Source organism: Canis lupus, chromosome 17 (genome assembly GCF_048164855.1).
Source record: "Canis lupus baileyi chromosome 17, mCanLup2.hap1, whole genome shotgun sequence".
In the NCBI taxonomy this organism is placed as follows: domain Eukaryota; kingdom Metazoa; phylum Chordata; class Mammalia; order Carnivora; family Canidae; genus Canis; species Canis lupus.
Window position 1 is genome coordinate 53,569,154 of NC_132854.1, and position 127,268 is coordinate 53,696,421.

Here is a 127,268-nt window from a genome sequence, read left to right on the forward strand (position 1 = left end):
TTTTCATTTCAAAAATAAGTCAAATAGAGTTCTACTGATCAGTTTGCTAGAATATAGTAATCACTGAGACACCTAACAAGTTCATTGAGCCATATAATTATCATTAAGAGTTAAACACTATCTGTTGTTTTACAAACTTTCTGAATGCTTATGAGCCTCGTCTGAAGATTGAGTTATAGCCCTCTAATGAACAGCCATCTATAGTGAGCCGTCAAGAAGATTACTCATCAAAATCAATCATAGATTTTCTCTTTCCATGTAGTATTATTTCAGAGCACTAAAAGGAACTTCGTCATTATTCAGTTCTCCATCCCCAGGGAGGAGTAATAGCCTGATGCTTTCATGCCATTTAACATCTATAGGCAAAAGCTTATTTTCTCACACTCATATGAGGATTCAAAAGAGAAATCTGGGGCATTGCAGTGAAGAGGAAATAGTGAAAGCAGTTCTTACAGGCTCTCATAAGTTTGTAAAAACTTGTACTTAATTTAAGACTATTTTATGTGGCTAGTTTGGATTGAAATGAGCTAAGTCAAGAATGACATAAGAAGTTTTTGATGATCTGTCTTGAACATAAGACATTATACTTCAGAATTCAGAACATATTCAACAATTATTAGATAGTGATGTTCATAAAAACTGAACATTATAACAATAATTAGTTTATCATACATTCCACTTTATATCCCACCTTCTAGTTATAAAATGTTTCATACTAATGTAGTATAGTGCTCTTTAAAGGGAAAAGAGAGAAAAATCAGGAATTGGCCATTAATAAGGAGTCTTGCCAAGCTATCCTTTATTCACCCTTCACTGTCCCTTGAGACTTTGAGGATGAAGGGAAAGAAAACTATCAGTTACCAGAATTCTTTCTTTCCCTGGAGCACAGCAAACTAGGGGAAGTTTTGAAGTTTGAGTAAGGAAATAAGGAAACCAGGGCCCCAAAGAGAGGAAGTAAGAAAAAGGAGTGGATTTCCCCAGTACAATTATATAGCACTTCAACAGACATAGTGTCTAAGCTGTTGTAATTGGGAGTATGGTTTATCTAAGAGGCTGTGTCAGTTTGGGTCCTCCAAAAAGAAGACATCATGACAGGATTAGACATGGAAGAGGTTTACTGGGAAGAAGGCTTAGGAAGGATAAAAGGGGAATGAGCAGGGGTAGGCCGTGAAACCCTCAAGAACATGAGCAGATCTGAAACCTATGAAAGCCGAGACGGGAGGGGGGATTGAGTTGGGAAAAGCCTCAGACTGATGTACAGTTCTGAGAAAATCTTGGATAGTTCAGTTGAGGAGTGTTCTGGCAAAAGCTGCCCAATTGCCCAATAGAGGAGTCCCACCTGGGCCAGGAACAGGCTGACACTAGTACCCTGGAATGTTCAGACACTGGCTGGAAGAACACAGAATAAGATGCTCTCAGAACAAAGGGTAATGGACAAAGGGGTTGCAGCTGGGCCCTCAGTGGACTATGCTTCCCACAGTAAGTTCTTTTGAAGATCTGAACAGCAAGTTTCCCTGACTGCCACAGAGGCTGTATAAACTCCTGGGGTATAACAAACTATAAAAACTTACTTCGTCCCTGGTTCCTGACACAGAGCTCCAAAAAATCCTTGGGATTCCAAGTGATAAAAGAGTGTTGATTGTATGTTAATGAGGTGACCCCAGAATGCTTCAGGATAGGAGCTATTTGCCAGAAAATCTAACCACGTGATTAGAGGGTTAGAACTAACCACGTGATTAGAGGGTTAGAACTTTCAGGTCTGCCCCTTGAACACCTCTGGGGAGGAGAGAGGAGCTAGAGATTGAGTTCAATGATCAACTCAGTGGCCAATGATGGAATCAATTATGCCTGTTTAATGGAGCTGGAATAAATATTCTTGAAGGAGGATTGAGGACCTTCCAGATTGGTGAGCACATCAAAGTGCCGAGAAGGTAGTCCACTGAGACAGGGTATAGAATTCTGTGCAACACTCCACCTCCATATCTTGACCTATACATCTTTTCTATTTGGCTGGTCCTGAGCTGTACCCTTTATAATAAAACTATAAGGGATCCCTGGGTGGCGCAGCGTTTTAGCGCCTGCCTTTGGCCCGGGGTGCGATCCTGGAGACCCGGGATCGAATCCCACGTCGGGCTCACGGTGCATGGAGTCTCTCTCTCTGTGACTATCATAAATAAATAAAAATTTAAAAATAAATAAAAATAAATAAAACTATAAACAGCAATTTCTAGGATTTCTGTGAGTCGTTCTAGTGAATTATCAAACTGGGGGAGGAGGCATCATGGAAACTCCCACATTTGTGGTCAGGCAGAAGTATGGGATAGTTTGGGGACCCCATTTGTGGCTGGTGTCTAAAACAGGGGCAGGGATCCCTGGGTGGCGCAGCGGTTTGGCGCCTGCCTTTGGCCCAGGGCGCGATCCTAGAGACCTGGGATCGAATCCCATGTTGGGCTCCCGGTGCATGGAGCCTGCGTCTCCCTCTGCCTGTGTCTCTGCCTCTCTCTCTCTCTCTCTCTGTGTGACTATCATAAATAAATAAAAATTTAAAAAAAATAAATAAAACAGGGGCAGTCTTATGGCATCGGGCCCTAACCTGGGGGGGGTCCATGCAAACTTTCGGTAGTGTTAGAACTGAATGAAAGTTGGTTGGCGTTGGAATAATGCATTTGATGTCAGAAAAAAACCCACACAGCTCCTAACTATCCTGTAGACTGCAGCTCAAACATCACTCCTTGGGAACACTTCTGCTCCCAAGACTGCCTCAGACCTTGGCTTATGAAGTCATTCCTGTAATTATCTAAGAACTGTTCGCCCCAACAGTAAGACTATAAGGTATATAAGGGCTTATCTTCTACTGAGTAGTTATTTTCTCCTAAAATTTTAATTAAGTATCCAGAACTAGAGATCCTGTTATTTTAGGGTTGTTATGAGGCCTGAAAGAGTTAATATACATAACGCACTTTGACATACTAAGCATTGTTTGCTATTATTATTGCTCTTATGCCTCTTCAGTCCTTAGTATAAAGTAGGCCACAGGGATCCCTGGATGGCGCAGCGGTTTGGCGCCTGCCTTTGGCCCAGGGCGCGATCCTGGAGACCCGGGATTAAATCCCACGTTGGGCTCCCGATACATGGAATCTGCTACTCCCTATGCCTGTGTCTCTGCCTCTCTCTCTCTCTCTCTCTCTCTCTCTCTCTGTGACTATCATAAAATAAATAAATAAAATAAAGTAGGCCACAAATATTAATTTATATACAAATTCAGCTCACCTGATGCAAACTGTACAGCAAAATTCCAATTATAGGTTCACTTTCAGAATATCTTTTTATTTCCTTGAAATGGCATCAAGCTAAAGGACCACTTCCAAGTATGATTATAGGCTAGTATTTCAATGAAGTGAATGCTGTGTTGCTATCACAGACAAGAACCTATTGCCCAGAATTGGGTAAAGTCAGGTGAAAACCCCCTCCAGAAAAACCCATGCTTTAATCTTGTATTTATCTAGATGCTACATAAGTGAGTGCGAGATATTTGCAAAAGAGCAAAATATTGAAAGGGAAAGTGAAGGTAAAGTGTTACTTTGGATTTGAAGTAAGCTTTGGATAAGCTTTCTTTCTCTTTCAATCTGTGTAGATGGCTTATGATATTTAAGGACAAGAGAAAAACACCAACTAAAAATAATTGGGAAAGCTGATACGAATTAGCACTTATAATTACTTAAATCCAAATATAATCAAGAACACAGCCTTGCCTTAGAGTCTATTAGAGGTTCTCAGAAGTCATTTAAAATTTTAAAACATTGCCTTTAAATATCTATTTATATGTAAGAAGGTGTTTTAAATCAGTGTATTTTTACAAGTACAAACACTCCACTTCAGGGTGATAGCATACTTGATCAATAAACATTTGCTAAATGAATTCAAGGCTATCAGGACCCAATACTTACTGGATATTTCCTTTCTGCCAGGCATGATGTTTTATGCATACATACACACACAAAAAATAAAGAGCCTCTCAGAGATTAGTATTATTTCATTTTAAGTAACGAGGAAACTGAGGCATAAAGTATTAAGCACCATGTTGATGTTCAGAGAGCAAGTCATGGCAGAATCAGAAGGTGGGCCCAAGTGTGGCCTCAAAGCCCATGCTCCTATGCCTACACTGGTGCTTCCCTAAGAAATTAATGGAAGGATGCATACAATACAAGGTTAAATCTCAATCCTTTCTCATATAAATAGGCTCATATTGAGGGTGAACAAATGAAGCTTCTTAAGCACTTTATCCTTCCTTTTTATTTCCCAGAAAATACTGTAATTCCTCTCCAAAAATTAAAAACTGAATAAATTAAACCCCCTTCTTAGTAGCTTTTAATGTGTGTATGTGAATTTTACTAAGATGTTATTTACCAGGCAACCATTTTCCTTGGTTTTCCAGTTCCCCTAAAGGAGACAAGTGGGAATAAACAATAGATAGAAGTTAGTGATGGAGATGTAGGAATTCAGAGTGGTCCAAACAGGATCTTAGATATGAAACACCTGGGCAGCCCCGGTGGCGCAGCGGTTTGGCGCTGCCTGCAGCCTGGGGTGTGATCCTGGAGACCCGGGATCGAGTCCCACATCGGGCTCCCTGCGTGGAGCCTGCTTCTCCCTCTGTCTGTGTCTCTGCCCCTCTCTCTGTGTGTCTATGAATAAAAAAATAAAATCAAAAAAAAAAAAAAGATATGAAACACCTAAAAGGGAATGTCTCCTATAATGCTCTACTGATTGCAACTGGTTCACAGTTTTTAAAATAAATACATAGGGGTAAACTGGGTGGCTCAGTCGGTGAATCCTCCAACTCTTGGTTTCAGCTCAGGTCAGGATCTCAGGGTTCTGGAATCAAGCCCCACGTGGGGGTCCTTGCTCCATGTGGAGTCTGCTTGAGACATTCCCTCTCCAGCCCTTTTCACCCTCTACCCCTTGCCCTTGTGTCTTAAATAAATAAATATTTAATAAATGAGTGAATCAGTTCTGGGAAAGCTGCTGAACTCTCCTACGTACTCTCTAATGGTCTATTACCAAATCTTAAAAAAATCACAAAATAGTATGCAGTGAGGTCTTCAGGTATTGAGACCTGGACAATTAATTAGAAAACATCCCTTTTCTGAACAATTTGGTCTGGCAAGATTCTGGGATAACTTAAAATCAAATAAAAATAGATGCAACCACTAATATTTAGAAATTGATGTGAGCTTGCATCTAAATGATTATATCTAAGTAGCTGTTCTTTAATAAACAGACACATAAAAGGTACTCATAATCCACATGAGACTGTATGTCCATGACCTCTACTACATTAAATGGTACAGCTGAGCTATAGATAACTTGAAATTAATGAATGTCTATTGTAGCAAGACATCTCCCATTCTGCCAAGGAGAGAAATGAAGTAATCTCTAACTGAAATCACCCAGGTTACCCACTCCATCTAAGGGTAACCCCAAGCCAAATAATATTAAAAGCCCGAATAATATTAAAAATATTTATGAATTCTTTCAAAATTAAGGGATGAAAGAAAATCTACTGTTTATTGGCCATAAGGTTATACACTATTCCTTAGCAACCGGCATGTCTTTCATGTGATTAGAAGTTGATGGAAAACGGGGAACTGAAAATGAAACCACTTGCAACAACTCCAATTCACAGAGGCAGCTCTTCAAAGGCACTGTGTACACCATACTATTGTGTTAAAGAAGCTTCTTCCACTGAGAAGAAAGAGAGGATCACTGACAAGGCATAAGAAAACGTTTCCAAGGTACCAAATGTAGACCCTGAACCGAAGACCAAGATAAAAATTACCTATAACAGTTCTTATGTACCCACCAACGCCAGGTCTGGAAATCCTGCAGCAGCTCTGCACCTCACCAAGTCCTACTTCCTCTGGTCCTAAGAGGTGGTTTATCCGGGAACTTTGTTGAGATGCAAGCTTGCTCCCAGACACAGCATATGAATCTCCTACACCCTAACACATTCCCTCTCCGCCCCTACCCTGGCAGCGGATATGAAGATATCATTTAGGGCACTGATCTTCTAAAACAGGAAGGAAAACATTTTTTTTTCATACCAGTTAAGAGTGTGAATTCTGGAAATACCTGGAAAGCTAGTAAGCAGCTCAGGCCCTTTCTACACAGGTCTTTTCAACCGCGCAGCTAGTCACAAGAATCAGGAAAACCATGTTCTTGAAAGGAACAGGAGCTCAGATTTGTAGTAAAGAACCGCAGACTGGGCCCACTCAATTTACAAGGTAGTAATTCCTGACTGCTTTTGCTAGGCAAATAAGCCTGCATGCTCCCAATCAATAAAATAAAATAAAAAACTAAAATAAAATAAAATAAAACAAAAGAACATAAAACAAACTAATAAAATAATAAAATAATAAAACAAAATAATAAAATAAAATAATAAAATAAAATAAAATTATAAAATAAAATTATAAAATTATAAAATAAAATTATAAAATAAAATTATAAAATTATAAAATAAAATTATAAAATAAAATTATAAAATAAAATAATAAATAATAAATAATAGTAATAAATAAAACAAAATCATAAAATAAAACAAAATAATGAAATAAAATAAATAAAATAAAATGATAAAATAATAAAATAAAATAAAATTATAAAATCATAAAATGGGATCCCTGGGTGGCGCAGCGGTTTAGCGCCTGCCTTTGGCCCAGGGCGCGATCCTGGAGACCCGGGATCGAATCCCACATCGGGCTCCCGGTGCATGGAGCCTGCTTCTCCCTGTGCCTGTGTCTCTGCCTCTCTCTCTCTCTCTCTTTCTCTCTCTCTCTCTCTGACTATCATAAATAAATAAAAATTTAAAAAATAAAAATAAAAAAATAAAATCATAAATTATAAAATAAAAAATGATAAATTATAAATTATAAATCATAAAATAAAACAAAATTATAAAATAAAATTATAAAATAGAATTATAAAATAGAATTATAAAATTATAAAATAAAATCATAAAACCATAGGGATCCCTGGGTGGCGCAGCGGTTTAGCGCCTGCCTTTGGCCCAGGGCGCGATCCTGGAGACCCGGGATCGAATCCCACATCGGGCTCCCGGTGCATGGAGCCTGCTTCTCCCTCTGCCTGTGTCTCTGCCTCTATCTCTCTCTCTCTGTGACTATCATAAAATAAAAAAAAATTAAAAAAAAAAAATCATAAAACCATAAAATAAAATGAAACAAAATTATAAAATAAAATAAAATAATAAAATGAAATAAAATTATAAAATAGAATCATAAAATGAAATAATAAAATAATAAAACAAAATAATAAAATAAAATTATTTTAAAATTTTATAAAATTATAAAATAAAATCATAAATAAAATCATAAAATAATAAATAAAATAAAATAAAATATAAAATAAAATAAATAAGATAAAATACAATAAAATATAAAATAAAATAATAAAATTTAAAAATAAAATAAAATAAAAATAAATAAATAAAATAATTAAAATAAAATAAAAAAATAAAGTAAAATAAAATAAATAAAATAAATAAAATAAATACAAAACAAAAACCTGCGACTGGGCCCCGGTGGTCTCCGGCTCCCAGCGGCCGAGAGGCGCCTGCGCGACGGCTCCAGTACTTACGGGCGGCGGGCGGCGGGCCCGGGGCTGTCCTCCGCGGGGCTCCGGGGCGCCCCCTCCACGCCGGGGCGGGGACCCTGCGGCGGGCCTGGCTCCGTGCGCGGCCCCCGGGCGTGGGTGCGGGTGAACATGGCTCAGGTCGGCGGTCCCGGGCGGCCACGGCGGGAGGGACGCGGGCGGGGACGCCTGGGGAGTCTCGAGGGCGATCCCCAAGGGTTTTAACAGCTCGAGTTTCGATTTCCCGCGGCCGCGCCGCGCAGCTGGCCCGCCCCCGCCCCCGCCCCCCCGCCTCCCCCGGCCTCCCCCGGCCTCCCCCGGCCTCTCCCGGCGGCGCCCTCTGCCCTTAGGGCGGGCGCGGGCTGGGGCCGCGCGGCCTGGGGGGCTGCGGAGGGCGGGGGCGGCTCCCGGCCTCACCCACCGCCCCCTGGGAGCGTGGGAGGGACACCTGTCCTCCGCCGCCCGCACCTTGGCGGCGAGCAGCACCAGGGGACCAGAACCCCGAAAGATGCCTTCGGGGCGGCTTAACCGGTAACCCCGATTTGGGGTTACTGCTGGATATTTGAGACCGTGAGTAGTGTGTATGAACCTTCGGACGCCAGAGCTGGGATGAATAAATAAATAAAACCATCTTTTTTTTTTTTTTTTTTTTTGAGATTTTTATTTATTCATTCATGAGAGCCAGGCAGAGAGAGAAGCAGGCTCCTTGCAGGGACTCGATCCCGGGACTCCAGAATCACGCCCTGGGTTGAAGGCAGACGCTCCACCGCGGAGCCACCCTGGCGTCCCAATAAAATTGCCTCTAATAAATATAATAAATTTCCCTTTTCTTTAAGTCTTATTTTACTTACTCATGAGAGATACAGGCAGAGGGAGAAGCAGGCTCCACGGAGCGAGCCCACGTGAGACTCGACCCCGGGTCTCCAGGGTCACGCCCCGGGCCGCAGGTGGCGCTAAACTGCTGCGCCAACGGAGCTGCCCTAAAGGTTTCCCTTTTACCGGTAATGACTGCTGTTTGGCTGTTGCGCAACTACTTTCAAGGTAAAGGAAATGCAAAGTGAATTCAAACCCCTCTTCCCCCTCTCCCCCCAAAAAAAAGCCCAACAGTGAAGCAAACTCTTAAATCACCTGCACCTTGGTGGCATTAGCGTTTGTTTACATGTCTCCTACCACGCAGGTTGTGGGAGGCAAGAGACGGCTCTCATTTTTTGTATAGCCGGCATTATGACTGTCGTGATCACCCCCAAGACATCAGGATCACCAGGGAGCTTTATAAGGGACGCCTGGGGGGCTCAGGGGTTGAGCCTGCCTTAGGCCCAAGTCCTGACCCCATCGAGTCCCATATCAGCCTCCTTGCAGGGAGCCTGCTTCTCCCTCTGCCTGTGTCTCTGCCTCTCTCTGTGTGTCTCGAATGAATGAATGAATGAATGAATGAATGAATGAATGAATGAATGAATGAATGAGTGAATGAATGAATTTCTAAAAAAGAAGAATCACCAGGGAGCTTTTTAAAAATATGGCTGCTGGGCAGCCCCAGTGGCTCAGCGGTTTAGCGCCGCCTGCAGCCCAGGGTGTGATCCTGGAGACTCAGGATCGAGTCCTACAACAGGCTCCCTGCATGGACCCTGCTTCTCCCTATGCCTGTTTCTGTGCTTTTCTCTCTCCTCTCTGTGTGTTCTCATAAATAAATAAAATCTTAAAATAAAAATATGGATGCTGAGACTCACCCCCAGATCTACAAATACAGTCTTGCAAATCCATATTTGAAAAAGTCCCCGTACCATAGTTGGATGTCTTGCACAGACCAGGTGTGTAAACAATATTTCTTGAATGTCTGATGCCTTTCAGCTTGTCCAAGGATTTGCATTTCTAACAGGTGTCCTGGAGATACCAGTCTTGGGACCACCCTTTGAGAGGGCTGCTGTGGGTTCATATGGAAGGCGCAGAAGGTTTTTCAATAGGGCAGTTATGTAATAACATATTTGAGAAAGCTCTGCCAGCAATTGTGAAGGCGAAACTAAAAAATGAAGAGACTGAAATATGTGAGATAAATTAGGAGCCTGCTTGCTATAATCTAGCCAGGAAATACAGGCTTCAACTGAGGCAATACTACGTGAAATAGGAAGCAGGGAGCAGAGTCCAAACATCCCAAATGAAAGGCTAACACGGTGAGATTAAAAAACTAGATGCAGAGGTGCCTGGCTGGCTCAGTGGGAAGGGCATGCAACTCTTGATCTTGGGGTTGTGAGTTCAAGCCTCAGGTTAGGTGTAGAGATTACTTTAAGAAAATAAAATCTTTAAAAAAATACTTAAAAATAACTAGATGCAGAAGGGAACTGAGCTCCAGAGGTAGTAAAGACAGATGGGGAGACAGGTTTTACAGTACTCTGAAACCCCGCTCTGCCACATACCAGCCTCATGACCAAGGACAAGTCACTGATTTTCCCAGAGGCCCAGTTTCCTGGTCTGCACTACATGGAATGAAGTTATAATACTTACCTTGTGGGGAACTGCACGGAATAAAGAGATCATCTACACTGGTGCTTCTCAAATGGAGTTGGGGTTGATTTTTGCCTCCAGCAGACATTTGGCAATACCTGGAGACACTTTTTTTTTTTAAGATTTTATTTATTTATTCATGAGACACACACAGAGAGAGAGAGAGAGAGAGGCAGAGACACAGGCAGAGGGAGAAGCAGGCTCCATGCAGGGAGCCCGACGTGGGACTCGATCCCGGGTCTCCAGGATCAGGCCCTGGGCTGAAGGCGGTGCTAAACCACTGGGCCACCCGGGGCTGCCCCTGGAGACACTTCTTACTGTGAAGCCTAGCAGGGGGTCAGGGTGTGTCTCCTGGCATCTAGAGGGTTCAGGCCAGGGATGCTGCTAAATATCCTGTAATGGACAGGACAGCCTCCCAGAACAGAGAATCATCCTGCCCAAAAAGTCAGTAACACTGAGGTTGAAAAATCCCTATCTACACAATTTGCCTAGTTTAGAGTCCCAGTAATTTAACGGTAACTATAAGGTTTTCGCTTTGTGTGTAGGTAGAAGGCAGAACCATTCATCATTAACCAGGAAGAGGGACAGGTTTTTGGCACAGGTAAAAGACCTTGATTTGGAAACTGTTGGGTTGCAGGTGGCTGCAGGGTGAGAAAGGCAGTTCTAGAACCCACCAAAAAGTGGAATCTGGGTGGTCTTTCTGGAGGCAATCTTCTTCAAAATGTCACCTGCTGGGAAAATACCAGCAAAGGAGAAAGCAGTTGTTGTTTGGTGATTGGATTCAATTCAAAGTTTGAATAAGGGAAAAATGGTTCCTCTGATGGAGCTAGTAATAACACAGACTTCAGGAATACACTTATTTATTTTATAACCCAACCATGTAGCATACCAAGGTTTCAAACATGAGATAGAAGTTGAGGTAATAGGCAAAGCCTGAATTGCTTAATCTGTTCATTTCTCATTTTACTATATTCTCAGTGTTAAAAAAAAAGTGTCTATGATTTATTATTGCAACAGACTCCTTTAGGATACTTGCGAGTGGTTATCTGCTTGTGCATCACATATGCTCTTACTTAATGTGTGTGTATTTGTATGAGAATATGGGCTGGCCTTTTACCAGGGTTGCTCAGAGTCGTGGGCTTCTACAGCAATGGCTGGTGGAGAGAAGCACAGTGAGTGGAGAAAGTTCTGGATCCCCACCACTGTCTCAACCAGAGTATGTTAGCTCTTATCTCTTCCATGTACTGGATTGCTGCCTGATTCTGTTTGCACAAGAGTGGCTTTAAAAGTTCGATGAACCAGGACAGCCCGGGTGGCTCAGTGGTTTACTGCTGCCTTCAGCCCAGGGCTTGACCCTGGAGACCTGGGGTCCAGTCCTGTGTCGGGCTCCTTGCATGGAGCCTGCTTCTCCCTCTGCCTGTGCCTGTCTCTCTCTGTCTCTCATGAATAAATAAATAAAATCTTTGGGGAAAAAAAAAAAAGCCTGATGAACCATTGTAACTAGATAATTGCCTGTATGTTTTAAGGGAAATGAAGGAATCCCTAAAATCTGGTGAGATTGTTAAATTGCCTGAAATTTGGCCAATTAGAGATTCCTTTAGGAAATGGTTTTCTTTTAATATGTAACAGCCTCTGGGAAATAATCATTTATTCATTCCTTTAGGTAAAGGAGTTTAAGCAAAAGATATTTTGGGGTAGGTAAGAGGGAACCTGAGAGAAAGAAAAGGAGGATTCAAAAGGATGTACACAGGAATATGTTGTAAAATGAGATATTGATAGGGAATGGCAATTCAGGATTACAATGAGTTTTAATCTAAGATAAGATTAAAAATAAGATGAAATCAAAAAGAAACTTCACCAATTTGGGCTAATGCTAACATGTCCAAGTATGTCCTTTATCTTCCAAGGAAATAAATGAAAACATATATCTGATTTTTAAATTAGTTGTCTTCCATTACTGTTTCATTACTGTGAGTAAATACAGAGACATAGATTCTTAGCTGTTGCTTGTCATAAAGTATCTCAATGTGAATCTCAGTTTCTGAAAATTCTAAAAGTCATGCTTCCTTAAATTTGATTCTGCAGTGAAAAGTTAAATTAAGCCAAAAGATTGAGGACGCAGCTATTTTAAAGCATTTATTTCTCTCTTCCAACAAAGGAACAATGTAAAACTCACCTACTACTAGGCATCTCCTCATTTTAAGTGTGTGTGTGTGTGTATTTGTATATAAGCCTATTTATGTTGTGGCAATTCTATATTCTTTAGGAATTCTTTAAATTTATGCCATAAAATCATGGAATGCTACAATTATAAGTCACCTTAAGTTCATAGAATAGATGTTTATTGAATGATAAGCACAGACTCCTAATCTGTTTGACCCAGGAACTACAGTGGGGAGCAGATAGACCTTATTTTGCTAACTTCACATTTCAGACCGTCTAGCCACCTCATTTTAGACAGGAGGAAACAGAAACTTAGAGAAGTCACGTGGCTTGTCAGTATTGTGTAATAGCTTAGTGGCGGAACCAGAACTTGAATTTAGGTCTCCTGAGCCCACGTCTAACTGTCCACATTTTGGAAGATGATTGTGACAATATATATCTTTTGACAAAATCCAGAATTTGGAATGCTGTTCATTTCTTATAATTTTCCCCATGAGCAGCTATGTATTTTTTTTTTCAAGAAACAGTTATGTCAAAGTCTCTAAACCTATTAGAATCAAAAGTAATAAAAACCATCGTGCTCCAGCACTCATCCCTATAATTCCATGGTCAAATAATCTTTATAGTGACAGTGCTTTATACAACTTGTCAAATTTTCATGAATAGCAAACATGCTAAATTTGGGTTAGAATTCCTTTTTCTTTAACAGCATTAAAATACTGAGCTGTATAGTGAGCATAAAGAATTCTACTGGGGAATGGAAAGATGTACATTTGTTCTCTCTGTTTTTCTGATGATGAGTACTGTCGCTTGGGGAAATGAGGAGAAATGTGCTTTCACTAATATTTGCTATCTTCTGGAAGGTGGCTTGCATTACTTTATTGGTAAACTCAGATCTGAGGCAAGGGTAGTGGCTTCCATCTCTGGGTTCTAACATTGCAGAGTAGCTGTCACAGACCTCTGCTGGCTGCAGGGATGAAAGGAATCTCCCTTAACTGGGGAAAGTTCTGAAGACTCTTGTCAGTGGCATGGGAGAGAAATTCCCCTGAAGGGTTCCTTTAGCTGTGACAAATGAATCAAACAGAAACTTTCCACAGCACTGGCCATTTTGAACCCCACCACTATGCCTTTTCCAAAAATGCTCTCTCTTAGGGAACTCCTCATTGTCCTGATGTTTTAACTCTAAGCCAGCTCCTGTGAGTGTTCACATCCTTTGTAAATATGGCCAAGTATGTAAGAGAAAGCGTAGTGTAGGGGCAAGGGGCAGAAGACCTAAATTTGAGACCTGGCAGAGACATTTAAAAATTTTGTGACCTCGGGCAAACACTGAAACTCTCTCAGGTTTGGTTGCTTCATTTGTAAAATGGAAATATTAATCATAATAAGACCAGCTGTCCAATCTACCTTCAGGGGTTTGTGATGGCCAAATGAGATAACGTGTATGAAAGTGGTTCGCAAATTGCACCTTGATGCCAAATAAATGGAAAGTTGTGTTGTGGTTTTTTTTTTGTTTTGTTTTGTTTTTTTTTGAGCTGTCAATGCAAGCACTTTATATATGTTTTCTAATAATACTTAAATTGGTCGTCAAAGAGTTCTTAACTTTAGTTCCAGCAGCTCTTGGCTTTCAGTTGCTAAAACATTACAGAGCTACACCCTCAGTGTGTTTTATCTTGAAATCTCTTTCAGAATAGAAATAAAGCTGTTTATAGTTTTACCCAGCAATATATAAATACCTGGCACAAGAGTACAGTCCGCAGTGAAACTGGAACTTGGCATAACTGGAAGGCACTGAGCACGACATAGACATTTCATGACATTGCTCCATCTCTAATGTCTTCTAGAAGCCAACAAGAGTTCCATTTCTATGGATAAAACCTAGCATTCTCCTATTTGACCTGACTCCTAAAAAGGAGCCATGGCCTTGTATGCTTCCAGGATTGTGATTGGGGTTGAGTGTCCCCGAAGGTACTCCACAGAAGTTAGAATTCAAGACCCTCCTGAATAGTCCTCAGAGGCCAGCCAACCAATATGGCTCTTATTCCTGGAATTCCAGTAAAACAATCTCTGACAGAGGGAGAGTCATAAAAATGATTACAATAATGAGGATAAATTCAGTCTGAAGAGAGGGAATGATTCCCATGTTATGCATCCTGGATTTGTCATGCAAGTTTCAGGCTTTGTCAGATCGATCTGTGTTTAGATCTTGGCTCTACCACTTATAACTGACAGACATTGAATGAACTTCTGAACATCTCAGGGCTTTGATTTCTTCAACTATGAAATGAAAATGAGTTATAGAGCTACTGAACGTGGTTGTACACATAAGGTAAGCATAAAGTGTTTAGTATCATGTATCCAACATAGTATACTGAATAAATACAGTGATTAATACTATTTAAATTCTCAAAAAATAAAGTGAGCTGGGCAAAATACTTGAACAAGTACTTTACATTAAAAAGATATCCAAGGGCAGCGCTGGTGGCTCAGCGGTTTAGCGTCGTCTTCAGCCCAGGGAGTGATCCTGGAGACCCGGGATCGAGTCCCATGTCGGGCTCCCTGCATGGAACCTGCTTTTCCCTCTGCCTGTGTATCTGCCTCTATCACTCTCATGAATGAATAAATAAAATCTTAAAATATATATATATATATATATATATATATATATATATCCAAATGGCTAGTAAATATATGGAAAGGAGCTCCACTTTATCTATCATGGGGGAAATGTATATTAAAATTATAGTGAGATGCCTCCATATACTCAACAGAGTTACTGAAATGAAAGAAAAAAGCTACTGTGAGAATGTGAAACTAAAATTCTCATGCCCTGACTTGACTTAGGCTAGTGGGCTTGTAAATTAGTATTTTTTTGAAAAATTGACAGAATTTTCTAAGGTTGAATATTTTCCTATCTAGCCATTCCACTGTATGTGGATTTACCAAGTCCTGTACCAAAATTTCACATAAGCATGATTCATAGAGTATAAAACTAGAAATGATTTACATACCTATCAGTAATGGATGGATTGTAAATCAAACTATCATGCTGTACACTTTAAACTTATACAGTGATGTATATCAATTGTATCTTAGAACTAGGGAAAAAAACCCAAAATGACAAAAAGAAATAATAATAGATGGATAAATGGTGGTATATTCCTACGATGTAAGACTACATATGAAGAGTTCTGTATTTGTCATTCTCTAAGTGCTAGATGGCCATTTATCTTACTTTCTCAGGCTATTTTCAGGCATGATTATATTTCTATCTAGCCCCTCTCACTCATGTAACATATTAGTTAAACTACAGGTTTAGCTGTAATAGTAGAGACTCAAAATAACTATGGTTTAAACAGCTAAGAAATTTGCTCTCAGGTACTAATCCTAGCATATGCCAGCCAGGGCTAGTACAGTGATGGTGTTACTGTATTAGGGTGTCAAGGGTCCAGGCTTCTATTGCGCTGCTCTGGCTTCTCTAGGGTATTTCCCGTTTCTACGTCTAATACATAAATAATCCAGCTGGTGAAGAGGGAGTAAAAGAAATTGTGGGACAGCTTTATCTTTACGTGCACAACCTAGAGATGGCACTCAGTACATTTGCTCACATTTCACTGGTCAAATTTAGTTGCATAGCCACATCTAGCCACAAGAGAGGCCAAGAAACGAGGTCTTACTGAATTTAACATATATTTATTGAGTATCTAGTATAAACCAGGCACTGGGGATATAGTAGTGAATAAACCCATCAAAAATCCCTCTGCCACATGCTTTCATGCTAGATGGACAACTGACAAAGCAAATAAGTAAGTAAGATCTATAGTGTGTTAGATATTGTTAAATACTAAGGTATTCAAATTTCAAGATGGCCTCCAGTGATTCTTGCTTCCTACCCCAAATCTGGGATGAATTGTAATGCAGAAGTCATCAGCTAAAATATAGTACCCAGAAGTGTGGTGCAGTCTAATGAAGACTGAAAATATGGGCTTGGCTTCAAAGCTGGTCAGAGGACAGAAGCAAGAAGGACTCTGAGGAGAATGTCGGCACAAATTTAGGAGCATTGTTAGGGATCTTTATTGTGTGGTGGTAGATAGTAACACTGTGACCTGCGGTAATATGGGAAGTAGAAAATGTACCTAATGAACTGAGTGAGCCAGTCAAGAAGATGTTCAGGCAGACTATGGAAGATCCTGCCTCTTTCATTCTTGCTCCTTATAGTAAAATGTGGGAAGAGACAAAGAACCTAAATGAAGGGTTATCTAAAAGGAGCTAGGAATTGCCTCTCCAATGGCAAACTATGCTGCCATTAAGAAATGGCTCTGGGAAGAGATCAAATCAGACCACCATCATGAGAGCCTGATCTAAAATAGAACATGAGAGAGTGGCTATTGATTCCTTCATTAAGAAATCAGAATGATTAAAAAGAAAATGAAAAAGAAAAAGAAAAAAAAGAACTCAGAATGATCTAAGGAAATAAATATCTCTAGGAACCATTCAGTCAAAGAATACAACTTTTAGAAGATTAAAAATGTCATCCTTTAACACTCTGCCACTCTGCCACTCTTGCCACTCTGCCAAGGTGTGGTTTTGGTCCAATGGGATAAACCCAAATGACATTTATTTAAAAAAAAAAAAAAAACACAACTCAGACTGATTATTTATTTATTTATTTATTTTTAAGTAATCTCTCCACTCAATGTGGGGCTTGAACTTACAACTCCAAGATCAAGAGTCACCTACTCTACTGACTGAGGCAGTCAGGCACCCCACCGAAAACTTTTGAAGAGAATTGTATTTTCAGAAATGTCACCAGTTTGGACTGAAATTGACAAATACATGATGAAATGGAGTCTCACACTGACAGGGATCAGGCTGGGAAAACTAGCCCTGCACACATGGGCTACCTCTCATGGAAAATAGAAGATAACTCAAAGGGCAGAACTGAAAGCCCACAGTGTGTAACCAAATGCCACAAAAAGTTATTCCCAGGCCTCGAGTCCTAATCAAGGAAGTGCCAACTTGTACCCTGTTGAATTTCAGAATCACTATGTTCCTCCCATTTCCCCCTTCGAGCAAAGCACCTATATTGGTTATCCTTTGCACATTCCACCATTTTATGTGGGATATGTTGGGGGCAGATAACTGGACCCCTTACTTCATAGGCCTTCAGGTCAAGAGAAACCATACTGGAGGAGCTATACCTAAGTAACAACCTGTGTGGAGTCTCACCTGCACCAGACTTGATGTAGATAACAAGATTCTAGATTTTTGAGCTGATGCTCTAATGAGATGAGGCTTGGGAGGAGACGAGTATAGTTTGCATGTGAACCTGTGGGGACCCATGGGCATACTGTTGGTAGCTGGCCTCCATGGTGGCCTCCAGTGATTCTTGTGTTCTGCTATTCTTGCCCTTTTGTTTCCTCCAACTAAGGACTGTGCGGTGTAATCCTCAGCCCCTAATCAAGATGACTATAACTCTAACTGACATCTTGATGCAGCCTGAGCAAGAACCATGCAGCTAAGCTGCTCCTGAATTTCTGCCTCACATAACTGCTTGAGAAAATATTTAATATTATTTTAAGCCACTATATGTTGGGGGAATATGTGATGCAGCAGTGGATAACTAATACAAATACGAGGAGAGGGATCCCTGGGTGGCGCAGCGGTTTAGCACCTGCCTTTGGCCCAGGGCGTGATCCCGGAGACCCGGGATCGAATCCCACATCAGGCTATTGGTGCATGGAGCCTGCTTCTCCCTCTGCCTGTGTCTCTGCCTCTCTCTCTCTCGCTCTCTCTCTGTGTGACTATCATAAATAAATAAAAGAAAACAAAAAACACTTACAAATACGAGGAGAAAAATTAAAGTGGAAAGAGAATGGGAAGTAAAATTTGTATGAAATGTTAGATAGGGTAGCCAGGAAATGTCTTCCTGTGACCTCTGAGTAGGGATCTCGGGGATGTGAGGGCACCAGAAGAGCATTTCAGGTTAGAAAGCATGTTGATACTCAAAATATTCAATGACCAGTATGACACAGGCACTGCCCAGTCACAGCATATGCCCAAACCAATAAAAACTAATGCAAGTCATAAACATCCCCTAGGGCCTCATGTTGAAACCCAGCTGAATTTCAGCCTTGAGCAATTGGAATAGAGTCAAATGCCCTGAGGTAAGAAAATGTCTGTGTTGGATAAACAACAAAAACGTGGATGTGAGCAGAAGGAGAGAGTAGTAGGAAATAAGGACAGAAGCATAACTCAGAGCCAGGCCATACAGGGTCCTTTAAGTCATAGTAAAGCTTTTGGCTTTTACTCCCGTGAAATGGGAAGCATTTGGAGGATTTGGTGCAGGGGAGTAATGTGATGTAACATGTTTTAACAAGATCGCTGTGGCTGATGTTTTGAGAATAGACTGAAAGAAAGCAAGAGTAGAAGCAGGGAGGCAAGTTGAGAGGCAGTTGCAATGATCCAGATGAGAAATGATGATGCCTTGAACCACATACAGACACTTGCACATGCACGCACACGCACACACACACAGTAGAGGTGGTGAGAAATGCCCAGATTCTTGATATATTTTTAAAGTATAATGAACAGGAATTTTAGTGTAAGATGAACAGAAACAGATTGGATGTGACTTGTAGAGAGTCAGGGATGATCTGAAGGTTTTCAGCTCCAGCTGCTGGAAGATGGAGTTGCCATCAAGGCTGTGAGGGAGATGTTTCTGGTATTGGTGGTTTGGAAGGGTATTGTCATGAGCTCACTTTTGGACATGTTGAGTTTTAAGAGCCTACTAGACATCCAAGTAGAGTAAGTTGTTAAAGAAGAAGTGTGGGTTCAAGGAAGATGCCCAAACTGAAGACATAAATTTGGAATTCACTGGCTTATAGAGTGTATAAAAACCCAGGTGGTTGGATGAGATGACCTAGAAAGGGAGTTTTGTTTTTTTGTTTATGATAGTCAGAGAGAGAGAGAGAGAGGCAGAGACACAGGCAGAGGGAGAAGCAGGCTCCATGCACCGGGAGCCCGACGTGGGATTCGATCCTGGGTCTCCAGGATCACACCCTGGGCCAAAGGCAGGCGCCAAACCTCTGCGCCACCCAGGGATCCCAGAAAGGGAGTTTAAACAGAAAAGAGAACTTGGGTGTCCTTTTCCCTATCTTTAAATTATAGAAGCAATTTTATCACTACAGAAGAAGGGAAGCAACAATATTGAAGGAGAACTAGAATTCTCTCCCTGCTTATTCCAGGTGCACGCTGGTCAGTTAGTAATAATGCAGAGGTATGTTATTCTTTATGTTGGCAAATTGAACACGAATAAAAATTAAATTTATTTAAAAAAAAAAAGAATGCAGAGGTATTCAGGGTGGACATTGGTCAGCCAGGCCAATGTTCTGGTTGGTCCGGGGTCAGCACTGAGAGTATAAGAACAGAGGTTCAGACACATCTGAACCTCCAAAAACTCAAGTCCAATTGGGAACACAGTCACAGACAAGGTGGAAAATCTATTGATTGACTAGCTCAGCGGTCCTCAATGTTAGCTACCTTTGGAATCACTTGGGCAGCGTTAGAATTACGGAGGTTCCACCCCCAGAATTCTGATTTCATTGGTCTGGGGTACAGCGTGGACACTGGGAATTTTACAGGCTTGCCAGGGATTCCAATGTACAGCTGAGGTTGAGAATCAGCCCCGTAGATGAAGAACTACAGTTAATAAGTCACCATTATCAGCTCTTTTAGGAGCAGCTCTTAGCTTCCTTTTTGTCCAGACAAACATTAGAGAGAAGTTACTAAACCATAACAAAATGACAGCTTAGAAGGCTGAAAAATAGACAAAGTGTAGGGAGAAATCTTGAACTTATATTTTACATCGCTTCTCGTAGGTCATTTCTCAGAACATTAGGCCTAGACCAAATGCTGGCTGCCAGCAGAACAACAATTTGGGTTTTTTTGTAGTTTGTGATGGAGTAGATGTTGTATAGTATAGAGCAGCAGCAGTAGCTGGATAGGATAACGAAATATGTACACAGAATGTACTAAAACATAGGCTGTGGCAAGGAATGTAATACCTGACACTTTTTAGGAGAATGAGGAAAAAGTAAGGATATAAAAATTGGTTATTGTTGTAAGAAATTTCTTAACGGTTTGACAGTGCTTTCAAAACTCCTTCTGAACTCCTATCTGGTAAGTCTGTTGTCAGAGTATGGTTCTACGTGGACCCCATGCAGCCAACCCTGAAAAGGTCATACTGTTCTCAGGGCCGGAGTCGGGGAACATCACCTCAATGAGACTGAGTTTTGTTTTTTCACAGGGTTGAGAAAAATAAAAGTATTTGGAAGGGCAAGCCCACATCACCTTCAGTCCCTTTTGCGTTCAATACATTTTCACAGCCATAAAGTAGGAAGAACAAGTAAAATGGGAAGAGAGTAGCACAGTTTGTACTGTCAGTATTAGAGATTCTTTGCTATTCAGTGTGGGTTCAAACAATCCAATAGACTTTCGTCTCAAAACCTCACAAATTCACATAGAATCTGCCACAAAAACAAAGATAAGACCCAAACAAACAAACAAAAAAACCCCACAATTTCCTGGTTGTGTTTGTCCACAATACTTTTTCTGTTGCAAACGGCCTTGGATCATCATACCGTTATTTCCTTGTAGGGTGTATTTAATTTAAGAAAAAAAAAAAAAAACATGAAAACATGCTTCTGGGCTATGGAATGCCAAGAGGAATTTTCCACCCACTGGGAAAATAAATGAAGCAATCAAATGTATTCTGTTATAAATAGTAATAGGTGGATTAGTTTCTCAGGTACCATCAACACTCTGTGCTTCAAAGCAGATGTTTACTTCTGGCTAAGCTGTGTTCTAAAGAGATGACTGACAGCAGCATTTTAGGAATTTTAAATAAGAAAGTTACCCATGTTGTCTCTTCTTCTTAAAGCCATGACCTTGAGGGAATTACATGATCCTCTGAACCTGTTTCCCTCTCCGTAAAACCTCTCCTACTCATTTGCTTTTATATGATTTCAGGCCCAAATGTGATCATTCCACACTGGAAATTATCAAGGTTTTTTTTTTTTTTTTTTTTTTTCCAGGTTATTATTTAACCACTTAACATGGTTAAGTGGCATGGCAAACCCAATAATCTGGAACTGCAAATAGTATTGTGAGCGTGCATTAGTGTGATGGTAACATTTTTACAGATGATGTAAATGTTCTCTGCAGGAGGGTTTAGAGGTTAAAAAGAAATTTTACATTTATTGTCTCATTATTTATCCTGACATAACCTGTGAAGAATGTCAGTTCCTCCACCTTAAATTTAAAGCAAGCTCCTTAGAATTATTGCATAGCAATTCTCTCTCTCTCTCTCTCTCTCTCACACACACACACACATTTACATACATATTTACTGGGTGTATACTACTGTGTGTCAGACATCGTTAGGCATTTTTACCTGTGTGGTGTCAGTTCCAAAAGCAGGCTTCAGATCTAATTCATCTAATTCTCTGCTGCTCTCTCCACTACTTCAGTCTGCTTTATCGTATTGGCCATCTTAAAGGGGACACTATGCAGGAAGGAAATGAAAATTAAAAGATAGTGTCATAGTCCATTTGCGCTGCTGTAACAAAACACCATAGACTGGGTGGCTTGTAAACAGAAATTTATTGCTCACAGTTCTAGAATCTGGAAGTCCAAGATCAGGGTACCAGCATGGTCAAGTGACAGCCCTCTTCTGGGTAATAGAATTCTTGTTTTGTATCCTCACATGGCAAATGGAGCTAAGGAAGCTCTGCCTATCTCTTTTATAAAAGGACTAATCCCATTCATGACAGTTCCACCTACATGACCTAACTGCCTTATCAGGCCCTACCTGATAATATCATCACCTTTGGGGTTAGGATTTCAACCCTAACACACATATTCTGATCACAGCAGACACAGTGACATCATATGCAAGAGTCCCATAGGTATGTGGATGAAAGATGTGTGCGTAGAAAAATAACAAAAATTTTTTATGTGTACATAGAAATACATTACTGTATTGTTCTCTCAGCTGCTCTTTTAAAATACTCAAGTTCAGAAAATCATATGCCTAAGATGCTGGTGTTAATAGCGAGCAAGTGATTTGATTTGTCTTAGTTTCCTAGGGCTGTCATAGCAAAGTACCACAAACCGGGTGACTTGAAGCAACAGAAAGTTATTCACTTAGAGTTCTGGAGGCTGGAAGCTCGAAATCAAGGTGTCAACAGAGTTGGTTCCTTCTGGAGGCCCTGAGGGAGAATCTCTTCCATGTTCATCTCCTAGCTTCTGTTGTTTATTGGAAATCCTTGACTCATAGCTGCATCACTCCATCATTTGCCTCTGCCACGGCCTTCTTCTTTGTGTCCCCATGCCTCCAAATATCTCTCTCCTTATAAGGTCAACAGTCACTGTATTTAGTGTCTACCCTAGTCCAGTATGCCCTCATCTTAGAGTGATTCCATCTACAAAAATCCCATTTCCAAATGAGGACATATTCACAGGGATAGGGTTAGATCTTCAAACTTTATCTCTTTGGGGGACACAATTCAACTTTCTACAGGGCTTTTTTTCTTTCTTTCTTTCTTTCTTTCTTTCTTTCTTTCTTTCTTTCTTTCTTTTTCTTTCTTTCAAAAAGATTTTACTTATTTATTCATGAGAGACACACACACAGAGAGGCAGAGATACAGACAGAGGGAGAAGCAGGCTACAGGCAGGAAGCCCAACGTGGGACTTGATCCCTGGACTCCAGGATCACTCCCTGGGCTTAAGGCAGACGCTCGACTGCTGAGCCACCCAGGCATCCCAATACAGGATTTTCTAAACTTTGTTTGCTGAAACATTTGAGTGTAAGTTATAGATACACAGCCCTATAACTCCTAAATACTATGGTGTGCATGTCCCAAAAATGGAGACGCTCTTCTACATAACCATAGTATACACATAAAAATCAAGAAATTAACATCAATACATACTGCCATCTAGGCCACAGGTTCCATTCAAATTTTGCCACTTGTCTCAAAAAATCCTTCATAACAAAACAAAGAGCAAACTTCTTCCCTTTTCCCCTTTATTCTTTTTTTTTTTTTAAGATTTTATTTATTTATTCATGAGAGACACACAGAGAGGACAGGCAGAGGGAGAAGCAGGCCCCCTTAGGGAGCGCGCTATGGGACTTGATCCCAGGACCCCAGGATCACGCCCTGAGCCAAAGGCAGGCGCCAAACCGCTGAACCACCCAGGCGTCCCTCTCCCTTTATTCTTGATCCAGGATCCAGTCTAGAACCATTTAGTTGTCATGCCTCTGATCTCTTTCAAGCTGGAACTGTTCCCAATTTTTCCTTGTCTCTAGGTGACCTTGGCATTTTTTGAGGAGTGTAGCCTAGTAATTCTGCAGTATTCTTTGCAAAGGTTTGTCTGGTGTTTCCTCAAGATTTAAATAAAGCTATGCATTTCAGCAGAAATACCACCACAGAGATAGTCTGTTTTTCTCAGCACATCATATTGGGAAACATTCAAATGGCAGTTTGTCCCATTACTGGTCATAGTATTATCACTTGGTGAAGATAGTACATACTAGATTTCACTGTATAGTTAATGAATAATCAATAAGCATTTAGTATGTGATTTGTGGGAAGATACTCAGGCTTTGTAAATAACCCATTCCTTATCAGACTTTTACACAGTGATTTTAGCATCCACTGATATTTTTGCCTGAATCATTTGTGATTGCAAGACAGTAATTTCTAATTCCATCATCTCTTCAACATTATTAGATGACATTCAGCTTTCCCTTTTTCCTTGTGTATCCATTTAGACAAATAAGGACTCTTGGAAATCTATTTTATTCAGTAGGTTAAAATCCTTCAGTATCATTATTTAGATGGTCACATTTGGCCATTGAGAATTCCTTCATGCTGGCCCCTGATCCTTTGCACATGGCCTATCATTTTTGAGCACTCCTTACTTTCTGTTACAACAGAGCCTTTTGTACTTTCCCTGCTTCAACCATAGAATTATCCAAGAAACCCTATTTCCATTTAGTGGGGAATGGTATTTAGAAACCATTTGAGTACAAGGTGTACTCATTTTTGCTGGCGTATCATTATTTCTAGGCTCTTTCCAAAGATATGTATTCAATATACACACCCACACATGCAAATATTTCCAAATCTTTCCATATAAGTATGTACTAATCCATTGATAGTATGAGAAAAAGAATTCTAAAGATTGCTTCCCTAAGAATCTTGTCTATCATTTATTCACTCAAACACTAACATGAGTACAGCTGTGAAGAGATTTTTGCAGATATAATTAAAGTTCTGAATCATTTGACCTTGAAATAAGATGGTTCAGGTAGGTAAGCTTTGCCTATTCAGGTGAGTCCTTTAAAAGCAGAGACTTTAGGGATCCCTGGGTGGCGCAGCGGTTTAGCACCTGCCTTTGGCCCAGGGTGTGATCCTGGAGACCTGGGATCGAATCCCACATCGGGCTCCCTGTGCATAGAGCCTGCTTCTCCCTCTGCCTATGTCTCTGCCTCTCTCTCTCTCTCTCTCTCTCTCTCTGTGTGACTATCATAAATAAATAAAAATTTAAAAAAATAAAAAATAAAAGCAGAGACTTTAGAAATAAATAAATAAATAAAAATAAAAAATAAATAAAAGCAGAGACTTTTTTCCATCTAGAAGCAGAAGGGAAGTCAGAGATGTCAAGCACAATAAAGTTTGACATGCTGTTGCTGGCTTGAAGATAAAGGGACACTATGTTGAAGGATGCAGGTAGTCTCAAGTTGCTGAGGATGGCCCTGTCTGACAGCCAGAAGGAAACTGGGACCTCAGTCCTACAACCGCAAGAAACAGAACTCTGTCAACAACCCGACTAAAACAGATTCTTTCCCAGAGCCTCCAGGTAAAAGCCTTGCCTGACCAACACCTTGATTTTGGTTTTGTGAGACCTTGAACATAGAATCCAACTGAGTCCCCTTGGATTTCTGACTTACAGAATGTGGGCTAATAAATGAGTACTGTTTTAAGCCACTAAATTTGTGGTAATTTTATAGCAGCACTAGAAAACATATATAGATGAACTAGGATATAAATAAAAAACTGAATTTACACTGATTCTAACTGAATACCACAGATTTTTCTAATCTTCCCTTTTTCATATCTGAACCTTCAAAAGTTAATAACCAATTCCTCTTCAAGACATTTACTTATTTGCTTAATCACCTTATATATAACAGACTGCTTTACCTGTGAGCCTACCACTTGACTTGCAGGTCATCACCTCAGCCTTGACCCCATAGCATATAGGAGTTGTGCCAGTTGAATTCCCACCACCTGTGACCCCATTTTACACTAAATCCAGAACATACCATCCATGGGGGCCATGCCAGCCAAGTTATGCCTGGGCTATGCTCTGCTCCACTCTAAAGGATTTATGTTTAAGTGTATTTTACTTTTTTAGCATCATTTTAGAAAAAGTTCTTCTCTCTTAAAAGATGGTGGTTATGGGGACACCTGGGTGGCTCAGTCAGTTAAGCATGTGATTTTGGCGAAGATCATGATGTCAGAGTCCTAGGATTGAGCCCCAAGTAAAGCTCCTCATTCAGCAAAAAGTCTTCCTGTCCCTCTGCCCTTCCCTCTGCTTGTGTGTGCACGCTCTCTTTCTCTCTCTCAAATAGATAAAATCTTTAAAAAATGGTGGTTTGGGGATGGATCCCTGGGTGGCTCAGCGGTTTAGCACTTGCCTTTGGCCCAGGGCGTGATCCTGGAGTCCCAAGATCAAGTCCCACGTTGGGCTCCCTGCATGGAGCCTGCTTCTCCCTCTGCCTGTGTCTCTGCCTCTCTCTCTCTCTCTCTCTCTCTGTGTGTGTCTTTCATGAATAAATAAATAAAAATCCTTTTAAAAAATGGTGGTTATATACCACTTCCTATTCTAACAACTTTATTGCTGCCATCAACATGAAACAGCATTTGACTGAGTACCACAGTACTCACTGCTGTGTTAGATGTTCTGAAGCACTTCTAAATGAGGAATATGATGCTGGGTTTCAGACTACCATTTTATAATATAATAAGTATGAAAGAATTACAACCCTAAATTGATAGCTGATCTTTTACTTTGCCTAACATTCTTTTTCAAAAAGATAGACTCATCCAATTTTGAGTTTGTTTGTTTGTTTGTTTGTTTTTTTTACAAACAATCCATGTGTTTATGAGTATAAAGGAAAAAAAAAGCATACCTGTGTTCCTCCTTTACTACTCACACTAAACACTTCAGCTACTCCTGGTCACCAAATGTGGGCTGGGGGCCAGGGCAGGGGGTGGGGGTATTCCCCACACGAGGCCATTCTGCGATACTAGAGGGTGTCTTATAATTCAGTTCTGACTCTACCTGGAGATAGCATTAGATCTCAGAGGCTAAGGGCTCAGACCCACAGGACTGCAACCTCAGTCTCACACTCCAGGTGCTGATTGCAAGTCCAGGTTGTTACCCATGCTTCTGACTGACTGGCTAGAAATTGGGGGTTTCCAGGGCTGCCTCTTTGGGTTTGATTAATTTACTAGAACAACTCACAGAACTCAGAGAAACATTCATTTACTTTTCGTTTGCCAGTTTGCTATAGAGGATATTATAGAGGATACAGATGAACAGCCAGATAAAATAGGATGGAATCCAAAAGAGTGCCAAGAGCAGGAGTTCCTATCCCCTTAGACTTGGGGTGCACTCTTCCAAGTTCACCAACCCAGAAGCTCATCAAATCTCCTAGTTCAAGAGTTTTTATAGAGTTTACTATGTATCCCCCCAGCCTCTTTCTCCTTCCCAGAGATGGTGGGTGGAGTTGAAAGTGAGGACTTTCTAATTACTTGGTTTTTGTGACTGGCCCCATCCTGAAGCTATCTAGGGACTCCACCCTAAGCCACTCATTAGCATAAACAAACTCAGGCTGCTCTAAAGAAGTTCCTTATGAATAATAAGACACTCCTATTACTCAAGAAATTCAGAGGTTTTTAGGAGATTAGTGCCAGTCACCAGGGACAAAGATCAACTATATTTCTTATTATGCCACAATTAGGAACACATCTTCTACACACTTCTTTTCTTTGGAACGGAGAGAGAAAAGGGAAGAGCTAGATTTGGGAAAATGTAAAACATAATACATTTTAATTATAATAGGCAGGTAATACAAAGAACTTGTTTTGCTATCCGGGAGAAAAGACCTCCTCTCTCAACTATAAATCTGGCTGAGAGACAAGGACAAAATAATTATATATTCACCTCAGTCTTTCAATAAAGGCAGAAAGAGCTTTCCATTTTAAATTTGTTTTGTTTTGTACCACATGTGGGTTAATTAGATAAAACCATGTCATGTGCCAGATTCAATCAGCCTGAAAATAATCAGAAAACCGGGTTTGGCATTGTTTATGCTGTTCTGGCTCAGATAGACAAAAGCACAAAATGTAAATTGGCTCCAGAAAATAACATATGTGTACTGGTGCCAGCTTTGCTTTCATGGGATTATCTCTAGCTGGCACCTGAACAGCAGATGCTGCTCTGGGTGACCATTAGACAAACCTACACGATGTAGATACCCATTTTCCATGAGTGGACACCTCCATGAAGGGCACTTATTTTACTGCCTCTGACAGAGGCCGAAACTAGCTTTCCAGCTATTGGCAGTCAGTCAACTGAAAATGCATGTTGAAGTTAAAAAATGAAAATGCATTTTTGTTTGGCTTATCCCCTAGTGAATTCCTTTAGGTTTATTTCTTTGTCTTTAAAAATCTCCTGTAGGATTAGAAATACAGTTCTGAAACTACTCCTTAGCTGTATGTCTTTGCTGTAGGTAGTTCAGTGAATATTATTACGAAGGGGAAGAATGCAGAATGTTTCACTGTCTTCCTACTTAAGTTCCAAGGGATGAACATTTTAGCAATTATCCAAGCAATCATGGAATGACAAACATTCATTTAAAAAAAACGAATCAGGGATCCCTGGGTGGCGCAGCGGTTTGGCGCCTGCCTTTGGCCCAGGGCACGATCCTGGAGACCCAGGATCGAATCCCACATCGGGCTCCCGGTGCATGGAGCCTGCTTCTCCCTCTGCCTATGTCTCTGCCTCTCTCTCTTTCTCTCTCTGTGACTATCATAAATAAATAAAAATTAAAAAAAAAAAAAAAACGAATCATCTGATAGATGGTAAAATCCAAATGAGCTAATTTTTCCTTCTGTTTGTTCTATGTAAACTACCTGATATCAATGCACAAGGGAACAGGATTCCAGGTTGTTCCCCTTATACTTTTTTAAAAGAATAATTTTTTTAGAATATTATAGAATGTGTGTTTGGGTGGTGACCACTTCTCTCAGTATGGATGAAACTACCTGAGTTAGAGAAACTAAAAGGACTCTATGAAGAATTGCTTTTTTGTTCCATTTCCTGCTTCTATTTTTGCTAGGACCTGCATCCTGCCCTACACATATTTTTTTTTTCCTACACATATTTTATAATATGTTTTCTTTGTAAGAGTCAGGGAGTTAATGACTTCTTTGGAATCTTCCAGCACAGTAAGATAACATCTAAGGAGTGACTTGTGGGATCATCATATATGTTTTCCAGACCACTGACTCCAGACACCTTGACACCAAGACAGACCCCCTCGCTTGAGGGTATAAATGACTTATGGAGGGTACCTGGACACTTGTCTTTGTTTAAACCAGTTCCTGGGTGCCAGAGAGGACATCTACACCAGACCACAAGCAAAGGAGAGACTCACTCTCCTTTCAGAGTCTTTCAGACACTCTGCCTCAATCTGCACTTTCTCTGAATCTTCAGTAAACTCCGCTCTCACTTCCCTCTGGTTCATTTTGATTTTTATCCTGCATGAAGCCGAGAACCCTCTTGGCTGGTCCTGCAGGACCCCTTTGGGGGCTCGGACCTGGCTTACCTATGTCATACCTACCTGTCAAATTCAACGGGAACATTTTATCCTCATTTTACTTGGTTTATCTGCAGGTATCTGGAATTTTTCACTATTTCATCCTTTTTGAAATTTCCTTGTTTTCCATGACCCACTATCTCCTGACTTCTACCTCTTTTACTTTTCTGGCTTCTTATTTGTAGCTCCTTTCACCCACCCCACCCCATCCTCCCACCCCCGCCCTTTTTCCCATCCACTTCTTGAGTCTGGGTGATGAGGGAACAGAGGTCTTGCTGAGAACAGACCACAAGCTGACGCCCCACAAATGACTCCCCCTCCCAGGTGGGATATGGGTGGCATTCCTCAGGCACTCCCAACTGCCCTAAAGCTAAGGGAAAGGAAAAGCTAATAGTTAATTTTTAGAGATCATTGTCTTACAGACCTAAGTCTCCCTCAGTTTACAAAACAAACGCCTTGGTGATTTACAAGAATAAAGCATTCTTATCAATAACCTAATTTCCGGAAGGAAACTCCCTATTATCTTAATGTTAATGCTTTACTAGAGGGAAAAACAACCTTACTTTGACAATGGCGAGGCCTCAAATATCTTGTAGGTCCTGTTTAGCATACATAAATCATTTTGAACACCTGCCTTTTCCTACCTCCCCCAACTCCTAAGTATATAATCAGCCACTCCTCACAAGCCCAGGGCAGGAGCTCTTCCTGCCCATGGGTCCTCTCCCTATGTTTTAATAAAACCACCATTTTGCACTAAAAATGTCTCAAGAATCCTTTCTTGGTTGTCGGCTCCGGGCCTCTCCCAACCAAACCTCACCTAGATTCCAAAATTACATCTTTGGTGTGCACAGAGTCTAATCTCTCTCTCTCTCTCTCTCTCTCTCTCTCTCTCTCCCTCTCTTTTGTTCTTTGTATTTTTTCCTAGTTCTATAGTTGCCAGTGGCAGAAACCTAAAAATCACCTTGGATTCTTACCTTTTCCTCATCCCTTCTATCTGCTCAATCCCTTGTCTTCTTGACACTATCTCTTCACCTCTTAGATTTCTCCTCGGACTAGTAAAACCACTTTGGTTGCAAATACAGAAAATCCCACTAGAACTTGGTTTAAAAATAGAATGACAGTCTCTTCAACAAGTCAATGGCATGAAAAAAATGTAGGGAAAGGGATTTTTGTGATTAAATGAGACTAATAAGACTTAAACATCAGCTCCTACATGTGTGTGTGTGGACCTTGTTTGGATTCCAACGTGAACAAACCAACTATTTAAAAAGTTTTTTGTAAACAAAACCATATCAGAGAGGAAACAAACCATAAGAGATTTTTTTTTTTTTTTTTAACCATAAGAGATTCTTAATCATAGGAAACAAACTGAGGGTTACTGGAGGGGAGGGGGGCAGAGATGGGGTAACTGGGTGATGGGCATTAATGAGGGCACGTGATGTAATGAGCACTGGGTGTTATATAAGACTAATGAATCACTGAACTCTTCCTCTGAAATTAATACATTATATATTAATTAATTAAATTTAAATTTTAAAAAGCGAAAAAAAGGTTTTTTGTAACCATCAGGGGAATTTGGGTAAGAACTGGATATTAGGTGACATTGACACTGTAGGGGACAAGCGCAGGGTGACCCAAGACAGGCCACTTTGACATAAACATTATTTTGAGTTAAAAGTAATCAAGTAGGGATCCCTGGGTGGCGCAGCAGTTTGGCGCCTGCCTTTGGCCCAGGGCGCGATCCTGGAGACCCGGGATCGAATCCCATGTCGGGCTCCCGGTGCATGGAGCCTGCTTCTCCCTCTGCCTGTGTCTCTGCCTCTCTCTCTCTCTCTCTCTGTGACTATCATAAATAAATAAAAATTAAAAAAAAAAAGTAATCAAGTAATCAAAACCCAGCAAATGCAGGATAAGTCCTCTCCCTGGTCCTCAATTGCCTAAATTTACATTGGAAAGGAGAGCCTGTAACTGGAAGAGAGCTATTAACCTGAGACTCCCCTTTGCCTAAGAACCTTACCTGCATAATGGGGTAACCTTTGTGCTTCAAAACGTCTCCTTTCAACTTGATACTAATGGCTTTCCTCCCCCTTGTATCCTCAGACTCTACTTCTCTCATTAGCTCCTATAAGCTTCCTGTTGCCTCACTGTCTTTGGAATTTTATGTCTGTGTGGACTTCCCCTATGCACATCTATTAAATTTGATTTTCTCCTGTTAATCTGTCTCATATCAATTTGATTCTAAGTCCAGCTAGAAGGACCTTGAAAGGCAGAGGATAATCTTCCTCCCTGACAACACAAAGGTTATCGATAATTTTTGTTGGGTTCACAATGGTGTGATTTTAGAAAATGCCCATACTGAAATATATGCTAAAATAATCTGAGTGAAATGACATGATATCTTGATTGCTTTAAAATATTTCATCAAAAAAGGAAAATAGATGAAGAATTGTGGCAGAATGTTGACAATTGTTGAATCCGGATTTTTGGAATATGAGAGTTCATTATACCATCTTTATTCTTTTTAAATCCTTAAAGAGAAATCAAAACAAACAATTTTTACTTCATAACTAAGAAGTTCAGAGATAAGTTTGACTTTAAGTGAAGGTTGATATAGGAGTTAATATTACTGGGATGCCTCGATGGCTCAGTGGTTGAGCGTCTATCTGCCTTTGGCTCAGGGTGTGATCCCGTGGTCCTGGGATCGAGTCCCACATCGGGGTCTCTGCGGGGAACCTGCTTCTCCCTCTGACTGTGTCTTGGCCTCTCTCTGTGTCTCTCATGAATAAATAAATAAAATCTTTAAAAATAATAATAACATTATTATCATTATTATAAAAACTCAGTTTCTTTGTAATCTCATTGTGGCTTTCAATGGTGTTTGCTTCATCCTAAAGTTAACATAAATTATTTATAACACTGAATTGCATTCAACTGTGATCTAGTTTGAGATAAGTTAAATGGTCACCCTAGCTCAAGGCTGTCAAATGATTGCCAACCACAATAAGGGCTTCATGCTTCTCTGTTCATGTCCAACTGAGTAGAGAAAAAGCTCCTTCCCCAGCAAACATTTTCTATAACCCCTATGTCCAAGAAGGGCTATGTATGCTAAACAGTTAGAATAATGGGATACCTTGGTTGGCTTAGGTTAATCAGGACTCTTCCTGAGAGTAGGAGGCAGAGACAGTTCTTGGGTCCTTGTTGGGTGGGGGCCAAGAAGGATTGACTATGGGAAGGAAACCTTCCTTCCTTGGAAGGAAACCTTCACTATCACCCTCCTTGCCATGTCCCTGCCACCGTCCTAGTCTGGCACCCAAGGTTTAGTACTCAGACTATTGAAATAACTTTCTTGCTGATTTTCCTTCTTTAGTTTTGGCCCATCAATTCCACATTACTACCAGAATGATCTTCTTAGCATGTAGATTTGATCATGTCACTGCCACCTTCAATATTTTTTTGATATCTTGGCTTTACCTATAAGGCATTTACCAATTCCAAATGCCTTTTCTTATTAAGTAAAGCTGTTTAATATCCGGCCCTTGTCTGGTTATCTGTCCACTCTCATCTATCTATATTCTCTTCTCTATACTTTAAGCTTTAGCAAAACAGAATTACTTGTAATACTCTTCATATGCAATGCTTTCTCATACCTTGTTCCCCCAAGCCTGCCTCAATCTTACAGTCAGCTTGAATGCTATCTTCTTGGACTCCTTTTCAGACTCATCCTTTTATGCCCACTGCACTTGCCACCCACGAGAGTCCTGTTTTCTGATCAGACCAGAATAGTGACTTGTGGGTTAACTGAAAACCTAATTAAATGGAGGATAAACAGTATTTTTTATTTTATTTTATCTTTAAACATTATTTTTTAAAGATTTTTATTTATGTATTTATTTGAGAGAGAGAGAGAGCGTTGCAATGGAAAAGGGGAGGGGAGAAAGTATCTGAAGCAGACTCCAGCACTGAGTCATGGAGGGGATGTCACTTCCATGACTGATCTCATGACCTGAGCTGAAACTGAAGTGGGAGAGTGAGGTTCTTGTCTCATTGAGTCAAAGAATGAATGTTGCGGACAAAGGAGACTGAGTAAAGTGGTAGAAGTTTATTAAGCAAGGATACAGAAAAAGCTTTCAGGAATGAGAGGGGTCCGGACAGGGTTGCCAATGTGGGCCTCCATTGACAAGTCTTTTCTTTAGAACTGACCAGGGAGCCTTATCATTCTTAGGATGTCTTGGTTTGAGTAAGGACTGGTGATAACCTCTTTAATGGCTTACTTCTGTTTAGGATCTGGTTATTCTTTGTTGATCACAGGTGACTGTATAAAAAAGACAGCCTCCCCACCCACCCCTAGGGCAGGTGGTCTGGTTGGTTCCCTTATCTCTGGTTTCCTTACATGTCAGCATTTTGGGGATTTCCATGAGCCTCATCACAATGCCCCCTATCTATCTCTCTCTACCTAGCCTCGCCTGTCCTTTACTCATTCCTCCCCCTAAAATATTTACCCTAATTGCTGTCAGGGAATGGGAGATGATCACTCTGGCGGCTTCCTGCTGAAATGGGTCGGCAGGCTGTGCAGCGGTTAGAATCTATCCACAGGCTGGTCCAGAGGTCTATGGTATGGCTCCGCAGGTCATGATGGAGAGCAAATGGTACATGCAAAAGGATAAACATAAAACAAGCATTAGATCCAAAATTATGATCACATCCCTTAGATAAGATCGGTGGATATCTTGATCTTATTTAATTGATCATAATTATGGCTTCATGTTTCATAAAGTCAACCTTAGTTCCTTAAAGCTGTTTGGTCATATCTGAGTCTATGCATGTCTCTCAAATCTGCCATTCCAGTCAAAGCCTTGGTAAAATAACCAATATTTCCAATGGTGTCCTGTTACAAGGAGAACAGATTTTTAATGAATTTATGCAAATGATTATGATTGCCATGGAAGAAAGAATACTTATTGAGAACTTTCAAATTTCAGAGAGTTTGGGTAGAGAGAAAAGTTAAATGCTACAATTTGTTCACAAATGAATACTTTATCACATTTCCAAAAGTCATAGATAACTTAAGAGAAAGTTTCCTTAATCTGGGAGAGCAAATATAAGAGAACCAGCATGTTTCAAACAAGAGTCACAAAAAAACTATAATCATTTTTCCCAATTCACTTAGTCCCATATTACCATTTCTTATTTAGTTTGAAAGCAGCTTTAATTAGTTCTGGAAATTCTTACCCATTTCAGTTTTGATCTTAAAGATATTGAATACCTGTATTTGTCCTAAAAATCCTTTATATGAACCTCCTTGAAGATGAAACTCATTTTGGAAGATAATAAGAACCATAAGAAATGACAAAAACTTAGAAATGGACATGGTTAATGATCTGATATGAGAGTTCATTAATGATGCAACTGACAAGGAAACTCAGTTATTTCTGTGACACATAATACTTCAATAATCAGGGCAGCCCGGGTGGCTCAGCATAGTTTAGCACTGCCTTCGGCCCAGGGAGTGATCCTGGAGACCCGGGATCCGGATCAAGTCCCACATTGGGCTCCCTGCATGGAGCCTGCTTCTCCTTCTGCCTATGTCTCTGCCTCTCTCTGTGTCTCTCATGAATAAATAAATAAAATCTTAAAAGAAATATTTCAATAATCAAAATATCAAGTGATGACCTTTCATTAAAACATATTAAAACTTTATGAATTGCATATCATCTCTAGAATAGTTATAGCATTTACCCAAATGTAACCTAAGGCCTATCCGTTGTTTAATAGTGCTTCCAGGGATCCCTGGGTGGCGCAGCGGTTTGGCGCCTGCCTTTGACCCAGGGCGCGATCCTGGAGACCCTGGATCGAGTCCCATGTCGGGCTCCCGGTGCATGGAGCCTGCTTCTCCCTCTGCCTGTGTCTCTGCCTCATTCTCTCTCTCTCTCTGTGACTATCACAAATAAATAAAAGTTAAAAAAAATTTAAAAAAAAATAGTGCTTCCAGAGTAACTTAACATACTAAATAAAAAGGCCTAATGAGTCAGAGACTTCATTTACACCTTATTTTTTGGGAAGTTTGTTAAAACTTTAGAAAGGTTTCAAGCACATGCCTAACTAGAATTAGGGATGTTAAAGACCTGATAAAAGCAAAACATAGAAATGGGGTTTTTCTGGGCAGACAAAAAAGAAAACAACCATTTACATCTTCCTATAAAGAGCAGACCAACCCTTCAAGAAAACCTGCTGAATAGAGAGAACACAGACTTTCATTCTTATCCCCCTGTACTTTAAAATCCATTCTCTTAATCTTAGTCCATCTTGACCACACCTAAAATTTATTTCCAAAGATTTCCCTTCACAAACCTTCTACAACTTTCCTTTGCTCTCAGATTTTGTCCCAAGCCATTTCTTTCCAAACAAGCAATCTCATTTGGGACAAAATTACCTTCTTTTACTTTCAACAAAAATGCACTCCTATTCCTTATATCTTTCTTACATATCTCCAACCTCTCTACATACAGAGTTGCTTCCCTTATTCCCATCAGTCTTAACTACATTTAGCAGGATTTTGGTCTCTTAGAGACCTTAGTCTCCAGTGAAAACTAAGTAGTAACCAATTGTGAACTGTTACACCTGAACTCTTTAGACAGCAATTTTATGAACCCGTTTAAGAACAAAGCATGTTGGGGAGGAGGGCGGGGGGTGGGGGTGAATGGGTGATGGGCACTGAGGGGGGTACTTGACGGGATGAGCACTGTGTGTTATTCTGTACGTTGGTAAATTGAACACCAATAAAAAATAAATTTATTTAAAAAAAAAGAACAAAGCATGTTTACCAATACACCCAAATATTGTTAGTTTCCTTGCAATAAGAAGTCAAAAGCACAAACCTATGTCCAATAATCAATGATTTGGCACTTTACCCTACTTGGAAAAGACCTAGATGTCCAATGACTTCAATCCCAATTACCATCCAAGCAAAATGTAAAGCTTCTAAGTCTTTCCAAAGACTTAGAAAGCTATCTTAACAATTACCCATGAAAACTTTGAGGCAGACAAGATTAAACATCATTTTAAGTCATCTTTTTGCTAACAAATTGCAACAGAGATAACATGAGCTTATTTGACCTTCAGTAGACCTTGGTAGAATAGGTTTCACATTTAATGCTGGTAACTTGAAAGGAATGTCTACCTTAAACCAACGAACTCTAAATACTGAATTATAGTCCATCTGGATCCACTCTTGAAAGTCCATCAGTTTGTTCCTCATTGTCAATTTTTACCTGAGACACTGGTGGGGAAATCCGAAGTGAGTAGTGAACACAGGCGGCACACACGGTGGTGTGGAAGCAGGAACAGGGGGAGAAGACAGAAGAGGCAAAGTGCAGCCAGAAGGCAGAGAAAAGGGGTCCCTGGTTCATCCACTTGGACAGATGAGCAAACCCCATGTTCTTCCACCAAGTGGAATTAAGCAGTCCATGTCAGGCCAGAGAAGACAGGGAACCTCCCTGAAACATAGGGAGTTTCAGCAGCTGCTTGGGAATATTCCTTAAAATCCCCGTCCTGAGGCAGACTAACCACAATTGGCTCCAATTATAGCCATTAACCTGAGAAATGAATGAGGGAGAAGCCCCCATGTGCGCTACTATAACCTGAATCTATTGGGAGGAACAGTGAGAGTGAGAGTCAGTATCCCCCTTGCAAGGGAGAGCCTGCATTTCCTCCAGCAACTTGGGTTTATCCAGAGGCTTATTTAGATAACTGTCCAGTATGTCAGGAGGTAGTTTACTAGTCAACCTCTTCAAGCAAACACATTCTGCAAGAGGCCCTTCGGTGGGGGTCCTGAAGTAGAGCCCCGTTCCATGCAGAAGATCTAACTGATAATCCCATTGAGGCCATGCAGTGTTACAGGAGATCAATCCTTTCCTAGTTTTGCAATCAATATTGTTTCCAGTGGGTTAAAAGGCACCCCAAGGGAGAGTCCTTGGGAACTGAAGAAGAGACCATGCCTTGCTGCAAAGGTCACACCTTATTTTACCATTGCCTTGAAGAACCCACCACGGAAAACACTGCAAGAGTTTCAAGGGGGAAATTACCGAATTTTGCAGTACCCAATGTAGAGAAGTTCCCACAGAGAATGGTTTGTTTCCCATCTTGTGATCCTGGTAGGAGCCCCTTACCCCATACCTGTTATAAAGAGGTGACTCTGAAGGCATCCCTACATATCAGTTCTCTCCCAAGAACCAAGGCGTCCCCTGGTTTGCCTACCCAAGGTGAAAGAGTGGCCTAACGTCTTGGGTTGAGGAGGGATTAGGCCGGTGGGAGTAGCCACTCTTACCTGTCCATCACTTGATCCTCCTTATCTCCTCTGGATTTCCCCCCAGAAAGTCTGGCCTAATCATAAGGGCTTAGGGAGGTTAACAGTTTAATATTCTTTTTAGAAGGCTAAGAATGTGACTGAAACAGCTAGGATCTCTCAGTGGGAGGTGTGTGTTGCTTATGGATGAGGCTTCCCTGGGGTGTGATCCCCAGGGCCGGTCTCTACTCTTTTGTGTCTCAGAGAATCCCCAAGGTCACTAATGGTAACGGAAGGGCAGGTTCAGAGCGCTGGATTGCCGGTCCTCCTGTGCATTCCCAGGATGAATCTTAAATAAGCAGGGAATCCTTTTAAAGACCTCATTCTTTGGAGCTCTCTTGAATTGAGCTCTTGTTGTTTGGTCATGTTAAATTGGCCTGCAGTCCCTAGCTCCTTGAATATCCGATCAGTCAGGCCAATTATAAACCGATTTTAATTATGTTTCCTTGCTTTATCCCTGGGTGCTTTTTTTGTCGATATACCTATGGTCCCACCTGCAAGCATGGCCCTGTTGAGGGGTGCAGACCCCAAGTTTTAGCGTCATCATAATTTCATATTTTTGTTATTGGAACAAGAAAGCCTCAACCATATGACCCATTAAAGTCCCAGCCACTAATGCCACCAATTAAGGAATTGACTGGGGGTGTGTAAGGAGGTAATTACACTCCTTAATGCCCAAAGTATCCTAAGGGGAGTAAATGCCCAGGAAACATCAGGCTGTTTCCAAAGTATCATAGAAAGAGATCGCTGTAATCCTGCTCACCGATAACTCGGGTTTAATTCCTGGCCGTGATTAAAACTAAATTACACCTAACAGAGAAATATGTCTTAAACCAGGCAGCAAAAATGAGGAAAATGTTGTTCTTCCTAAACTAAGTTCTCATGAAAGGCACTTTTTTTTTTTTTTAAGATTTTATTTATTTATTCATGAGAGACACAGGCAGAGGAAGAAGCAGGCTCCCCATGGGGAGCCCAATGTGGAACTGGGACTCCGGGATCACACCCTGAGCCAAAGGTAGACTCTCAACCACTAAGCCACCCAGGCATCTCGATAATTAGTTTACTAAAGAAATCTCATATACAACCAAGCTGGCATTTCCTGTGCACGGCCTAGGGCATCCAGGCAGGCACTCAACCACTGAGCCACCCAGGCACCCCTCATGAAAGACACTTTTAAATGGAAAAGTCTTATATCTACATAGGCAATACTCTTTCTCGAATAAATCCCTGATTAAAAGGGCATATTGATCATTGGGAGACTGGAAGGGCCCTACTACCAGCAAAGGTAGGAGAAGGCCATTTAAGAAAAACCAATGAACAAAGCAGAATTGGGTAGGCTTAGGCCAACATTCCTTTCTTTTCAGGAAGGGGGATTGATCAAAGCTTTCTCTAGAAGCCTGTCAACTCAGTCTTAAAACAGAAGGCTGTGCTATTTGCCTTTAACTGGCCGACAGGTGCCTGGTTTTGCTGTTAAAAGAAGAGGTTATCCAAGGGAGAGTCATCTCCCAGGAAAGAAGAGTCTGCTTCTACTCACCCTTCGGTGGGAGTAGTCCGGGGTTTCGGCCTTTAAGTGAGGTGGGAGAGTGAGGTTCTTGTCTCATTGAGTCAAAGAATGAATGTCGCAGACAAAGGAGACTGAGTAAAGTGGTTAAGCAAGGATACAGAAAAAGCTCTCAGGAATGAGAGGGGTCCGGACAGGGTTGCCAGCGTGGGCCTCCATTGACAAGTCTTTTCTTTAGAACTGACCAGGGAGCCTTATCCATTCTTAGGATGTCTTGGTTTGAGTAAAGACTGGTGATAATCTCTTTAATGGCTTACTTCTTTTTAGGGTCTGGTTATTCTTTGTTGATCACAGGTGATTGTATAAAAAAGACAGCCTCCCCACCCACCCCTAGGGCAGGTGGTCGGGTTGGTTCCCTTATCTCTGGTTTCCTTACTGGTCAGCATTTTGGGGATTTCCATGAGCCTCATCACAATGCCCCCTATGTATCTCTCCCTACCTAGCCCTGCCTGTCCTTTACTCAAAACCAAGAGCCAGACTATCAACCAACTGAGCCACCCAGGTGCCCCTAAATATTATTTTTTTTAAAACATCACTTACAAATCACTGTTTCTAAAAAAAAATAAATAAATAAAAATAAAATAAAATAACAAAAAAACAAAACAAAACAAAAAACCAAATCACTGTTTCTTAGTAAGGAAGGTTTTTTTTTTTTTTTTTCGTGTGTGTGTTTAAAAAAAATTTTTTTTTAAGCAAGTTCCATACCCACTGTGAAGCTTGAACGCACAACCCTGAAATCAAGAGTCAAATGCTCTACCAACTGCGCCAGCCAAGCCCTGGTTACTATGGAGTTATTTAAATTTTTTGTTCCTAGTAACACCCTTCCTCCCACTCCCTATGATATTTTATTTTATTTTATTTTTTATTTTTTTTAAGAGGTTTTTTTTTTTTTTGTTTTTTTTTAATTTTTTTAATTTATTTGTGATAGTCACAGAGAGAGAGAGAGAATGAGGCAGAGACACAGGCAGAGGGAGAAGCAGGCTCCATGCACCGGGAGCCCGACGTGGGATTCGATCCCGAGTCTCCAGGATCGCGCCCTGGGCCAAAGGCAGGCGCCAAACCGCTGCGCCACCCAGGGATCCCTCTATGATATTTTAATACCACAATATACACACACTATATCTATTTATGTACTCTATATTTGTAGGGTCAAGGCCTTTTTTTTTTAAGATTTTATTTATTTATTCATGAGAGACACACAGAGAGAGTCAGAGACACAGGCAGGGAGAGAAGCAGACTCCCTGCGGGGAGCCCCATGTGGGACTGGACCTGGGACTCCAGGATCACACCCTGAGCCAAAGGCAGATGCTCAACTGCTGAACCATCCAGGCCTCCCAGGGTCTTTTATTTGGATGTGGGTCCTCGGCCTCAGATTTCTTCCACATTGATAATCTATCCTATATGATTCCTAATTTGGATTTGTTTAAAATAGAGGAGAACAGAACATTTTTAAAAACAAACGATGTAGAATCACACTCAATTATTATGATTTTATTCCTATGATCACCATTCAACAGCTTTTTAAACTATATGTGTGTGTGTGTGTGTGTATATATATATATATATATATATACTTGCTTTAATTAAGCCTTTCCAAAACATTTAATTTAGTTTTCATAAAAACAACTTGTTCTCTCCCCACAATTACACTTTATCATTATATAACGTCTAGTCACATTTTATCATTTCAAAGACAAGACAACCCCTTGGGGATCAACCACAACCATTGTCAGGGGGCAGCAATAAGAAAATATACAGGAAAGAGGTGAAAGGAGTCATATATAGAAAATAGTAACTAACACTTTCAGAGAACTTATAAGGTATCCAGTGCTATTTCAAGAGCTTTACAAAAGTCGACTCTTTTATTTTATTTTATTTTTTTAAGTCGACTCATTTATTACACAGAAGTTCCATTATCATCTTCCATTTTCCTGATGAGGAGACTGAGGCACACAAATGTCATTTTTTGGGGTCGGGGGGCAAAAGTCTTTATTTTTTTATTTTTATTGCAAAAGTCTTTTTATTTTTTTATTTTTTATTTATTTATGATAGTCACACAGAGAGAGAGAAAGAGAGGCAGAGACACAAGCAGAGGGAGAAGCAGGCTCCATGCACCGGGAGCCTGATGTGGGATTCAATCCCGGGTCTCCAGGATCGTGCCCTGCGCCAAAGACAGGCGCCAAACCGCTGCGCCACCCAGGGATCCCCCTGCAAAAGTCTTTTTAAACAACAGATGTTTAAAACATCTTTTTTTTTTAATTTTTATTTATTTATGATAGTCACACAAAGAGAGAGAGATGCAGAGACACAGGCAGAGGGAGAAGCAGGCTCCAGCACCGGGAGCCCGACGTGGGACTCGATCCCGGGTCTCCAGGATCGCACCCTGGGCCAAAGGCAGGCGCTAAACCACTGCACCACCCAGGGATCCCTGTTTAAAACATCTTTTACTGAAACACATTACCACTCTCTTTCTTTTACAAAGCCTATTGAACACCAGGTAACTTGTCTCTAAAATGGTGTAGCTAATCAAAATAGGCAGATGAAAATCTAATGTGGCTTCCCTTTTGGGTTTCACAAAAGCATTCTTCTTCACTCTCAGGGAAACCAGAGAAGTGAGTTTAGCTAAATGAGGATGAGATCTGTGTGACGAGAGAGAGGATTTCATTGCTCTCGTTTCCATCCTTCCTTAGGGGGTGAGGGTGACCTTAGCCAAGAACCAAAAGCTAAGAACTGATAGTCTTTGTGGAAGGTTTTTCTTTAAAACTGGCTACTGCTGTAGGAGCAGATGCTCGAGCCGCAGTGCAACTGAGGCGAAGTTTGCAAGCAGTCAGCAACCTGCTTTCACTAGGTTGGGGTTTGACTTGAGGCACCATCCTGCTGAGCCCACCTCCCCACAGAGTCACCATTCTCCCCACTGCCCCATTATTCCCTTTTCCAAACTTCTGCTCTGGAAACTTCCCTCCAGTTCTGGAGCAGGGGCAGCAACTTCCCTAAAAGGAGCTGGGGCTGACTTGGGTCTTGCTCTAATTGCTTGTTTGCTTTAGGCTGGTCGCCTGTGACCATGAGGAGCCAGCTGCTAGGGGACACCAGAACCCTCCCATAGTATGTGAAATGCAAGGAATCAGTAATTTTTTAAAAGATTTTATTTATTTATTCATGAGAGACAGAGAGAGAGAGAGAGAGAGAGAGAGAGAGAGAGAGACAACCAGAGGGATAAGCAGGCCTCATGCAGGGAGCCTGATGTGGGACTCCATCCCAGGTCTCCAGGGTCACACCCTGGGCCAAAGGCAGGTGCTAAACCACTGAGCCACTTGGGCTGCCCAGGAATCAGTAATTTTGTCTACTTGACACTGTAGGCCCAATGCCCAGCATAGTGCATAGGACCCAACAGGTGCTCCATAAATGCCTACTGAACAAATAAATGGATGAACGAATGCCAAACTGCTTCCATATCCTTCTCCCCCCCTCCTAGTTGTCTTCATTTTACCGTGCAACCTCCCTGAGCCAAAATGTTGGACAAATGGTATTCCCCTTCCACAATTAAGGAGAGCTTTGGAGAATTAAGTGAGTATTTCAGCGACACAAGCCTAGAAAATGACAGGACATACGGTACAGCTCGCGTCTCTTAACAGTGGATATAAAGGGCAAAAGAGGGCAGCCCGGGTGGCTCAGTGGTTTAGCGCCTCCTTCAGCCCAGGGCGTGACCCTAGAGACCCAGGATAGAGTCCTGCATTGGGCTCCCTGCATGCAGCCTGCTTCTCCCTCTGCCTGTATCTCTGCCCCTCTCTCTCTCCTCTCTCCTCTGTATCTCTCATCAATAAGTAAATAAAATCTTAAAAAAAAGGGGGGGGGGGGACAAAAGAGCTGCCAAGTTGCTCCAGGGCTTGGAAAACACTCCACTGGCTTCATGTGTGGGTTAAGTTTTGCTCCAAAAGGCTTTACTTGGGGAGCCCAGGGGGGCTCAGTGGTTTAGCGCCGCCTTCAGCTCAGGTCGAGACCCCGGGGTCCTGGGTTCGAGTCTTGCTCGGGCTCCCTGCAGGGATGAGCAAGTGGCCACCTCTATTGCTTTCAGGGGTGGGAGAGTGCAGCCTTCACGGGAAGCATGCTCCGAGGCGTGCTGTGGCTCGCAGGCCTTCAGGCCCTGCAGCCTCCCTGCAAAGCCATCCGAGGAGACCCACACCCGACCTCTGGGCTTGCATCCCGGCCCTCGGCTGGGAAGAGGGCTGAGCGGGAGCCAGGCTCCCCCGCGCGATGGCTCTGGGCCTGCGAACCTCCGACAAACCAAATACCCTCCACGTCGCGGGGGCCTCAGCTCGGAGTCCGGCGCTCGGCTGCGCGGGGCCAAGGCGGACCGGGACCCGGGCGAGGTCGAGGTCTGCTGGGGACCCGCGCCCTCCCGCGCTCTGCCGGGCCGGCGTCCGCGGATCCAGCGCCGCCCTACCAAGTATGTCCCTGCGGCCGGCTCGTAGGCGACGTCGCGGCGCGCCGGGCCCCGCCCGTGCCCCGCCCCCTGCCCCGCCCCTTCCGCCGCGCGGCGTCCCGTCGCCATGGCTGCCCGCGGTGGTGTCGCCGCTGCCGGCGAGAGTCTGCGCTACGCCGAGTACTCGCCTCCGGCGACCCGACGGCCGGACGCCGACCTGGACAAGGGGCTGGTGAGTCCCGCCGGCTGCTCCCGCCCCTCTCCGGGCCTGGCCGCCGGCTCCCGCAGGACTCCCCCCCCGCCCGCCCTCGTTCCCTCTCACCCCTCGGGCCGTGGCGGTCGCGGGAGCCTCAGCTCTGCCCCGCCCCTCCCGTTGGTCCCGCGGAGCCGCGCTCGGTGCACCGAGTCCTTCGGGGGGGAGCTCCCAGGACTGTCGGGGAGACGGGCGCTTGCAGAGGCGCAAGCAGGGTGGGTTGTCCTGGCGCAGCGGGGGGCGACCCCAGCCCAGTCTTGGTCCCCGTGAGGTCGTGGGGGCCCTTGGAGAAAGGGATGGTGAAACACTGAGCTCTGTGGGGCGCCCGGGGGGCTCAGCGGCCCGGCACCCGCCTCCGGCCCGGGGCGTGACCCCGGGGTCCTGGGATCGAGTCCCGCGTCGGGCTCCCTGCGTGGAGCCTGCTTCTCCCTCTGCCTGGGTCTCTGCCCCCCTCTCTCTCTCTTTCTCTCTCTCTGTGTCTGATGAATAAATTAAAAAAAAAAACACTAAACTAGATTCTGAAGAATGAGCGGCGGGTAACTCAGGGCAAGGAAGAGGATACAAAGTTTCAGGCTCCAGCCTTTGTATTCGCGGGCCCGGGAAACTGCAGCTGGTTTATTCCGCCCGAAATGCAGAGCATTTGGGGCAACTCAGTGTCCAGTAGGGAAGTAATGCGAACCTCCTCCTACGCATCTGTAAGTTCTCTGTAGCGGCGCTCAAAACAGGTGAATTTAATTTTAATAACGTACCTTTATTTTTTATTTTTTTAAAGATTTATATATTCATGAGACAGAGAGAGAAGCAGAGACACAGGCAAAGGGAGGAGCAGGCTCCATGCAGGGAGCCCGACGCGGGACTCGATCCTCTGACCCCGGGGTCACGCCCTGGGCGGAAGGCGGTGCTAAACCGCTGAGCCACCCGGACCGCTCTTTATTTTTATTTTTATTTTTTAAGATTTTATTTATTTATTAGAGAGAGAGACACAGACACAGACACAGGCAGAAGAGAAGCAGGTTCCATGCAGGGAGCCCGACGTGGGACTCGATCCTGGGGTCTCCGGGGTCACGACCTGGGCCGGAGGCAGGGCTCAACCGCTGAGTCCCCCAGGGCTGCCCAATAGGGTACCTTTATTTAACCCAGTGTATCCACAGTAGTATTTTGATATGTGATCAGTATAGAATTACTGAGATGTTTTGTTTTTTTTATTTTTATTTTTAAATTTTATTTTATTTTTTATTTATCTATGATAGTCACACAGAGAGAGAGAGAAGCAGAGACATAGGCAGAGGGAGAAGCAGGCTCCATGCACCGGGAGCCCGACGTGGGATTCGATCCCGGGTCTCCAGGATCGCACCCTGGGCCAAAGGCAGGCGCCAAACCGCTGCGCCACCCAGGGATCCCGTACTGAGATGTTTTACATCCTTTCTCTCTCTCTCTCTCTCTCTCTCTCTCTCTCTCTCTCTCTCTCTCTCTCTCTCTCTCTCTCTCTCTCTCTCTCTTTTGTACTAAGTCTTTGAAATCTAGTGCGTGTTTTACACTTAGCAACGTGTCTGGCGGGGCAGCCTGGGTGGCTCTGAGGTTGAGCATCTGCCTCTGGCCCAAGGCGTGAGTGATCCTGGAGTCCCGGGATCGAGTCCCACGTCGGGCTCCTTGCATGGAGCCTGCTTCTCCCTCTGCCTGTGTCTCTGCCTTTCTCTCTCTGTCTCTCATGAATAAGTATTTAAAATCTTAAAAAAAAAAAAAAAAAAAAAAAGGCATTGTGCAGGGCAGCCCGGGGGAGGGGGGGGGGGGGCTCAGCGGTTCAGCTCCTGCCTGCAGCCCAGGGCGTGATCCTGGAGACTCTGGATCGAGTCCCATGTCAGGCTCCCTGCATGGAGCCTGCTTCTCCCTCTGCCTCTCTCTCTCTCTCTCTCTCTGTGTCTCTCATGAATAAATAAATACAATCTTAAAAAAAATAAAAATAGAATAAAAAAAATCCAGCACACCTGGCTTGGGACTAGCCACATTTCAGGTGCTTAGCTATGTGTAGCTGGTGGCTACGTTATTAATCATTGCAGTTCCCAAAGATTTACCGGGGACTGGAAGGACTGGAACATATGAAGCATCTGGTAAATCATGTGAAGGAGTTGGGTTATCCTGAGGGCAGTGGTACCATTTTCGGATGAGTTTTAAGTAGAGAAGTGACAAATTGGGCCCTTATGAAGCTCTCTTAGGCTTTGTGTAAGAAGAATGGATTAGTTGGAGGAAGTCTAGAAACATAACTTTTTCACATGGCACTCCATGAAGGGCCAGCCCACAGTGATCCATAAATACCTTGCCTTTAGATGCGCAGGGCCTATTGTCCATGCCAATTGTTGACTAGTCATACGCTGTGTTTGACATCTTTTATGTTGACCTGCCACCTTCCAGCATTTTTTAAAGTTTCCTAAGAGTGGGTACTGGGGATTTACTTCTAGTAAGCACTCTGTTTATGAGCAGTCAATCATCATTACTTGATTAACAGATAAATTTCTGGAGCAGTCAGATGGGCTTGCTTGGGAAGGTTTTAGAAAGCAATGTGCTTTCATTCAACATTTCCTTTTTTTATTTTATTTTATTTTTTAATTTTAAAAACTTAAATTATTATTATTTTTTAAAAATTTATTTATTTATTCATGAGAGACACAGGGAGAGAGAGGCAGAGACACAGGCAGAGGGAGAAGCAGGCTCCATGCAGGGAGCCCGACGCGAGACTCGATCCCAGGACCCTGGGGTCACGCCCTGAGCCAAAGGCAGATGCTGAACCGCTCAGCCACCCAGGCGTCTCTCAACAGCCATTCCTTGAGTACTACTAGGTGCCAGGTATTATTCTGAGACCTTGAAATAGATAAGCACACAGAAGAGATAAAAGTTTGAAGTAGCAAGCTCTGAGCTTCCACTTTTCTCTTCCATTCCTTAACATAACCCTGTGAGGAAAGTCCTTTTTAATTCTCACTTAAGAAATGAGGAGACTCAGAAAGTGGTAAGTAATTTAACCCTGGATCATTCTCCTGGGTAATAATAATAAGTGACAGACCTAGAATTCCAAGTCCTATACCCTATACCCTTTCCACTATGGCTTGCGGACTTCTTAGAAATAAGGCTTTCCGAGTGGAGTGTTCAGTCTGTGATGTAGACTGGATAAATTATTAGGTAGAAGGAATCTCTTTGTGGAGAGTCGTAAAAATCTCTGTACTGGACTGATTTCCAGGTCAGTTGGGAGCTCTGTGGTATTTTGAAGATAGAAGTAATATTGGTGATCTTTTACATCTGTAGGTACTTCATTTGGAAGAGGATATGTACTGTAGGGTTTAAGATATCAGTTAGGAGACATCTTTAGTAGTCCAGTCACATGGAGACTAAAGTGTAGGGCATAGGGCAGTGATTCTAAAGTGATTCCTGTCCAATCTAGTGCCTCCTTTTTGTAACAAATATTCTGTAAGGTCTCCTGTAATACCTTCAATGATATTCATAGGCAATGAAATCTATTGGCAAAAAAACCCCTTAAAAATCAATATAATGTTTTAATTGAAAGATAAAGGTGAAGTATTTATTAGAAAATAACATGTTTACTATTCAAGTAGTTAAATGCTCAAGCATGAATACATTAGAAGACATAATGAAGTAATCCGTTGCTGTCATATTCTTTGCATTGGTGCAGTATGCCAGCAACTGCAATAAGAATCTCTGTGAGTGTGGCAGCTATAAATGTAGACAGATTTCAAATATATTATACTGACACTTCAGACACTGTAAGGGCCATTGTCATTGACAAACTGATTTTTCCCAAATTGTTAACAATTTTTGGTAAAATTTTGACCAAAACAAAGTGAGATCTTCCCTCAATTTACATAAAAGTTGCATTTTTTAAAAATTCAGTCTTCTTTAAAACAGTGAGAAAATGATATATTTTATGTATACTGTATCATAAAGTTCTAGACTACAGTGAACATAAATATACCTACTTTAATGTCCAGTAGATTCTTTTTTAAAATCCTGAGGGATGCAGGAAGCTCTTTGTTGTACAAGGTTGTGTCATACATTTTAGGACTTCTAGAATGAATAGTAGCTCATCCACCAAATACCCTCCCTCCCACCCAAATTATTGTTGCAACCAAAAGGTCTTCACAAATTCTCAAAATGTCTCTAATGGCCTGTTCTGCTTCTGTGGGAATCATTGGTCCAGGTAATGATCAATGATGAGTTAGAAGATAAGAGAACTGATAATAATAATTTTGGAGGAGCTTGGAAGTAATGGATGGATACCTGACAAAGAGTAAGCTTAGGGAAAAAGTAAATGACCCAGGAGTGGGACATATTAGTAATCTTATTGAAAATAGTAGAAAATAAAATGTCAAGGAGCTGAAGAAGAGATTTGTCACTTCTTTTTTTTAAAGATGCAATTTATTTTGAAGTTTTCGAAATATAGCATCTGCAATTGTAAATGTTAAGTAACTCTCAGGTAAACTTTCCTTCAGGGACTAAGAATTGATGTGCATTAACCAGTTTAGGAGATTAAAAAGATTAAAATGTATGTAAAAATACTTGTGTAGTGCCTTAAATAGTATCTTATAATTAATTGTGTTATAGTCAGAGGTCATGGTCAGATTTTGCTTTAGCAAATCTGGTTCACATGGAAAAGTAGAGAAGAACTTGAATGTTAAGAAGAGAATATTATAAATTTTTAAAGCATTTTGAAAAAAAAAAAAACCCAGTTTGTATGAAATGACAGCCTTTTTAGTTTTCAGTACTTTCCCCAAAAGTATAACTTCTAGTGTTAGTACTATAGTGTAACATGTAAAAAAATCAGCCACATAGATATTTCAGGATAGTCCACATTGATACATGAAAACTAAGACCTACCAAACATGTAAATTACTAAGTACTTATTTGTTACCAAAACAAAAGAAACTTCTATTTTTCATTTCAAATTTTTACCTTGAAGCTTCCTTTTGAAGAAGTCACATGGATTACAGATTGTGTATCCTTTTAAAATTTTTTTCCTTTTTTTATTTTTTAAAGAGGCATCAAGTACCAGCTGGGGGAGAAGGGCAGAGGGGAAGGGAGAGAGAATCTTAAGCAGCCTCCACAGCCCAAGGCAGGGCCAATCTCTCCACCTGGAGATCATGACCTGAGCCCAAAAGGAGTTGGATGCTCAACTGACTTAGCCACCAGGTGCCCCTGGGCAAGAACTTTTATATGCTTCTGTGATTGGTACTCTATTTGACACGTGGTAGTCACTTAATTGTTTATTAAATCGATAGCTATTAACTTCTATTATTATTGAGTGACAAACATGAATGTTTGATTCTAATGTTGATTAGGGTATTTTTTTCTTTGTAGGATTCCTCCTTTATGTTAGCCTCTAAGGGAGATCAAGAGTCTATGTCTGTCTTACTATTCTTTCCCAAGAATTTATTTATTTATTTTTCTTTCCCAAGAATTTAGCGCAAGGCTTGATACATACTGAATAAATGTTTGTATATGTATATAGTAAATACTAAGTAAATATTTGTGGCATGAGTTAATAGTCTCCATCTTTCCTCTTTGTATCACAACTGTCTTTTTGAGGCAGAATAATTTTTTTCCTTCTTAACTTTCCACAGATACAACTATTGTCTATCTTGAACTTAAATGTTACAGTCTTGAGATAGAAGTTTTAGCATTTTAGATTTTATTTACTTACTCGGGGAGAGAGAGAGAGAGAGAGAGAGAACGAATGAACAAACAAGCCAGGGAGAGTGGGAGGAGCAGAGGGAGAGGGAGAAGCAGACTCCCCACTGAGTAAGGAGTCTGATACTTTGGGGCTCGGGGCTCAATCCCAGGACCCTGAGATCATAACCTGAGCCGAAATAGGTGCTTAACTGATTAAACCACCCAGGGACTCTGTTTTTTTCTGGTGGATATTTGAAACTAGATGACAGTAATAGATTCCAGACTTGGCCCGTTTGTTGATTTACTGGTATTATTTAAATAGTGCTTCTCCTTTTTGAAATATCTCTTATTTATTTTTACTTATTTATTTTTAAATATTTATTTATTTGCTTTAGAGAGCCAGAGCATGAGTGGGAAGGGGAGAAGGAGAGCGAGAGAGAATGCAAAGCAGACTCCACACGGAGTGCAGAGCCTGTGGTGGGGTTTGACCTCACAACCCTGAGATCACAACCTGAGCTGAAATCAAGAGTCGAATGCTTAACCAGCTGCCACCCACGTGCCCCTGAAATATGTCTTTTAAACTAAAATTAGATATTCTGTATAGGCAGGGACCATGTTTTAAGGATTCTCATTCTCTCAGTTCTCAACATAGTACCAGTTATATGGTTACTGTTCCATAAATTTTTGTTGGTTAAATCAGCAATGGAATGAAACAACTGGATAGGAAAAAAATAGAGGATGTGAGAAATGGTTTATGGAATTATGAACTGATAGCCCTAAGGAATAAAAAAGTAAGATAAATGAGACTATCTCTCCTTTTTGGCTTTCTAATGGTAAAGAAAGGGTTAAGATATAAGCATCCCATACATTTTATATGCAGTCAGAGTACACATTATACTCTGACTTCTAATGTGTTTTTCTAGGTTTTGGTAATTTTATTGCTTATCACTTCTAATAACACAGTCTCCAAATCTGTTTTTAAGTTTGTCAATGCACCGAGTCTAATAAAATTTTTTTTTGAATACCAAGTACATAGAGGCAATGCTAGATGTCTGTGGGAAGGATATGGATAAATCAGGATTGCCACCCTCAAGAACAGAGGTCAACAAATTTATTTTGTAGAGGGCTAAATAGTATTTTAGACTTTGCAGGCCATATGGTCTCTGCTACACTGCTTATCTCTGCCACTGTAAAGCAAAAGCAGCCATAGATACTGCATAAATGTGGCTGTGTTCCAATAAAACTTTATTTACAAAGATAGTTGAAGAGTTAGTTTGCCTGTGGGTGATAAGTTTGACAGCTACTGCTTTAGAAGGTAAATTGGATCAGATTTAAATACCTAATTCAAGACTGATTCTATTAAGTACTGTCATTCATTCATTCATTTATTCAATACTTAATTATTATTATTTTTTAAAATTTTATTTATTTATGATAGGCACACAGTGAGAGAGAGAGAGAGGCAGAGACACAGGCAGAGGGAGAAGCAGGCTCCATGCACCGGGAGCCCGACGTGGGATTCAATCCTGGGTCTCCAGGATCACGCCCTGGACCAAAGGCACGCACTAAACCGCTGCGCCACCCAGGGATCCCTCAACACTTAATTATTAAGTCCCACTTTAAAACTCCTAGAAGAAAACATGGGCACTAATTTCTTTGATATTTGCCTTAGCAGTACTTTTGATTTATTTATTTATTTTTACAGATTTTATTTATTTATTCATGAGAGACTCAGAGAGAGACAGACAGACACAGGCAGAGGGGAGAAGCAGGCTCCATGCAGGGAGCCTGATGTGGGACTCGATCGACATCAGGATCACACCCTGGGCTGAAGGCGGCGCTAAACCGCTGAGCCACCCAGGGATCCCAGCAACGCTTTTTAGATATGTCTCTGCAGGCAAAGGAAACAAAAGCAAAAGTGCCTAAATGTGAGATACGGAGTCCCACTATTTTTAGGTAAGGACTAAGTTACCGAGACTAAGTGCTATCGTTAAGTAAAAAGATGAATCAAACATGGGTTTTAGGGGCTTGAAAAATACTTGATTTTGCAAGAAAAGCTAGAAAGAGACAAAAACAAATGTAACTTATTATCAAAGGGAAACAATAAGGAAAAATATGTTGGGATAAGGTTATGGATATACCTGAATATCAGGTTAAGGAGTGAGGACCATGTCTAGGCAGTTGAAGTTTTGTAGAGCTATGTGATCAGTGGCAGGCTTCAGGGAGATTAAGCCTGGAGCAGTGTTTAAGAAGGGTAGAGGAGGGATCCCTGGGTGGCGCAGCGGTTTGGCGCCTGCCTTTGGCCCAGAGCACGATCCTGGAGACCCGGGATCGAGTCCCGCGTCAGGCTCCGGGCATGGAGCCTGCTTCTTCCTCTGCCTCTCTCTCTCTCTCTCTCTCTGTGACTATCATAAATAAATAAAAAATTAAAAAAAAAAATAAGAAGGGTAGAGGATAGAGAAGCAGAGGAGGGCAAGACCAGTTAAGATTGTATTAGGGTGGGCATTCCTGTGGGGTCTAGAGGCCATAAGGGCAATAGTAATAGCAGGGGTAGCCAAATATTTTATACTAGGCATGAGGTTAATTCTTTAAATGCATGAACTCATTTAGTCCACGCAATAACCCCATGAGGTTTAGCTAGTGTTATAATCCCCACTTATAGATGGATAAATTGAGACTTAAAGCAATGAAATAATTTGCCCAAAGTCACACAGTTGATGTGTGGATGAACTCCAAAGGTATCCTGCTTTATCACCTCTGCTTTTACTCCAAATGTATTCTATCTTCTTTCCCCTCCAGCCTTTCTAACTGTGTCAATCAAGGTCTAACTAGGAAAACAGACACATTTAAATTATGTAAAACAAAGGAAGTGTAGCACAGAGAGTTGGTTTCATAGGCGAAGGAGTTGTTGTGAAGCCAGACGGGATTGTGAGGCAGTGCAGAGGTTGAGAACAGTAAGAAGCCACTAGCATTCTCAGGGCTGCAGGGTCACAAGGAAGAGGTGCTGTTTTCATGGCCGCTCCTGGCAGCTGGACCATGGGGCATCTGTGTAGTGGGGAGCTGCAGCCACAGTGACCCTGCTGCTCTGGCGCTGCTACAAGGCAGGGAGGAAAGGGGAGAACTACCCTGGCCTTTCCCTTTTTTCCACCCTCCTGTCTCCCACCATTGCATCCCATTGGTTGGACTCCGTTGGAGCCAGATGACACAGGAGCCATGCAGGACTTAGCTGTCCTCCCAGCAGAACAGAGTAGGGAGGAGCTGGGGAATGGATTAGTGACTACAAACAGATCTGGGACCAACACACTGACTATCTGTTTTCAGCTATGAGGTGATTTGAATTCCACAGATGTTGAGAAATTTGAAAGCATAGTCACCTAAAAGCACTGTTACAAAACACTATTTTATAAATGATGCACATTCCCTTTAGCCCGCAGAGGTCTATTTAACTCACAGTGTAAAGCAGAATATTATTTCAGGAACTCCATTTTCACTGTCTTATGCTCTCTGAATATTATTTAAATGCTATTAGAGATTAAATAAGCATTATTAGCTCTCATGAAAACCCAATCACCACGTGTAACACTTTTTCCCTTTTAAAATGGAATAGACTTTTTTCAACTATAGATTTAGATTTATAGAAAAGCAAAAAGATAACACACAGAATCCCTATGCACCCCACTCAGTTTTCTCTGTTAACATCTTTTGTTAGTATGGTACGTCGTTATAATTAACAAACTAATGTTGCTGGATCCACTATTAACCAAAGTCTGTACTTTTTTCAGATTCTTAGTTTTTGCCTACTGTCCTTTTAATAATGTTCCAGGATCCCATCCACGATAATCACATTACATTTAATTTTCATGTCTGACTTGGCTCCTCTTAGCTGTAACAGTTTCTCAGACTTAACCTTGGTTTCGATGATCTTGACAGATTTGAGGAATACTGGTCAGATATTTTGCAGAATGCACCTGTCCTGGAATTTGTCCTTATGTAAGGCACATACTATAAACATCATCTCTCACTGTTTAGGTTAAACTTGATCTAATTTGATGACGTAGTATTTGTCTAGTTTTTCCACTGTAAAGTTAACTTTTTTTTCCCCTTTCCATGCTGTACTTTTTGAAAGGAAGTCACTGTGTGTGGCTCATATTTAAGGAGTGGGGAGTTATGCTTCCACTCCTTGAGGGTGGAGTTCTTTATGAAATTATTTGAAATTTTTTGCACAGGAGATTTGTCTTTATTCCCTTATTTATTCACTCAATCATTTATTTGTATTGGTCAGGATTCATGGATATTTATACTTAGGGTTATAACTCAGTATTGTTTATTTTGTTGCTCAGACTGTTCTAGCTTTGGCCTTGGCATCTCTTTCAGTTGGCTCCTATACACCTTTGACATACCCCATTACTATAAGGTGTGTTTTTTTATTTTTTTTATTTTTTTTGAGTACTTCCTTACTTTTGGCACTATAAGGTGGTCTAGGCTCATTTTATATATTTCCTGTCCCTGTCCTAGAATCAAGCATTTCTCTAAGAAGCTTGTATAGGAAACTTCATCCTGGGTCACAGCTCTGGATCCTACCTAATAGCTTCATTTTTATCCTTTTACCCAACTTGTCCCCATTTTCCTTATCTTCCCCTTGTATAGCTGATGAAGTCATATAGTAAAAGATTTCCTTGTCTTGGGGTAAAGTGGCTGTGCTTTTAGTCCACCAGAGAATGTGCCGTTTCTCCTGCAGTTTCAGCCATGCTCTGTTTTGTTTTGTTGGTTTGTCTTTATTTTTATTTTATCTTTTTAAAGATTTTACTGGGCAGTCCTGGTGGCGCAGCGGTTTAGCGCCGCCTGCAGCCCGGGGCATGATCCTGGAGACCCCGGATCAAGTCCCACATCAGGCTCCCTGCATGGGGCCTGCTTCTCCCTCTGCCTGTGTCTCTCTCTCTCTCTCTTTTTTTTTTTTAATTTTTTAAATTTTTATTTATTTATGATAGTCACAGAGAGAGAGAGAGAGAGAGGCAGAGACACAGGCAGAGGGAGAAGCAGGCTCCATGCACCGGGAGCCCGACATGGGATTCGATCCCCGGTCTCCAGGATCACGCCCTGGGCCAAAGGCAGGCGTTAAACCGCTGCGCCACCCAGGGATCCCTCTGCCTGTGTCTCTGCCCCTCTCTCTCGCTCTGTGTCTCTCATGAATAAATAAAAAATAAAATCTTAAAAAAAAAAAAGGATTTTACTTATATATTCATGAGAGACACAGAGCGAGAGAGAGGGGCAGAGACACAGGCAGAGGGAGAAGCAGGCCCCATGCAGGAAGCCCGATGTGGGACTTGATCTTGGGACTCCAGGATCTCACCCTGAGCCGAAGGCAGGCACTTAACCGCTGAGCCACCCAAGTGTCCCTATTTTTATTTTTCAATATCTGCTATTAGGGATTGCTAATCGAGGATGCCAGCAGACTGTGAAATCAAAGAGAGAAATTCATCAACCTTTCTGTATTTATTTATCATTATATTTCAAGTTTGTTATAGAATCTTATTGGGTCAGTGAACAGTGATGCCTATCTCCAGGTACAAAGTAATATATTGTATGTTCCTCTGAATGGTTTCTTGTGATCTTCCGAGGAATGATTTCACTTCCTTTTGGCATACCTAGAATTTAACAACCATCACCACCACCAAACTGAAAAAATAGTTTTGTGTAGCAGGTATATAGAACTTAAGGGATAAGAACTAAAACAGCCATGAAAAAAAAAAAAAGGAAAAAAAAAAAAGAAAACAGCCATGAAATCAGTTACAGATGGTACTATAAACAGCACTGTTTCTCTCAAATACTGCCTAGCTGCAATGATGTTAAAGTTTTACTCACCAAGGACTCTGTTACCCTGTAGTACTTAATAATATATCTAAGTATATTATGTTTTTTTGTTTTGTTTCATCTTAAAGATTTTATTTATTCATGAGAAACACGGAGAGAGGCAGATACAAAGGCAGAGGGAGAAGCAGGCTCCATGCAGGGAGCCTGATGTGGACTCCATCCCGTGACCTCAGGACACACCCTGAGCCAAAGGCAGATGCTCAACCACAGAGCCACCCAGGCATCCCTATCCTAGGGGTTTTTGACTCAGATTTTGTAGAGTATTACTGTAGGTCTTGGTACTATAAATTCACTTTTGGCCAGTACAAGTTTCTTCCAAATTTGTTTGCCCCAAAACACTGCTCCTTAATCTTTTCAAATATGTTGTTTTATAAAATGACCTGTTTCCTGCTTCCATAATATTAGTAATATTTTCTATTTTTATTTGTTGAATATATAAAAATAAGATAAAAAGAACGATATGCTTGAATGTACTGAGTTCATGTTCATGCAAATGATTGAGGAGGTAAACTAACCCTTAGTCAATGTCTTCTCATTACCAGACATTGTGATTACATTTTCCCATTTCTTATAATAACTCTGAGAAATTTGATGTTACTTTTCACCATTTTACATGTAAGGAAACTGAGGACCAAAGTGGTCTCAAGGTCATATAGCTAAGAAGTGGCAGGACTAGGATACAAAACCAATTTTGACTTGAAAAGTCCTTGACTTTTTTGCTGAATGATATTGCTGCTCTATCATTTTAGATATCAGAAATTGACGAAATCCAATTCCAAGAAATGATTTATAGTCCTGATATTTGTGGTAATTTTCGGAGTCTTCAGATGCTTCAAGATAATGTTTAAAAATTCTTAAACCTTGAAGCAGAGTTAATTTTATTTCACCTTAACTCAGAAAGGCAGAAAAGAATACTGTGTAATGAAATTTAAGCTGTAAGCATTACCACTCTAAGAAATTGTTGCCTAAAGTAAAATAGGTTATTGTAAGGGAGTAAAAGTAGTTTTCAAAAAATGGCATGATTTCCCAAGCAAGAAGAATAAGCAAAGCTACAGTGTTGCAGGTAAGGTATACATCAGATGCAAGCCAAAAGAGTTTAGGGAGTACTTGCCAGGGACTCTAAAGTCAATGTAATAAAAGCTTGTAGGAGTACATGATAGAGAAGAGGCTAGCTAGAGATGTGGCAACATCATTTTTATGATCAGCGTGCAAAATTAAGTGTAGCAATAAAAAGGGAGATGCCAAAGATCAGTGCATTTGTTTTTATCAAAGAATGCCAGGAGGAATTTGTTTTTAAAGTTTATTTGAGAGTAAATAGGTCAGAGGGTTTCTAACTTAAGAGATTAAGTTATGAAACTCTTCTGACCAAGTGGGATCTTCGCAAGTGTTTTCTTTCTTAATAACCTTTGTTTTTTTCTCTGACTTTGAAAGAAACAACTGTGTAATAATATGATAAAGTAATTGTAGAAGCTATCATTTATTGAATGTTTATCCTATCTAAAATACTAAGTGATGTATATGAATGTTCTAATGTATAAAAGTTCATATTGACATGTAATTATTATCCTCATTTTGCAGATGAAAGAGAAACAGTAGGATAGAGGCTAAGTAATTTGTCAGAGGTCATGTGCTGACAAGTAGAGATCTAGCCAGAATTCAAGCCATATTGCTTTGATTTCACAATCTGTGATTGAGGAGAGGGGTGGGGCGGTGGGGTAACTGGGTGAGAACATTAAGGAGGGCATGTTATGTAATGAGCACTGGGTGTTATAGATGACCGATGAATCATGAAACTCTACCTCTGAAACTAATAATACATTTTATGTTAATTTATGTTATTAATTTTAAATAAAACCTAAAAACTCTGCGATTCTAGGACTTTGTCTAAATGATAAAATGTAGGCACTAAGAATATGTAACTAACTACTAGGGACGCCTGGGTAGCTCAGCGGTTGAGCATCTGCCTTCTGCTCAGGGCTTGATCCTGGGATCCCGGGATAGAGTCCCACATTGGGCTCTCTGTGAGGAGCCTGCTTCTCTCTCTGTCTGTCTCTGCCTCTCTCTGTGTCTTTCATGAATAAATAAAATCTTTAAAAGAAAAGAATATATAACTACTGTTAAATTTTGGCTCATCTCATTCTGTTTTCTTTTTCCTTTGTGTATATGCTGCACATTCTGATTATAATCTTTTTTTTTTAATATTTATTATTCATGAGAGACACAGAGAGAGAGGCAGAAACACAGGCAGAGGGAGAAGCAGGCTCCATGCAGGGAGCCCAACGTGGGACTCGATCCCGGGACCCCAGGATCACACCCTGAGTCAAAGGCAGACGCTCAACCTCTGAGCCACTCAGGCATCCCTATAATCATTTATTATATTGTCTATAAACATTCCTCAGTATATTACTTGTCAGTGCCTATTTCAGATATGCCCTAATTTATTTAATTATACCCCTTTGTTGGGTATTCAAATTGTTTCCAGTTTTTATATTATGAATACTGCTGTGATGAATATTCCTCATATATAAGTTTTTATGCACCTCTCAGATTATTTTCTTAGGATAATTTTTTTAAGTTGTGCTTACTGAGCCTGATAACTTGGAATGTATTTAAGGCTGCTGATTCCAATGATGAAATTACTCAAGACAGATTGTCCCAATTTGAATTCCCAGCACCAGTTCATGAGATTGTTCACTGAATCACTCCCTCAACAACTTGTAAGACTTGGAGTTGTTGGCTAAAATGTATGCCTCGCCTTAGTAATGACCCTTTTACTGGAAAAATGACAGATTGCCACATGTCCCTATCCAGAAGAAAAGTTGAAGGAAATATGAGTAATTCCATTATTCTTATTAAAGTAGTCAATTTTATCTACTTCCATACTTAACAAACTGAATGATTTTTTTATATTAAATATAGAGTCTTGAAAATATAACTTCTTGAGGGTGGGTGAGGGAAGATAAAATTTTATGAGAAGTAGGGAATTATAAGGAGCAAGAGCATCAAGGACTGGTGCTAGGATCTAGTTTGGCATTAGATAATTAAATGACATTATGTTCTCTAGGTAATTTAATAAATAGGATAAGACATGATAAGGTTTTTGTGAATGGGTGTTAAAGTCAGATAGGATGTTGGGATGCCTGGGTGTCTCAGTGACTGAGCATCTGCCTTCGGCTCCGGGCATGATCTCAGGGTTCCGGGATGGAGTCCTGCATTGGGCTCCCTGCATGGAGCCTGCTTCCCTCTCTGCTTGTGTCTCTGCCTCTCTCTCTCTCTCTGTGTCTCTCATGAATAAATAAATAAGTAAATCTTTAAAGTCAGATAGGATGTTTCATTGAATATGAGCTGGAAAGATTTACAGATTTTTATAATTTAAAGAGTATGGGGATCCCTGGGTGGCGCAGGGGTTTGGCGCCTGCCTTTGGCCCAGGGCGCGATACTGGAGACCCGGGATCGAATCCCACATCGGGCTTCCGGTGCATGGAGCCTGCTTCTCCCTCTGCCTGTGTCTCTGCCTCTCTCTCTTTCTCTCTCTGTGACTATCATAAATAAATAAACATTTAAAAAAAATTTAAAGAGTATGGGCATAATTTTAAATTGTTGCTTGAAGACATAGGGTCCAGTCTGGAATTCGAATACCTCTTATTTTAGTTTTAGTGCAGACACTGATAATCCCTGTTACAACTTGGACAAGGCATGTCACTTTTCAGGACTTCAGTGTCTTCCTCTGTAAATTGTGGAGTTTTCTATACTAGATGTTTTCTATCATTTCTTCCACCTCTATGATTGTGACTTTGACTTACTGTATTGCAGTCAGAAATGCCAACAAAATATTGAGTACCCTATGGAAGCTTTGAAAGGAAAACAAATATATCTTTTTGTATAAAAGTATAGGGTCTCTGTATCTAGAATACTGTGTGTACTTCTGTGTGCATCTTTTAAAACAGTCAATAGAGGGCAGCCCCGGTGGCGCAGCGGTTTAGCGCCGCCTGCAGCCCAGGGTGTGATCCTGGAGACCTGGGATCGAGTCCCACTTCAGGCTCCCTGCATGGAGCCTGCTTCTCCCCCTGCCTGTGTCTCTGCCCCTCTCTCTCTCTCTGTGTCTCTCATGAATAAATAAATAAAATCTTGGGATCCCTGGGTGGCGCAGCGGTTTGGCGCCTGCCTTTGGCCTAGGGCGCGATCCTGGAGACCCAGGATCGATTCCCACGTCGGGCTCCCGGTGCATGGAACCTGCTTCTCTCTGCCTGTGTCTCTGCCTCTCTTTCTCTCTCTGTGACTATCATAAATAAAAAAATAAATAAATAAAAATAAAAAATAAATAAAATAAAAAAAATAAATAAAATCTTAAAAAAAATAAAATAAAACAGTCAATAGAAATTTTTAGTAAGAGACCAATGTATTGAAGGTAGAAGTATGTATTGAATGTGGAAGTGAGGGGAGGGGAAAGCTCATTTGAAGAATGGCTGAAATAATTTGGAACTTAATTCAGAGATAGTTTAGAACTCTTAATTCAGAAAGTCATTGGACAAAGGGATAATTTAATAAAAGTACAATAATAGGGGGATCCCTGGGTGGCTCAGTAGTTTGGCGCCTGCCTTCAGCCCAGGGCGTGGTTCTGGAGTCCAGGGATCGTGTCCCACATCAGGCTACCTGCATGAAGCCTGCTTCTCCCTCTGCCTATATCTCTGCCTCTCTCTGTGTGTGTCTCTAATGCATAAATAAATAAAATCTTTAAAAAAAATAAAAGTACAATAATAAAGTGGTAAAGGATATCCATTGGCTGAACAAGTTCCTTTCTTCCAAATTCTGGAAAACACAACTAAAGGATATTCCTTAAACTTAAGAGATAAATTTAGGGCAGTGACGAAAGTTAAAGAAACTAACTCTTAGATTTTGAAGTACCTAAAAAGACCCAGCTTTTGAGAGCAGGTATATCTGAAGCTTCAGACCAAATAACAAGTCTCAGAAGTTACATTTACAGATCTGAGATGTTTAGCATTGAGAAACACAGAGCAAGGATGCTACACTAGTTCTTCCTAACAAGTATTTTCCAAACGTCATAGTTGTTTTTCAGTATCATTCTGAATTAATTTTTTTTAAGATTTTATTTATTTATTCATGAGAGACACAGAGACAGAGAGAGGCAGAGACACAGGCAGAGGGAGAAGCAGGCTCCCTGTGGGGAACCCAACATGGGACTAGATCCTGGGTCTCCAGGATCACACCCTGGGCTGAAGGTGGTGCTAAACTGCTGAGCCACCCAGGCTGCCCCGAATTAATTTTCTGATTAGAATTTTGCTTTGCAGATCTTGCCTGCTTCTGGCCTGTCTGCTTAATATTGAGATGATTCCATATTGTTAAAATAGATGGAAGTTGACTTTATATTTCATAAGTTGTCTGGTTGAATCTGTTTAAAATATTCCACAGGTAACTGGTCTAATCTGTATCTAACATTTTATAAATATTTAACATAGTCTATAGATGATTCCTGCCCCCCAACACACATACATATTCGTTTGGGATAACCTAAGGTCACAATGATGGAAGAGCAAAACCTTAATCAGAATTCAGGTTTCTCATCTTCTAACCTTTGTTTTGTCCCTATACCTTCCCATTTTCCCCTCTGGCTGAACCTTAACTCTGTCCTTCAGCTTTATCTGGGTTCTTCTGAGAAGTCATCTATTGCCCAGAAACATAATACTCAGCTGGTCGTCTATCTAACCATCTACCCCATATGCATCCATCCTGTCAATTAACCATTCACTTTTATTTAGCCCATAGTATATTTTGAGACTACATTGATGAATAAAGCCTACTTCTTGCTCTGTAGAAGCTCACAGTTTAGTAAGGGAGATAAATTATGAAGTTGTAGTCTGGGATCATAACAGAGAAATAAACTGGGAGGTAGAGAGGTGGTGATACTGGAATAGGGGAGATTCTAATGTCATTGATTCCTTTCATATTTGGGAGTTTTACTTAATCTTGCTGCCTGTCTAGAGTAGTTCCATTTTTCTTCTTTCCCTGTTTAGTAGCCACAAAGCCATATATCAAACAGCTTCGGTGTTAGGGATAGGGATTGAACATACTATCTTTTTGTGGAAGATGGTGAAACAGAAGGGCAGGGACTAATAGAGTGAGTGAGGGCAGTAGGGGTATGACTCAGATACCCCTGCTCCCTTCCTCATAGCCAGCAGCTTCAGAAGAGGGAGAGCTTATTTTGAGAAAAAGTGCCATGGTCCGGGTATAGGGTTGGAACCAGCTCCCAGGAAAAATGTGTAGAGTAGTCTTATTGGTGGTACCTGGTCAAATAATCTGCTAACGTCATCTTTAGGCCTCTCAATTCTGCTGCTCCCTACTACATTACTAAATTGTAATAAAGATAGAAAAATGAAGTCTTCCCCTTTCAAGTTAAAACCTAGTGTTAAAAGTTTTTACAAATTTTTAAGTAATTCCAATTACTATATTATTATAATTTTATATACTTAGAGTTTTAAGTTAGTACATCCTTGTTCCAAAATTGACGAACCATGTTAACATTAGTAAAGTCTGTGCACTAGGGTATTCTCAGCACACTGGTTATCTCCGTGTAATTGTATAAAGCAGTGGATCTTTTTTTTTTTTTAAAGATTTTATTTATTTATTCATAAGAGACACACAGAGAGAGAGAGAGAGAGAGAGAGAGGCAGAGGGAGAAGCAATCTCCATGCAGGGAGCCTGATGTGGGACTCGATCCTGGGATTCCAGGATTATGTCCTGGGCCAAAGGCAGACGCTCAACCGCTGAGCCAGCCAGGCATCCCAAAGCAGTGGATCTTAACCATAGTGTTCTTGCACATTTATATAGCAACATGAGAAATGGGATGGTGTTTACAACCATGTGCCTTTGCAAATAACCTGTGGTCCGTAATCTGGTTTAAAATCTGAGCCTAGGGATCCCTGGGTGGCGCAGCGGTTTGGCGCCTGCCTTTGGCCCAGGGCGCGATCCTGGAGACCCGGGATCGAATCCCACGTCGGGCTCCCGGTGCATGGAGCCTGCTTCTCCCTCTGCCTGTGTCTCTCCCTCTCTCTCTCTCTCTCTCTCTCTCTCTCTCTCTCTCTGTGTGACTATCATAAATAAATAAAAATTAAAAAAAAAAATCTGAGCCTAACAATGAAATGTCCTATGTATCAACTTTTGAGAATCATTGACAAATAGCTTTAGCATATTTTTATTATCCCAAGAAATATTTCTAGTTAAAAACCTAGTTAAGTTCTCAAAGGAATTAGATACATTTATAGATAAATAAAATAACTAAAGCAAGCTAGTAAAATTTGGAGACATACATGTTTTAAGATTTTTCTATCCATTTGTAACCTTTGTGAGGTCATCTTACTGATCTCTTTCTTTACCCCTAGTACTCCTAGTCTGTGGTGGACACCCACAGTAAGTGTTCAGATGCTCAATTAGTGAATAATGAATGAATCAAGGGGATATTCTAAAAGCTGAAACACAGCAGAAATCTATATCAGGATTTTTCAGAAAACAGAACCAAGTAGTATATATTATTTATTTTGATGATTTGGTTTACATAATTGTGTGGACCGGCAAGTCTGAAATTTTTGGCCGGGGTACCTGGGTGGCTCAGTTGGTAAAGGGTCTGCTTTTGACTCGTCATGATCTCAGGGTCCTGGGACTGAGCCCTGGTTAGACTCTCTGCCCTTCTTTTCCCTCTCCCTCTGACCACTATATGACCCCCCCTTCCCTGACCCCCCCCCCCCACTCCTGCTCACTCTTTTTCTCTTTCTCAAATAAATAACATCTTTTAAGAAAGTTGTAGCCTGCAGGCTGGAAACTTTCAGACAGTAGTTTGTTCTTGGCAGAATTTCTACTTCAAGGAAACCTCAGTTTTCTTCTTAGTGCCTTTCAACTGATTGTATGAGGCCCACCAATATTATCAAAGACAAACTCCTTTAAAGGCAACTGATGGTAGACACTAACCACATGTACAAAATATCCACACAGCAACACCTAGATCAATGTTTCATTGACCTAACCAAATGGACATAGAAAACGAACCATCACAGTATCTTTGGATTTAGGGATTTGCAACCAAATGTACGGCCTGGTTTGGCAAACTTATGATGATCCTGGGAGCTCTTTGTGCTCTCTGAGGCATCCAGGGCTACATTGATATTGGGGCAGGACTTTGACTAGCTACATTTAATGTAAACAAAGAAAGCCTGCTTATTTTATTAGGAGAAAGCAGAGACAAGATTTACATCAGTGGGTCACTGAAGAAATGCAAAACAGTACTTAAAAGATTATTTATTCCTCAATAATAACATAAATACATAAATCACTATGTATAGCAAGGATGTACGTTTGGGGAAATTTTGTTTTTTAAGATTTTATTTATTTGACAGAGCAAGCTTAAGCAGGGGGAAAACAGGCAGAGGGAGAGAGAGAAGCAGGAGAAGCAGAGAGCCTGACTTGGGGCTCTGTCCCAGGACCCTTGATTCATGACCTCAGCTGAAGGTAGACCCTTAACTGACTGAGCCACCTGGGCACCCCATAAATTTGAGGAATTTTTGTTAATTACATTAGAAAGTAGAGAAATATTCGATTAGACCAAGCCTGGGAGTTTTGTTTCTTACTATGTTTGGCTTTTGGTTTTATTATTTTGCTTTGTTTTGGTTTTGCCCTTTTATTTACTCTTTAGGCTTACTGTAGAGATGAATGCTTGCCTGCAGTTAAAAATAAATGAAGTGACTTTAAAGTGGAGCAAATACAGATGTAGTTAGCTTTGTTTTTCCTTTTTACTTAAAGTTTTCAGGGGAATTAGTGTTTTGAGAGAGTTTCAAATGTATTTGTTTTTGGCATTGGATTTTTATTCTACTTAGTAAAGGCCAAGTAGATTAATGTGTTTTGGTCCAATTTAGATATAAAAATCTGTGAAATTCTTGCCAGCTTGAAGATTTTAGGGAAGGGTAATTGTAAAAATTATCTTCCTAATGTCATTTTATCATGTCTGACACTTTTTCTTGAATAAATTCTCTTCCCCTCTTTCTTTTGATCTGTTTGTGCAATACCTTTCTTTCCCAAATTCTGCTGATTTGCCAAGTCTTTCTTGTTTCTTCTTTTTTCTTTTTCCACTTAGGTTGTTTAAATTCAAAGAGCTTTCTTTGTAGAAATTGAACCAAATAATAAGACAACATAAAACACTGAGTTCAGCAAAAAGTGATTTGCTTGTGATTAACCCTTGAGAATTGAGTCACTGCAAGATAACAAAGAAAGAATTTTTTTGAGACAACCTGCCCATTCTTCTTTTTCATTCTTAAATGAGACCTTTTTTCTCCCTGAGTGTTACAGATTCACATACTGCTTTGCTTGGGCTTTATCATTTTCATCATGGCATGTTTTTAGAAAAACCAGTCCAGGTGAAAAACCAGTCTCATCTTCATTCTTAGATGAGAACTTATGACCTCCTTTTCCTCTGACCCCAGTTGTCTCACAGACTTTGCTTTCAGCAAAAGGCAACTCTGTTCTATCAGTTTTTTAAGGCAATGACCTTGACATCTGTTTGAATTATAATTGACAAACAAAAATTGCATTTAAGGTATACAGGGTGGAGATACACACACACACACACACACACACACACACACACACACACACATATTGTGAAATGATTACCACATCAGACTAATTAACACATCCATCACTTCACTCTGTGTGTGTGTGTGTGTGTGTGTGTGTGGTGAGAACACTTACGACCTACTCTTAGCAAATTCAAATATGAAACTTAATCATCCTATAACTGAAAGTTTGATCAACATCACCCCGTTTCTCCTACCCTCAGCCCCGGGCAACCACCATTCTACTCTCTGCTTCAATGAGTTCAACTTTTTTAGATTCTACATAATTGTGAGATCATACAGTATTTGTCTTGCTGTGTCTGGGTTACTTCACTTTGTATAACGTGCTCCAGATTCATCCATATTGTCACAAATGCCAGAATTTCCTTCTTTTTTATGGGTGAATAATATCCCATTGTATATATACACATTTTCTTTATCCATTCATCTGTCAGTGGACACTGTTTCTTCTTTTTCTCTCATACTTCACATCCAATCTCTCAACAAATCTTAATGCCTTTATCTTCAGAGTATATCTAGAAGCTGACCACTTTTCCCTATCTCGATCACTAATCCCTTTGGTCCAAGCTACCATTATTTCTTGGGTTATTTTAATACACTCCAAAGTCCTCTCCATGCCTCTGGCTTTGACAGGTCTTTTCTTAACATGACAACTAGTGATCATTTTAGAATTCTGAATAAGATAATGTTAGGCCTCTTCTTAAAACCATCATGTCTCATATCACCCAAAACTAAAGTCCTTATGTTGACCCCAAAGGCCAAGTAGACATGATCTGCTGTCCGTGTTACCCTCTGACCTCATTCCATATTCCTTTCTTCCTCTCTCACTTTCTCCTCTGTGCACACTGGCCTTCTGGATATTCCTTAAACACCCCAGGCATACCTCTGCCTTGAGACCTTCATACTTATTCTGCCTGCCTGGTGATCTTCCCTTAAATATTGGCATAGATTCTCCACTTTCTTCAGGTTTTTTTTTTTCCTCCAAAAGTCACCTTTTCAGTGAAGCTTTCCCTGCTTACTGTATCTAAATTTATCACTCTTGATATACAAATACACACCCACTTCTCTACCTGCTTAATATTTTCCACAGCACATAACATTCTATTATATATTTTCCTGATTTATATTGCTTAATGTCTGTTTCTTGTGCTAAAATGTAGCTTCAGAAGGATAAGGATTTTGTCTGATAAATCATCAGAACTAAGAATTGTGACTGGCATATAATATAGTAGGTGCTCACTGAGTATTTATTGAAATCAGTCAACCAGTTAAAGATGAGAGATAGCCTCCAAATAGCTACTTGAAAAGTACCTAACTCTTTTATTGGAAGTTTCTTTATTTTTCTTTTTAAAACAACTCAGTTTTGTCTTCATGTTTTCCTATGTGGACCTGTGAATTATCTTCATTTTTGTATTGTAATTTACCTGGCACATTACTCTTTATTTCATTTTCTTGGTCATCTGTGAGACTTTTGGATATGTTTACCTGGTCTAGGATGTTAAGAGACATGATTGTGTGTTAGTTTCTTAGTTAAATTTGATGACCACTGTTCATTATATTTTCCCATTTCAAATTTAATTCCATTCACTAGCAGATGGAATATAGTACACAAATCATCTAAACTCTAAAAGGTATCTGGATAGTGGGGAAGCTTCTTAAAGGTTCTTTTAATCTCATTATACAAATTTTTGAAAACCTGCTATGTACTGGGTACTTTGTTAGATTTTGAAACTCCAAAGAGATAAACAGTCCCATCTTCCAGAAAGCTCATATTTTAGAAGGAATTTGAAATTGATAGGTAAAACCATTATTAAATAATGTACCATGTATTGTAATCTGTTAAATCCTGTGGGGACACTAAAGAGGTTTGCTTGGTTGAGGAGATGAATGGGGGGAGAGGGGGAAGCTTCACTGGGATGACTTTGAAGCTATTTGTTGAGGAGTAAGTAGGAATTTTCCAGGAGGACTGAGCAGAGAGGAATAGAAAAGAATAAAAGTAAAGACGTGGGAGTAAAGAAGGACTAGCAGAGATCTACCATGTTTAAACAGTGTGCTGATCATTTTTCATAACCTTGCCTCATAAATCATTTTGAGCATCCTAATGATGTAGGTATCCACATTTCCATTTTATAGATGAAGAAATGGGCCCAGACAAATCAGCTTAGGGTAACAGAACTGGTAAATGTTGATTTGGATTTTGAGTCCAATTAACTTTGAAGCCCATGGGTTGATTATCCATACATTCAGGGGTGGAATGTGTGGATAATCAAGGTGGAAGGTTGAGGGAGTTCATGCTTGCTTCATGGATGAAAAACATGAAGTCTTATTTTAAAAAAGTACAAATTTAGAATACCAAAGGCAAAGAGGAATGGGGAATGGTATGAGGATGAGAAGGAGGATGATATTAAGCAGATTTAAAGACTAGCCGACATCAGAAGCCATAATTTTCTTCCAATGGCATTTAGTGTGGACATTAGACTTTTCTTTAGCCAAACTTAGGAATAAGGATCTCTATGGTAACTCTCCAACCAATTTGAAACTAATCAATGATTTGGTTGAGATTTTATCATTCATTGGTTTCTGCAGTTCTATTATGCAGATGCCTGAACATTTTAGTATCTAAAATATTCATGCTTTGTGTATAGTCATAGGTAATACAGTGAGAACTATGCTTTTTGGCATTTTCACAGATAAAACCTAGAGTTGTCATGAATTTTTAAGAACTAAATAACATTGGCCAATATCACATAATTTTGTTATGTGTAAACATATTGTTTTTGTTTTTCATGGTGACCATAATGAAATTGTTAAAAACTGAATTTCCAAATTTGGAGTAAATAGAATATTTTCTGTTTCTCTTATATAGACCACCGTTCCCAAACACCAGGATAGACCAGTTGTAAAACAATTAGTTGGTGAAATTTTTAACTGATGTGTAACTGATTTAGTTCTTAGGTATATACGTGCACATTTTTCCCCAAGTTTTTATTTAAATTCTAGTTAGTTAACATATAATGTAATAATAGTTTCAGGTGTAGAATTTAGTGCTCCATCATTTAACATACAACACCTGGTGTTGATCACAAGTGCGCTCCTTAATCCCCATCACCTATTTTACCCATCCCTCCCTGCCACCCCTCCAGTAACCATGAGTTTGTTCTCTGTAGTTAAAAGTCTGTTTCTTGGTTTGCCTCTCTCTCTCTTTTTTCCCTGTATGTTCATTTGTTTTGTTTCTTAAATTCCACATATGAGTAAAATCATGGTATTTGTTGTTCTTATATGTGCATGTTTTTATAGAAAGATCAGCTTCTATAAGTATGTGCTAGCTTGGGTAGCCCGGGTAGCTCAGCGGTTTAGTGCTGCCTTCGGCCCAGGACGTGATCCTGGAGTCCTAGGATTGAGTCCCACATGGGGCTCCCTGCAGGGAGCCTGCTTCTCCCTCTGCCTGTGTCTCGGCCTCTCTCTGTGTGTCTCTCATGAATAAATAAATAAAATCTTAAAAACAACAACAACTGTGCTAGCTTAATTTTATACAGAAAAGAATAATGAAAAAAAAAAAAAAAAAAGAAAAGAATAATGTATCTGAGAATGTATTTAGATCTCTGCCGGCCTAGATAATGCTAGCTACTTTCCAAACCCATATATATCTGAGTCTTCAAAAAAAATGTTTAAAACGAAAACTTGCCCAAGGCAGTATTGTGGATATTTTTAAAACCAGCAACAAGAACCCTTATATGGCATTCACATTTACCATCTCTTCTCTCCAATGTATGTATGACACCTGTGGCAGTTTTGACTGGGCCAGAGTACTGGTATATACACACCTTTCTTTTAGTTTGTGTAAACCCACAGATGTACTATGGTGTCAATCTCAGTCGCATAAGCAGTTTTAGACATTTAACCTGGTTAATGCCTCGTTATTAGAAAATGACTGTCCTGTGGTACTGACACTATGCTTGATTCACCATTTTGCTTTTAAATTGTCTTTTCAGTCTCGTTTTTGTCAGTTACTGGCAATTTAGTTTTAAAGAATTGTTATTTAAAAAACATTCAGAATAAAAATTGAAGTATACCATGCGCTTGACACTGGATCAGATATGATGTTGTATATATTAAAGAAATAAATTAGATCCTGTTAGCCTGAGGATATAATCCTGAAGTTTAAGTAAATGTGAAATAGCATAATAATAAAGCATATGTGAAATTTTTTTCAACAGTGGTAAATTAGAGATGTTGATGGAATTCTCTGATATTTACACAGTTATGCCAAATGAACCATGGGCAATTTAAAAGCCTTAGAATGTTTTACATGTTATTTTACTTTTAAAAATTAAAGTCAAATAAAGGCGTGGTTAAGAGTTGTGTGTGAACTGCTTGCTGAGATTTTAGATTCGCTCTCCTGTACTTCCTGTTTTCTATATTTGCAATTAGATCGTTTCTTTTCCCTGTGAGGGTCATTCACATATGTGGAGGACTGGGGGAATTTATTGTTTTAGAGTTCTCTCAGTTTGTGTCTGAAAAAAATACCAATGATTTTGTAATGAATGGAAAACTGTTACGTATAGATAAATAGTTTTTCTGGGAAATTGATCATATTTTTATTCTGGACCAATTAAGGTTACAGTTTTAATTGCTTAAAAGCATCTAATAGTTTTAGTATTTCCATTGAAAACTATAAGAAAGATTTTTGTTATTTCAGGGTGTAAAATCTGATTATGTAAGATATATGGTATTTTTTGAAAATCTCAAGTTGAGTTCAACTTCCAAATAATTATATTTTATTTTTTTTTATTTTTATTTTTTTTTAAATTTTTATTTATTTATGATAGGCACACAGTGAGAGAGAGAGAGGCAGAGACACAGGCAGAGGGAGAAGCAGGCTCCATGCACGGGGAGCCCGACGTGGGATTCGATCCCGGGTCTCCAGGATCTCGCCCTGGGCAAAAGGCAGGCACCAAACCGCTGCGCCACCCAGGGATCCATAATTATATTTTAATATCACATTAATTACAAATACCATTACAGAGGTAAATCAGATATACCTCCCTTCCAATAAGGAATTTTAATTCCAATAAGGAAAATGAGTTTTTGATGAGCTGTGGTATACTTTGTCCATTCACTGTGGATAAATAAGATTTGATTGCACAGTTTTTGGTCATATATTGAATATTTTTATTTGCTCCAGTGATCTACCTAATTTGGGTTTGGTTTTGTTGTTGTTTTTAAAGGTTGCAAGGCCTTTCATGTTTATCTTTCTGTAAAGCTAGTCTTTAGAAAGAGATGTTAACTCCAACATCAACATTTTTCTTATATTATTATTTTGTTATACTATTATTTTTCTTGTTAAATAAATGAAAAATGAAATATATATAGCAGGTTTCTGATGTGCTGTAGGAGCTCAAAGATAAATGATATACCTTTTTTGATTTTAGTGAGCTTTATTTATATATTTCTTACAGGTATTCTCATGTTGGAGCTTATAAACTGAATGGCTTCAGAGAAGCCCTTGGATCCCTTCAAATTATATATACATTTTTTTTAAAGATTTTATTTATTTATTAATGAGAGACAGAGAGAGAGAGAGAGAGCAGCAGAGACACAGGCAGAGGGAGAAGCAGGCTCCATGCAAGGAGCCTGATGTGGGACTCTATCCTGAGTCTCCAGGATCAGGCCCTGGCTTAAGGCGGCGCTAAACCGCTGAGCCACTGGGACTGCCCTATATATACAAATTTTGCTGTGTGCATATATTTATGGCTTAAGGAGTGATCCATAGATTTCATCAGATATTTGAAAGACACTTGCTATCTAGAAAAGGTAAAGGAGATAAAACATTTAACTATAAATTAGTGTAATAAATGTTGTAATAAGGATAAAAATAAAGGTCTTTGGGAGATTAATGTAAACATTAGAGGCCCATCATGTTCAATGTCCTACATAGGATTCATTTCATATAGGCCTTTGCCTTGTGCATAGTATAGTGACTGGTGTACAGTAATGTTTGTATTAGTGAGGGTCCTGGTAGTAATGATTTTTTTTTTTGAAGATTATTTGAAGGGATTATTTGCAGAGGTGGGCATGGTTTAAGGTAACCAAAAATGAATGATGAATTACCCAGGGCCTGGCAGTGGTTGGAAACATCCACCCAAGGAAAGGGACAAGAGGATCAGAATTATGTTCCAGAACCCAATGACAATTGTAGGCATGGAAGAGGAGCCCTTTAATAGGAGCTGTGGCCAAAGAGGAAATAGGGTGAGAGTAAATTGTACCATTACTTCTATATCCTTCTACCTTTTGCTTTTCTGCTAATGCTTCCTGTTGGGAAGGACTGTCTCTTGTGCACAGTATTTCAATCCCACTTGGCCAAATAAAAGTCAGCCTTATGCTCGGAATACTTCCCCACTAAGAGATGAGGAGCTAACATAGCCTGTGCTGGGTTTACCACCTTTGTGGTGTTATCTTTCCTGGTGCCAGGCTTACTGAGTGTTTCTTTGTTCTGCTTAAGCATAGTCAATGGCTTTCGTATGCCCTCAGCTTTCAGTGTTTCAGACTCCAGGGACAATGTAGGGTAGAGAGGGGTAAGGTCCTTCTATTATACCACCAGAGGGGTGGGTGCCTATAGGCCCATTTCTGTTAGTCATTTAGCTGCTGGGGGCACCCACTAGCCAACTGATGCATACAACTGGAACTGATCTGTATCTTCTTTAATGTAAGTAAAGCATTTTCCAGTGTTTGACTTTATAGTCAAGCTTGGATACCAAGATTATTAATTACTTATTATTAATGTGGAGGAATCCTATTTATGTCTTTGGATATGTGCTCATTGTTTTGTGTTGCAAATGATTTCTTCCATTCTATGGTAGATTTAGGTTGAAGTGTTAACAAATTATATCTGGGTAGACAAAGATAAATATTTCTAGTCAGATGAAAGAATACATAAGGTTATAAGGAAGGAGAAGAAATTCACACATGAAACATTTGAGTAGTTTGTTTGGACTGAGGTTCATTAGAGTGAACCAGTGGAAAATAAGACTGGAAATTTCAAACTATATAGCCTCAGAGAGGCTCTAGAAAATGGCAAAATTATACCTCAACAGAATATCTTCTTTAAAATCAGTACTCCCTTCCTTTCTATTCAGGGCAACCTGTCTAGACAACCTGAAAGGAACTTTGGAAACTCTCTGGATATTTTTTACCTCTCTGGATAACTATCTCTAGGCTTCCTCCCCTCTGCCAGGGAAAGAATCTTCCTTTACTAAGGTGCTCCAGTGTTACTGCCTGGTGAAAAGGTATATCTTAGAACAAGAACTGAGAGCTGTAGACAAACTTCATCTTGTCTATGAAGAGTTCTAGATTTCTATGAGAAAGCTACTAGATATTGAAGTTAAGAGTACCTTCATACAACTGCTCTTTGTTTTCTGGTGTTTCTCATGATAGAGTGTTCCCTTGAAGACTTGGGGCTTTGATTTCCTAAGATTTGTATTCCCTTACTAACTTGAAGACTGATGTCTATAGGGCTCTTTGGTTTTATCATTCTCCAGTCTCAGCCTCTATCTTACTACTTCTGCACCAATGTGAAATGAATCCATTCTGTTCCCTCCTGAGATTATACTAGATTTTATTTTTATGGCCTTTCCTTGATCTTACGGATTTACCTTTCTCACCAAATCAGACAAAAACATTTCTGTCTCCTATATAAATAAAGGCAGTCCAGGGGTGCTATGGCAGCTCCATGATCATCTAGGACATAGTCGCCTTTCATCCAACAGTTTTTCCTTCTTTATCCAAGATGGCTGTAGAATGTCTGTGTTTCAGCCAGCAGAAGGAGAAATAGAAAAGGAGAAAGACATTTTTCTTGTCCCACGAAGGACTTCTCAAGTTGTGCGTACTACCCTGCTTATTATTTTATAAACCAACACTTAGTTAACATAGCCATAGTCTAAGGGACCCTTGGAAATATGTCTGCCTAAAAATAGCAACTCCTCATCCTAGAGAAAAAAAAGGGAGAATGGATGTTTGGGGGAGAGGGATCACTGATCTTTACTACATAAACCTTTGCTGTTGTGACTTAAATATTTTTCTGAGATAGCAAAGGGGAAGAGCATAGAATAATATGGAATATATAACTAATTTAAAATAGATTTTTATCAGAATGAGCTCATAACTTTAGATTCTGAATTCTTGGCTCTTTAAAATTTTTTACGTTGGTCTAGAAAGGTAGAAATAAATTGACTTCTAAGTTATTCATAATTTTTACTAATTTTTGGCAGTTTGACTTTACTAAACATAGATCTAATGTTTTATCAAATTTTTAAAAACAGCAAATGCCATTGAGCATTGCAAATATAAAGGAAATATGTGCTTTTTACCTTTGTAGAAGGTAAGTATATTTAACCCATTATTAAGAATAATTTACAGGGGCACCTGTGTGGCCGAGTCAGTTGAACATTTGACTCGGTTTTGGCCCGGGTCATGATCTCGGGATCATGGGATTGGGTCTCATGTCTGGCTTTGTGCTCAGTGCCAAGTCTGCTTGTCCCTCTCCTGCTCCCCACCCCCCAAAAAATAAATACACAAAGTCTTTTAAAAAAAGAATACAGAAAATATTTTACAATAGGTAACATAAAAGCTCTTGGATAGAATGAATTCAAATATATGGGAATTAAACAAAAATAATTTTAGCTCACTGAAAATTGGCTAAATATATAGTACACAATAGGTCGAATACCATAGACACTACAGATTATTATTATTATTATTATTATTATTATTATTTTTAAAGAGTTTATTTATTCATGAGAGACACAGAGAGAGAGAGGCAGAGACACAGGCAGAGGGAGAAGCAGGCTCTGTTCAGGGAGTCGGATGTGGGACTCGATCCCAGGTCTCCAGGATCACGCCCTGGGCTGAAGGCAGCGCTGAACTGCTGAGCCACCCAGGCTGCCTGACTCTAAAGGTTAAAAGAAGTTCTATTCTTCACAGCAGAGCTTGAGGAAAAAATTTTTTAACATAATTATTTTCATTATTAAAATGGTTTACTTAAAAAGAGCTGGTGTGTAAGACTGTAAGTGATAATTGTTTTTTCCTCCATAGGCAAGAAATTTGATAGCTATAGGACTGGGTGTTGCAGCTGTTGCATTTGCAGGTAAGATAAATAAAGGATACTTAGCAATAAATGTTGTAGGAGAAATATTTCCAAATAGCTTCTGTAGTGATTCATGAGGAGACCCTCCACATTCTGAGGTTTGGGTTAAGACATACATTCTCATTGTTTCCTCCAATTATAGTCACTGAACATTTGTCAGTGTAGCAAAACCTAGATAAACTGTGTAGTGAAGAAAATTAACAATATAGAAGCTAGGAAAACTAGCTCCAATAATGGTTGACTTTCCTGGCATTTTTTTAGTTTAAGCTATAGTATACTTTAATTTTTTTTTTTAATATAGAGCAGTGTAAGTGATATGGGATTCCCTTATTCTCCCATATTGATTTTTTTTCAATTTTATTTTATTTTATTTTATTTATTTATGATAGGCACACAGTGAGAGAGAGAGAGAGAGAGGCAGAGACATAGGCAGAGGGAGAAGCAGGCTCCATGCACTGGGAGCCCGACGTGGGATTCGATCCCGGGTCTCCAGGATCGCGCCCTGGGCCAAAGGCAGGCGCCAAACCGCTGCGCCACCCAGGGATCCCTCCATATTGATTTTTTTTTCTTGCAGGTCAGATTATATGTTTCTTGAACTGTCACTTTTCCTGATGAGCAGTTATTCCCCCAGAATGTATAAATTACTTCATTTTTTTTTTTTTTTAATTACTTCATTTTTAACACATTGGTGTAATTTCCTTTTAAACTCAGGAGAATTTTTTTTACTACTCACCAAAGAATAGCTGTAAAAATTTAAAGCAAAATTGCTGTCTCTTCTAGTCATTAACATATAGTTTTAAATTGCATAGTTATTTCCTAGTCAGATATTAATCTGAGAGCATCTTGTTGATAAAGATTTACATTTTTTGTTTTAGCATTTGTGTCTCAAGTTCCACAATTTTGTGTTTCAGATCTTCTTTTTTTTTAATATTTTATTTATTTATGACAGATACAGAGAGAGAGAGAGAGAGAGGGGGCAGAGACACAGGCAGAGGGAGAAGCAGGCTCCATGCACCGGGAGCCCGATGTGGGATTCGATCCCGGGTCTCCAGGATCATGCCCTGGGCCAAAGGCAGGCACCAAACTGCTGCGCCACCCAGGGATCCCTCAGATCTTCTTTTCAAGTGAAGTTACATTCTATTGTGGTTATATGGACTTAGTAAGATCGAGTAGAAAAATGGGACATAAAAAATTTTTTTTGTTTTATATGATATTTAATTTCACACAACTATCTTTTAAAGCACCTTAACAATAAACACTTTAAAATCTAGGGCAGCCCGGGTTGCTCAGCAGTTTAGCACTGCCTTCGGCCCAGGATGTGATCCTGGAGACCCGGGATCGAATCCCATGTCGGGCTCTCTGCATGAAGCCTGCTTCTCCCTCTGCCTGTGTCTCTGCCTCTCTCTCTCTCTCTGTCTGTCTCTCATGAATAAATAAATAAAATCTTTAAAAAAACAAAAATCTAGAAGACCAATGGTTCAGATTCTCTTGGTCTTTGTGGCATCAGGAACTTGTGTCTCATTGTAACTATATTGAGGTTTCATGAGGAGACTATCATGTCCAAAAAGGAATTCTGACAAATTTGCCCATAAACATGAAACAATTTTAGTATTAACTATTAGAGTATTAGCTATTATTGGCATAGGTATTTTAAAATTCAAATGTAAGATTTTTATTTGAAATTAAAGAAAAATGCTGTACTTTTGCCAGAGTCTTCTTTCTAAAATGAGAAGAATTGGCATGTGTATTGTGTACATACCATACTGTTGCCAAGTTCTTATTACTAACTAGAATATTAAATAGCAGGCAGATCTCTTTCAGAGCCAAATATAACTGAATAATAGAATTTAGGAAAAAGTACACTTAAACTTGTTGAAACTAAGTCTTTTGGTCTATGGTTATAGTAAACCTCCAGATGTCACTTATTAAAGGCTTTGCCTGCTGTTTTCATCGAGACTGCCTAATTGTATGTGCTTTTAATTATTTTGAGATAACTTAAAAGTTATACTTTATACTATGATAGAATCACATAGAAGTTGACAACTCTAGGATAAGAGATTTGGATGAGTTAGGCTTTCACTTATTTATTTAATTTTACTTTACTTAATGCTCTCCTTGATCTTAAGAATTTTTTATCCTTTACTTGGATTGACTACTTCCCATTTCTAGCATCCTATTTTTCTCTTTCATATGTTTTTTTTTGCACAGGAATAACAATATGTTTAGACAGATAACTTTTTCTAAAAGATGTAGGTAATTGAACTTTCCCAGTGGAAATCTTGATTTGTAAAGAAGGTTATGGCTGGAAATTGAATAAAGTCCAGAGTGTCATAATGGGCTTTCTAGCAAGACTACTAGTACTAGATACTACTAGTATCTCCTTTTAGTAGATACATATGCTGATTAGTGTACAAAAGGTAAATTAGCCAGGTAATATTTCATTCTTGTTCCATACCCTCAAAACAATTTGGAACCTGTTTTTGCTATTGAAGATTCAGAGGAGTTTATTAGGATACCTAAGAAAGCACTAAAATAAAATAAAATGTTTTTAGGAGAATAGTCATCCTCAGTAAGAAATTAACAGTAAACAACTTTGGTGAATATTTCTTACATAATTGCTTTCTTACTTTAGAGGTCATGCCATTACTATTATCCCATGTTTTACAGATCATAAGTAGTATTTGTTTTCTATATATTTCAAAGTGATTATCACTGTGAAAACCAGTGCAAATAACCAGGTGTGTGAATATACTTACACAAAAGGACTTTATCTATAGTTTGTGGTAGAAAGAGTGCTAGGGTATTATTTTTTTGTTGCCTAGCATATTCTATGAAAGTAAGATATATAAACATTGACATTTTCTAATTTTATAATAATGAATTAGAACTTGATAAATTTAGTAACTATTTTACTGATGTTAAAATGAAATGCTTCTTCTATTTAATAAATTAGAAATTTGAAAAAATAGGACTTCCTGACAAATTTTGATATAGTTGTTGAAATAACATAGATAGAAGAAGCTATCAATAAATATTGTGGTTTGTACCTTGTGGGTATTGTATTTGATTATAGAAAATATATTTGCTTTTATTCCTGTTATTATTTAGGTCGCTATGCATTTCAGTTCTGGAAACCTCTAGAACAAGTAATCACAGAAACGACAAAGAAGATTTCTACTCCTGTGAGTTAAAGATGGCCTTAGTTAGAAGGCTCTTTTTAATTTTTGTTCATATGCCATTCTTGATAGTAATTTAGAAAATGTCTTGGATTTTCCAGCACTTGTAGTTTACTTTCTTTATTATATCCTAGGACAGTTGGTCCAATTTATTGATTTGTTTTAGTCTTGGTCACTTTATTTTTATTTCTAACCTTATTCCTGCTTTTGACATCTAATTACTATATTCTTTTTAGTAGTAAGTACACCGACCTTGAGGTAATTTCTCTTCCTTGTTTAATTAATATTAATTTATTCTTGTAGTGATTTTCTATACTAATCCCTGTGGTAAAAGCTGGGTATAGTTGAAGAACAAAACAGGCATTGTCCCTGCCCTGATGGAGCTTACCCAAGAGTTTATTTCATCCTAAAATTTGAAACTGACCCCCTTGTACCACCGTGTGGTCATCTCAAATATAAAATTATGAGATTCCAATCCTGAAATTCTATAGGGCTTACACATTAATCTATAGGCATTGTAGCTGCTATGCTGAGCTGAATATAAGTGAAGAATGAATGATAGTAGATATCTAAAAAGCTGCAGTGTAGTGAACTGGTTTGTACCACTAGACACAATGCAAAGAAAACTCACTGAAGCATTGCAGCATAAACATTGGCTTCTGGGAAATAGAAGCAGATATGGGATAGATCAACTTGTCTTGCAGCAATTTGAGAATGAATGGCTTGTTTTAGCAAAGGCATTACAGGCTTGTGAAGCTTAGTTAGCTATGAACAATGACCATACTTTCAAAGGATGACATACTGACAAATAATTAAACTCAGTTTCAAAAGAACTGCAAGTGATTTTGCAGATATATATATATATATATGTATGTCTATGATTAGAGGGAACATGTTTCTTTTTTCCCTCTGTTTACCTACTTATATTTTATTTTCTGCAGTATTACTAGGTATTTATTTATTTATTTATTTATTTATTTATTTATTTATACTAGGTATTTATTATTCATTTAGTAAATATTCATTAAGTTCCTACTACGTGACAGACAGTATTTTGGGGAGTGGGCTATAGACATGGACCATACAAAGACATTGGCCTTAAGAGTGTACATTTTAGTGGACACAGACAATTAACAAGTGACTAAGTAAAATACCTAATATGTAGAAATGTTGACTGTTTTTAAGAAAACTAAATCAAGGTAAGAGGTTCAAGAATAACAGCAGAGAGGAATCCATATTAGATGGGTTAGGGAAGGCCTCTCTGAGAAGGTGAGGGAGCAGACCAGGTAAATCTCTGAAGAAAGAGCTTTCTAGGCAGTGAGAACACTGCAAAGGTCCTGAGGTGGAAATGATCTTTGCAGTGAGAATAACTCCAGAGGAATATGCAAAGAGAATAATGGCCTAGATCATCTAAGGCCCAACAAACTATGATAAAAACTGCAAATTTCACTTTGAGTATAACGGAAAGCTTTTGGAACGTTGTGAGCCCTGGGGCAGTGTGATTTGCATTTTAGATTATCACTCTGCCTGCTGCCTGGAGTGTAGACAAGAATGAGCCAGAGTGAAAGCTGTCAATCCCGTTAAGAGGGTATTGAGATAGTGCAAGTAATACATAATGTTGGCTTGAAATAAAGGAATGGAAACAGTGGCATAGTTCTTTAATGGATTGTTATTTATGTCTTTCCATATGTTTATAAATAATGAATGGAGAAAATTTCAGAAATTATTTCTCTTCTGTTAAGGTGATCTTCAGTAGATATATTTATATTGTAAACAAAAGACTCACAAGTTTTATAGAACTACATTATTTAACATTGTAAAGGAAGAGAGAACAAGAAAATGAGAAAATTTTCACCGCTCTATGGAGCCTCACGGATAAGGTAGACGCATTTAAGAGGTTGTCACGGGTGTACGGAACTTGGCACCTGCATTTCTTAAGGAGAGAGAAATGATGTATCCCTCTTTCCTTCTCCTCTGTGGGTCTGAGGTAAGGAGCAATTTTTGATAAATCTGGCCCTTTTTTCCCCTACAAAGTACTACTCCTGCAATTTGCAGTGAAAATATTTCTTAGAACATCTTTATCATCATCGTCATCATCCTAATTATACCTCTGTGAAGATAAGAATGTCTTAAACAATTTTTAAGTATTAAAAAATCTAGGGAAACTGACAAATTAAATATATGCATACTTTCTCTTGGCACTAATGATTTCCAAGTGTCAAACTTCATAAAACACTGCATTTACAGAGTTTTAATCTTATAAATATGATTCATCATTAAACCAAATAGAGTTGCTAAAAAATGGGATTTATAATCATGTGCCACTAAATCTCTGTGACTCAAAGCCTGCAAGGTTCAGATTCCTATGGATTCTTTTTTAGATTTTTTTCTTGAGGTTTGCTTTCTCTGTGCTTTAACATCATCTTTTTCTTAAAACCCATCTTTGTTTTTTCATACTCCCCCTCCCCCCATTTTTCTGGAATACTGCCTGGAGTAATTTTTTCATATGGAATGCATGGATGGTAAATGTTTTAAGTTCTTCTCTGCTAACAGTTTGCTTCTTTTGCTCTCACTGTTAATCATCAGTTAGCTGCTGGTTGAAATCTGGTGGAGCCAGTAGGAGAGGAGTACAGAAATCTCTGCTCAGGAGGCTCCTGGCTGTCTCAGTCAGTGGAGCCTGCTGCTTCTCTTGCTCTTGGGGTCGTGAATTTGAGCCCCACCTTGAGGGTAGAGATTACTTAAAAAAAAATCTCTGCTCAGACTGAATGAACCTCAGTGCCCACATAAATTCTTTCCTGCATATTCTTAGCCGCATTTTCTGGTACACTCTCAGCCAGAATTTCTGATGTTCTTATTCTTACTCCTTTGTAAACAAGCAGCCTGTTTGGATTTTTGTCTTTGTTGTTTGTACTTTAGGCTTTTAGTTTTTTGGTGATTTTTGTTTTTAACTAGAAGTTTTTGGGGTTTTCTCTTTATTACTGATATTCTAAAATCTCACAGGTATTCTTAGTGTGACTTAAGTGAAAATTGTCTATTTTTGTTTTAGAAGATTCTCTCATACTTTATTTTTCCTTCCATTGTCTCTCTTCTCTGTTTCTGGAATTTTTATTAGAGACACATTGGACCTCTAAGTCTATCCTTCATGTCTCTGAACATTTTCTCTCTTATCTTTTTGCTTTACATTCCACAGTATTTCCAAAGCTTATTTTCCATATTACCTGATTATTTTTTAATAATGGCTATTCTGTTATTTAGTCCATCTGCTAAATTTTTTACATCAGTAATATTTTAATACCTGAAAATTTTCTTGTTTCTTTTTCATAGCAATTTACTCTTTGTGGATATAAGATACTAATTCAAATTTTGTCAAATCTTTTTCTGCTTCCTGATTTATCTCCCTCTTCCAAAAGCTAGGTGTTATTTGTTCATCTTTGTTCCACTTTTCCCCCATGATACTGGATTTGTTCAAATATCTGATAAGCCTTGGTTATTGGTTTATGTTTGTGAGAACTAAGTTGATTAATATAAGTGGCCTTCCTAAACAGTTTGGTAGACTTACTTCAGTAATTTAGTTGAATGGGACGGTTCATAGTGGGCTATGAATACAATGATAGGTTATGTCATCAGACATGTCTTCCAAAGCAAGGAGCACCCAGAGGCAGGCTTGGGACCTCTAGAGAGAGGTTGAGGAGAGATTGAGTACTATGTGTATTTTATTTCTTGGCACACTCTGTCCCTCCCTGGCCTTCTGGGTTCTGAAATGTGAGCTGCTATTTACTCCCCTTTGCTTCTCTCAGACCTACCACCTGCAATGAAATATATCCCAGGCATGCAATTGTCTTTCTTAGCCTGAGGGCAAAATGACAGGTGGCAGTCCTCTTAATTTCCTGAGAAGGCTTTTCTTTTTTCTTCTGGTGTTTGAGGCTACAGTGATTTTTCTGTATGTGCAGTCTTACATGTTTTCAACCTTCTAGTATTTAAAGTTTCTGACTTACTACTTTTCTCATTTCTTGTTTTTCTAGGCCTATAATGGACTTTTCCTTTTAAAAATATCTCTCTTCTCATTTCAGAGATACTTTAGGAAGCAAAAGACCTTTTTATTTTATTTTTTATTTTTTTTATTTTTTTAATTTTATTTATGATAGTCACAGAGAGAGAGAGAGAGAGAGAGAGGCAGAGACACAGGCAGAGGGAGAAGCAGGCTCCATGCACCGGGAGCCCGATGTGGGATTCGATCCCGGGTCTCCAGGATCGTGCCCTGGGCCAAAGGCAGGCGCCAAACCGCTGCGCCACCCAGGGATCCCCGCAAAAGACCTTTTTAATGCAATATTCTGTTTTAAACTTTTTTAGTTTTTTGCTTGATTTTTAGTATATTAAAAACTCAGCTAATTAACTCAGCTAATGTTGACTATCCCTAATTTTTTTCCTGGGGGAAAAACTCAAGTCATTCATCTTCTTCTGAGGCTTTTCTTTTTCTTTTTTTTTTTTTTAATTTATTTATGATAGTCACACAGAGAGAGAGAGAGAGAGAGGGGCAGAGACACAGGCAGAGAGAGAAGCAGGCTCCATGCACCAGGAGCCTGACGTGGGATTCGATCCCGGGTCTCCAGGATCGCGCCCTGGGCCAAAGGCAGGCGCTAAACCGCTGCGCCACCCAGGGATCCCCGGCTTTTATTTTTCTATTTGTGAAAGTATCCTTTTATTTTATTACAATTTTTAAAAATTGCACTTCTTTTGTCTTACAGTTAAGTGATATTCAAGTAACCAACATAAATTAAAATCCTCTCTGTGGTTCTCTAAATAGATTATTGTAAATAATAGGAATTTATGATAAATGTATTTCTTCTCAAGATTATGGAATGATATAGTTCTTTGGTTGTCTGGGGGGTTTTGTATTTCAGGCTCTTGGCTGAGTAAATTATTTAATGAAGATTTTGTTTAACTTGATTCATTTCATATTTGATAATATATGGCACTATAGCATTTAATGCTAATTTTAGAAGGAAAATTATATTGAGGTATGTTGTTTATATATATACTTTATGAAAGAGTGATACAAAATAGTAATTTGTAAGGTTCAGGGTATATTTCAAATAGACAGCAGCATAAAAGTAGTGGAATCATACTGTTTCTGTTCTTGGAAAGTCTTTTAGAAAAGTATAGCCATCCACTCTATTTGATGGAGTTTTTCTTTTTTTTTTTTTTTTTAAACTTTTAAAAAAATTTTTATTTATTTATTTATGATAGTCACACACACACACACAGAGGCAGAGACATAGGCAGAGGTAGAAGCAGGCTCCATGCACCGGGAGCCCGACGTGGGATTCGATCCCGGGTCTCCAGGATCGCGCCCTGGGCCAAAGGCAGGCGCCAAACCGCTGCGCCACCCAGGGATCCCTGATGGAGTTTTTCTATGTTGTTCCTTCCAGTTATGCACAGATTAACTTACTCATAAGCAGGCCAGTGTTTTAGGATGTGAGCCTCATCCAGATGTGAAATTTTAAGTTCTGGGTCTCCTTTTCCACCTGGGCAAAACTAAAAGTAAATAATTGCTCAGATATAATACCTGCCCTTAGGGTTAATGAGCTTTGTGACTAGTGGGAGTGACACTTCATGAAACATCAATTTATCTGTTTATTCTGAAATTTTGGAGCTCCCTAAGGTAAATAAATACTGATAGAAATGTCAGGAAGTAAGTATGCATCTAGTAAAAATTTTGATCTGCTGAGAGAAAGCTTAAAACCAGCAGTTATTCCTCTATTAAATCCCCTAGTCCTTTATATATTCTGTGTGTATGTGTGTGTGCACCCACACATGTCCAGGTTACTTTGTGTACTTAAATAATTTGATTCTTTTCCTCCTCTCACAAGTTGGAGAAGGGCATTGTTGTTAGTTTTCTTTCTAGATTGTAAATTACTCGAAACTTGAAATAGTATATCCTATTCCTCACAACACTGGTACATTGATAGATTAGCATCTATGCGATGAAGGACAAAACTTGACCTGTCTCACTGAAATGTTCCTGGCATGTAGTGGGTGCTGAAATGTTTGTTAAATGAATTAATTGCCAGGGATTTATTACGAAGTGGAAATTTATAACAAGTTGTTCAAAGACAACAGCTTATATAAATGACCAGATCTGGCTCATTTTTTAAATTCTAATGATTTCCTTTGTCTTTTATTTAGTTCTCCTTTTTAAAAAATTGTACAGGTAGCCTCTGTTGTTGAAAATTTAGAAAGTAAAAATAAACATAAAGAAGAAAAAAATATTCATAATGCTACCAACGAAAAATAATATTTTAGTATATATATATTTTCTGATTTTGTTTTATGTTTACATACGCTTATTTTTCCATACAAAAATAGGGGTTCATGTTTTAAAATCATGTATGCAGTGTAATCATTGATGTATTTTTTTTCCTTCTAAAAGTTGAATTCATGCATCCTGTTTCTCTGTTAAGAATTTCTATTTTTTTATATATATATTTTTAATTTTTATTTATTTATGATAGTCACACAGAGAGAGAGAGAGAGAGAGAGAGAGAGGCAGAGACACAAGCAGAGGGAGAAGCAGGCTCCATGCACCGGGAGCCCGACGTGGGATTCGATCCCGGGTCTCCAGGATCGCGCCCTGGGCCAAAGGCAGGCGCCAAACCGCTGCACCACCCAGGGATCCCTCTGTTAAGAATTTCTAAAGCATTGTCTGTACTTGCTGTCTCCTGTTCCTTCCCTCCTGTACTCTCTTAAATCCACTCTAATCAGACTCTCACAGCTACTCCCTGCAGCTCTTGTCAAAGACTTTGACCTCTGATAAATTCAGCAGTCAGTTCTCAGCTCACATCTGACTTAACCTATCAGAAGTGTTTGAAACTGTTTTTCCCTTCCTTACTTTTGGTGTCTGCTTTTCCTTTTGCCTCACTGCTGGGCCTCCTCAGTCTGCCTCCTGATTCCTCTCCATTTCTGGACCCCTTCAAACTTGCAGTCTCTAGGGCTCAGTCTTTGGACTTCTCTACTCTCACTCCTTAGGTAATCTCATTCAGTCTCATGGCTTTACAGACTGTATGTATACTCATGAGTCCCAAATGTTACCTCCAAGTCAGACTTCTCCATTTAGATATTTAACAGACATTTCAAACTTACTATATCCAAAACCAATTTCCTAATATTTATTACCCACAACAAATAACTGCTTCCACTCTTAAGTCATTAAAATGGCAGTTTGGCAGTTTAGGCAAAAAATCGTAAAGTCACTTGCAGTTTAAGTTCACCAGAACTGAGACAAAGCAGACAGGCAGAAATTAGCAAGCTGATGGTGTTAGGAGTTAGACAATTAAATAGTCAGAGCCAAGGTTCCTGACAAGAAAACAGGGTACGAGGACAGCTAAGACAAAACTGCATTAGCATCCTTCTTTTGCAGCTTAAATAGGACCATAGTAGTATCCTGTCTAGCAGCTTCTGCATAGGTGACTTTTGTAAAATATCCTGAGACAAAAACAACCATAAAACATTGGTCACTATCATTGGTTGAGGCAGTTAGTCTCTAATTGTCAGCCCCAAAAGATCACCAGTATATGAACAATAACTCAGTAGGTGGACGGGTGTGTGATCAAAGCCCTGATTGGCACACCTTAGCAGCCAATCCACAGGGGATGCATACTCAGGATGCTTAAGATAGTTTTACAAAAGAGCTCACAAGAATCCCTAGATTTAAATGCCAGAACAGCAACCGTCTCTGGTGTGTCCGTGTCTGTCTGTCTGTCTGTCTGTCTGTCTCTCTCTCTCTCTCTCTCTCTCTCTCTCGGAGCTTTGTACTGTTGCTCAATAAACTTTGCCTTGCTGCCCCCCCCACACACACACTCTGTCTGGTTTACCTCTTTCTCCTTGGAAGCAGCATGACCAAGAACCGTGGGAAGTAAAGGAATAGAAATCTTGCAACAGTAGTTCATTAGGGAGTGCTCTTAGGGTCAACAGCTCCAGAAGGGAAGAGAAGGAAGAAGGACAGAGATGATTTAGTTTGCAGTACAGTCGTAACAAAGGCCTCAGCCAACCTCATGCCAAGCTCTAAGACTCAGATGGCTCATTGTGGTTGTCCCAGGTTGGGGCAAGGAGCCATAAGGCTAAATGATACTTAACCTGATAAGTGAGTTATAGATATGAGGTCCAAGGACTGAGCTCTAGAGTACTACAATGTTTATATTCCTATATCAAACAGAAACTGCTCTGGGAAAGGGACCTGAATTTGAATTTCTCCAGCCAAGGCAATTCCTAAAGAATATGACAGCTTGAGTACTATCTATCAGTAACAGCCTCAGGATCTAAAAGGGAAGCTGAACAGTGTATAGTGGTGTTTACTATGTCAACTTTAATCCCTCTCTTTTCATACCCCTTATTTTATCTACCAAGAAAATGTTAGTTTTGCTTTCAGAATATATCTAGAATCTGATCACTTTTAAATTAGCTCTGCCATTACCACATTGGCCCATACCACCGTCATCTCTTGCCTAGATTATTGCTTTGTCCTCTTAACTAGTCTCCCGCTTCCCTCTTGCACCTTTCTATTCTCCACTTGGCATTTAGGGTAATCCTTTCAAAATAAAGTCAGATGACATTACCTCAGTGCTCTGGCTTCTACTGCTGCTGAGAATAGAATCCTAAATTATTTCAGTTGCTTACAGCCGTCTCCCCCATTACCCACCCACCCCAATCTGGCCCAGTTGCCTCTCTGATACTTCTGATACTACTTTCTTCCTTGCTCATGCCTTTCTAGCCACCTTTCAGTGATCTTGCAGTCGTTTTCTGGTCTTTTTGGCCTGCCTGTCTGCTAACTTGATATCCTCCCCACTTTGTCAGTTCCTTCTCTTCCTTCTCTATCAGGCAATCCAGTAGGTAAAAAAGATGTGTGTCATACCAACATTCATGACTTATCAAGTTATCCAATGAGAAAATTACTGCAGAGCTTAGGAAAAGTTCAAGTCTTTGGCTTCTACTGATTTCTTTTATTCTGTTATATCTTAATGTAGAAAAATTAATGTATTTGAAGGTGGAAAAAATTGTTAATGTTTTTTAAATTCACCTTGGTCATAGTTTCTTATAAAGAATCATTGTTTAGTGCTCCCCCCCCACACCGTTTCGAGTTGATTCTAGTAAAATACATTCCTCTTACTGCAGTTATGATGGGATTGAAGTCATGCCACCTCATACATGGAACTAATTATTTCATGCTCTTTCTTTCCTGTACAGAGCCTTTCATCCTACTATAAAGGAGGATTTGAACAGAAAATGAGTAGGCGAGAAGCTAGTCTTATTTTGGGTATAAGGTAGGTGTGCTGCATATGTATTATTTTGTTCTGTAGCCAAGCTTGTTTTGAAAAAAAAGAGAAAATATTACAGTAAAGTTATCCTTGTATTTTAAATTTTGAATAGGAGGCAGAGGAGAAAATACAAAATTTCTACATTTTAAAATCTCAAATCTAAGAGAATATCCTACTTCCCCTAAAAATATCAGACGTAGTTATGATGCATCTTTATTCCTTAATAAGGAAATCTGAGCTCTTATATTTGAATACTTGTTTCACAGCAGTTATCAAAATATCCCTTATTGTGACACTGAATTCTTTCTGGATTTAGTTTTATAATTTGATATCTGTCATTTTCCTGTTATAATATGGGATCTGTTTGACAATTCTACTTCCACAATTTGACATCCATCATATTTTATTATAATTGTTTCATCGTAGTATCTATTTATATTGTGTGACTTTGGTCAGTGTAGGAGGAAGTTAATGTTGTGTGATTGCTCTGTGATATTTTAACTTTCAATGTTAAGTGATGTCCCCTGCTATAGATTTGCTAGTCACTATATTCATTTGTTTACCTTATGTTCCCTTAGAACTCACTCAAATTTTTGTGGGGGTTGGTTACAGTATGTCATCTACAACAAATCTGTTGATTTAATCAATACAAGCAAAATAGATCATAAAGCCCTATGTTGTTACAGCCTTTTATTTTTTTAAAGACTTTATTTATTTGAGAGAGAGCAGGAGATAGAACGTGCGCACCCACACAAGCAGTGGTGAGGGTCAGAGGGAGCGGGAGAAGCAGGTTCCTCACTGAGCAGGGAGCCCAATGCAGGGCTAGATCCCAGGACCCTGGGATCCTGACCTGAGCTGAAGGCAAACGCTTAACCCACTGAGCCACCCAGGCACCCTGATACAGCCTTTTAAATCTCTTGTAGATTAGCAGATTTTTAAGGCCAAAAACATTTCATTATTTCTTTTGACTTAGCAAGAAAAACAAAGGGGTGGAGAGCAAGGGAAAGAGCTCAGTTCAGCTTGATGCTTTATTAAATAAGAGATGAAATATCTCACTGAGAAAAAGTTTTAGGTAGGGGAACCAAATTAGGAAGTTGATGGTATTACTGATTATTCTTTATTTTAATATTATTCAGGATGGCCATGTTTTTTTTACTTGAACTTTTATTGGGTCCCCTTACGATCCTATTCATAGTCTTGGAATGTGAATATGAAACTTAATACAAAATTGAATATAAAGGTTTTTGAGAATATCAGTTAACATCATCCAAGGCACTCCTGTTGTTAAGACAGATAAATAGGACTTGAGATTTATGATTATACAGGTTTATCCTTTTGAACTAGAAGCTGTATAAAATTTCACAAGGATAATTTGCTGTGTTAAGAGTATATACTCTAGGGGCACTTGGGTGGCTCAGTGGTTGAGCATCTGCCTTCAGCTCAGGTCGTGATCCCAGGGTTCTGGGATTGAGTTCCGCACCAGGCTTCCCACAGGGAGCTTCCTTCACCCACTGTCTGTGTCTTTGCCTATCTTTCTGTGTGTTTCATGAATAGATAAATAAAATCTTTTTAAAAAAAGCATATATACTCTAATAACAGGTGAGTCTGAGCATGAATACCAGTTTTACCATTTACTAGCTGTGTGACTTCAATGTCGTCATTTATAAAATAGAGATAATGTTAGTTTCTATTGTCTAGGGTTGTTGTGAAGACTAATACATAGATAATTCTTAATATATAAACATGGCACTTAGTAACTACTCAACAAATACCAGCTGAGGAAAATGGATCCTTATTCTGGTTCTGTCACTGAAGCACTGCATTGTATGACCCAGGTCAAGTTATTTTTAGCTCTTCTACCCTTCAGTTTCTTAAGTTTTGAATAGAATTAATAATATTTAGCCTTGTTGAAATAATATAAAATAATAGGATGATATTTTATATAAAAGTGCCTATCAAATAACAAGCACTAAATAAATCTTGGCTCCTCTTTTTTCCCATCTGTATCACAAATGCAGAAGCTAAATATTTGCCCTTAACACATTAAATAGAAAGGTAAACCTTATTTGCTTTCTTTTAGCCCTTTCTTTCAGTCAAGTAGTGTTGATTTTGAAAAGATTCTTTAAGATGTGAATATATTGCTGTGGCTCCATTCTCTGTATTCAATGAATCTAAACTATTTAGATTATATAACAAGTAGGTAAAGACAAAATGGAGCTGACTCTTGATAACCTATTAAGAATATTTTAATATTCTATGTGCCATTCTTACATATTTCATGAAGCCTAAAATAATTTACTGAGCTGCTCAGGAAAATTATTATTATACCTGCTACTTTCCGAAATGATACACATTGTGATTTTTATACTTTCTGGAAACTTCTGTGGAACTTTGTTAAGCTAAATGTTATTTAGCTTAGTAGTAAAAGACCAGTAGTAAAAACAATGAAACCAAAACTGTTCCATTTACCACAGGATTAGAGAATACTCAGTTCTGTGTACCCCCTTCTCCAGTTGGATCCATTCCAGGGAACATGGTTTATATTCCTTGATCCAGGCAATGTGATATTTAAAATTATACTTTCAATTTCATGGTAAAATTGTCTGTACTAGAGATACATCACGCTTTATTCAATTTTTATACTATGTTTAAGAACTAGGATTCTCCCATCTTGTTTAATCTTTAGAACAACAAATAAATGCATTAAAATGTATTAAGTTTCTAGAGACTTAATAGAGCAGTAAGGAAAGGGGAACTCTGCAGGCACACAAGAATACTTCTTTCAACCCCAAAGCTCACCACCAGGAGTCATAATTATTATCTTAAAGGCAGAATATTTTGAATGGCCATCTTTGTACATAAAACTCTCCTTGCATCTCTTACTTCCTTCAGTCTATCCAGTTTGGCAGTTGGCAGACCGCACTGTACATAATGCTTTATGGACTTCTGTGTGCAAAACCGTGTGTACTGTTTTTTATAGGCATTGTGAGTGATTATCAAGGATAATTTAGCAGGTTTAATTATCAAGGTTAATACTTCAGATTTTGTCCTACGTGCTAAATTAAAGTTTAATATCCAGAATAAGATATAACTTACCATGTAAACTCCCCCTCAGAACCCATAGAATGAAAAATTAGATTTTACTGAATTTATCATCTTCATTATATAGTGGTCCACATTTGATTTGCTTTATGAAATGTTTTTAAAGCTCCTCTTTGTCTACTTTAACATTTCCTGCAATACAATAATCCCTTATAGTGTCAGTATTTACTAATAGAGAGCCATTATTCTTTGAAGGAATTTACCTTTTTTATAGCCATTTTCTTTTTGGAGGTCTGTATAAAATGCATTAAGCACCTATAGCGTATTCAATACTAGATACTATTTTAAGATGCAAATCATAGCTTCTGCTCTTTAGTTTGGTATCTATCTGAGGAGACATGTCAAATATCTATAAGACAACTAGAAAACATAACCAGTAAAGGAAAGCAGTACTATAAAGCACCACGAAAGAGAATGATAAATGTAGATTGGCTACTGGAAACTAAACATTGGAATTAAAAAAAAAAATAATGTGTTTTTCATTTTTTAATAGGCAGTTAAACAATAAAGTGGTCATAGCCCTGGTGCAATGTTTAATGACTTATTTTTCAAAACTTAGTAGTCTTTAGAATCAGACAAGGTCTTGATTATCTATTTGAGATGTATCTGCAAACCAAAGAGTAAGTTTGAAATGGTCCTGCAACGGACTTTCATCAACAGTGAAAAGGAAATATCCTAATAATCCTTACACTAAAAGACTTCTTTATTATTTACATTTTTTTATTTAAAAATTTTTCCTTTAGTTTTATTGAGATATAATTGACATGTAACATTGTATATTAGTTTAAGATGTATAACACATTGATTTGATATATATATATATAATATATATATTGCAAAATGTTTATCACAATAACTTTGGTTAACATCCTTCACCTCGGGCAGCCCAGGTGGCTCAGCAATTTAACGCCTGCCTTCAGCCCAGGGCATGTTCCTGGAGACCCAGGATCGAGTCCCACGTCAGGCTCCCTGCATGGAGCCTGCTGCTCTCTCTGCCTGCTTCTCCCTCTGCCTGTGTCTCTGCCTCTCTCTCTCTCTCTCTCTCTCTCTCTCTCTCTCTCTCTCTCTCTGTGTCTCTCATGAATAAAAAAATAAAATCTTAAAAAAAAAATCCTTCATCTCACATAGTTACAGACTTATTTTTTCTTGTGATGAGAACTTTTAAGGTCTACCTTTTTTTTTTTTTTAGCAACTTTCAAATATAAAATACAACATTGTTAAATGTAGTCACTATGCTGTACATTCCATCCCCAGGACTTACTAATCTTATAACTGTAAGTTGGACCTTTTGACTGCCTTCACCTATTTCCCTCACCCTCCTATTCTTGTCTTTGGCAACCACCAAACTGTTCTCTGTTTCTGTGAGTTTGGCTTTTTCAGATTCCACATATAAATGAGACCATACAGTATTTGTCTTTCTCTCCAACTTATTTCACTTAGTATAATGCTGTCAGGGTCCATTCATGCTGTCAACAAATAGCAAGACTTTCTTCTTTTTTATGACTGAAAAATATTCTGGGAGGTGTGTGTGTCACATTCTTTGATCCATTCATCCGTTGATGGACACAGGTTGTTTCTGTGTCTGGCTATTGTAAATAATCCTGCAGTGAACATGCAAGTGCAGATACCTCTTTGAAACATTGATTTTATTTCCTTCAGATATATACCCAGAAGTGGAATTGCCAGATAATATGGTAGTTCTATTTTTAATTTTTTCAGAACCTCTATACTGTTCCATAGTAGCTGTACCAGTTTACATTTCAACAAATAGTGTACAAAAGTTAACTCTGCATCTTTCTAACACTTGTTTATTTTTTGTCTTTTTAATGACAGTCATTCTGCAGGCTGTGATGTGATATCTCATTGTTTTGATTTGCATTTCCCTGATGATTAGTGATGCAGATCACCTCATTTACCTGTTTACCATTTTATGTTTTTGGGAACAGATCTAGTCAGATCCACCACTCTTTTTAAAATCCTATCTGTCTGTCTGTCTGTCTATGTATCTAGCTGTGTTATACTGTTGAATTGGTAGGAGTTTTTTTTTTTTTTTTTATGATAGTCACAGAGAGAGAGAGAGAGAGAGGCAGAGACACAGGCAGAGGGAGAAGCAGGCTCCATGCACCGAGAGCCCGATGTGGGATTCGATCCCGGGTCTCCAGGATCGCGCCCTGGGCCAAAGGCAGGTGCTAACCCGCTGCGCCACCCAGGGATCCCCGGTAGGAGTTTGAAATATATCTTATCCAATATATAATTTGCAAATATTTTCTCCCTATTCCATAGGTTGCTTTTTTCATTTTATTGATGGTTTTTCTTGCTGTGTAGAAACTTTTTAAAGTTTGGTATAATCCCACTTGTTTAATTTTGTTTTGTTGCCTTTGCTTTGATTTCATATTTAAAAAATTACTGCAAACCCTGATGTCAAGGAGCTTGCCCCCTGTATTTTCTTTAGGAGTGTTATGGTTTCAGGTCTTTATTAATTAGTTCAAGGGTTTAATCCATTTTGAGTTGATTTTTTGCCTATGATGTAAGATAAGGGTCCAGTTTCATTCCTTTGCATGTGGCTGTCCAGGATTCCCAATACCATTTATTGAAGAGACTATCTTTTACTCGTTTTATATTTTTGGCACCTTTGTCGTAAATTAATTGACCATATATGAATGGGTTTGTTTCTGGGTTCTCTGTTCCATTGATCTATGTGTCTGTTTTTAACATAATACCATACTATTTTGCTTATTATAGCTTTGTAATATAGTTTGAATTTAGGAAGCGTGATGCTTCCAGCTTTGTTCTTTCCCAAGATTGGTTTGGCTATTTGGAGTCTTTGTGGTTCCATACAAATTTTAAGATTGTTCCATTTTTGTGAAAAATGCTTTGGAATTTTAATAGGGGTTTCATTGGATCTGTAGATTGCTTTGAGTAGTATGGACATTTTAACAGAATTAATTCTCCCAATTCATGACCATAGGATATCTTTCTGTGTATTGGTGTTTTTAATTTCTTTCATCAATGCTTTATAGTTTTCAGTATACAGGTCTTTAACCATCCTTGATTAAATTTATTCCTAGATATTTTATTCTTTTTGCTGCAATTGTAAATGGTATTGTTTTCTTACTTTCTCTTTCTGATAGTTTGTTATTAGTGTATAGAAGGGTAACAGATTTTTGTATATTGATTTTGTATCCTCAAACTTTACTTAATTTGTTAATTAGTTCTAAGTTTCAGGGTTTTCTTTATGTAATATGTCATCTGCAGTTTTACTTCTTCATTTTTCATTTTGATGCCCTTCATTTCCTTTCCTTACCTAATTGCTCTGGCCATGACTTCCGGTACTATGTTGGATAAAAGTGGTGAGAGTGGAAAACCTTGCTTTATATCTGATCTAAGAAGAAAAATTTGGAGCTTTTCACCACTGAGTATGATATTTGCTATGCATTTGTCATATGGCCTTTATCATGTTGAGGTATGTTCCCTCTATACTGTGTTGAGAGTTTTGTCATGAGTAAGTATTGAATTTTGTCAATTGGTCTGTTCTATTTCTTTGGAATATCATATGATTTTTATCCTTTATTTTGTTTCACATTTATGATGTTTCACATTGATTTGTGAGTGTTGTACCACTTTTTTTATCCCTAGAATAAATCCTACTTGTTCATAATATATAATTGTTCATAATATATGATTCTTTTAATGTTTTGTTGAATTTGGTTTGCTAATATTTTGCTGGGGAGTTTCGCATCTATGTTCATCAGGGATGTTGGCCTGTAATTTTCTTTTCTTATAGTGTTCTTCAGGATAATGCTGGCTTCATAAAATGAGTGTTTCTATTTTTTGGAAAAGTTTGAGGGGAACTGGTATTCTTTAAATGTTGGGTAGGTTTCAGTAAAGCTCTCTGTCCTGGGCTTTTCTTTGTTGGGAGGTTTTTGTTTAGTGATTCAGTCTCATTGTTAATAATTGGTCTGTTCAGATTTTCTATTTCTTCCTCATTCAATCTTGGTAGGTTGTATGTTTCTCAAATTTATTTCTTTTACATTGTCCATTTTGTTGGTGTATAATTGTTGATAGTAGTTTCTTAGGATCCTTCTACATTGTCCATTTTGTTGGTGTGTAATTGTTGGTAGTAGTCTCTTAGGATCCTTTGTCTTTCTGTCGCATCAGTTGTAATGTCTTTTCTTTCATTTCTGATTTATTTTATTTTATTTAATTATTCATGAGAGACACAGAGAGAGAGAGGCAGAGACATAGGCAGAGGGAGAAGCAGGCTCCCTGTGGGGAGCCTGATGTGGGACTCCATCCCAGGACCCCAGGGTCACCACCTGAGCCCAAGACAGCTGCTCAACCACTGAGCCCTCCCAGCCCCACCCCAGGTGCCCCTCATTTCTGATTTTATTTGAGTCTTCTCTCCTATTTTTATGGTGGGTCTAGCGAATGGTTTGTGTATTTTGCTTACCTTAAAAAAAAAAAAAAAAAAAACAATTCTTAGTCTCTGTTTCATTTATTTTTACTCTGGATCTTTGTTATTTCTTTGTTATTTCTTTCCTTCAACTAACTTTGTTCTTAGTTTTTCCTTTTATTTATTTATTTTTTTTAAATTCTATGAGGTATAAATGAGGTTGTTTATTTGAGCTCTTTCTTTTTTATTTATTTTTTTATTTTTATTTATTTTTAATTTTTATTTATTTATGATAGTCACACAGAGAGAGAGAGAGGCAGAGACATAGGCAGAGGGAGAAGCAGGCTCCATGCACCGGGAGCCTGACGTGGGATTCGATCCCGGGTCTCCAGGATCGCGCCCTGGGCCAAAGGCAGGCGCCAAACCGCTGCGCCACCCAGGGATCCCCTCTTTCTTTTTTAATATAGACATTTATACAATAAACTTTCGTCTTAGAACTGCTTTTGCTGTATCCTATAAATTTGTGTTAGATTTTCATTTGCATTTGTCTCAAGATATTTTTTCTCTTTTCATTTTGTCTTTGACTCAAGACATTTTTTTTATTTATGGAAAAATATTTTATATGCATATTCAGCAATTGATAGTGTGTTTTAACATGCTGGTGATCTGTTATTTTTTTTTTTTTTTTTTTTTTAATTTTTTTTTTTTATTTATTTATGATAGTCACACACACAGAGAGAGAGAGGCAGAGACATAGGCAGAGGGAGAAGCAGGCTCCATGCACCGGGAGCCCGACGTGGGATTCGATCCTGGGTCTCCAGGATCACGCCCTAGGCCAAAGGCAGGCGCTAAACCGCTGCGCCACCCAGGGATCCCTGATCTGTTATTTGACCTCAAAAGATTAGAAGTATAAGTAACTGTCAAGGAATAGTTAGACTGGAACAATGGCAGAATCAAGGGTTGACAGCTAATAGCAAGGGAGGCAGTGCTAAAAACAGAGGACTTAAATGGAAAGTATTCTCGGACTCCTTAAGACAAGGGAGAGCAAATCTCTGCAGACCTTAAGAATTTCTTTACACTTAATTTATACTCAGGTTAATGCTTTTGAGTTACTCAGGAAACATTGAATTAGGTTAATTATACTTCATTTTTAAAAGTAGGAAATATGTAATATATTTTCATAATCATCCTTTATCTTAATAATAATAATTAAGGATTAGTTATTTTTGAGCACTTGAACACTGACTCTATGCTAGGTTATGCTAATAATGATCCTAGGAGGTAGTTTAGTATGTCTGTTTTACTTATGAGAAAATTTTTAGTCAGAGAGTTTAAGTGAGCAAGACAGTTTTGTAGCTAATGAATGGTGGAATCAGGATGTTGAACCTATGTCTGAATATCTCTAAAAGTATCTGCTTTTAGCCAATACAGTGTGATTCATTCATACAAATTAAATTACTTTAAGCTTTACAATGACGACTCTGTACTTTAAGTCAGATGCTGTTATCCCCATTTGAGACCCAGAAAAGTTAAGTACTTAGATAAGATAGTATAGCTATTAATTAGCAATATCAGAATTTAGTTGTTGTTAAGTGTCAATTTTGTTTCCTTGCCTGGAAAATGTATTAGTGAGAAACATTTTCAATACTGGATAAACTAGTTTTACTGAAATCATTTTAGGTTTATTTAACTTTCTCATTTTTTGTTTATTGCAAAGGTTCTAACAGCGAGGTTTTTCCCATAGGTTTCTCACAAGCTAAATAAGTTATGAGCTATGAAGAGTTTTGAGATGCTCTGTTGAAACATAATAATAGTAAAAGCTAACTATTTTGGAGCACTTGCTACATGTCAGACACTATTCTAATACTTTCACCCTTACAGTCACTCTATGAGGAATTTGTTGTTCCTAGCCCTGTTTTTACAATGAGGAAACTGAAGTGTAGAGAGGTTAAATAATTTGGCCAAATTTACTTCATCCTAAATAGCAATGGGAATGAAATCTGGCTCTGAAGTCTAGATGCTTGTCTGTTATACTACATAAACTACCTTCCCCCCAAATAACTTGAAGCATAGGTTTTCAAACTCAGTATAGTCTATAGACTATGACTCTCCTACCCTATATATTGTGTTTTAATTAATTAATTAATTTAATAAATTTATTTTTTATTGGTGTTCAATTTACCAACATACAGAATAACACTCAGTGCTCATCCCGTCAAGTGCCCCCCTCAGTGCCCATCATCCATTCACCCCCCCCCCCGCCCTTCTCCCCTTCCACCACTCCCAGTTCGTTTCCCAGAGTTAGGAGTCTCTCATGTTCTGTCTCCCTTTCTGATATTTCCCACACATTTCTTCTCCCTTCCCTTATATTCCCTTTCACTATTATTTATATTCCCCAAATGAATGAGAACATACACTGTTTGTCCTTCTCCGATTGACTTATTTCACTCAGCAGAATACCCTCCAGTTCCATCCACGTTGAAGCAAATGGTGGGTATTTGTTGTTTCTAATGGCTGAGTAATAATCCATTGTATACATAAACCACATCTTCTTTATCCATTCATCTTTTGATGGACACCGAGGCTCCTTCCACAGTTTGGCTATTGTGGACATTGCTGCTAGAAACATCGGGGTGCAGGTGTCCTGGCGTTTCATTGCATCTGTGTCTTTGGGTAAATCCCCAACGGTGCAATTGCTGGGTCGTAGGGCAGGTCTATTTTTAACTCTTTGAGGAACTTCCACGCAGTTTTTCAGAGTGGCTGCACCAGTTCACATTCCCACCAACAGTGCAAGAGGGTTCCCTTTTCTCTGCATCCTCTCCAACATTTGTGGTTTCCTGCCTTGTTAATTTTCCCCATTCTCACTGGTGTGAGGTGGGATCTCATTGTGGTTTTATTTATTTATTTTTAAAGATTTATTTATTTGAAAGAGAGAGAGAGTATGAATGGGAGGGGCAGAGGGAGAGAGAAACTCAAGCAGATTCCAGGCTGAGCGTAGAGACCAACTTGGAGCTCTATCTTGTGACCCTGAGATCACGACCTGATCTGAAACCACAAGTGGGTTGCTGACTGTGCCACTCAGGTGCCCCTATTGCGTTTTATTTTTTAAATTGATTGAAAATAGAGACTGGCGTTACAAAGGAAGAAAAATACATGTAACACTGAATCCACAGTTTATTTTGATGGTTAGTAAAATTAACTGACAAGCTGTAATTTCATATTTATCCACAAGATGGTGAAATTCTCATTAGTTTTTAATTCCTTGAAACCCATATAAACTTTTAATTTATAATCTGCATTTGACACTATTTATTATAAGCACTTTAATTTTCTTTTTACAGCCCATCTGCTGGCAAGGCTAAGATTAGAACAGCTCATAGGAGAATTATGATTTTGAATCATCCAGATAAAGGTAGGTAAAATTCCTATTTTTCATAATATGTGGATCTGTGTCGGCTCTGAATTCTTTTCAGTTACTTAAACTCATTATAAGTGGTATATATAAGTGATACGTATATAGTTGAAATGGAAGTTTATGTGCCATGCGTATTGTGATTTTTCTTATAAATAAATAAGCTTTTGGATTAGAGTTCAGTAACCCACAGAAGTGGTAGATTTATATTATCAGCTTTCAAGAACTTAGTTACTGATTTTTATATATGAGTACCTAGCCTCTGTTTGAAGCTCTTAGCATTTTGATTGGGAAAGAGAAGACATGAGTTGTGGACTCTGTAAACTGATACGGGCATCATGAATTATGTTTGTTTAACCTTAAACATAAAAGCATAAGATTTAGAGGATATCTTCTAAATCTCTGTAATATGTCATAGATAATTCTGAATTTCTTAATTTTATTCTGGAAGGCTCTGAGGCTGAGCCATTTGTTTTTAACTGGCCAGGTTTTTAATGTAAATTTATCTTACAGAAAGACAATTATTATAACTTTAACTACACTACAGCTGCTTGAGAGAGAAAGCCCATATGTTCATTACTGTTTCTTTTCTAAAATAACAGATGGTAGAAAGTTGCACTGTATTTCAGAAGTCAAGGGTGGAGTGGGGGAGGAGAGTGAAGGGTTTTTTGGATTCTTATTTACAGACTTTCAGTTTTCTTGTTATTTTGAAAAAAATTAAAAACAAATTTTGGATTTGTACACATCCTAAGTGACACCAAAGTAGGGCATTCTTTTTCAGTTTTTTCATTTAAGTATGTACTATAAAAATTCTTTTCACTAAACATCATCTTTGGGTTTTTTTTTATTTGCTGTTCTTTAGTGTGAATAAACAAGAGAATAAACTTTGAAAAGAGGTTTTGCTTAAAATTTCTAAATAGCTTCAACAGTTACTAAGAGATCCACTCAACTAATTTACTTTGCATTGTGGGCTTTCAGAGTAATTGACTCAGAAAGAAATGTGTTTAAAGTGCCTCCTTGAAGCCCCTCTGCCTCCTACTAAACATCCTTTGTCCCTTCCAGGTCAAGTGTATGCCCTTCTCTGATTGATTGCAGTAGGATCAGGTGCTCATGTCTTTCAGATGATTGACAAGTTGTTGATTGTGCCTGCTGGCAAGGAATCAAGTTCTAGAATGTGTCTAAGAGAAAATGTATTTTTAGATATCTTTAGTAAGAAAAGGAAATGTGTGTTTTCTGAGCCAGTAGTATTTACGGAATTATTTGATTTATTCTGAGGTCATGTATTTATCAGAGGTGGGATTGTTGATTGCCTGTAGGATGCTTACTGATATCCTCTCTGGCCTTGTGTAGTAGCAGGAGGTGAAGGAATAGATCTGGAAGCAGGAACCTGGTGTTTTTCTCTGGCTTCTGTTTTCTTGCTAGCAATATGACCTTGAACATTCCCTTAACCTCTCCAAGTATCAATTTTATCTTCTACAAAATGAACGGATTTCTTTCTTTCTTTCTTTCTTTCTTTCTTTCTTTCTTTCTTTCTTTCTTTCTTTCTTTCTTTCTTTCTTTCTTTCTTTCTTTCTTTCTTTCTTTCTTTCTTTCTTTCTTTCTTTCTTTCTTTCTTTCTTTCTTTCTTTCTTTCTTTCTTTCTTTCTTTCTTTCTTTCAGATTTTATTTATTTATTCATGAGAGACAGAAAGAGAGAGAGAGAGAGAGGCAGAGACACAGGCAGAGGGAGAAGCAGGCTCCATGCAGGGAGCCTGATGTGTGGGACTGGATCCCAGGACTCCAGGACCACGCCCTGGGCTGAAGGCAGGCGCTCAACCGCTGAGCCACCCAGGGATCCCCCGGATTTATTTCTAAAGTCCTTTTTGTTAAGTAATATAATATCTTTATTTGCCTATTCAATTAATGAAGAACCTGTACCCTCTATTTCTATTAAGATCACATTTTTTTACTTAAGAAAGATGCTTTTGGGACGCCTGGGTGGCTCAGCGGTTGAGCGTCTGCTTTCGGCTCAGGGCCGAAGGATCTGGGATCCGGGATTGAGTCCCACATCGGGCTCCCTGCATGGAGCCTGCTTCTCCCTCTGCCTGTGTCTCTGCCTCTCTCTCTCTCTCTCTGTCATGAATAAATAAATAAAATCTTTTTAAAAATATGCTTTTAATTATTTTGGATTATTGTACCCTCTAAGAATGTATTGACAACTGTGGACATTTTGTTTATATAATTGTTCATTCACCCCCAGTTTTAAAAACATTTGGTGTTTCAGAGAGTTCATAGATTTCCCAATACCCATGCATATGTTCACAGTTAAGAACTGCTCTTGTAAAAGTAGGGTGAATAAAGGAATATTGGCATTACTGGAGGGAAAGTATTTATGGATGATGGAGTTGGGAGATAACTCATAAATCCTGAAATGGTCTCTTGAGAAGGAAAGTGGTTTTGTTTTGTTTTTAATGAGAAGAAGATAATAGATTTTAAACAAAAATGTCTCATTGTCCTCTGAGAGAGAAAGGCAGAAGAAATGGAAATATGAGAACGGGCAGCTCTTAATTTTGTCTTCTCTTTTTCTGACTACTATATTTGATTTGGCAAGGTTAGTACTGACTATTATATAGGTACTTGCAAAAATTTAAATCTTGTATTCCATGCTTCTGAAATTCATAAATGTACCCCCACTTCATCCCCAAGTTGCTTTTCTGCTGGTTTTGCTGCCAGCTAGTATAGTAAGTCAAAGTTAGAACTTCAAATGTGTGATCAACAATAATTTGTCACACATTTCATTATCAGCTTATGGAAAGAAAGTGACATGAGAAAATTAGGTGTGGGGAAATTAATTTTGAAAATAAATTTTTTGTAACCAGTTTTAAATGAACATTCAAATGTGTTTTGGTACAAAGTAAATTTTGCTATTCAATTTCGTGAGATAAAATCTCAGTTGATCTAATGCTTTCAGATCAATGTCTTTTAAATATCTTTTAGATGATGCTTTTTTAAATTGCTAAAGAGAGAGGTGGGTAAAATAAAAAGAGAGAGAGAGGTGGGTTGTCAGCAAATAAATAGTTTGTTATTAATGTAAATAGGAAGACAGCACAAAAAAATAGGAAGACAGAAAAGGTAAATTTGAAAAGCTGTAGAACTTCAGTCATCTCTTATAAACTCTCTAATCTGGTGATACTCAAAAGTATAGTTTGCTTATTCATGTGAGCTAATTTGTTACCTGTATGCAACAAGTTAAAGACAGAAATCAAAAGGAAGTATTTAGAAACCTTTATAGCAGTTGCACATTGTTGCACATTGCAACAACATCCAAATGTGTGATACTTTTATAATTTGTAAATATATCATCCACCAAAAATTCGACATTTTTTAAAAAAGTGCTTCTTCACCATAGTTTGAGGGACACCGATCTGATCAATGCTGCCTGCTAAATCAAGACTGTTTCTACTCTATCCTGGGGAAAATATCCTGTTCACTGCCCTTGAAGATTTTTAGTGATGGATAGCTTCCTGCTTTTACAAGAAGCCCAATGGTAGGCACCTCTAATTACTAGAGGGTTCTTCCTTATATTTAACTGAAATCCGCCTGCCTGCAGTAGAGATTCTCATTCATTTTTCATTTATGTCCCCCTTTTTTTATGTCCCCTTTATTTTTTTTTTAATTTTTTAAAAATTTATTTATGATAGTCACACACACAGAGAGAGAGAGGCAGAGACATAGGCAGAGGGAGAAGCAGGCTCCATGCACCAGGAGCCCGACATGGGATTTGATCCCGGGTCTCCAGGCTCGCGCCCTGGGCCAAAGGCAGGCGCTAAACCACTGCGCCACCCAGGGATCCACTAAGTAAATTTTTTAAAAGGTTTTATTTATTTATTTATGAGAGACACAGAGAAAGTCTGCAGAGACACAGGCAGAGGGAGAAGCAGGCTGCATGCAGGGAGCCTAACGTGGGACTCGATCCCAGTACTCCAGGATCATGCCCTGAGCCGAAGGCAGATGCTTAACCACTGAGCCACCCAGACATCCTACTTTTTCTAATTTTTTATTTTTATTTTTTATTTTTATTTTTTTTAAATTTATTTTTTTTAATTTATTTATGATAGTCACAGAGAGAGAGGCAGAGACATAGGCAGAGGGAGAAGCAGGCTCCATGCACCGGGAGCCCGATGTGGGATTCGATCCCGGGTCTCCAGGATCGCGCCCTGGGCCAAAGGCAGGCGCCAAACCGCTGCGCCACCCAGGGATCCCTTTTTCTAATTTTTTAAACTGGATATTCAAATCATTAGTTTTAGCTATCATTACTTCAAAACATTTTTTTCACTCATGTTATTTAACATATGTTGCCTAATTTTCTGGTGACTGGATATTTTCTGGCTATATTTATTTTATTATTATTATTTTTGGTTTTCTATATTATTGATATCTATCTTCATTCCACTTGGGAAGAGGACATACTTTGGTTTTGGTTCTTTGGAAGTAGTTGAATCATACTTTATGATTAATTTTGGCAAATACTCTGTGAACACAGTATATATTCTATAGTATTTAAGATATATGAGTAAGGTAGATTTTGTTTGCTGGATTAGATCTTCTGTATCCTTGCTGACTTCTTATTTACCTGCTATGGTTGTGTGTTTATTTCTCCATTTAGGTTTTGTGTGTTTGTTTTGCTTTACTTATTGTGATAGTATGATTATATGATTTGGGTACAGATAATTTAGGATTGTTTTCTTTTCCTTGTGGATTGACCCTTCTTCATTTTGAAATATCCTCCTTTATATCTAGTAGTGCCTCTTGCCATAAAGTCTGCTTTATTTGAAACTATAGCTTCACCAGCTTTCTTTTGGTTAGTGTTCATATGGTATATCTTTTCCCATCAATTTCTTCAGATTTTCTATATCTTTATGTTTGAAGTTTGAAGTTTGTCTTTTCTAAGCAGTGTGCAGTTGGGTTTTATTTTTTATTTTTATTTTTTAAGATGTAGTTATTTATTAGGGAGAGAGAGCTCACATGTGCCCATGTATGAGTCAGGGGAAGGGCAGAGGGAGAGAATCCCCAAACAGACTCTGTTTGATCTTGGAGCCCAGCACAGGGCTCAGTCCCATGACCCATGAGATCATGACCTGAGCCAAAACCAAGAGTCGGTCGGTCACTCAACTGTCTGAGTGGAGGAGAGAATAAAGAGAGGAAGCAATATTTAAACAGATTACAAATAATAGAACAGAATCTATTCTTTTTTTTTTTTTTTTAAAGATTTTATTTATTTATTCATAGAGACACAGAGAGAGGCAGAGACACAGGCAGAGGGAGAAGCAGGCTCCATGCAGAGAGCCTGACGTGGGACTCGATCCAGGGTCTCCAGGATCACGCCCTGGGCTGCAGGCGGCGCTAAACAGCTGCACCACTGGGGCTGCCCGAACAGAATCTGTTCTATTCTACTCATCCAGGTGCCCCTGGGTTTTATTTTAAGTGTTTAGTTCTTTTACATTTAATGTACTTATGATATTTGAGTGTATTTATACCATGTTACTGTTTGTTTTCTGTTTGACTCATCTATTTTATGTTCCCTCTTCTTTACTTCTTTTGGCTCATCCAAAATTTTAAAAGATTTGTGTGTCTTTTTCTTTAGTGACTTGGACTTCATAGATCTACTTAAAAATAAAAACCTATTTCTCTAGTAATTACCCAAAGAAGACAGCATACCTCCTTGACTTAATAAAGTGTAAAGTAAAATGTTGCAGCAGTCACTCCTTAGAGAATACTGGGAGCTTAGAATGCTTTTAAGATTTTTTGGTCTTTGATTTTCAGCAATCCTACTATGCTGTGAATTGGTATAGGTTTTTGTGCATATATCCTGCTTGTGGTTTGTAGAGATTCTTGAATTTGTGGGGTAAAGTCTTTCATTAATTTTAGAAAATTCGGGGCAGTGCAGCGGTTTAGCGCCACCTGCAGCCTGGGGTGTGATCCTGGAGATCCGGGATCGAGTCCCATGTCAGGTTCCCTGCATGGAGCCTGCTTCTCCCTCTGCCTGTGTCCCAGCCATTCTCTCTCTCTCTCTCTCTCTCTCTCTCTCTCTCTCAATAAACAAATAAATAAACAAATGAATGAATAAAATCTTAAAAAAAATTAAAGAAAAGAAAGTTTAAAAAATTTTTAGAAAATTCTATTCTATTACTTGTAATCTGTTTAAATATTGCCTCCTCTCTTTATTCTCTCCTTTTCTTCTGAAATTTCAGTTATGTGCACATTTGGTTCCCATTTTTTTTCACTGTGTTCCTTTTTTTTCCACCGTGCTTCATGTCTTTTATACTCTCTTCTATATTTCTATCCTTTTTGTAGATATTTGTTATTAATTTCTTCTAAATTATTGTTACCCTCCACTGTCTAATCCGCTCTTAAGCCTTTTCTTAGTTTAATCTTTTAAAATTTCCAAATCTTTGTTATGGAATCCCAGTTACTTTGAAATTCTGTTTTTATTTATCTTCTCCATATTAATTTTCTTAAATATATGACTTTTTTATTTTAAGATTTTTGGCTAATACTTCAGGAATCTAGCTCACCTCTGTTTCTCTTACTGTGTATTTCCTCCTTTGGGTTTTCAGGTCTTCTTTGGGATACAAAGTAATTTTTTTCTTGAATGCCCTATGTTTTGTATGAAAGCTAAGTTTTCAAGCTTTTTAGTCTCAGATCCAAAAAGCCTTTGTATGGATTCTATCTATCAATATTTGTAATACTAGAAAGTAAAACTGAGAAAGTTTTAAAGATATTTATGTTTTAATTCATTTAAAAATATTAAACTTGTTGGGATTCCTGGGTGGCTCAGTGGTTTAGAGCCTGCCTTTGGCCCAGGGCGTGACCCACATAAGGCTCCCTGCATGGAACCTGCTTCTCTCTCTGCCTCTCTCTCAGTGTCTCTCATGAATAAATAAATAATCTTTAAAAAAATATTAAACTTGTTACATGTTAATATAAATGGCATAATCTTTATAAAAATTTGCATTTGCCAAAACATTTTTAAAAAAATGAGTAGAGTGGAGAGAATGGTGCCATAGAAGGTAAGAGAGGAATATATTTCAGGAAACCAGTGATCAGCTGTGCCAAGTATTGCTGTGAGAACCATTAAGATGAGGGCAGAGAAGAGGGTCCATAGTATTTTTGCAACTTTGGAAGACTTTGATGACCTTAAAAAACAGTTTAATTGGTGGTAGGTTGAAGAGTGAAAGGAGGATGAAGAAGTTGAGTTAGTTTATATAAATAACTTTCTTTAGAAGTTTTGTGAGGAAGAAAAGGAGAGAAATGGATTAGTAGCTGGAAGACAGGGATGTGGCATTAAGGGAAAGAATTTTTTTTGTTTGATTTCTTTGTTTTTAACTTTTTAAATACACTTTTTGGAACCTTATTAAACAATTTTGAGCAGGTTTTTGTGTCAGTGGAAATGATCAACTAGAGAGAGATCAATGATTTAGAAGAGATTAAATTTAAATTCGACAGGGATAAATATAATGTTCTTTTAGGTCCTCTAAATCAATTGTGTAAATAGAGGGCAGAGATTTGGCAATGTTTGGCAATGTTGTAAAGGAGCCATGGGGGTATATTTGATCTCAAAGCCCACAAGATTCAATAGTGTAAAAGCCACTAAAAATATGTCACTGAGTTCTTAAGCTGCCTTAAAGGACAGGCAGTATCAGTATTGTAAGACTGAATGTTACTACAGTCTTCTGTACTTGTCATTCATTCATTCACCTAATACTTACCTATCTGAGCCTAGGCACTTAGGCACTAGGCACCCTGTGTAAAATTTTGTTATCTTTTTTAGATTCCAAATTTTGAAGGATACTGACAAACTAAGTAGTATTCAGAGGAAAGGAAACAGGATGTTGAAGAGCTGGAAGCAATGTCATATGAGTGGTCATTCATTCAACACATATTTATGGAGTATCTAATCCAAGCCAGACAGTATACCAGACACTGAGCAAGAGAACCAATCTTGTCTTCACACATCTTAGATTCTACTGAGAAAGACAGTAGATAGGTAACTTGGTAGGTTAAAATTGTCCACAAATTAATTTTAACATCTCACATCAAGAGATGGTCTATTTCCTTACCCTTTATATTCAGGCTAGCCTTGTGACTTGATTTGACCAATAGGACATAGTAGAAGTGCAGTTGTGTAAATTCTGAGCTCAAAAAGTATTGCAGCGTCAGCTATTAACTTCTTAGAACCTGGAGACCACCATGTGAAGAAAACCAGGCTCACCTCCTGAAGGATGAAAGACTAAGAGAGAGAGAGACTTCGTTGTCCCAGCAAAAGTGCCAGTGGGGCTATTGGGGACCATCCAGCCCCAGCAGACCTGACCCAACTCAGAAGAACCACTCAGCTTAATCCATAGAATAGCAAGAATTAAAAACCATTTGTTGGGCAGCCCAGGTGGCTCAGCGGTTTAGCACTGCCTTCAGCTCACTCAGGGTGTGATCCTGGAGACCAGGATCGAGTCCCACGTAAGGCTCCCTGCATGGAGCCTGCTTCTCCCTCTGCCTGTGTCTCTCATGAATAAATAAGTAAAATCTTAAAAAAACAAAAACCATTTGTTTTAGCCACTGAATTTTGGGGTAGTTTGTTATACAGAAAAGGCTAATGTAGAAAATGTCCCGTAATAAGTGCTTTTAAGAAAAACAAGTAGGGGGAATAGAGATTGGCAGCTGGAGAGAGGCAACTGCCTTCTGCAATTGCAGTATTGTAGCATCCTAGAAATTCTTTGTAAGGAGGTAACATTTAGGCAAAGACCTGGGTGAGAAAGTCATATAAAAATCTGAAGAAAGAGTGTTTCAGGCAGAAAGATCATCAAGTACAAAGGTCTTGAAAAGAAAGCATATTATATGTTTATGGAATTATGAAGAGATTGGCCAGAGTATAATGAGCAAAAGGAAGAATGGTAGGAAATATGATTGGATAGGACACCCAAGGCCAAATGTTGTAGTACCTTGAAAGCTATACTAAGAATTTTGGCTTTTATTTTTAAGTGTGATGGGAATGATATTACTTGATTTACAGTAATTAGCAACCTTGCTGAACTTATTTATTATTTCCCGTGGTTTTTTTAGTGGGTTCGGGATAAGATCATGTCATCCGTGAATAGAGGTAGTGTTACTTCCTCTCCCGTCTGGATACCTTTATTTCTTTTTCTTACCTAATTGCCCTGAGTAGAGTCTCCAGTATAATATTGAAAAGTTGTGAGAACAGACATCCTTATCTTATTTCTGATTATTAGGGAAAAACATCTGATCTTTACCCCATTAGTATAATTAACTGTGGGTTTTTCAGAGACGCCCTTTGTCAGATTAGGAAGTTCCCTTCTACTTTTACTTTTTACTCTGTAGATGTGATGGATTACATTAATTGATTTTCAGTTGTTAGATCAACCACACATCTCTGAGATAAATTTCACTTGGTCTGCTGTATAATTTTTTAATATGTTGCTATATTCAGTTTGCTTGTATTTTGTTGAGTTTTTAAAATCCATATTCATAGGAAGTATTAGTCTGTAGTTTTGTTGTGATGTCTTTGGTAGTTTTGTTGTGATATCTTTGGTTTTAGTGTCAAGATAATGTGGGCCTTTTAAAATGAGTTAGGAAGTGTTTCCTCCTCTTCTGTAAACCAGCTAGGCCTGGCCTTTTCTTTGTGCATAGTTTTTTGATTATTGATTCAGTCTCTTAAGTTGTGATAAGTCTCTTTGATTATCTATGCTTTTTTTTTTTAAGATTTATTTATTTATTTATTCATGAGAGACAGAGAGAGAGAGGCAGAGACATGGGCAGAGGAAGCAGAGGGAGAAGCAGGCTCCATGCAGGGAGCCTGACGTGGGACTCAATCCATCGTCTCCAGGATCACACCCTGGGCTGAAGGCAGGCGCTAAACCGCTGAGCCACACAGGCTGCCCCTGTCTATGCCTTCTTGAGTCAAGTTTCAGAATTTGTTTTTCCAAGGAGTTTGTCCGTTTTATCTGAATTATCTAATTTGTTGAAATGCAATTGTTCATAGTATTCTTTCGTAATCTTTATTACTTCTCTAAGGTTGATAGTAACATTGGTTTCTAATTCTAGTAATTCAAATGTGTTCCTTCATTTCTTAGGTTAAGGTGGGAACTTAAATTATTGGTTTGAGACTTTACCTATTTTCTAATATATGCATAGAATGCTATAAATTTACATCTCAGCATTTCTTAGTTTTCAAGCTGAAGGTTTATATTGCTGATCAACAAGTTAAAGGATTCTTTTCAAAGAACCAGCTTTTGGGTTCATTGATTTCTCTATATTTTTTCTATTCTTTCATTAATTTGTTTTAATTTTTACTGTTTCCTTCCTTTTACTTGCTTTAGGTTTGTTCTTTTTAGTGTCTTAAGGTTGAAGGTTAGGTCATTGATTTAAGATCTTTCTTAACATAGGCATTTATAGCTATAATTGCCTTACAAGCACTAGTTTAGTTGTACTCCATAAATTTTAATATGTTGTGTCTTCATTTTCATTTATCTTAAAGTACTTTCTAATTTTCCTTTGGATTTCCCTTTTGACTCGATTGTTCAAGAGTATGTTGTTTAATTCCCACGTATTTATTTCTTAAATTTGCCCTTATTTTTATTGTTAATTTTATACCATTGTGTTTGATAAACGTAATGTATTCTATCTTTTTAGGTTTGTTTAATGGCCTAGCATATGGTCTTTCCTGGAGAATGTTCCATGTGCACTTGAGAAGAATGTTTATCCTGTTTTTTGTTTGGTAGAATGTTCTTTAGGTGTCTCTTAGATCTAGTTGGTTTAAGTGCTGTGCAGTTCTTTTGTTTTCTTGTTGATTTTCTGTTTAGTTGCTTTATCCATTATTGAAAGTGGGGCATTAATATTTGTTGTTGAATTGTCTGTTTCTCTCTTTATGTCTGTTAGTTTCTGTTTCATATATTTTGGTGTTCTGTTGTTAAATGCAAAAATGTTTATAATTGTTACATCTTCTTAATGAATTGATCCTTTGATCATTATTATATGTCCCTTTTAAAATTCTCATTTACGGGGATCCCTGGGTGGCACAGTGGTTTGGTGCCTGCCTCTGGCCCAGTGCGCGATCTTGGAGACCCGGGATCGAATCCCACGTCGGGCTCTCAGTGCATGGAGCCTGCTTCTCCCTCTGCCTGTGTCTCTGCCTCTCTCTCTCTCTCTCTCTCTCTCTGTGACTATCATAAATAAATAAAAATTTTAAAAAATCATTTAAAAAAAATAAAATTCTCATTTACATTTTGTTTTAAAGCCTATTGAGTATATGCACTCTAGGGTTTCTACAGTTGGTTTTTTCATCATACATCTTTTTGCATCCTTTTATTTTCAGTCTCTATGTCTTTGAATCTAAATGTGTCTCTGGCAGACAACATGTAGTTGGGTCATGTTTTTTAAATCAAATCTAATAACTTTTTGATTGATTGGGTTATTTAATCCATTCATATATATTGTTATTAACATAGTTGTATTTATGTCTGATTTACTTTTTTGTTTTCTATGTCTTATGTTTTTTTTACTCCTTTATTAATCCTCCTTTACTACTTTATTTTATGTTGAATGAATATTTTCTAATGTAGCATTTTAATTTCATTAATAAGTTTTTCGCAATTTTTGAGTTTTTTTTTTTAAAGTGATTGGGAAGCCTGGATGACTTAGTAGGTTAAGTGTCTGCCTTTGGCTCAGGTCATGATCCCAGGGTCCTGGGGTTGAGCCCTGCATTGGGCTCCTTGCATGGTAGGGAATCTGCTTCTCCTCCCTCTGCCCTTCCCCTCCCTGCTCCCCACTTGTGTTCTCTCTCTCACACACACACTCTCTCTCTCAAATAAATAAAAATCTTTTTTAAAAAAGTGATTGCTCTAGTGTTTATCATATGTATCTTAGTTTATCAGACTCAGCTTCATATTTATACTAGATTCCAGTAATACATAGAAACAATGTAGCTCTATTCCCATCTCACCCTTTCTGTGGTATTGCTAAATATATTACATCTACTAATGTTACAAACCCAACAGTACATTGTTAGAATTATTATTTTACCATCTGCTGTTATTTCCTTAGTCCATTACAGCTTTATTCTCATACACTCCCTTTGTATTATTACTAGCAAATATATTATGCATATATTTCTAAATGTTATAGGTCCAACAATACATTATGTGTATGTATTATTTTATACAGTTGTCTTTCTAATCAATTAAGAGAAGAAAGAAAAATATGTGTTTATATTGTCTTTTATAATTATATTTATCTTTACCAGTGCTCTTTGTATGTATGAATTCAGATTACCATCTATGGTCATTTACTTTCAGCCTAAAGAACACCCTTTAGTATTTCTTCTAAAGTGGGTCCACTAACAACATATTCTTTCAGTTTTGTTTGTACTACCCTCATTTCTGAAGGAAGGCTTTGCTGAAATTAGGATTTTTGGTCCACTGTTTTTCTTTGAGGATTTTGATTGTGTTATCCCACCACCTCTGTCCTTCATTGTTTCTGCAAAGTCAACTATTAATCTTATTGGAGGATTTTTTTTTTTTGTAAGTGACACATTGTTTTTCTTTTGCTACTTTTAAAAGATAACTGAGGCATATTAAAAATTTTAGGAGTTTGGAGCACCTGGGTTGCTCAGTAAGTTAAACATCTGCCTTCAGCTCAAGTGATGATCCCAGGGTCCTGGGATTGAGTCCCCATGTCAGGCTCCCTGCTCAGGGGGGAGCTTGGCACTCCTTCTCCTGCCCCTCCCTCTGCTCTCTCTCTCTCTCTCTCTCTCAAATAAATAAATAAATAAATAAAATCTTTTAAAAAATTTTAAGAGTTTATTTGAGCAAAAAATCTATAAACTGGAATTGGTTAAGAACACTCCACTGACAGGAGCTAAGGGAAATACTTTTATAGAGAAGAGGCAGAAGCAAAACAAAGAAATTACTTGATTGACTATGGCTTAAGCATTTGCTTTATTTGGAAAAGCCTAGCTGACTGTGATTAGTTGTCTTCAGGTTTCAATTTCTTAATGTTGAGGAGTTTACAGCCTTAGGTTTTGATTTGATTATATAGGCTACTAAAGCATTAAAGCCACTTTGATCTAATGGGTTCCTTATTCAACTAATTTTTTTAAAAAATTTTTATTTATTTATGATAGTCATACAGAGAGAGAGAGAGAGGCCGAGACATAGGCAGAAGGAGAGGGAGAAGCAGGCTCCATGCACCGGGAGCCCGACATGGGATTCAATCCCGGGTCTCCAGGATCGCGCCCTGGGCCAAAGGCAGGCGCTAAACCGCTGCGCCACCCAGGGTTCCCAATTTTTTTATTTAATTAATTTAACACTACTTTCTAGATTTTCTCCTTTGACTTTTTTGCATTTTTACTATGATTTATCTGTTTTTAGATCTCTTTATTTATCTTATTTGGATTTTGTTGAGTTCTTTAGATGTGTAGATTTTTGTTTTTCAATAATGGAAAGTTTTAAGTATTATTTCTTTAAAGATTTTTTCTGTTTTTTTTTCTCTCCTCTGATACTCCCATTATATGTATATTTGTGAGTTTAATGATGTCCCACATGTCTCTGAGGCTCTGTTATTTTTTCTTTCAGTTCTTTGGTTTACATAATCTGAATTGCTCTATCTTCAAGTTCACTCACTAATTCTTTCTTATGCCAGTTCTACTCTTGAGCACCTCTACTGATTTTTAAATCTTGTTCTGTAGTTGTAAAATGGCCACTTTGGAATCCTTTCCTATAAATGCAACATCTGATCACTTTCACAGGTAGTTTCTGTTGCTGTTTTTTCATTATGTTTGTATGGATCATACTGTCATACTTTCCTGTTCTTTGCAGGCCTTATAGTATTTTGTTGGAAACTGAACATTTTAGAATATGTATTGTAGCAGCTCTGGAAACTTGTGCACCCCAAGGAGGCCTTATTATTTTTATTTATTTGTTTAGTAACTGCCTAGATTATTTTAGGGAAGTCACACCCCCTACCCCACACCCCACACGCTTCTTACACTTCTCCTCAAGAAGGCATAGCTTTGAATATGCCATCAGTCATCATGGGATGACACTGATACTGATAGGGCACTCTTCTTCCTCTCTTTTCTTGATCATACCCAACTGTAAACTACACTAATTTCTGACCAGTTACTCAGTCGTTCTCAACAATGCTGTAAGACATAAATTTCTCTAACACAATCAAATAATTTTTCCTTTGATGGAACAGTTTCTGAGGTCAGTGTTTGATATTTGTTCTGACCCTAGGAGGGCTCATCACTGCTGTTTGTTCTGTCCTGTGAACTGGTCTACAGTCTAAGCTGTATATTCACTGGATTCATGAATCTCCTCCCAATTGCTTTTTAAAACCTCTGCTGTCCCTGTACTGTCCTTGAGAGCACCCTCCATAATCTGTTGCAAATGAAGTCAGTTCCTTTGAAAATAAATTAGGGGCTCTCTGTTTTATGGCCTGTTTACTTCACAGGCAAAATCTCTGCCAGGGCTCTGGAGCTGAGGGTAGAAACTATGGCAGTCTTCTCTCCAAGTGAAACCCCCATTGTAGCAACTAAGCATGCAATACAGGGAACAGCAGCCTAATGTCTTTGTGCCTTGCCTCTCCTGTGTGGAACTACCATGCCTTATGGACTGGGAAATGGGCTCTTGAGGCCCAGTATTCTAAGGAAGCCACAATTCGGTAGAGCTTCTGTATTATTTGCTTAGAACTTAACCTTAGTATCAGGCAGCTGGGGGCAGGAAGAGAAATATGGAGATCCTTTTGCTCCCAGAAAGTAAGCCTTTTATTCAGGGTCTGGGGAGAGAGGGAGCCCTGTGTTTTTGCCTCAGCAGTCCAGCAGAAATCTCTGGCTGAGCTGGGAGGAGAGAAGGAAGGAGCTGTTTTGGTTCAAATACCACAGTTTCCTGCCTTTCTTACTGAAATTTTATAGATTTTATTGAATAAATGTTTCTCTTTCACTTTTGCTTTTTAAGACCATTTTCAGAGGCTTAGATGGTTGGGGTATTTTACATAGTTTTTACCAGTTCCAATGGGGAGCAGATCCTCATGCCAGAAGTCAATCTGTGTGCCGATTTTAACATTTTTCTTTTAAGAGATGTGGGTGCCCTTTAAGAAGCCTTCAAATCAGCAGATGGTAATACTTTTTACTTCTGTCTTACAGATTTGGGATGTAGACATTCATAAGTTTTAATGAAAGTTAAAGAATATATAAAAATCTATGAAAAGATCTGTATAAGAAAGACCCAAGGATATAAGGCAACTTGTATCTTCTCATTCCTCAGATTGGTGTGCTAATTATGAAACTCACATTAGTAACGACTATTATTTAATTAGGTATAATTGTTATTATTAAATTATAACTAATACTATTAGTTATATATCATTATTAATAATTCTACCTAACTTTGAAACATTAATTATAGAATATTTGCTTATTTTCTTTTGTGCTAGTTAGGGTTTTGTAGGCATTTATGTATTTTTAGAGCACCTACTTGTTACACTCTTGTTTGCCTGTTTTCTGCACCTTTGGAGTGGTTTTACTTCTATGAAGCTGGTACCTGATGCAAGAAAATAATGGAGTAGTGACTAATCACTTTTCCTACTCCTCCACAAAGAGTGTCTCAAGCCCCATCTGTGTACTCAGGACTGTGTTGAAAATACATAGATATCTAAGACAGGATTGCTCTTCGAAGTATTTATTATCTAATGGGTAGGTAGGCATATTTAAATGACAAATCATAGTCATGATTACAATCTTCTCCAGAAGAAAGGGGACCTGGGATGAGATTATGGGCTTGAAGAAAGTCACTGTTTCTTCCTCATGGTCTTGATCATAGGTTTGCTGTGCCCTAGTGATTTTTGGACAGTATGAATATGTAGTGTCAATGAACTCCAGGAGGTCAACATATCTCAGTAAAATTTTCAATAAACTTTTATTTTTTTTTAAAGATTTTATTTATTTACTCATAGAGACAGAGAGAGAGAGGCAGAGACACAGGCAGAGGGAGAAGCAGGCTCCATGCAGAGAGCCTGACGTGAGACTTGATCCAGAGTCTCCAGGATCACACCCTGGGCTGCAGGAGGCACTAAACGGCTGCGCCACCGGGGCTACCCCCAATAAACTTTTAAAAATTAAAATATACATTCATGAAAACACACAGATTATAGGTGTACAACTCAATGAATTGTCACAAAGTAAACCCATTTAGGTAGCTATTACCCAGATTAAGAAAATCATACAAAACTTTTCTTCAGGTACTTTTCCTGTCATTCCCCACTCCCCAAAAGTGACCACTGTCCTGGCTTTTATTGCCATAGATTAGCTTTGCCTATTTTTGAACTTCATATAAGTAGAATCATATAGTATACAGTTTCTATATTTGTCTTTTTTAACTATCTTTGTGAGATTTATTTATGTAGCAGTGAATGCTATAGTAATGATTCCCTCATTTTTATTACTGTATAGTATTCCATAGTATGAATATCCTGCATTTATTCATTTTTTTTCTGTTGTGTTGTCTTCTTTTCTTATTAACTTTTGAGAACATCATATATTCCGGTATTAATAGACATGATTCTTTGTGTTGTAGGTATCTTCTCTCTGTGGCTTACTTTTGCCTCTTAATAGTGTCCATTCATTGTACAGAAATTCTTAATTTTAATGTAGTCCAGTTTATCCAAGTTTTCCTTTATTCTTAGTGCATTCTTGTTTTGTCTGGGGAATTTTTGCCTGTCTCAAGGTCATGAAGATAATTTCTGAATTATCTTTATTATCTTATATAATGATATTTGTAATAAATTGGAATCAATTTTTGTGTATGGTGTGAGATAAGGATAAAGTTTCAATTTTTTAAAAGATAGATATCCAAGTGGTCTAGCATTATTTACTGAAAAGATGACTCTTTCCCCCTGGTGATCTACAGTATTGCCTTGTTATAAATTAAGTGACTAGATATTTTTGGAGACATTTATGTATTTTCTGTCTTCTTTTGGTGGTTAATTTGTGTTTGTGCCAATACTATACTGTTTTAATTCGTGTAGCTTCATGACAAATCTTTTTTTTTTTTTTTGTAGTATAAATCCTTCAAATTTTTGTTATTTATAATTTTTCCACTGTGTTTGGCCCTTTGTACCTTAATATAAATTAGGAATTATCACATTGATATGCATGTGAAGATGTGCAAGTGCACACATACACATTCACACACAAAAATCCTGGGGTTATTGGGGACTGCCATGAACATATAGATCTATTTCAGGAGAATTGACATCTTTACAACACTGAATTTTCTAAGCCAGGAACAAGACATATCATTCCACTTATTTAAGTTATCTTTAACTTGTTCAATAAGGCTTTTAAGTATTCTGGGTTATAATCATATATTTAATTTGTTAAATTTATCCCTTGGTATCAATTTTTTAAGTGCTACTATGAATTGTTTTGTTTGAAAAGTTTATATTGTAAAGTCATTTTTTTCTACGGCATAACAGTTGGGTTTGTATATATTGTTATTGTGTATCCAGCAACTTGTTAAATTCATTTAATTCTATAATTTTGTCTTTAGATTCTTTTGGATTTTTTTTATATACCTAGTCATCATTTATGAAGAATGACAGTTTCTTTCTAATCCTTATTTATTTTTTTATTGTGAATGGAAAGGAACATTTATTAAAATGGCTAGACCGTTGATATAGTGTTAAATAGAAATTATCATAGTAGGTATCCTTTCTTGTTGCTGACTTCAGAGCCAAAAGTCTCAACATTTTACTACTAAGTATGTTTGTGATACTTTTTGACAACTTCTATCACATAAAAGAAGTTCCCTTCCATTCCTAGTTTATGAAAAGTTTTTATGAATGTGTATTGAGTTTTGTACATCTGTTGAGATAATTAAAGGATACTTATTCTTTATTCTGTTAATATGATGAATTACATTGATTAATTTTCTAATGTTAAAGCCAGTCTCAGATTCTTGGTCATGATATTTAGCCTGATTTGTTTTTGCATCTGTGTTCATCTTGTGATATTTCTATCAGGATTTGTTATCAAAGATATGCTAGCATCATAAAAAGAGTTGAAATGTGTTTTTTTTCTTCTAGGTTTTGGAAAAAAATCACTGATAAAACCATCCTGACCAGGCTTTTTATTTGTGGGAAGATTTTAATTACAGATTTGATTTCTCAGATAGATAGAATTCTCTTTTGATTCTTCATTTCTTATGTATCAGTTTTGATACCTTACATTTTTCCTAGAATTTATTTCATTTAAATTTCAAATGCTTTGGTATGAATTTGATCAGTTCTTTTCGGAGAACTAACCTTTGGCTTTGTTAATTCTCTTGAATGCTAATTTCTGGTATATTTTCCTTGATGCATGGGTTATTTACAAATCTAGTGATTAATTTCCAAGCGTTAGGATCTATCTCCTAGGTGTATTTGTTACTGATTTCCAGCTTAATTCCACTAAAGTAAATTAGCATACTTTATATAGTACTTCTCAAACTGTCTGTGATAGAGGACTTGTTTCCCAATCTCTATTGGACTGGCAACTTTTAAAAAATATAATTAAAATGAAATTTTTTTTTAATTAAAATGAATTTGTTAGAAAATTGAAATAAAAAGATATGTAAGAGCAAAGTCTCAGGGTTGGTTTGTTTTTGTTTTTTTAGATTCTACAGGTACACAATGCTACATCAAGAGGCTATATTTTCTAGACACTTATTCTCAATATCTAAACCTATCTAGTTGTGGTCCATTAACACCTCTGAACCAGCACTAGTCCATGGAACACACTTCCAAGTTACACTGCTTGTCATGATTTCAGTCTTTGAAGTTTGTTGAGACTTGCTTTATAACATACCACGTGGTCAACTTCAGTTAATGTTCCTTGTTCCTTTAAAAGAAGGCATATTCTGGGGATCCCTGGGTGGCGCAGCGGTTTGGCGCCTGCCTTTGGCCCAGGGTGCGATCCTGGAGACCCGGGATCGAATCCCACATCAGGCTCCCGGTGCATGGAGCCTGCTTCTCCCTCTGCCTATGTCTCTGCCTCTCTCTCTCTCTCTCTCTGTGACTATCATAAATAAATAAAAATTAAAATAAATAAATAAATAAATAAAATAAAATAAAATAAAAGAAGGCATATTCTATACTTGCAGGGTGAAGTGTTTTATGTATGTCACTTAGATTGTTTGTTTATCATGTTTTTTTTAAAACTATGTTGAGATATAATTTACACACATAAAAATTTATTTAAATGCATTGTTTGATGAATTTTGACAAATGTTTATACCCATGTAACTGTTAACACAATTAAGACAGAACATTGTAAAACTCAGTAGGTTCTTTGGTGCCCTTTGCCATTGCCAGTCTTTCACCCCAACTTGGATAATCACCATTCTACTTTTTGCCACTATAGATTAGATATGTCCTCTCTCTCTCTCTCTCTCTCTCTCTCTCTCTCTCTCTCTCTTGGAGGAAGAAGAGGGAGGCTCGGAGGGAGAAGAGGAGAAAGAATCTTAAAGTAGACTCCATGCCTAATGCAGAGGTCAATGTAGGGCTGAGTCTCACAACTCTGAGATAATGACCTGAGTTGAAATCAAGAGTCGGATGCTTAACCAACTGAGCCACCCAGATGCTCCTAGATGCGTCTTTTCTGACATTTCGTATAAGTGGAATTGTGAAATTGTATAATATGTACTATTTTGCGTTGATTTCTATGAAGGCTATAAATAGTGCAGAATGTTGGGCACATCACAATGCATTTTCCTTCTCTCTAGGATCTTGGCCCTCAAGACCTGGCCGACTTGGTAGAACTCCAGTGCTTTCATACTTACGTGTGTTTGTATTTTATTCAGCTCTTCCAGTTGGTGTCAGTGGGACAGCTGATCTAAAACATAATAGTTCAGGTAGCCAAAGGCGGAAGAGCTCCGGCAGTGTTTAGTGAAGGTACAATGGTATAGAGATCAAGCGTGAGGGTGAGTGTTCTAACTAAATGGAATTCAGGGGACTCTCCCAAGAATTTTGAGCAAGACTGAAAGATCCAAAAGTAGATTGTGTCCATTAAATAATAGGATATGTGTCCTACATTGTTAAATCAGTCAAGATTCAGTGCCAGAAACTGGATGTTCTAAGCAGGAGACCATTAAGTACAATGAGTAAGAGTTTACAGACCTAGAATTTACTCCTTCAGACTTCGCAATAGTCTGACAAAAATGACTTCGCGAGTAATTAGAGCTGCTCTGTCAGGGAAGCTACTACCTCATAGACTGCCACTAGAACTGTACAAGAAGCGCAGCTGCTGTCACTACTATCCCTTAATCTCATTTGCTAGCACCAATAATAAAGAGGGCCAGCAGGAAAGCCTTTCTGTCACTTGAGCCTTCCAAATCTCACAAGATTTCCCCTCACTGATCCTAATTTGAGTCAAACACTACTTGAAAAGAATATAGGAGTTGTAGTTTGGGGCTTGGGAACTTTTCCAAGTTTTAGGAAGATAGAAGAAGGGTAGACTGAGAGCCAGACCAAAGTTTCTACCATGCACATAAATCAAAAGTCCACTGTTCTTTAACTTAGGAAGGATGAGTGGTAATTCAACAGTATTCTAAATAAATTGTCAATCCTTTTTCTCTAACATTTCCATCAATAAATGTAATGTTTAAGGCAACTTTTAATCTTAAGTGCCTTTGTTTTTTTCCTATCTGCTAAATGAGCATATTATGGCCTATGATTTAAATATCCAGGATGCATGTCAATCAATCAATTACAGGTTATATTTGAGTTCAATTAATATTTTAATATTTGTTGAGGATATACAAAATGCCTGGCATTACCTTGGTAACTCTAAACATTTAAACATCTTACCAAGATTGATATTACCTAATTCCAAGATCATTTTCAAAGATAATCATGAAATCAGTTTATTTTATGATCAAGTGTATATGGAAACTTTCAACTTCATTTGTAATTCTTACTGTATATTCAAGGACACTCCATGATATATTCCATAAGTGTTTATAGCAATTTAGATCTTGATATGAAAATGTCAGTAGTATCCTCAAGGGCAAAACGCAAAAAGCTAAATATAGCTTCCTCCAGTGTTGCCCTTTCTACTACATCGTATTTCTGATGTTTTCCCTGCTTTCTTCTTCCTGAATAAAGTGGGTGGTATGATATTAATAAGAGCTTGGATATGGTTTGGACAATTTATACACCAATGCTATGTAGATGTGTTTTGGTTTGTTGTAAGTTGTGTTGCTCAACACAAGACCTTGTGTTGAGGTCTTAGGAGGTGTTCAAAGCCATAGATGGTTTGTACTCAAGGGGAGAATAAAAAATAAAAACAAACACAAAGAAACTGGTGAACCATAATATGATTGTTAGCTCAAGTGTTAAGCAGTGAAAATGTTCAGGACTAGAAGTTAGAAGGCCTCTAATGCTTAAATAGCTTTAATATGACTGGAACTAGTATTTTTGTATGTCAGATTCTGTTTGTGATTTATAATGATTCTGAATTTGAAATTCAGCTCAATTTCCTTCCCTCTTGCTGTTTGCATTAGAAAGGATTCATTGCAAAGAATTCTAAAAAAAAGAACTGATGTAATTTTATTTTAGGGCACAGTGAATCTAAGACTACTCCTTAAGTATTCTAATTAGGATTGTTGCAGAGAACAGGGAGCATTTCCTTTAACATTATTTTTATTATCATTTTTTAAAAGATTTTATTTATTTATTAGAGACACACAGAGAGAGAGAGAGAGGCAGAGACACAGGCAGAGGGGGAAGCAGGCTCCATGCAGGGAGCCCGACTTGGGACTCGATCCCGGGACTCCAGGACCACACCCCGGGCTGCAGGTGACACCAAACCGCTGCGCCACCAGGGCTGCCCTATTATAATTTTTAATTCATTTATCTGTATTAATAAATATGATTGTTAGAACTGGATACTATATACTTGCATTTTCTAACAAATTTTTTGTTTTTGTGGAAATGTAAGGTTTGATATGATTCTGAAAGTTCCCTTGGATTGCTTTACCTCCTTCAGAAAGATACTCTCCTTCATACTTGAATGTTTTTCCCTTTACAGAAAAAGTCTTGGAGTGAGACCTTTATTTACCTAACCATCTACTTCATTTCAAAAAATTCTCTGATCAAATATTTGAATAGCGTGTCTGACCAGTGAAATGTTTGAGTGTTTTTCAAATTATTCCTGATCATAACTTTCTTTCATTATTTTTCTCAGGTTATCTTTGATTGTTGGGTATCTGTAGTGCTTCACTAAACAAATTTAATTTATGCTGTTGTGATTTCTGTTTAGCTTATAAAATAATTTGTCAAGAGGATGTATGTGTGGGAAAATATCAGAGAATTCTAATTAAGAGTGTTTTTCTTTATTTGAGACTTTAAAAAATGTCAATAATGAAGTGTGTTTTAATCCATTTATGTTTTCTTTGTCCTCTCAGGTGGATCTCCTTACTTAGCAACCAAAATAAATGAAGCAAAAGACTTGCTAGAAGCAACCACCAAACATTGATTGATGCCCAAGAATCACTCTGAAGGAAAAGATGGGGGAATTTAAAACAAAAAAGTCCAGCAAATTAAACTATGGTATTCATGATTTTCATACATCTACTGGCCACAATAATTTATTCCACTATTAAGGCATATAATAATAAAAGATTAACAGTCTGTCTTTTTATTATCTTTTAAAGGAACACCTTAAAATTCTTTAACTGATTTTTATTTTCTTCCTTTCTCTGTGATAGTCATACATTTTAAGACTTTTGTTCCATTTGTCCTAAGTTCTCCTGGCTCCCCACCCTCACTTAAGTATCATCATCAGTAATGTGGGATTTATGAGCAGTAAGTATAAGTTTTCTTACTGCTGATATTTATATTCACATTGTCCCCTGTTTCCTCAGAGGACTTTAGTACTATGCCTATGTAAGGTGCTTTAAATATTTTGAGATCAAACACTGACTGCCATCCCATGGGGAAATGATCAGAAACTCAATCGAATGTACTAAATGGTGTTTTGTAAAGTAGTGGTTAGGATTTGTTAAAGAACTGTGTTCTCTCTGAGACCGTATAACTGAAGCATGAGAACTTGGAGAGCTACTAAAATGATTAAAGATTTGCAAAATGAGCCCTGTGAGGAAAGGCAGAAAAACAGGTTGGAGAAGTCTGAGGAATTCGTCTTTAATTATAGCCATTTAATACTGTATATTTATTCAATTATTCATTCTGCAAATATTTATTGACCACCTATAATGTGTAAGGCACTGTAGTGGGTCCTCTGAGAGTTACAGGTATGAACCAACCATAGATCATGACCCCGAAGAAGTTATATTTAGAAGAAAGAAAAATCACACTATTAGAAAAGTACAGGTGATATGCTAAAGTTCAAAGAAGAAAAGAATATTATAAACTGAGAGCATAAGGAGGAGCTTCCAAGAATAAGTGGCATGAGAATTGGGCTCTAAATACAATTAATAAGAGAAGAGATTGATGAGTCAGTATTGTTTCCCTTAACATCAGTCACAATTAGCAGAAATAGGATTTATTAGTGTGATTAGAGTACAGGGTATCTCAAAAGTAATGGATGGACACATGCTGTTGAAGGATCAGCCCTTTAATTTATATTGCGTGAAATTATCTCAGATAGATCCCGGTCACCATCACTTTACTATCCCAAAGGTGAGAAAACAGATTCAGACACAGGGTGTCAGCATTAGTTTCTAATACTCTTTTACAAAGCCTGGGTCATCCCAGGTAAACTAAACCACTATATTTCATCTACCTCTAAAATACTTTTTAAAAAATTCTAGATACATATCGTAATGTATGACATTCCATAATTTCGTAGCTCTCAACATTGGCAATATTGGCATCTTGAGGTGAATAATTCCTCTTTCTGCAGAGTTCTCCTGTGCATTGTAGGATGAGTAGCAACATCCCTGTCTATACCTATACCTACTAAAGGCCAGTAACACCCTCATTGTGACAACCAAAAATGTTTGCAGACATTACCAAATGTTCTTTGGAGAGAAAATTGCCCCAGTTGAGAGCCACTGCTATAAATTTAAGTATTTTTCCTTCAGTATGTAAAATAATGGCCTCACTGAAAATGAAATTAATCTTAGAGTCACTAAAATACGGCTTTTGCTTTAAAGTCCCCATGCATGTCCTAATTTTCTTGTGGGTTAGTGGTTTTCATTTTTCTGTTCATTATTATCCCTGTTCCTTAAATGTCCTAATCCCCAGATCTCCACATGTCAAAAGCCTAGGGATAGGTCGAGGCCAAGCTAAAATGCATCCTTCTTTTTCTTCTGATACCAGCAAAAGTAATATCATGGATTGTCAGTATTCTGAGAGCAGGGATCATATCTGTTTGCTGCTGCATTGGTACCCAGTAAATATTTGTTGAATGAATGAATAAATTTCCAAAGCACTTTATTCCTCACTTATGATAGTATTACTTGGTACCTTGTGAAAAAACCTGTTTGTGTAACATGTCTTATTTCTCTTACTAAAAATGCAATAATCTTTAGAGCAAGAATCTTGTCATTTATCTTTGTAACCTCTCTGCTATGGAACACATACATATAATAGACATCATAAAGTTGTAAGCACTAAGAAAATGTTGTTTTCTAAATGCTATGCTTCAAAAATGTTATCACTAATTTTTTAAGATTTTATTTATTCATGAGAGACACACAGAGACAGAGACACAGGCAGAGGGAGAAGCAGGCTCCCCATGGGGAGTTCGTTGCAGGACTCGATCCTAGGACCCCGGGATCAGGATCTGAGCCCAAGGCAGATGCTCCACCACTGAGCCACCCAGGTGCTCCTGTTATCACTAATTTTGAAAGTTAGGCTAAAGCAATATTGGGGTGCCCTCAGGACATATCTTTTAGTTGACATTATATTTTCTTTTTTTTTAAAGATTAATTAATTTATTTATTTGAGAGAGGGGGCTCATACATATGCGAGCGCTCAAACAGGAGGAGGGCCAGAGGGAGAGAATCTTCAAGCAGATGCCCTGCTGAGCACAGAGCCTAGCTCAGTCTCTATCCCACAACCCATAAGATCATGACCTGTGCCAGAACCAAGAGTTAGACACAACCAAGTGAGCCATCCAGGTACCCTTTAATTGACATATTTTCTAATCCACACCATATTTGTAAGAATTTGAGTCTATAGTATTACCTTGGAATTTCCTTCATTCCCACTTTCCTGCTAAGCGTGTACCTAAGAGTCAGACAGATACGGTTTTGAATACTCTCTTCCTAATACATGAACTTGGGCAATTAATCTGTAAGTCCACCCATTTATAAAATAAAGAAAATGATAATCCTATCTAATAAGATTATTGTAGGAAATAAGGATGTGTAAAGCATTTACTCACATAGCAAATGCTCAAAAAATAGAATTATTGCTGCTTTCACTGCCCCATGTAATTAATTTAAAATCTTTTAGAATACCTTGAGTTAAGGTTTGAGGTGTGTTCCAGTGATCATTTGTTCCACTCTTGAATCTGCAGTTTGGGTAGTACATGGTAGGGACAGCTCATCTCTATTCCATGCAGCATCAGCTGGGGCTGGGGGAGCCACTTCGTGTAGTTGACAAGTCAGTACTGGCTTTGGTCAGCAAGGAGCCTCAGTTATTCTCTGCATAGGCTTCTCCACAGGGCTATGGAAAGAAGCGTCATCACACTATGGTTGTGTTACAAGAGAAAATGAAGAGACAGGAAATGGAAGCTGCAAACTCAAGCTGGGTCTGAAAACTGGCAGTGGTTCTGCCTAAACTCAAAGGGAGAGTATATAGAGGATCATGAAAGAATTAGTGGCCATTTTTAATATATAGCAGGGCAGGGTTTAGATTTCTTACCACTCTTACTCAAGTCAGTTAAGGCATTGCTTTAAAAATTTGTCAGGAGTGTAGAATTCAAGTAAACTAGAGTAGCCTCAGATGACACGACTACTTTAGGTACATATTAATTCAGTAATCATTCTATAAATGGCATTGTACTTATGAAAACCAATTTTAAAAGCTACCCACCCTCAACTCCTTATTATCTATAAAATGCTTGTTTGAATGGTTACCTATCTTCAGTAAAGATGGCTTTTACATATTTGCTGCCATTGCATATTCTTTTAATTAAGTTCTTTGTTGTTATTGCAGTTTCTGTTTATTCTTACATCTTAGATGCAATCTGAGGGAGCAGGAAAGACCTTTTAAAGATAAAACAATTACTTCCCAGCTTCCAGAGAAAGTCTAAGTCAAGTGGACAGCTAATTAAAGGAAACATAGAATGCCATTTAGACTATATTGAGGGCACCAAATTCCATCATAAAGTCAAAAGTGGAGAGAAGTTCAGTAAGGAAGAAACTATGGTGATTGTGGAAGACTTTGTTTTATTTAGTCCTCAAACCATTTATTTGGTTTGAAATGCATTTTAGTAATTCAGCTAATATTAAATACTATGTCAGGCAGTAAAGATATAAGTACATTCTTAAAAAGTATAATATGCTCAAACTAAACAGAAAAACCCAGATTCTTAAATATAGAGAGCTAGCTCTTTTTTTCCTGATACTTCTGAATTAAGAAATATTGAATTTTATTACTAGGCATGCTTGTGATTATCCAGCATGGTCATTAGAAATAACATATTTTATCCAAGGACAGAAATCCTTTGGTTGCCATGGGGAATCTTGAACACAGAAAAAGAACCTTTAATGATGTATCTTCAACACATTTGGCAATGAGCTTAAGGTAGTTAATGACATTTGTGGGAGATGAATCAGGTAGGCCCTTAATGTCAAAAATACTGAAGTTTCTCTGACTCAACTCACTTCAGATGAGCTACAGAGGCTGCAGTGCAAAATTAAATATCCAAAATAGGCCAGCTCATTCTGCACATTGGGAACCACACCATCCATGGACACTCATCTCTTCGCCCATAGGGACCTTCTTAAAGGCCTCTGGCTCCAAGGAGGATTTGTTGGCAGTGAGTGAATGTGTCAGCAATGTGCCTCCATCCTAACAGAAAGGCAACCCAAAGAGCATATCCCATTAATACTAGATCAGTATCATCTACTTGTCAAAAGCATTCCATGAATTATGGGCTGAATTTTATTTATGGTAGAGTTATACACATTAGGAAATTAGAATTCTAATTTATTAGCTAAAAAAGTTGAGAAGTTCTCTGGACTCATTTTTTAGGTAGAATCTAAGTGATCTGGATCATTGCCTACCAGTGAAATTGCTGGGCATGGTAGACAAAGAAAATGTTCCTTCTAATGATTTTTATGAGCTGAGTAGCTATTGTTCCCAGCTGAGTGCTCTTTTCCTTTTTTTATTGTTGCTGAGCAAAAGAATTTATAAAAAGCTTTTTTTTTTATTATTAAAAACCCTGCTCAATTGAAATGTAAGTTCATTAAGTACTATTCATTTCTCTTCCTGCCATAATAACCCTTTCCCCCTCCATTCAGTTCAGTAGTGCTTAGCAGCACTGGTCAATGTTTTAAGTCTGAAACTTACAGATATACAATCTCCAACATCAAGAGAGAGTTTTATTTCACACGGGCAGAACATGATCACTCAGACTAGATGTTGACCATAAATTCGCATTAGTACCTCAACTTAGAAGGAGAAGGTGCCCCTGGAAAGTTAAATCAACAGTAGAAAGCTTAATTCAGTTTTGACAAGATGAAAATCACATTGAGATACTGGTTCAATATTGACACCTAAGCTGTAGTGCTAAAGACTATGAAATTAGAATCCGCTCGTTATCTTAAGTCCAAGAGATTTTATTAATAATAGCTAATACTTGTAGAGCACCTTGTACCAAGCATCCTACCTACATTATCTCTTCTAATTTTCACAGTACCCCTAAGAGATAGGTACTATTGATATCCCCACTTTATAGATGAAGAAAGAAAGGTAAGATCAGAGTTTAGAAACTTTGCCAAAATTATGTAGTTAATTCATAGCAGTAAGACTAGGATCCCAATCCAGTTTGTCTTGACTCTGAAAGTACATACTCTTTACCTTTCCATTATATTGCCTTAATTCTAGACATGTGGGAATCATTATAAAGTGAGGAGGCTTGAATGGCCCCGTACACATTCTTTGATGGTTGTGAACCTTGGGTTATAGGATGTAAAATGTTTATGGAAGGGTCATGTCGTTTGGCAATATGAATGAGTGCCTGATGTCTTGAACTCTGCCCTGGAAGCTTGTGATGCCTGCCCAACTAACTGCACATACCAAAAGTTCACTTGTAGAGCTCAGCAGCGTGGGTTTCTCTGACTTGAGTGGGGAATGGATGAAACTTGGAAGAGATTTTATTTGAAACTTTCACAGACAAAAGCTTCCTAGGAAAACATCTAGAGCAAAATTCAGAAGATGGCTTGTGAAACTGAAGCAGCAGACCTTGGGAGAGAAATGAAGAAATTGCTCCATATAATAAAGATGAGAATAAGAAAGGTGAATTTATTGAAAGGAACAGAGAGGTAGCAAAAAAATTAAGGTTAACAAGAGAGACAACCGAACCAAGAAGAGATCACTTACAGCATTTGAAAGAGAATTGCCAGTGTTCAGTAGACTTTTTCAAAATCATTTTCAGATATTTCCAACTGTGGACTGGATTATTTGTTCATGCCATGCTTTTATGCCAAATTCCAAAATTACATTTTGCACAGTTATAGGCTTGTCTAGTAGAACCCATAGATCTTTAGTCGCCAATCTAAGAATGTGTCTTAAGATTATCACTTAATTTTCTGTGTTCTCAGCTGCTCTAATCAAATGGTGAAAAGGTTTCTAACTTCCGGAGATTTATAACTCTGCATGACTATAATATTCATAGCAGATTTGTGGTTCCTTGAATGTTAGATACACTTATATTCACAAATCAGTGCATTCTAAAGCCAACTCCTTGATCTTTCCATCTATCTACTCTTAGATTACCATGGCCTTTACTCTGTCTGTAAATGTGGATAATCAAGAGTTGACTTTAGAAGGGTTTGCATTTTGGCTTCTATGCCTCTAGAGTGGGATGAAATTATCTAATAATGTTTGTCCTGTGGTGGTGAGATGTCAGATTATACCTGCATAGTCTGCATCCCTCAGGCTGTCCTGGAATGTTGCATAGTGTGCTGCAAAAAGAGCAGCATGTACACACAGAAATGCAGCCCTCCCTAATTAACCCCACTCAGATCTGATTTTATGCTTTGTTCGTCAGCCTCTTGGTACTTAAGTATTCAGTATGCATTTTATTCTACTTTATTTTACACATATACCATATACTTGACTGGGCTTTTTTCCCCCTTGCAAACATATTTTCTTAGCCCAATATGTAAAAATTAAATACATGCATGCATATATACATATATACTATTGTGTTTGTTTTGCTTTAAAATTGTAAAGGATAAACTGTAAGATACTTTTATCTGTCTCGTTTTCCCAACATAGTTAAAATTAAATCTGACTTGCTAAAATTGAATTTACACTAAATTTTTCTGTCGTACAACTCTTGAAGAAAAGACACTAATCTTATGTAACTTCATTTACACTGTGAGCTCTCATGTAGGCACTGCTTTTATTTCTTTTATACCTGTACTTCAGGAGATGCTTGGCCCGATGGGCCCCCCAGGACGCAGTATTGATTGGTTCACTTCTAAG

General features: G+C 38.5%; 2 protein-coding genes and 1 long non-coding RNA gene across 16 annotated transcripts in view; 1 reads left to right on the forward strand and 2 right to left on the reverse strand.

The window, feature by feature from the left end:
* The window catches only part of EPSTI1 (epithelial stromal interaction 1), an 81,933-nt gene extending 73,393 nt beyond the window's left edge, over nt 1-8,540 (reverse strand). For 3 of the 11 annotated variants that reach the window (XR_012010091.1, XM_072782945.1, XM_072782948.1), the window contains exon 1: nt 7,654-7,920. Coding sequence is in view for 3 of the 11 variants with exons in the window: in XM_072782945.1 (XP_072639046.1) it covers nt 7,654-7,781 (128 nt within the window). In the remaining 8 variants the exon portion in view is untranslated. Of the gene's footprint in view, nt 1-5,836; nt 6,039-7,581; nt 7,629-7,653; nt 7,921-8,498 lie in introns of those variants that run through there. The other 8 variants (XR_012010093.1, XR_012010092.1, XM_072782954.1 and 5 more) reach the window with 7 other exon arrangements.
* Nucleotides 8,541-21,760: 13,220 nt separating this feature from the next.
* Nucleotides 21,761-39,513, reverse strand: LOC140608426 (uncharacterized). The gene is made up of 3 exons (XR_012010458.1): nt 39,139-39,513; nt 33,763-33,870; nt 21,761-21,871 (listed from the first exon to the last, which is right to left on the reverse strand). It is a non-coding gene; the product is annotated as an uncharacterized lncRNA (long non-coding RNA).
* A 4,166-nt stretch (nt 39,514-43,679) lies between these two features.
* Nucleotides 43,680-120,272, forward strand: DNAJC15 (DnaJ heat shock protein family (Hsp40) member C15). Of its 4 annotated transcripts, none has more exons than XR_012010094.1 (7): nt 43,680-43,817; nt 74,111-74,162; nt 77,271-77,344; nt 86,579-86,655; nt 97,486-97,556; nt 100,945-101,082; nt 120,047-120,272. XR_012010094.1 is itself a non-coding variant. In XM_072782956.1 (6 exons), exons 1-6 carry the CDS (start codon nt 43,713-43,715, stop codon nt 120,115-120,117), a joined length of 450 nt encoding a protein of 149 aa, XP_072639057.1. In that variant the 5' UTR covers nt 43,680-43,712; the 3' UTR covers nt 120,118-120,272. The 4 variants fall into 4 exon arrangements, 1 of the variants encoding a protein (XP_072639057.1); XR_012010095.1 differs by lacking the exons at nt 100,945-101,082; nt 120,047-120,272 and adding exons at nt 69,850-69,967; nt 79,081-79,325 and having other exon boundaries at nt 97,486-97,547; XR_012010096.1 differs by lacking the exons at nt 97,486-97,556; nt 100,945-101,082; nt 120,047-120,272 and adding exons at nt 69,850-69,967; nt 79,081-79,325; nt 83,851-83,980.
* Nucleotides 120,273-127,268: the final 6,996 nt, after the last annotated feature.

Excerpts from the sequence above, each read along its gene's own strand:
- DNAJC15 (XM_072782956.1), top strand. The coding sequence starts at position 43,713 with ATGGCTGCCCGCGGTGGTGTCGCCGCTGCCGGCGAGAGTCTGCGCTAC. Across the intron at positions 86,656-97,485 it reads AGTCTTATTTTGGGTATAAG|CCCATCTGCTGGCAAGGCTA; the intron begins GTAGGTGTGCTG and ends TTCTTTTTACAG. Across the intron at positions 97,557-120,046 it reads TTTGAATCATCCAGATAAAG|GTGGATCTCCTTACTTAGCA; the intron begins GTAGGTAAAATT and ends TTGTCCTCTCAG.